The 144,179-nt window shown below is 35.1% G+C and overlaps 8 protein-coding genes, 1 long non-coding RNA gene and 1 pseudogene across 13 annotated transcripts; 6 read left to right on the forward strand and 4 right to left on the reverse strand.

Annotated features, from left to right (window-relative positions):
- Positions 1–3,446: 3,446 nt before the first annotated feature.
- Positions 3,447–5,705, reverse strand: LOC121242046. The gene has a single exon (XM_041139936.1). It carries the CDS (start codon positions 5,089–5,091, stop codon positions 3,751–3,753), a length of 1,341 nt encoding a protein of 446 aa, XP_040995870.1. The 5' UTR covers positions 5,092–5,705; the 3' UTR covers positions 3,447–3,750.
- A 7,982-nt stretch (positions 5,706–13,687) lies between these two features.
- LOC121242047 (sm-like protein LSM3A) lies at positions 13,688–16,161 on the forward strand. Its single transcript, XM_041139937.1, has 3 exons — positions 13,688–13,849; positions 14,960–15,055; positions 15,957–16,161. Exons 1-3 carry the CDS (start codon positions 13,733–13,735, stop codon positions 16,035–16,037), a joined length of 294 nt encoding a protein of 97 aa, XP_040995871.1. The 5' UTR covers positions 13,688–13,732; the 3' UTR covers positions 16,038–16,161.
- Positions 16,162–35,273: 19,112 nt separating this feature from the next.
- LOC121242048 (ubiquitin carboxyl-terminal hydrolase MINDY-3-like) lies at positions 35,274–40,946 on the forward strand. Of its 2 annotated transcripts, none has more exons than XM_041139939.1 (8): positions 35,274–36,181; positions 36,889–36,961; positions 37,610–37,761; positions 38,207–38,330; positions 38,479–38,664; positions 39,448–39,519; positions 39,652–40,579; positions 40,613–40,946. In XM_041139939.1, the coding sequence occupies exons 1-7, from the start codon at positions 35,787–35,789 to the stop codon at positions 40,474–40,476; spliced, it is 1,827 nt and encodes a 608-aa protein (XP_040995873.1). In that variant the 5' UTR covers positions 35,274–35,786; the 3' UTR covers positions 40,477–40,579; positions 40,613–40,946. The 2 variants fall into 2 exon arrangements, with proteins under 2 accessions (XP_040995873.1, XP_040995872.1); XM_041139938.1 differs by having other exon boundaries at positions 35,275–36,181; positions 36,883–36,961.
- Positions 40,947–42,579: 1,633 nt separating this feature from the next.
- Positions 42,580–55,354, forward strand: LOC121242050 (eukaryotic translation initiation factor 5B-like). Of its 3 annotated transcripts, none has more exons than XM_041139942.1 (13): positions 42,580–42,738; positions 42,982–45,199; positions 46,588–47,159; positions 47,253–47,360; positions 47,453–47,553; positions 47,661–47,751; positions 47,839–47,949; positions 48,027–48,092; positions 48,937–48,996; positions 49,116–49,673; positions 53,811–53,930; positions 54,540–54,659; positions 54,831–55,354. In XM_041139942.1, exons 2-13 carry the CDS (start codon positions 43,048–43,050, stop codon positions 54,894–54,896), a joined length of 4,125 nt encoding a protein of 1,374 aa, XP_040995876.1. In that variant the 5' UTR covers positions 42,580–42,738; positions 42,982–43,047; the 3' UTR covers positions 54,897–55,354. The 3 variants fall into 3 exon arrangements, with proteins under 3 accessions (XP_040995876.1, XP_040995874.1, XP_040995875.1); XM_041139940.1 differs by having other exon boundaries at positions 42,583–42,738; positions 42,918–45,199; XM_041139941.1 differs by having other exon boundaries at positions 42,589–42,738; positions 42,894–45,199.
- Positions 55,355–57,977: 2,623 nt separating this feature from the next.
- On the reverse strand, positions 57,978–58,946 carry LOC121242051 (vacuolar iron transporter homolog 2-like). The gene is given in 3 exon segments (XM_041139944.1): positions 57,978–58,100; positions 58,156–58,499; positions 58,502–58,946. Coding segments are annotated over 2 exon segments (666 nt in total). The 5' UTR covers positions 58,848–58,946; the 3' UTR covers positions 57,978–58,100; positions 58,156–58,179.
- Positions 58,947–78,947: 20,001 nt separating this feature from the next.
- Positions 78,948–91,995, forward strand: LOC121242053 (transcription factor VIP1-like). The gene is made up of 4 exons (XM_041139946.1): positions 78,948–79,687; positions 80,207–80,339; positions 91,001–91,085; positions 91,448–91,995. The coding sequence occupies exons 1-4, from the start codon at positions 79,152–79,154 to the stop codon at positions 91,705–91,707; spliced, it is 1,014 nt and encodes a 337-aa protein (XP_040995880.1). The 5' UTR covers positions 78,948–79,151; the 3' UTR covers positions 91,708–91,995.
- Positions 91,996–92,404: 409 nt separating this feature from the next.
- On the reverse strand, positions 92,405–95,813 carry LOC121242052 (serine decarboxylase). The gene is made up of 6 exons (XM_041139945.1): positions 95,651–95,813; positions 95,234–95,540; positions 94,451–94,682; positions 94,163–94,356; positions 93,941–94,077; positions 92,405–93,142 (listed from the first exon to the last, which is right to left on the reverse strand). The coding sequence occupies exons 2-6, from the start codon at positions 95,511–95,513 to the stop codon at positions 92,576–92,578; spliced, it is 1,410 nt and encodes a 469-aa protein (XP_040995879.1). The 5' UTR covers positions 95,514–95,540; positions 95,651–95,813; the 3' UTR covers positions 92,405–92,575.
- LOC121242054 lies at positions 93,267–94,041 on the forward strand. Its single transcript, XR_005935881.1, has 2 exons — positions 93,267–93,466; positions 93,725–94,041. It is a non-coding gene; the product is annotated as an uncharacterized LOC121242054 (long non-coding RNA).
- Positions 95,814–109,732: 13,919 nt separating the features above from the next.
- LOC121242055 (serine/threonine-protein kinase STY46-like) lies at positions 109,733–133,601 on the forward strand. 2 transcript variants are annotated; one of them, XM_041139947.1, is made up of 16 exons: positions 109,733–110,191; positions 111,681–111,795; positions 112,991–113,103; positions 113,298–113,417; positions 117,687–117,759; positions 118,895–119,005; positions 119,615–119,665; positions 121,782–121,921; positions 122,016–122,123; positions 123,183–123,256; positions 124,805–124,980; positions 131,594–131,689; positions 132,505–132,585; positions 132,681–132,731; positions 133,038–133,178; positions 133,294–133,601. In XM_041139947.1, the coding sequence occupies exons 1-16, from the start codon at positions 110,010–110,012 to the stop codon at positions 133,321–133,323; spliced, it is 1,662 nt and encodes a 553-aa protein (XP_040995881.1). In that variant the 5' UTR covers positions 109,733–110,009; the 3' UTR covers positions 133,324–133,601. The 2 variants fall into 2 exon arrangements, with proteins under 2 accessions (XP_040995881.1, XP_040995882.1); XM_041139948.1 differs by having other exon boundaries at positions 113,304–113,417.
- Positions 133,602–143,364: 9,763 nt separating this feature from the next.
- Positions 143,365–144,179, reverse strand: part of LOC121242056 — a 1,608-nt pseudogene continuing 793 nt past the window's right edge.

The raw sequence follows: 144,179 nt of genomic DNA on the forward strand, positions 1-144,179 counted from the left end.
GGACGACTGTAATCCTACTTCAATTATGGAAACTAATGCTACCCTAAAACCTAACTGCTCAAGTTATTCTGTAAGTACCTTGTGATCAATTCAGAAATTATTTTCTAGTAGTAATACTAGTCCTTAAATGCTAGGGTAGTGGCACTTATTAGAGGCGGAACCAGAAAATCTAGTTTTGGGGATTAAGTTAAGAAAAAATAATTTTGGGAAGCTAAATACTAATTTTTATATAATCTACTTTATAAAAACACATTCTAAAACCTAATTTCCATCAAATTTTAAAAATTTTAGGGGAGTCAAGCCTTAAGGTAGTTCCACCCTTGCTTACCAGGATGATGAATTGTGCTTAGTAGATGCAAAAACAAGTAGGATTATCTTGATCCTGCTAAAAAGAGTAATGCTAGATATAATCTTAGGTTGTGCAAATCCTGAGCACTCTTTTTAAAAAAAAATGAGATCTACCATTAAAAAATAATAATTTTCTCATGTGAGTCAGATTTACCTATTTTTTTCAAAGAAATTGCACGGGCTTGCACACCTTAATACTGCAAATATCATTTCTCATATTGAAAACATGTCTCACTGGGCAAGATTGACACCTATTCTATGTCATATCAACTGGTGACAGACCAAGACATGAGTCTCCGAGCAGTGAAGAACCTGACTCACTACCAATATGAATCCCCATCAAATATTTAACTAAACATTAAGCCCGATGATTATTAATAGAGTAACGCTAGAGAGAAGTCATTATAGGAGTGCACACTTTGCACTCACTATATAGTTGCTTTTAGCTCTTTATTTTTTTATTTTAGACTTGGAGATGTGTGGTCTAGATGATGCCATATTATGTGTGCAAAATAGTTACTCCCAACAGTGACTTCTATCTATATTTATTCTTAGTAATAAGCAGAATACATATCTCATGAAACTTTAGAACAGTAGGCAATCACATTACAAGAATTGAAACTAAAGAAACACAGATTATAAGACAAAAGGGTACCAGAGTCTTCCCTTTCACAGTCCTCTAATGGTCCAATCTTGAAGAACCAACAATGTTTAACATTAAAATGTCAGTTAATAGCAATCAATAAGACTTTTTTTCGTAACCAGTGAAAATAGAAATGGGATTAAATGAAGACATCAAGTAGCATAAGAGTGCCAACATACGTGGCTATTCAAATGCAAGAAGTAATTAATGAGACTATTTCACGGTTCATTTAACAACATCATTCTGGGGAAGGCGGTTTGCTGCTTGAGGCTGTCTGATGGGATTATAATACTTTCAGTTTGCACAGGATCAATAAATATTAAATCCTACTGAATAACTTACTCTAACTACTAAAAACTTAAAACTGATCAACCGCAGACCAACTTTTGTAGTCTATGAATCAAGTGACAGCTGCTAATTACAGTTCAAATCAGTGAGTAAACATACAAAAAATCAATACACATCATGTAATCATTAAATGCTTATGTCGACTATTCAGAAGTATCCAGAGATGGCTAATCCATAAACTTTTGCAGCAATGGATGTTAAGATGGGGGTTTATGGATGTTCTGGAAAAAAATTCAAGTATAGTAGGGGTTTGACTGATCATTGACCCGGAGTTTGTTTTATTACAAACTGCAACCACCCCTTTCCTTCAGCTACAAACAGAAGTTTGAAGAGAAGTCAAGTATATCTTACAGCACCATCAAACGTAGCTGCATGAAGTAAAATATAAATCCTTGGAAAATAACTTCTACCGGTAAGAAAAAATCCAAGTGCAATACATTTATTTTTCAAACAAATATACGGGAGAAAAAAAGAATTATCTGAAAGTATAAATCCCACTCCAGCCTAGTGCGCTCGCTTCTAAACCCCAACCCCCCAAAAATACAAAAACCTATTCCTATATTCAGCTACTTGTCATGTTGAACCATATAAACAACCTAGGTCACTTCAGAGTTAGATTCAAGCTAGATTTAGACAATAATAATCTTCTCATAAAATCCTGTCAAATAGCAAGTTTACAAACAGTGGACAGAGTCTACAGCTCGTTTGGATGTTGAGATGAGATGAGAAATCTCTCATTTCATCTCGAATATCACCAAACACAAATACTTTTCAATTTCAAATCTTCAACTTTTTCATTTAATCATATTACCTAATCATTACAAATTTTTCAAACTTCTAAACAAAACACAAAAAACAATTCAACTTTTTCAAATCTCAAAACAAAAGTTATATTAAAAAATTATATTCTAACAATATTTTAATTTTATAACATTTTTATTCAATTTTTTTTCTCTCATTTCCCAAAACCCCATAAAACATCTTAACTCAAATCGTCTCACTACTATTCACAAGCCATTTCACTACTATTCACAGATTTTTCATCTCATCTCAACATCCAAACGAGGCCTTAGAGTTCGCACATCACATAAACCACAAACCACATCGCCAGATATTTGATCATTTACTAAAGCCATTACAGACCATTTGCAAAATCTAGCTTTATCCAATTATTGAGCTGCAGTTTTCACTTTCAGAATCAAGAGCAGCTATCTATTTGCAATTTCTTCCCAGTTTCTTTTATTTGTTCAATTTGGATATAAAACAAATGCAGGATACTAGGATAGATAAGAAGTGCATGTGATTTCTAGCTTAATACCCATGTTAGAACTGATGGAGATGTTACAAGCCAAGTTTTATTTATAAGAGAAGTGTGGATAGATAAACTGTTGATCAACAAACAAGTTCAAATGGCCAACGAGTTAGGCTCCAAGAACATACATACTTCACAGAGACAACTCGAATGCTGAGAATGATTATTCATATATGCACACCTGCGCATCTGTGCGTGTGCGTGTGTGTGTGTGTGTGAGAGAGAGAGAGAGAGAGGCTAGATGATGACATTTCAGGAGAAGGCTGTAATTAGTTTGGTACTCTATACAGTTTCATGAAAGAACAAGTTGCAATATTTCATAGAGAAGCACACGCTAAATGAGAACAGTGGTCTCTAGCTAACCAGCAATGTGCGGGCAAGTGTTGTCATTAGTATGCATACCAAGCATAACACTGCACACCTAACCCAGAACAATTAGTATGGTCTATTATAATCTGTCAATGGCACGTTGGCGTATTGATGTAAACCTTGTGTTAATTGGTGTTTGAATTTCAAAATTATATAGAACAGCATCCAAAAGCAAGATTCCACCCTCTAAATGGCTGACAGTGCATCAGTAGTCATATCTATAAAGGGTAATTTCATATCCGTTATTGCCTGATCTCCTGCTTGCAATCATAATTGTCCTACTGAGTAATCCTTGGAGCCATAATTATCCCACCTATATATGCATGTAGGTCAAAGCCAATTTAAATATTTAATTATAGTCTTCTTAAGTTACCACAAAGAACAGCTATTCAAATAAAAAACATATTATCTGAATTTCATGAAGAGTAACAACAACATACATATAGTATTAAATATCGAAACTTAAAAAGTAAAAACAGGAAATGCTAGCCACATAACTCTTCAACTACAGGCAATACCATTTCGTTTTAGGCAACGAATGAGAATAAGCCATTGGTATTGTCATAATCCCACATTTACAGAGGATAGGAAGGCAGCATCATAGTTAACAAGGTTTCCCAAACCAATATGTGGTACTCCCTTGAAAACAAACTGCAGCTTACTAGTAGCAGAAGGAGACTCTAGCAAGTATGTCCCTATTACCTAATCAAAGTTTGACAAGACCAGCTAACTAGTTAAAGCCAGCACTCATTTCCTTCCGCTTCAATTCTAGTGCCATTTGTTCATTCTCAAGTTTCATCCTCTCATTTTCCATCCTCAGCTTTTCCAACTCACGGTCTCTTTTCCTGCTAAATCTCTGCCATTTGAGCTGCTGTTTCTCCAATTCCAACATCTCAACTTGAATGTGTAGCTTCTGTTCTTCTAACTGAAGCGAACGAGAGTCAATCCACTGTTTTTGTAACCAAGCTGGTCTCGTGCTGTCAGGCAAGGCTTGATTCATATCAGCCTGGGCAATTTGTGAGGGAGAATAAGTAATTTTGTTGTAATCCTGGGAATTCAAGGAATTCCCAAAACTAGCATCTTCATGAGCACGCACTTGTCTCAATTTCTTCGCTGACCCTAACACTCCATATATGCCCCTGTTATCCCCATGAGAAGCATGATTTTCTTCAAAGTCATCACGGTCATCAGTTTCCATATCTTGATCATCTTCATCGAGATCATCATGTTGGTGCCTCCTTGCCTCATCGTTATCATGATCATATCTACTTCTAAGAGCCAAATGTAACGCACGCTGCAATTCTGGATCATGAGGCAGATGCAATCTGTTACCATTATGGTAAGAACACATCTCTTCATAGAATAACTGCTTTGAGCTTAGTATTTTTCGCACATCATCCTTCTCTTTCTCTGTCAGGTAATCAATCACATCCAAAAGTACCGGGTTCTCCACAACCTGGCAAGAAGTGCCCCTCCCAAGCATATCATTAAGCCTCTTATACCTTTTGTTGAGGTCATTGAATTTATCCTCACACTGCTGCGGGGAAACATGATAACCTCTGTCAGCCATAACCTTTGAGATAGATTTCCACTTACCCTTCTTTTGTAGTACCACAAATTTCCTTCTGCCCGCACCACCACAATCTGAAGCAGCATCCTCACCTATATAAGAAACAGCAGTAATCAAAAGCCTCACCATCTTATCAGTCCACTTCACACGATGCCACGTCGATCCCTTCTTCCCTTTGTTTCCTTCATTAAGACCATCAACACCCTCTTCCGTAAAACTTGGCTCATCCTCATCACTCACTGAGTTTTTGCTCCGCTCTCCACTATTGAAATCTGCCACTGGAATGGTTTGATCGCAGTTTTGTATAGATCCCATTGAAAGTGGAAGCCCCACATGAACCGACGGATGTACGGAAGTTCCTTGGCCAGGTCGAGATTGATGGTGATGTATTGTATGTGGGTGTTGTGCTTGATGATGAACTCTCATTGATCCTTGCAAGTCAAACCCTCCATAGGAAGCGCCACCTGTAATCATACCTCCTTGTGATAAATTTCCTTCCATTGCTTGTTCCTAACAACAATTCAAATCAGACCCATAAACCCTATAACCCTAGTTCATCTGCCTTTCACACTCTGTTGAAGCCATTCGTATAAACTCCATGCCCTCTCCTTCCTAGAGCATTTTGAATTTACTTGTACAACCTTCCTGGGACCATTCAAATTATCAAGCAAGCAAACCCATTTCCCCTGTAGATCAAACCAGAATAGAAACCCACTTCCAAAACCTCAATACCAATCACAAAGTCCACAAAATATGTAAAATATTCATATACCCACATAGAAACCCACCCAAATCATTCACCAAAACCAGCAGCATATAAAAGCACCCAACAAACTCGAGACAAACAAAAACAAACAATCCTAAGAATTCATTCACAAAGAAGCCAGAGCTACTTATCTGCACCAAATCTTCAAGTTGCTCAACCCCAAAAGGCCACAGGCAGAACACCCGGTAAATAAGCCGAGAATCCAGGGTCCAAGTTCACCAAAAACATCTTCTATATCGAAAACAAAGCGAGTTAACGAAGATCTAGCCAGTCCGGCAGTGGCTCTTTATATGTTCTACGATACGCTGGTTGTCTTGTCTCCTCTCGTCTATATATGGTTTAAGGCGGAAAGCCAATGTGGGCTTTAGCTGGTTCAATGTATGGAAAGATTCGGTGGGTCCAGTATGACATATATTTTACGTTTACCCTCTAATTTAATTCTCTCTATAGATAATACCAACAAAATTAAGAGCAAAGGCAATGTTCATATTTAATATAATATGATACTTTAAACACAAATTGGGGGTGGCTAATAGCCTAATATCCTAGTTGTTTGATAAGAAATGGACATCTAGGCCAAGTTCATGTATGTAAGACATAGTGCTTAAATTTCTTAAGCTTATTATAAGGCACTTGAAAGGCTATGGTCCACTTTTTATATTTTTTTATTTTTTGTTCCTTTTTATAATCTTGAGCTTGTGCCAATCTTGATATGGATTTCAGTATTTAATACGCCAGGTGAGACAATTGGCAGTAGATTCCTCATCCAAAAATAGAAGACTATTGCCGAGAATGATCAATTCGTAACGGAAAAGTCTTCTTACTAACGATTTTACACACCAAATTGCATACCAACGTTAAACGTAAAATATTTGTTTAATGAAACAATATGAATGGAAGATAAAAATAATTTTGGTGAGACAAAAGATTTTATTCTTCTCTTAAAAAATATTTTATTTTATTTTATTTGTAATAAAAAAACTATGTACGTGTTGGTACGTAATTTGGTACGCCAACCCGCTTGTACCTAACAAGTCTTATTGGCAATACCTTAGTTTTTTATTAAGAGAATCAATGATCGAATTTTCATGTATAAAAAAAAATTAAAAGATCATTTTAATAATCTGTTGATCTTATTGAATTGGTCGAGATCCTCGGATGATTTTTCAATTCATTTTATAGATTTGTTTATCTATGATTATAGTATTCAATCAGTGTTTTGGTATTTTATCATAGATACTTGAATTTTTCCTTTTAGCCTCAAATAATTGATGGGTCTATTTGAACCTTGGGATGATTTATTGGATAAGTAGAGATTTATTAAGAGAATTATTCTAAAAAAAAAATTTACTGAACTTCAAAATAATTTTCTTTGTAAGAATAAGATTTTTCTTCTTCAACTAACTACTTTGACATGTGATTTTGGTGGGAATATGGTCAATGACATTACTTTGACATCAAGAGTTTCCCCTTTTACAATTCCAAAACCTAAGTTGAATGACGAGACACAAAATGTAGACTTGCATGAATAATTTTCCCATGTCGCCAATGACTTTCCTTCTCCAGTAACATGCTTTTATTATTGAGTATTGCTATCTAACTGTCTACATCGCACATCAATTTTTTTTTTATTTTTTTTCTACCAAATTAACTGAATTCTTATACTCATCATTTCTATACTATTTGTTAAGGAAAAAAAATTTAAAAATAAAATCAAAAATAAAAGTTGATATATGATATAGGAATGATGAATAGAATTTTTCTTCAGACATGATGTGATAACCTTCAATGTTGCACTATCTCAAAGGAAATTTACTTTTCTTTTCCTTTTCTTTTTCTATTTTGAGTTATTCACTGCTTTTAAGTTTTAACCTAATGTATTACATTCTTTTAAAAAAAAATAGCAAAAAGATTGGTTCCTTCTGCCATATAATGCTCTGATAATGTTGTTCAAAAAAAAAATGCTCTGATAATGTTTTTTTTGAGTGCATTTGAATGTTGAAGTGAGTTGAGTTGAGTTGAGTTGAGTTGATAAAATATTATTAGAATATTATTTATTATTGTTATTATTATTTTGAGATTTGAAAAAGTTAAATTGTTTATTATATTTTATATTAAGATTTAAAAAAATTATAATAATGAGTTGAGATGAATTGTGTTTTCAAACGAAGCCTTTGCCTGACTTTTTTGGAGCAAGTTGTTTCGTGATAGGCATCTCAAAGACAAAAACAACATCATATATTGCCCATTTCTGCTAGCAGCTTTCACAGCTCTTAAAGATGAGAGTAATATTCACCACAAACAAAAAAGTAAATTGCAAATTATTTTATTGTATAATCTGCAATTTGATTCCTTTCGCACCATTTTATTTTTCTAATATAGTTCATAGATCCACCTTATATATTACTACAAAAAAAAATATTTATTTACGATCAGTTATTTATTACAAAAATTATTTTTTTTTATAAAAATGAGTTATTTTTCATCATAAACAATCATTTTTATTGTAAATAATTCATTATAAATATTATTTTTTTAATGTCTCATAATTTGGTAGCTTCAACTCCACTAATCTTACACTAAATTTTTTATGTGCATTATTACATGGCATTCATGCATGCTTGGGTAGCCATGCCTATGCCACATGTCCTTCCATGCATGCCTCATTCCATTCATGTTGCACGCATTATCCCGGTTTTAGATTTTTAAGAAAATGATAAATATATATTTTTTTATAGCACTTTAAAAATATTTTTATAGAATAATTCATAAAAATAACATCATTTTATAAAAAATATTATTATTATAAAAATATAATTATAAAATTTATTCTAAAAAATATATGATAAAATTATACATGAAAATGCAATGCTGTATCCAATGTGGACTGATTGGATATTTCCTTTTTGAATGCAGCATGTATCATTTTAACTAGATGGAGGGACAAGCCTATAAATAGGCTTATTAAAGGTTAATTTAGCTTGGTGGTGATTAAGAATATGTTTGGATAGTGAAAGTATTTGAGATATTTTTATTATTATTTTTTATTTTATTATTATTTTTTATCTATTTTTTTATTATTTATTATTTATTTTTTTATTATTTAATATTTTATTATTATTTTATTATTATTTTTTTACTATTATACATAAATATTATCAATGCTTCTCAAATATTTTCACTATTCAAATCAAGCCTAAAGCCATTTGAATCAGGATTGGCCAAACAATTCCCCATGAAATGAGTTGGAATCTCTCGTGAATGATTGGACATGTTTTTCTGTTTTTGACAAAAACATTCATTTTATTAACCTTAGTCAAGAGAACATCCTTTCAGCCTTATGAAAGGTTGAAAACAAAGCAAAAGGGGATTCAATTTCTACTGCATCAAATTGACATTTGAATGCCTCTTCTTCTGATAATGTGTGCTGCCCATTGACCCCTCTTTTGACATGTTGTAGCTGTAGAGAGCATAGCATTGACAATGGCTTATGATTCTTTATATTTACATAATATTTTTCTAAATTAGTTTATATTGTATTATATATTTTCAAGATTTTATATAATTATGAATAGTATTTCTTTAAATTTAAAAAAATACTATTCACTCTCCAAATATTATTTTACTATTTTTTTCTCTCTCATACGCATTAAAATCAATTTTGTAGAATTTTTATTGAGATGATTTTGATATATAAAATTTGTATTAAGTTGATGATACAAAATATTTTTTAGTACATATTAATATTTATTGATAAAATTAGTCATTTTGATATATGAAATTGGTAATATTTAGATATATGGAATTGATATTTTTTAGCACATGGTGCTAATTGTAAAATATATAAAAAATAATAATTTTAAGAAAAAAACAAAAAATAATAATATTTATTATTATTTGGTTCAAAAATGCATAATCCAATATGAGAGCTTTTCTTGATATATAAAATCAATCTTCAAAAGATGTGATTTTAAAAATGCATATAAAGAAACCAATGCTAGTGCTCTTAGTTCTCATTGTGTCTTTCTATCATTTGCCCATATTCACACAAATTAGGCCAAGACAGCTTCATTCCATAACTACCTATGTAGTATCTCCTTCCAATATCACATTTTGGAACATAGGATCAAGGTAAAAGACAAAATAGCTGATAAAAACCACAATTGTTTTAACTGAAGTTGGGATTGTAATAGGATACTTCATCGGTATGTTTCTTAGTTATTTGATATATGCATGATACTAAAAATATAAGTCACATCATGAGCTTAAAAGTTTGCAAGATCCGAAAAATTTATCGAAATCAAAATTGATTGACGTATTCAATGATGCAATAGGCTACAAGTCCATTCTTAATAATATACCCCTAGACAAACTCTCCCATGTCTTTTTCATTTCATAGTGGTAAAACGCACTGTTTCACCCAAGACCCTCAGTCTTCCCCCTCTTCTTTCTTCCTCCATTCCCTGATAACCCCCTTACCCTTTTCACGCATACACAGCTCAGAGTCACCTCTTCTCCCATGCCACCACTCTCTCCTCGTTCTCCTCCTTTCTATCTCCCCGTGCCCAACTCCCTCTCAAGTCCATTATGCAATTCACACCCTCCCTTTCCTGTGATTTTCTTCGTTGCAGTTTGGGGCTGTGATTCGTTGGCCCTTCTCAGAGTCTGGTCACTGTCAAGCCTCCTCACCGGAGCGGTATTGAACAAAGGTTAGCTTTGATTTACTCCCTCTCCGTTCACACGAGCCCCTGCATTGAGCGCCACCCTTGCGCCCTTTTATTCCAGTCGCTAGCCATCGTCCGTTTTTGTTGTGCCGTCATGTGGTAGCAACCACCCTCTCCACGTCGGCAGCCCATGCTTTGTCAGTCGGTAAGCCTCACTTCTCTCTCTCTCTCTCTCTCTCTCTCCTTTCTGTTCTTTCCTCTCTGTATCTCCGTGCTCCATTTCCTCACGAATTCTCTCTATCATGTTCTCCTATTTTCCATTAGCTTTTTTTTCCTTGTGGTTGTGCCTTACTCGTCCCTCGATTCTCTAATTTGTCACTATTTCGATTCCAGCCGTCATGCACTGCGACGTGTTACCAAGTCGTCGGCCACCCCACGTCGTTTGCCAAGCCACACCATCACCACACAAACTCGGGTTGACATTGTCTGGCACAGGACATTGAAATCAGTCCTTGACATCATCCCTCATCCTCGAGTTTGATAGATCACTGGAACACAATTTAGGTAAGTTTCAATTTAAAAATCGTATCGTCATTGTGTGACGTATATTGGTGTCTACTGGAATTTGTATTGTCTCTGGTTGTGTGTTTGAAATTTGTAGAGATTGTGAATACACAATGGGAGGTGTGTGGAGACATTTTTTAATGTAATGTGGGAAACTGATGTAAGGAAGTGACTTGTTAATGTGGGCTGTTTGGGATTACTGATATGTCAGCTTGTGGAATGTTTGTTTTGTGACTTGTTAGGAGTTGCTGGTTGTAATACTAGAGGTGGGTAAGATTTGACGGCATGGCTATGTGGTCGTCGGGCATGTCAGTCTGACATGTTAGGGATAATTTGCATGATGTTTACTTGTTGTGTAATTTATTTTTGAACGTATGGGCTGATTGTTGGCTATTGGATATGTCGTGATCAATTTCATTTTGACTTAAAAGTGTAGGTTGTGGCTTGATGTGTGTGTGGTGAATGATTAAGGGAAATCCAAGAAAACTGGGTTAATTTATTGGTGGTGCATGGACATTGTACTTGGACCATTATTGGTGTAATGCGTGGACATAGTTTTACAATTTTGTTTGTTGGTTGGTTTTGTACGTGTATAAGTTATTAATATGTTAGTGATATTTTTGGATTAGGTCGTGACTACTACAATCCAGGTTCCTTTCTTAGAGAATATGCTACAAGTATAAGGTAAATAGGATTCCTAAGTTAGATTTTGCATAAAAAGAAAATGAACTCAGGTTGATTTTATGAAAAAAAATATGTATGTTATATTTTGATAAGAAATGTGAAAACAACCTCAGTTATATGTTCTGTATTACCCATGAAATCTGTATAAAAGAGAAAATATTTTCTATCATGACTGGTGTAGACATAAACTATTTTTGGTATGTTGTTTCTAAACTGTGTTAAAATAGAACAAATACGAAATCTGAAAATTTATACATGTTATGTGAAGATGTTTAGATTCTATGAATTTGTTTAAATATGTGAAAATGATCAGAATTTGTTTAGTACTCTCTTTTGATATGATTGGGCATCTGAAAACCTTTGGTATAACTTTTTGATACTATATCTGATTCTATTTCTGGTTTTGATCCGATGATTTTGATTATGTGATTGTGATGGTACCAACGATTCTATTCTGCTCTGCCATGGGATATAATAGTGGCATATGGCCCTGTCACGTGATATAAATTATAATAATAAACTCTGGCCCTGTCACAGGATATAATACAATACTGACCTCTGATCCTGTCATGGGATATAATAGTGAACTCTGGTCCTGAAACGGGATATAATAATGGCCTCCAACCCTGCCACGAGATACAATAATGGCATCTGACCCCACTACAAGATATAATAGTAGTCTCTGTTCTGAGTGCATTACTTTGGGTGACGAACAGTGATAGGTTTTGCTTAGTTAACCGCATACATACACAACCCTACCACGGAGGTTAAACATGACATCTGATATGATATGATGCTTTGAATGGTATAACAGGATGATGATGCTTAGTTATGCCATGCCAAAAGATACTTTTGAATATGAATATTTTTAAAATTTTTGCTCTGATATTTTTCATAACATGTTTTGTTTCTACATTATGAAATTAATGGTTTTTGTTCTACATTCTGAACTCTATAAATGCTCATATTTACATATTCGTATATGATATCTGCTTACTGAATTGTTGATAACTCACTACTTATCTCCACAATATTTTCAAATGACGTGAATGTGTCGACTGAGGATCAAAAATAAAATGCAGGAACAAGATTGTTGTATGTAGGAGATAAGTACTAAGATTTCTGGAAACTACTATCTAGTAGATTGATTTGTTATCATTTGGTTTATTGGAAAGTTGACACTTTTATTAAGCCTTAATGAGTTGATTTATTGTTAGATTATGTTGATTTATTGTTAGATTATTATTTTAATGACCTTGTAGAGGGCGATACATGTATATTTGGTAGAAATATATGAATTTATATTTATGGAATTTTTTAAAATAAATGAGGTTATGTTTATGAAGTTTTTTAGAATATCCATGTGTATTGTGAAAGATGGTTTTAGGCGATAGATAGTAACTCTCCAACCCTTCTGGAATTGAGACGTTACAGATAAAGCTTGAATTATAAAAAGACATGCATGAGTTAGAAAAGTCCTCAAATTACGAAAGAAAATACACTTTATAAACATGCACTATAAACTATCAAATTGATAATTAAAACCAAAAATCATGTTTGTAAGTTACACCCTCTATCAGTATTTGACCTTTGATGTCGATGAAAAAACAGATTCAACATAATGTTCACGGTCAGATTTTAATCAAATGTGAGGCAAAATATGGATGCTACCAAAATTTTTAGTCTCTCAAATTTATTTTATATAATTATTTGCTTCGGTTGTCATGGAATCAAAATTTCCATTCCATGTACCAATTTTCATAAAACTCAATATAAAATGAATCTCAGTAAATTTTATGCCAACAAAACTTTACTTTTTTTTAACAATTTAAAAAAAAATCCAACAATTCATAATTTCGAGGTGCTCATGAGATGACAATCTTTTTTCTTTTAAAGTCGGACTAGTCTGCCGTTCAGAGTAGTCTGTTTAAGTTTATCCTTTTTAGATTTTGGTTTTTTTTTTTTATTTATCTTTTCAGATTTTTTTATATATTTAAATATTTAAAAAAAAATTATATCAATACATTTAAAATCACTTTCTTAATTACTAAATAATAAAAAAAAATTTACCAAACAATCAAATAGAGCTGTACAAATTACAATTGGGATTGCAAAGTAGTTTTTTCCTTTCATTAAATTTGGTAAGTAAATATATCTCAATTCATTTCAACTCATCATTACAATTTTTTTAAATTTTAATATAAAATATAATAAATAATTTAATTTTTTCAAATCTTAAAATAATATTTTATTATATTTTATTATTTTAACTCAACTCAATTCAATTCAATTCAATTCAACGTACAACGTAAAAGTAAGTAAAAATGAATCGTCTTTGGTTTGGACCGAGTAGCGTTTCTCTGGTGTTGGCGTATACATCAGACCGCAAAAGGGAACGGAGTGACAGTGGTGCTGTGGGCTTTGTATTCAGTAAAACTGTAAAAGAAGAACATAGAAACAAAGAATGGCGACCGAGGAAGATAGCGCTGTGAAGGAGCCTTTGGATCTCATTAGGCTCAGCCTCGACGAGCGCATCCATGTCAAGCTTCGATCCGACCGTGAACTCCGCGGAAAACTCCATGTGTGTACTCTCTCTCTCTCTCTGCTCTGTGTGTTGCAAGCACGAACACAAACACATGGTTCTGATTTTCGTAATATTGTCTCAATACTTTGTGGGTCCCTTTGTTTTACGTTTGCTGTATTTGTATCATTTGTCTACGCCTTATCCTCCTAGGGTTTTGCTTTACGGACCTGGAACCATGAAGATCAGGGTTTCTAAAGTGAATGATCGTGTTAGACTGTCTTCAATCAAAAAGGATTTTTAAGAAATAGCTGAAGATGGAACGTGTTTTTGGGCATGTGTAATTTCAAGCGAGTCGTTAACAAGATTGGATTTTTTCCCCTCAAGAAATTGGTGTCCCACATGGCTCAGCTTGATGAAATTGTTCAAAAGTTTTCATTTTTCCATTAGGTTGCCGGTTCTTACTTGAAAAATTAGAGAGTGGATAAAGATAATGTTTTTTCTGTGCAATTAAGGTGGTCATATGACCGTTGGTTTCTGGTGGAGTGATTGAATGCTGAATGCTTAAAGCTGTAGCTGAGATAAATGTATATCGAAAGAGTGTATATGGTTGAGAAAGCTTACTTTTTAGGAAATTGGTACGTTTGTACAACTTTTGAGGACTTCAAACTGTTAGAATATTGTACATGAAATCGTGTTGTGGATCATCAACCAGAAAAGATACCCAGGTTCAAGTTTTGATCAAACTTTTCTAATTCATCTCTTTTCAGTCCCACTGGACCTTTGCTACAATTCTCTGTAAACCAAAAGAAATTTCCGCAACAATCTGTATTTTCTTGTGGATCTTTTATTGAAGCAATTTAGCCTGGGAAAAGAAAACTGTCAAAATAATGGTTTGATTTTTCAGTTTGTGAGCACAATGTACTTGGGTTTAGCATATTTGAATTAGATAATTTCTTTTTGCAAGAAGACAATTGTAATATAGAAATAAAGAAAATAAAAAGAGGGAGAAAACTAGACTTTTTGTATACTCATAAGTCAGTTTGCAATATGTTCATCACACATCAGATCTGTATATGTAATCGGGTTTTCTTTTTGTGATATGTTCATCACACATCAGATCTGTATTTGTAACCGGGTTTTCTTTTTGTGATTGAACGTGGCTTGCAGGCTTATGATCAGCACTTGAATATGATCCTTGGTGACGTTGAAGAAATTGTTACCACTGTTGAAATCGATGATGAAACATATGAAGAGATAGTTCGGGTATGTTTTAATCTCAGCTTGTTTCTTTATATTAATATTTTGTATTCTGAGAAAGTTATCTTGACTCCACTGGAAGCTAAATATGGAAGTGGAAGAGTAAGGGGAAAATGTCAGTCCTTGGATAGAGGTGCCACTGTAGTGTTTTTTGTAGCTCCTATTGTTCTTCAACCTTTCATTATTCTCAACAATCATCTTCCCCACATTGCCTTTTTTCCCTAATTCTTTATATATATATATATAAAGAACCTTTCATTATTCAGGACAGCAACCTTTGTTGCCTATGTAGCAGAAAAATATATGCTCACCTAGATAGTGAAATGCTTGCTTCTTAATTATGAAGTCAGACCCACTCTCTTGTAAGTTTGTTTCTCTTGTTCCATTAGGGAGTTAGGTTCCCACATAACTACTGGTCCTAAGAGTTCAAATTCACGTTTTTCATGTCTGACCTTCGAGAGAACAGAATTTGTTCAAGAAGTAACTAAAGTTAATAATCTTTATCACTTTATAGTAAATTTGGCAAATCTACTGGAGCTTCACGTAAATGAAACTTGGTTGAAGGAACTAGCACTGAAAATAGCTCCAGAACATATTAACGCAAATGGCACCCCACTACTCTGTGTTGCAATGCCTAGTAACCGTTTCTGTTGATTTATCCCTTGATAGGAGCATGTTTATCAGAGCTTATGATTGACTATTTTGGTTGAAATTCTAATAGTGGAAAAGCTAAGTACCTTTCAAAATTTAGCAGAGCCCAGTGATAGGTTTACTGTTGTTGTGTGGAAATGCATGAACACAAATCAATCAAGTTACTCAGTCGCATTGCTTTTGGTTGAGAAATTTATATACTTGGGCATGTAATTTTTTGCACTGATGGCGTATTTACCTTTTTCTTCCAACACAGACTACAAGGCGCACGGTGCCATTCCTCTTCGTTAGAGGAGATGGTGTGATATTGGTTTCCCCGCCACTGAGGACAGCTTGATTTCGAGACTCGAGAGGAAGTGTACCATTAACTCATAGGACACTGCTGTCACATGCTTTATGCCCTGTATTCTTAACCTCATCAAGCTTTTCTCAAGTCTTACTGAATGAATATTTTTAGGAGCTAAGGATTATTCTGGAATTTTCTTATCGATTCAGACTACTGTTGATTCCATTTTCATTTTTGCATAAAAATATCAGGCTGATGCATTAGTGCACTACACAGGATTAGGTAGATAAGGCTGATATGTTGGACCAGACCCATGATAATACTTTGGGATAGCTAAAAGAGACCTTGAGAATCTGTAACTATGGAACCGTTTGGTGCAACCACTGTAACATCGTAAGTTGCACCACCTTCCCCAACGTTAGTCAGAGTCCTCTGTTATCTATGAATAACCGGTGTATAACTAGTACACAAACAGATGAATGATGGGTAACTAAGATCAGGAGATGGGTCGTTGGTGCATATTAAGCATATGTAGCTTGTATGACGAAGAATTGCATCTCAGTGAAGTTTAAAGAACATTAATGATTCACAAAACCTTGGGGAGCTCGCATCATAAATCAAACCTGGGTCAAGCGCTTATTGGGTTTATTCGATCACCTACTCCCATGGCTAAGGGAAAAGCAAATGGATCATTGCCGTTTTTTTTTTTTTTTATTTAAACATTGGGTGTTTGAGAACAGTGTATTGACTAATCTCGGGAGTGCACAAGTCTTTGACAAAGAGTTTTCCACAAATGCACCTTGAGTAATTCAATAAGAAAATCATTCAATCCAATGGTTTCTAGAGATATTAGTAATAATTTAGTATCAATGTATTATTATATAATATATAATATATCTTCCACAATGTATAACATATAGTTTTAGTACATTGACATACTCGAAGTTAGTAACAAATTAGTAATTAACATCATAAATATTTTTTTTTTTTTTGTAGATTTTTGGTATAACATTTTGTTTTATAGCAATTTTTTTATAGCAAAATTTATTTTACATAGCAGATTAGGAGTGTAACCGGTCCGGTTTTGAACAAAATCTAGGACTGAATCGGTATGTACCAGTTTTGTATTTTTCAAAACTGATTACGCACTAGTTATCCTCCTAAACCGGTACTTCCGGTTTCCGATCCGGTCTGGTTTTCTAGTTTTTTTAAAATGAAATTTAGACAGTTTATCATTAAAAATCTGTTTATAAGAAAACAAAAAAAATTGGTTTAATTGTTGTGTCTTCACAGTTTATTCAAATCCTCAATCCCAATTGATAAACATTCCCAATTGATAAACATTAAACAGGACAGATGTTATTCAAATAGAAAAATTACAAAACTCTATCAATGTAATTTCACAAACCCAATCACAAAACATAATTTTACAAACCCAATCAAAGTAAATTTTGGATTCAAAAAATCCTAATATCACAAATATTGTCTATCATAATTTTAAAGTAATTTCACAATCTCAATCACAAAACCCTAATATCACAAATAGAATAATAAACACAATCACAAAAATCTTAAATTTCGGATTCAAAAACCATAATATCACAAAACTCAAATCACAAAAATTCCAATATTACAAAACCCAATCACAAAAATCTCAATATCACAAAATCCAATCACAAAAAGCCTAGTATGTAATTTCAAAAAAAAAAAAATTACCTTTGAGGGGGCACTGGTTAGACTTGGCAGAGAGACAGAGTGAGGTCGAGAGAGTTGAGACTTGAGAGAAGGGAGAGTGAGGGACGAGAGAGTTGAGAGAAGAGAGAGTGAGAGATAAGAGAGTTGAGAGACGAGAGAGTGAGAAGGGGAGAGGCCGTGAGGCAGAGACGCAGACGAGAGAGTGAGCGGACGAGAGACTTGAGAGAAGAGAGAGTGAGAGACGAGAGAGTTGAGAGACGAGAGACGAGAGAGTTGAGAGTTGAGAGATGAGAGATGAGAGAGTGAGAAGGGGCGAGGCCGCGAGGCAGAGACGCAGAAGAGAGTGAGCCGTGAGCGGACGAGAGAGAGAATGACGTAGAACGAGATGGGAGGGAGAATAAGACTTTAGAAATTAGGGCTTAGTTATAGGGGAAACGGCGTCGTTTCCTATTGAGTTAATATTTTCAATGTGTTTTTTTCTTTAAATGGTAATTAAAACTTTTTTTGATGATTTGGAAAATTGATTTAATATACTATAGTCTAATATATTAGACTATATAATAGTATTAACTATTAATATTAGACTATTAGTATAGTTATATATTAGTATTAGTTATAATGATTTAGTATAACTATATTAGTATAAGTATAACTATAGTCTATAATAAACTATTAGTCTATTAGTATAAGTTAAATAGTTATAGACTTATATATTAGTATAGCTATATAATATATTAGACTATATAATAGTATTAATATTAGATCATTAGTATAGTAACTATAGTTATATATTAGTATTAGTTATAAACTTTTAGTGATTTAGTATAACTATATTAGTATAAGTATTACTATGGTCTATATTAAAATATTGGTATTAGTTAAATAGTAATATTAGTTAAATAGTTGTAGACTTATATATTAATATGGCTATATAATATATTAGAACTATATAATAGTATTAATATTAGACTATTAGTATAGTTATATATTAGTATTAGTTATAAACTATATATTAGTATTAGTTATAAACTTTTAGTGATATAGTATAACTATATTAATTATAAGTATAACTATAGTCTATATTATATTTGTAATATATATATATATATAGACTATAATATATATATATATATATATATATATTGAATCATTGATATATATATTTGTAATACATTTAATATACAGTAATGTATTAATTAAAGGCGGTAAGACCGGCCATATGCATGATGGCAAAGTAGGTAGGCGGTATAACCGACCATATGCATGAGGAAATAAAAACTAAAGAAAAGAGATATGAAATAAACTTCTTCATTAAAAATATAATACTTACAAGGAGACTAATTCTTAAAGGAGTTGGGAGCTGAAGACATGAGGGAAGGACGATTGAAGATTTATTTTGTTCCATTGGCTTGGGATAATGTTTCTCTTGTTTTTTTCAAAATATTTAGAAGGTATTAATCCCTCTTGTATACAATTTAAGTCTGCTCCTGTATCTAATAGGGCAATTGTAGTAAAAGAGAATTCTTGATTAATTGAAACTGTTACTTCAACATACCATTTTTGAAAATTTATCTTATTAAGAATATTAATGAAATTGTCCGTTTCATCTAATGTTGAACATTCTCCCTGTTCAATATTATGTTTTTCTTCATGGAAGTTTTTTCCATTTTTCTCTATTTTTAATAATATAATTTCTTGTAATAGTTGTTCGTTTGAAACTTCTAATTTAAGATTAGATGTTTTTAAATTTCTAATTTCCTGTTTTATCTCATTGATTTCTTGTTGTATATCTTGAATAGTAATTTTCTGTTTGTCAGTTTTAAATCTACTTATTATTTCTGAAAAATTGTAAGGTGTTGAGGATGAAGTTATTGTAGTATTTTGATTATTAAATGTATCTTTTAATTTTTCTAAATAATCTTTTCTTTCTTGAGGGTTGTTGATTTTGTCTATTAATTCTAATATAATGTCTTCTTGTTTTGAAAGTACATTAATGGTTTTGTTACAGATACAATTATCCTTACTTAGACAATTACATATATGTACTTCATCTTCTTCTAATTCACTATCGGAAGATTGTTCTGAAAAGCTTGATTCTTTTAATTGATAAATTTCTTCTTCTTCTGAAGAACTAACCTCATCTTCACTTGATTTTATTATAAAAATGTCTATTAATTTATCTTTTAGTGTTTCAGGTATATCTAATTCATTAATTTGTTGTTTAACTTTACAGTTTGATTTGTAATGTCCTATTTTTCCGCATTTATAACAAACAATCTGCTTTTTCTTTTTATTAGTCTTTTTAGGATTTTTTAGTGGCTTATTATATATTTGTTTATCTTTTGTCTTTTTATAAGGTTTTCTGTATTTTCGTTTTTTATTGGAATAATTGTTATAAACTCTTTTTCCCTTTTTGTGTCTTCTTGAGGGGGCTAATAAAGGAGTGTAACCAAATTGTTCACAAAAAGTACCTAATTCTTTTCTAGCAAATTTCTTTTCTTTCTCCATTTGCTTTTTTAATCTTAAATCATTGCACATAGTTAATCCAGTTCTATTAATCTTACTTATTATATCGCCATATGTAAGATTATGAAAATCAATAGTACCGTCTGATCTTAATAATGATTCTCGTACCTTTTGGGCGAAGTAATATGGAAGTCCGGCTATGAACTTTTCCTTCCAGTATGGCTGTTGACAATCATTTCTGATCATAACTTTAGTTAGAAATACATCTTTATACCAACGGAAATCAGATAATTGAGGGCATTTAAGATTAATCAATAAATCACTAGTTCTTTCTTTAAATTGAACGGGATCACCTACAAAGTGTTTGGTTGATGCATATATTAATGTATTGACAGCATCTTCTAGGGGTAAATCATTTTCCGTTTTAATTATTTGCATATTTTCATCATATTTATAGGCTGTTAATATACGTGACCTTTCATCATATGAAAGATAATGATCCCACCAACCCTTTAGTTGGCCAGTAAATCCTGTAACAATAATGTGTGCTACCTGATGATCAGTTTTTCTATTACTTTTATAGACGTTGGCTACCATAATCATTTCTTGAAAATGATTTAGTATTTCGTATTCAGATAATCCGTCTATATTCCATTCGTATAATACATCTGGTGCGAAGGCTGATCTTACTATATGTTCTCTTTCCTCGAATTGCATATCCGGTGGAGTAGGTCTGGGATACCAATTACGAGTAATAGAGACATGATGTTTTGAATCTCTAGCCGAAAAGTTATTAACATGATCTCCTCTAATCTTGTTTATCTGTAAATCTAGATTTTTAAATTGGTTTTCAATATTACTAATTTCAGAGTCAGATATTACGGGTGAGTCTATTTTGCTTAATACATTAATATGTGGTTGTTTTGAGGTGGTGGCAGTGTTGCTAATAGTTAATTTTTCTAATTTACTAGATATCTGTTCCAATAAATCATTTTTGTTTTTGGAAAATATTGATTTCAAATGGGATGGAATTTCGTGGGGAACAAATAAGGGAGTTTCTTCTATTTCTTTAATAGTGGGTTTTATAGGAGATATTTGGGTTTCAATCCTTTCTAATTGCTTACCCATGATTTTTAAATATAAATTAGTATAATTGTTTTGTTGTATTATATTATCAAGGTTTTTTTCAGTATTTGCAATATTATGTTTTTTTATTGGTTTAGCCAGAATTTGAGTATTCCTTTGATTGTACTTGATGGCTTCAAAAGGGGGATATTCTTCATAAATAATTTGGTTATTTTCTCCTTTAATCCATTGATTAGTAGTCCTGTTTATGGTAGATAATTTGTTTGATTTATATATCTCAAACCATGTAAAGAAAGGAATATTGATCTGTATTTTCTCTAAATCTTCGTAATATTTTTTTTGAATATAATCTCTTTCTATTTTGGTAAAGGTTGAGAAAAATGTTATTCTTTTGTGACCATTTTCTTTTTTCATATAATCTTGTTTGAGATATTTTTTGTTAATTTTAAATTCTTCTTTATTCAGAGTATATATTTGGGTATCATCTCCAACTACTTGAGAATACGTTGGAGAAGAGGGTTCTTTTTCAGGATTTTGGGAGGTAGATGCTCTATCAGGATTCCTAATAGCATATACTGGTGTATCAATAATGTTTCCAGGAATGATCCCTCGAATCTGGGTGTCAAGATTTTGGGATCTAGTATCAAAAGATCTGGTGTCAAAATTTTGAGATTTATTTCTAGAAATTGATGTAAGAATAGATTTGGGTGTATGATAACTGGAAGGTGCTGGAGAGGAATAATGTGAAAAAGATCTTCTGAAAGGCTGAAAAGCTATTTGAACCGTCCCATCCGTTTTTTGATCTATATATTCGAGATTATCTTTAGAATTATTTTCTATTTTGGGTGTTGGAGTGATATTTTCTAATTGCCATTCATTAGGAAGTGTGACTTGATTCCAATTGATTTGTTTAGGAATTTGTATACTAGAATTTTGTGTGCTAGATTGTAATAATAATGTATATCCTTTAGGGCTAGTAATTAAAACTTGTGGTTCTAATGTTGTTTTCATTAATTTATAATGAATCCTGTAAACTACTGTTAAAGCATGTGACCCTTTCATCATTTGATAGCCATTTGTTTTAATATTTAGTATTAAGGCGTGTAAAATGTTACCATCAAATAATGATAAAGAATAATTGGGATAACAGTTAAAATAGACCGGTCCTTGGAACAAGCTGGATTCTACCATTCCAAGTAATGAATCATGAAAATTATAATGTCTTCCGTCTCTTAAACAAATCAATACTGAGGTATTTAAGCCGTTTCGAGTGAGTGGCTTTATAGCTACTTGTACTAATCCAATATGGATGAAAGAATAATTCTTTTTGTGTTGATCAATAGCCTTTTTTGTTAAGAGATGTAATGATTCATAATTATTATTTAAACTAATAGTTTTCTCTACTGTTTTAATTGTGTAATTTGTAAGGAATGAAAATTTAGAAGAAAAAGTTGAGATTTTATATATTTGATTGTTTGGAACATCGGGAATTGTCCAATCTTGTAGATTTCTTTCTATATCTAATATACTATAGTCTTCTTGATTAATATTATCAGATTCTGTCGGGATGCTAGTAGTAGATTCATTAGGTTTGAATAAAGAATTCATTGATTCAGATTTTCAACAAAAATTTCCTATTTCCAAAGAGAAATAAGTAGATTAAGAACTTGAGGGAACACCACCGGGACCACCCTGAGAGCCCTCTGGCTTAAATGGGCTGACCATCGGTTTTTCTTGGCTTATCAACACAAGCTTCCCAATATACATTTTTCTCTCTAGTTATGGGTTATCTTTGTAAAATTTGTATCAATGATTCCTTTACTCTTTTTCTTTTTTTTTTTTTTTTTTTTATAAAGCAAGTATTTTTAGATGGTTTCTTATGGCATTAATTTCTTTTCTAAGGAAAGTGCAGTCAGCTTCATAGTATTCTATTGCAGACTGCCTACTTTGATATACATGGTATTTAGTCATCATTAATGTATAATTTTGCCTCATTAATTGTTGTTGTCTTTGTATTTCAAATTCAATAGGAAAGACCGGATGCCAATGAGATTTGATAATAATAGGAGACGAAGAAGGTTGAGATAATAATGGAGGATTAATAATTTGGGAAGGAGAAGGAGGAGAAACAGCTTTGGAATAGGTTGGTAATTTTGGAGAGGCTAATGGTGAAAATGGATTGTAAGAGGGTCTAATATTTTGTGGTAATGATCCCAATACCGTATAAGGTCTTGGAGTTGCAGAAGGACAAGGTGAAGGATAGGGAGGAGAAGACGGCCGTGCGTATGAAGATTTGGACTTTATTTTGGACTTTGAAGATGACATGATTTTCCCTGTAAGAATTCTCGGGATAGAAAATCAGGAAGAGAATTAGATTCTCCTTTAATATGCTCAATATCAAAATCAAAAATACTTAATATAGCTTGCCATCTGGCAAATATTTGTTTTGCAGCCAGGTTTTTCACATCTTTAATTAAAACTTCCTTGGCTGATTTGCAATCTATTCTAAGCAAAAACTTTTGATTCAATAAATCATCTTGAAATTTAGAAATACATAATACAATAGCTAAAATTTCTTTTTTAATAGTACTATAATTCTTTTGAGTAGGATTCCAACATCCTGAATGGAATCGAACTATTTGTTCCGAGTTGGATGATAATTTTTGTTTCATAATTCCTCCGTAACCTATATCAGAGGCATCTGTTTCAACAATTTTAAAAGTATGGGAGATGGAAGCCCTAAACATGGTAATTTCTTAATATGAGCTTTAATCTGTTTTATAATACTAGTATGTTTTTCTGTCCAAGGAGGTGGATTCTTTTTTAATCTTTTAAATAATGGTTTACATAATGGTCTGAGAGATTGGTAAAAATCTGCAACATAGTTGAGACTTCCTAGAAATCTCTGTAATTGATTTTTATCTTTTATTTCATCTGAAAATTTATCAGCAAATTCTATTACTCTACTAATTGGTGTAATAGTTCCTTGATAAATTTCATGTCCAAGGAATCTAATTTTCTCTTGGAATAGTTTTATTTTTGATGAGGAGACAACTAATCCATTCTGTTTGATAACTTGAACAAAGATATTTAAATGTTTCCAATGTTGTTCAATAGATGAAGAAAATATTAATACATCATCTATATATACTATTGAAAAATAAGTGAATGGAGTAAAGATTTCGTTCATAATATTTTGAAATTCATTAGGGGCGTTTTTTAATCCAAAGGGCATAACATTCCATTCAAAATGTCCAAAGGGGACTGTGAAAGCTGTTTTATACCGATCTTTTTCAGCGATTTGGATTTGCCAAAACCCGCTTTTCATGTCGAATTTTGAAAATATTGTAGCATTATATAATCGGGATAATAAATCTTTTTTATTAGGAATTGGGTATCTAATCCATTGTAATACCTTATTTAAAGGTTTATAATTTATTACTAAACGAGGAACTCCTCTTTCTAACTATATAATAGTATTAATATTAGACTATTAGTATATTTATATATTAGTATTAGTGATAGTGATTTAGTATAACTATAGTCTATATTAAACTATTAGTATTAGTTAAATAGTTGTAGACTTATATATTAGTATAACTATATAATATATTAGACTATATAATAGTATTAATATTAAACTCTTAGTGTAGTTATATATTAGTATTAGTTATAAACTTTTAGTAATTTAGTATAACTATATTAGTATAAGTATAAGTATAACTATAGTTTATATTAAACTATTAGTATTAATTAAATAGTTATAGACTTATATATTAGGATAGCTATATAATATATTAGACTATATAATAGTATTAATATTAGACTATTAGTATAGTTATATATTAGTATTAGTTATAAACTATATATTAGTATTAGTTATAAATTTTTAGTGATTTAGTATAACTATAGTCTATATTAGACTATTAGTATTAATTATAAACTTATATATTAGTTTAGCTATATAAATTATTAGACTATATAATAGTATTAATATTAGACTATTAGTATAGTTATATATTAGTATTAGTTATAAACTTATAGTGATTTAGTATAACTATATTAGTATAAGTATAATTATAGTCTATATTAGACTATTAGTATTAATTATAAACTTATATATTAGTATAGCTATATAAATTATTAGACTAAATAATAGTATTAATATTAGACTATTATTATAATTATATATTAGTATTAGTTATAAACTATACATTAGTATAGCTATATAATATATGATCAATTAAATTTTCATTTTTAAGATTAAACTTTTATTTTATAATAACATTATCTTATATATAATTATATTAATAGCATATGATCAAACAATTACAAATGTTCAAATTTAAGATTAACATTTTATGTTAAAATTTATAAATTATAATATGAAATTATTTCATATATAATATATAATTATATATAAAAATTCCACGTATAGTTATAAATTATATATAAAACTTATATATATAAAAAATATTTTGTATAATATTAATTTTGTATAAAACTTATATATAAAATATTATTTTTTATATTTTTTTTTTATCAACCGGTCCAGGAAATCGTAAAACCGGAACCGGACCGGTTCCGGCCGGTTTTTACTGGTCAGGTCTGGTCTGATTTGGATCAATTTTTCAGTTTAAATTTACACCAATATAGCAGATTTTTTATAGCAGAATTTTTTTATAAAGCAGATTTTTGTAAATAGTAACATATTATTAATAAAACATATTTTTTTTAAGCAGATTTTTTTTTCTTTTTTATAAACAGATTTTTTATGACAAATTTACAAATTATTTAAACCGAAAAAGGGGACCATACCGGACCGGAAACTGGTAAAATCGGAGGTACCAGTTTATAAGGATAATTAGTGCGTAATCAGTTTTGAAAAATGCAAAACTGATGTATACCACTTCGGTCCTAAATTTTGCCTAAAACCGGATTGGACCGAACTGATTACACTCTTACTCCGCAAGGACCCTGAGGTCAAGATGTTGACCGCACGAGTCACACACTTCTTGCATGTTGCGTTAATAGGTGTGTGCTCACATGGTCAATAAAAGTGTATAATTAATTCATAATGGTAAAATAAAAGGGCATAATTAATTCCAATCAGCAATATTAGAGAAAATTAAATACATCACAACCACAATATCCATAAGTCACGTGTCTCCAAACCATAAGCTAAATAAACTCTTACAGTCATTTTATTGTCCAGTAAAATTTAAACGTAACAACTTAACAAAGCGGGGAAAGACTCTGTGACGCCCCCAGATTCCGTTTGAGATCGGACGGACATTCGAAGCGTCGTGACATGCAACACAAGGTTACCTGCCTCCGTTCATGACATATAAGATGCAATATTCTTAACATGCATATAGTATTATGCAATATTCGCAGTGGATAATTTTTTTTTTTTAGCAATACTATGCACCAAATTTAAAATATCCCAAATAGTTAAAACATAAATCATGCATACTTCAAACATCTACGATTATAGCACGGGTCTCAGAAGACTGTAATCTCAAAATAACGAAGACATGGCTCCATAATTACAATGCTAAAATGCACTATTGGGCTAGTTTTTTGAGTAACTCGCTTAACTGGACTAACGATGCCGGAATACTATCTAAAGACCTAACTATGGAGGCTGCAAGCTCCGTATTGCGTCTATGACGTCTAGTCAACCTCCTCCAGACTGCCAGTGTCTGCTCCCCACTTTGATCCTGACACATCGCCTATCATTTGTGGGGAATGGTAGTTGGGACTACCACAATGAGACTTGATTACAAATCTCAGCAAGTTAACATGAAACTTCCACACAGGTTAATGATGCATGCATGGCAGTAAAAGCATGAATACATAATCAAAGTCATAAGTAAGCATAACATAACTTGACATATAGTATGGCATAAATGACATAACTTGAACTGAAACTGAAACTTAGCTTGACGTGACATGTCATGTACGTGAATTTAAAACATAACATGGACTAGCAACATAGCATGAACGTGAACTTGAAATATAACATGGACTTGAAACATAGCATGAAGGTGAACATACAAAATTTGAACATAAACTTGAACATAACATGAACCTGAGCACAACATAACATAAACGTGAACTTGAAACATAACGTGAACATGAACATGACATAACATGAACGTGAACTTAAATATAACATGAACATGAACATAACATGACATAAACATGAATTTGAAACTTGACATGAACGTAAACTTGAATATAACATAATATGAAACATGACTTGAACGTGAAATGCATGAACTTGGAATCTTATTCAATAGACTTAATTAATAAAAGTGACCATAAGGGTGCTACACGGGTCCCTTGTAACCGTGTGTCCCTGCCGATTACCACATCACAATACAGGTATCTATACCAGCTGTGAGTGCGTTAATACATACTCCACAGTTGTTGTGGCCCCACGTATTCTACGTGTCACAATTACTGTGTTTAACGTAGTGTATGCTCCACAGTTGTAGTGACCCTATTAATTGTTTGTGCCACACTTGCTGTGGACACATGTAACATAATGTGTGGCTCTATTGGCGTTAGTGCCTGGCGCGTTCCGGTGACCAGCTAGTTAGGCCTCATTCGCAACTTGTTGATTGTACTTCTTCAACCCAGAGAATTTTACACCTATTTAGACACTCCAGCGTGAACAAAGGAGTTCCACTAGGATATTACCCCATCCTAGCGCTTAGGGTCGTGATTGACATGAATAATTTAACTGGCATACATGACATTTCGTAACGTGACGTGACATGAATGTGACATAAACGACAGAAGTCCTGACATAGCTTAACGTGATATGAACATAAGACGACATACATGACATAAAATATAACAGATAACATTTTATAACATGGCATACATGTAACAGACAATATTTCGTGACATGACATAACATGTAACAGACAATATTTCGTAACATGGCAGAACATGTGATAGTGAATATTATGTGACATGATATACATGTAACTGATGGCATACGTAATGTGACATACTTGCAACAGATAGTAACATGTGACAGAATATATTATGTAACAGATAAGATTTTCATGACAGAATAATTCGTGTAATAGATAAACATGTGATGACATGACATATATAACAACATACGAACATAAATTGTAGTTCTCTTACCCATCACACATACACAGTAAACTGATAGTAAGTTAAGAGCTAACTTACCTCGATTGTCGCGTTCTATGAGATTAAAATGCGAAACACGAGGAATTGTAAAAGGGTATTCTAAAAGTTAGAACTTTAATTACTAACAATTAGAAATGTGAAAAGAGACAACTTAGAGTAAAATGACCATTTTACCCTCTACATGTGGGAAAATCACAATTTTACCCCTAACTTAAGGGTTTCACATCCTAACTCTAAAAATTACCAAAATCTACATTCCTCATGTAAATTTTGTCCTAAACTTAAATATTAACTTAGAAAAATTTAAAACCATTCATAACTATGGAAAACTCACACTGGTCGAAACATTCATAGGCCATTTCTCTTGATTTTGGTTGCAATTTCTTCCATCTTCAAAACCTATGATTAAATCAAAATTTTGTAACAAGGATCTTCCTATCCTAAGTTTAAAAAATACACTTAAAATATCCATTAAGAAAACCTAATCATCAACACCAAACTTTTTGTAAAAAGATCCAAACTTTTTAACAAAAAGTAAACCCTTAAATCACAAGTTTTGGCCTTAATAAAAAATCTCCAAGAATTCCAAAAAAAAAACAAATCTTACTTCTAACACATTCATAACATCATCCTAATATCAACCATGCTTTAAATCATCAAACAAAAGCCACCAAAAATCACAAAACAACACTTAGAGTTTTTGATTTTAAACTTAGTCCAAAACAAAAACTTTTCTCTCTACTAATTTTGATCAATCTCTTGATCCATGGCTTAAACACATGTGATTTTCAAACTAAAACATCTCATGGTTTCAAAGTGTTTTTTAGAGAAGATCTAACCATCAAACTTTAAATCACATGGCTAAAACTCAATAAAACCTGGATCTAACCCAAAAACATCAAATCTTAGGCCTAACCGAAATCATCTTGCATAGAAAAATCATACCTTTAAAACTAATACTAAATATCTTCAAAATAATATCTTAACATGTATATAAGAGGTTTAGGATCATCATATAAAAATATCAAAACTTTTGGAATAAGATCAAACTACGAAATATTCTAACTTTCACAAAGCAAAAACTGTTTTTCCACTTCCAGTTTTCAAGTTTCTAAATCTAAGAAAATCTATCATCAAAAGCTTTATCCATGCAACAAAATATCAATGAAAATTCATAAACATATGCTAACAACACTCCATAAAATTTTCAAACCAAGATATGTGTGGCGCCCCCAATCCCCCTTATATAAATACACAGGGATCGAGACGCCAGGATGGTGACAACACGGTCACACATCCCAACGAAGTGCCAGTGTGTGTACATGCAACAGTGTACAAATATAATAACGCAGCGGATAGTCAACTAAGTACCAGAATTTAAATACAAATATTTAAAACAATTTATCTTTAAAAAAATTATACAGTCATCCCAAATATAATACAAAAGGTGAATACATAAACTGATAAAAACACATAACTCACTAAACAGGAGCAATCCCAGATCACTCCTCCAACGGAGCCAAGCTAAGGCTCGTCATCATCATCTGCATCAAAATCTGCGATACCATAAAATGGTACCACAGGTAAGTATAAACCAAACAACTCTCGGGATAAAAATACATTAATGCAACCAACAATATAGCAAAATACAGTTAACCATAAAATACCATTTTTTCCCAGAAAAATGATTATTTCCAACACACGCCAAAAATCCCATTTTGGCCCAAAATATCCGTAACACATTTTCCCATAAAATGATTCACACAAACAATCCAATTATCGGACACTGTAGGCGGGAATCGCAGGCGGGACTCTACCACCGTCCCTGCTTACCACCATCCCTACCGCGTGCACCGTAGGCGGGAATCACAGGCGGGACACAACCACCATCCCTGCTTACCACCATCCCTAACGCGTGCACCGTAGGCGGGAATCACAGGCGGGACTCTACCACCATCCCTGCTTACCACCATCCCTACAGTTCCTTTACACACAATAAATACTTAACAGAGCACTGTAGGCGGGAATCACAGGCGGGACACAACCACCATCCCTGCTTACCACCATCCCTACAGTCTCTTTTCCTTTTACTCACATGAAAATCCAAATCCAATAAATACATAAACATGTATGCAATACACGAAAACCCAGTTTTCTTTACAAACATGATCATGCATGCAATATGCGATGTACGTGAACAAGTCATAACCAACAACCACAATTCACAATGCAAACAAACACAACTCTGTCCACAATCCATCCAACCCCCGAAACTCCTCGGACTCAGTCCGGCAAAACAACCCAATTCACAGATAATATGTGTTAGTGCAAAATATATTTAAATCACGAAAGTTCTTTAAGGAAAATACTTACAGTGCAATATAATAATTTCCGGAGGATCTCGAAGTTGCAAGTGGTGATTTCTGAGCAACACCACAGTGTAAAATACACTGTGGCCGTGGGTCACAATTACCAACTTTTCAACGAGGACAAACGAAGACCCAAGATTGATAGGGTAGGGCCTAGGGAGGTCGGTGAAGCCAATGGTGGCGGTGGTTTGCCGTGGGTGGCGGCGGAATGGGCGGTAGAAGACCAAAATGCCCAAATCGGAAATGTAGTTGGTGGAGCTTCACCGGTGACGGATCGGAGGTGGGGTTGGGTCCAATGGGTTGCCAAGAGGTCGGGGATGAAGTGGTAGGAAGATGGTGGCCAATGGTGGTGCGACGGCGGCGCAACGGCGGAAGGAGTGCCGCGGCTTCGAAGAGCTACTGGTGGTTAACGGCGGCACGGATGGAGGTGAGATTGGTGGGGTGAGGTCGCCGGCGGCTGGGGAAGCTAATGGGCTGGGCGGTGAGGGCCACCGCCGGCTCACAGCGGCGCTGGCGTGAAGGTGGCCCGCGGCTTCATGGGGGGGCGTGTGGGCTACCGGCGGCGAGGTAGGGGCTGAGGTTTGGGAGGTGAGGTCGCCGGAGGGAGGGGGAGCTGGTCGGCTGGGCGGTGTCGCGCACGGCGGCGCGACGGCGGCGCTGGGAGGAGACGAAGGAAACGGGCGGAGGAGAGGAGAGAGAGAGGTCGCACGGGAGAGGAGAGGAAATAAGGAAAAAAAGAAAAGAAGAAAAGAAAAAGGAAGGAAAGAAAAAAGGAGGGAAAAGAAATGAGGTCCAATCCTCATAATTTGGGTCACAAAAAAGATCCAACGGAGACGATTTTAAAACCACAAGTTAAATAAAATAATTTAAACGTAATGGTAAAGTCAAATTGAAATAATTAAATCCCACAGTAATTAATTTAAATATTAAAAGCAATTTAAATGCATAACAATAAATAAATATTTAGAAAGCACATAAAATTAATTTTCACCAAATAAAATCATAGAAATAAACTTACTAAAAATCCAACCAATTTTAAAATAAGAGGATAAATTTTTGAACAATCAAAAATAATCCTTCACTAAAAATACACTGAAATACGGGGCGTTACAATATGTCCACTAGTCTGGTAAAAAATTTCAAAACATATCATACTCTCTAGTTTCACGCTCAGAATGACTTTTCCATGGTTAAAAATACTTTTGACCGACCAAATGAGTATAGAATGAGACTAATAAGATATCCATGAAAAATAGACTCAAATACGAAAAACTTTTATGAATGAGTAATCGTGACAAAATACCTACAAAGGGTCGGAAATAGCCACACAAAAAGACCCATAAATCTACCCAAGAGAGCTCTTTTGGGTTTCTCTCTAAGAACGGGAGGAAGAAGTGATAAAATGGAGAGAAGTGTGTCTTGCACAACTTTAGACTCCTGGAGGGGGAAGTTATGGGCTTGAAAGACCCTTGATTGGAGTTGGATATGTGACATAAAGTGGAGAGTAATGTGGGCAAAGGACTGCCTGCAGCAGCTGTGAGTGATGGAGGTTGATGGAGTGGACTTCTCTTCACATCAAGACACTAATGGGTTGCAGCCAATGGCAGTGGATGATTTGCCATGTGGGGGACAAAACTTCTTCAAGAAGTTTTGCCAAGGTGGCCAAATTCGTGGGCCTTGGTGGGCCCCAACCAAGTGGGCTTCAATTTGGGGTTTAAAGGTGGTTTGGTTAGGGTTTGAGATGCTATCAAGCCCAAAACTTATTTTTTTGGCCCAATCAAATTTCCAAGGTTTAAAAGATTGGATAATGATGTCATAACAAGGATTTGATTAATTAATAGTATGTGTAAGTGATTTAATCAAGTGATTAAATACAATGCTAGAAATCGGATTAAAAAGGGTTTGGAGGCCAACTTTAGGGTTTGGGGAAACCATTTAGGGTTTTGGTTTCAATCAAGTTTTTGAGGTTTCAATTGGATTCCAACCATTTAGGATTTTGCTAGGGTTGAAACCCTCTTTGATCTGGTACAATTTGGTTGATCAGATGAAACAAAATTTTGCTTAGGTGGCATGATCTCACACCTTGACTTCCTTCACAAATCCATCTAATGGTTCCTCATGGTGCCAAGTGTCTAATATTATTCACTATGTGTGGCTAAGATCTTGCCAAGTGTCCAAATAAAATTTCTCTAACCTAATTTGGATATTCCACACTGTGATTTTGAAAACATTGCACTGGGTGCGCTTATCGAGGTTACTATTCACTCTGAAGAAATGCATAATAAACTTAGTGTTGAAAAATCATAAATATTCATATTAACCTGTAGTGAAAATCGTTTAGCGAAATTCAATCTCGAAGTGCTCATAAAAATAATTGCACAATTTCGAACAGTCGTTTCGTTCGAAATTATAAAAATTGGCTATTACGCCATAAAATCCTAAATAATCAACTGAGTCTAATGGGGTAGACCAAAACACATTCTAACACTTCTAACTATCTCAAATAATTAAACTCATATTTCTAGCATTATAGTGAGTGATAACACTGATTATGTTGACAGACTAAAACCTGCGCGATTGGTCGATTTGTAAAATCTTATGAGGTTTTCACGAGGTTCTTAAAATCAATAGAAATTCTACCAGTAAATTTCTAATGGGCTGTTACAGACTCAATCATCAATTTTTGGAATGTGTTCGATCTCCATGCCCATAACTAGGATTGAACAATTTAACCGTGTAATCGGTCAAACCCCAATTATCAACCCGACCTGACCATGTTTAGCCGACCCGAAAATGGAAAACGGGTAAACAATTCCGTTTCCACTTTTTCCGTATAAAACGGTTCGGTATCGGGTAATTACCTATTATCCGAAACTTTCGCAACTCTTTTGATTTTTAAAAAGCACTATCTGGAGAAGTATAAGAAAACTTTTGTACTTTCGTGCTGTAGCATCCGTAGAGGAAGAAAAAGTTACCATCTTAATTTATTATTATTATTAAAAAATTTATTTTTGTACCGTGGAAGGCCATTTGCCTTCTTTGAATCTCTGACAAACAATCCTTTGATGGTGCATGCGGGCTCCCACGTCCGAAAAACCTGTATCATAATTTAATACTCTTTCATTATTAAAATAACATTATTCATCATTTTAATTTTTATCATTATCTCGTTATCTTATAAAATAATATTAAATAATTAGATGCTATTTATTATATTTTATTTATAAATCTATTATCTAATATCACATTATAAAATAATAAAAAATAGATGATGAATAAATTTTTTCGAAACCTTATCCCAACTGGCCTAAAAACAAGATTTTATATTATATTGTAAAATGAAATACGTGCTTCCTTATATATGAGAAATGATAAAAATATCTACTTTTTTACAATTTTTCTTAAAAATATTTATTTTAGTTTTAATTTTAATTTGATGTGTTTAAAATTTAAAAAAAAAAAATTATTTTATTGATAAGTTGTAAATAAAGTGTAGTGGAATTGTAAGGCTATATTGTTTTTCTTCTTTTTCTTATTATTATTACTTTTTTTAATTTGAGAACTAATTAAGTTTCAAGTGAAAAAAAAAAAAAAAAAGATTTTCGGGTCAGGTCGGAATACCCGTTTGTTCCGGAATAATTATCGGGTCGGCCAATCGGTTAATCGGTCAACGGCCAAACGGAAGCTTGCTTGTTTGGGTCGGTTCGGAAGAATGTGATTTCGGGTCGGGTCGGGCTGAACCGGGCCGGGTCAAAAATGCTAGACGCGCGATGGAGAACGAGAACTACGTCTTTCCCTCCTTGTGTATTTATTTTTCATGTATTTCCTACGCTTTTTCTATTTTCTATTTTGTTTTTTATTTTTTTAAAACACGCTAGCATGGCAGTCTGCAGAAAGTAACCTGCCTATAGCAGAATCGTTTGTCAAAATAGTGAGCAGCAACTTCTTCTTCCTCTTCTTCTTTTTTCTTTTTTTTTTTAATTTTTTTTTAATGCTGGATGGGCTTGAGTTTTTGAGGGACTTGTGCCTGGGCCCCATAGGCCTGGTCATTACAGCAAGTCCAAACTAGCACTAAGTAAATTCCTTTTAAGAAATTTTATAACTTGTATGTACCCATTATGTATTTTAGGTAGGTGATGTTTTTTAATCCAACAGGTTTGATTTTCATGCATGGATTAATAATATTAATAATCTCGCTGTCAAATTAAAATATTTTCTAATCATATTAAATGCTTCAATTAAAGAAAAATAAATGCAATATTAAACATTTACGTGCTGTATATAATGTCCAAAATTTTTAAAAGAATAACCTTAAATTATAAATAATGTATTTATCTAACTTTTTTTTTTTTAAAATTATTAGTCTGTACAACAATTATTTATATATTATTTAATTATATTTCATGCTAATTTATAAATTTAATTTTATAAAATTGTTAAGAAATTTAACACTTTGTCGTACTTTAAAGTTACTCAACACCTCAACTTTGACATCAATCGTACACAAATAGTACGGCTGCCACCAAAACCTTGTCAAGCTCCGTTAATTTCCTCGAACTCCGGCGTTCACCGGCCAAGATTCTTTCCGACCGCTTTCCTCTCCGTAAAAGGAAAGTATCGCCTGTAATTACAGTCCACCCATTGAATACCTAAACTACCCTTCATATTTGTGCCGCCAACGAAACTTTTTACGGGGCCACAGCCGCCATTCCATTATCTGCCCCTGTGCTAACGCATCGCGACGGGCATACGAGAGCCCCTGGAACTCGCTCCCCTCTTTTAAGTACTCCATTTCGTTCGTCGTCGTCGTCGTTTTCTTCTCCTCCTCCTTCTCTTTTGCCTGCAAGCAAGCCCTTTTTACTACTCTTCGTACAACTCGTTCGGTTCTTGTTGAGCAGCGATTCGATGATGGATTTTTATGTGGAATTGTTTTGAATTCCCGGAGAAGCCCTAGTTTTGACAATTCATTTCGGTTCACATTGGTTTCGGATCTGCGAGGAGGGTTTCGATGGCTGATCAGGAAGAGGAGGACCTGCGAATGGCCATGAGGATGAGTATGCAGTACTCTCCGCCTGAGCCGAAGCGGAGCAAACCCAGGGACGCCCCAGTAGGAGCTCCGGATGGCTCGTCGAAGGAGTCACCGGAGGCAAAGAGCCGGCGGATGAAGCGGGAGCTCATGGCCACAGCCGCAGAGAAGCGAATGCTTGCATCCAGGATCGCCACCCCCTCGGTGGGCTTGGGTTCAGCATCGAAGATTGAGAAGAAAGAGAATGAATTGGGTGCGGAGGGTGTCTGTTCGGGGAGGGAGCTATCAGAGAACGAGGCGAAGCAGTTATTTTCGATGGTGTTTGGGAGTGAGGTTTCGAAGGACATTCTTGCACAATGGACTAATCAAGGAATAAGGTAATGATATGGTTGGTGATCGTGGTTTTTTAAAGGGTGAAGGCTTTATCTCTTCGATGCAAGTCTGTAAATTAGTGATCGTTTCTGCATTGCTCAGCCCTTTGTTAGGACATTGCGATTTCAAGCTCTAAAATGGGTCAAAATTCACTCCCATTTGTGCTGTTCCTCTTACCTAAATATTAGGGACGGACTGTTCTGACAACAGGTCTTTTCTTATTTGTGATACTTTGTTACCTTTTTTCTCCTGCGTGGTGAATATTTTGGTTATTATTACCAGTCATTTTTCATTTCTCTTCATTATTTTCAATCATGCTTACGATGTCTGCTTCTGTTCAAAAGGTGGAAACTTCTAGAAGATTTGGTTAGCCTTTCGTTGGTGTGTATTTGCTCTATAGTCTGGACTTCAATATTTCATGTGAATTTCTCATGTAACAGTTGAGACCTTGAAAATAAATTGCGAACATGAGCTACTACACATATTTTACACACAATAGTGAGGCATTACTACCTACTCATATGGTGATTTTGTTACGGAAGATTGCATTTTTGCGCATTGAGCTGATGGATGTTTGGGACTATTATAATCATGTCAAAATCGTGGAATGTTTTAAAACGCTAATCCGTGTTTAGGAATCTTCAATATTTTTGGTAGTTATGTCTTCTTGCACTTTTTTAGCTAATATTACAAAAATTTGGTATAGGTTTAGTCCTGATCCAGAAACATCTATGGGACTAGTGCAGCATGAAGGTGGGCCCTGTGGCGTCTTAGCAGCTATACAAGTAATGCCCTTATTACTCAAAATAGTGCTTATTGTTTCCTGTTTCATGCAAAGTTTGACTAGCAATTTTTGTTATGAATTGTGCCTATTGACATATCATGTATGCTCTCAGTTGAGGTATCCTGTTTCACGTTGGCTAGTTTTGTGATATGACACCTACTACGATATGATAAGTTGGCAGTTTTGTTTGATGCCAGAGTTTAAATCTACTACTTTAGGCGAATCAAGTCGCAGAATAGATGAATTGGTGAAAGATTCTGTTTGTTTAAATCAACTAAACTGTAGCAGATGAACATAATGTTTTCAGATTTATTTAACCCATCGATTGGTGGAACTTTACAGGAGATTTAAAAGTGTGAAGCGTGGTTGCAGAAGACATATGACATCCTTTGAAATTGGGTGGAGTTGTTGAAATTTATTAATAGCTCATCTAAGTTTGTCTATGTGCTGAATTTCTCAGAATGTGACTAACATAATTTGTTCCAGTATTATTATGTATCACTGGGTGTTAAAATTTTATTTTCTTCTTGGCTGGGTTTCATTTTTATGTCTGTTATTCAGTGATATGCTAACTCTTGCTATTTACTTCCAGAAACATGATGTTTCTGTACTTATATGGGTGTCACTACTTTCTGTTGGGGTTTTGCAGGCATATGTTCTCAAATACATCCTTTTCTTCCCAAATGAATTAGGTAAAGTTCCACCAGGCATGACACAGAACTTGGGTTCAAGGAGATTGTCTGAAAGCCAATGTGTTGCATCAAATAATTTTCCTTCTCTTTCTGAAGATGCAAAAGCAAGGTGATTAATAATTGCATGGTAAAGTATATTATACATCATGTCTTAGTCTAGGTACGAACTTCATGCAAAAGAAGACTGTAGACGCATAAAAGACTTGAATGCATAATTCATTCTGTGCCATTTGTATTTCTGGTGCAGTGTTCAATTGCATGTTGCTTTTTGGGTGTGATTAGTGTTTGAGCTCTGTTATAATCATAATTTAATAACATGGTCTTTTTTGTTAAGCCAGACATTGGCTTCCCCTTCTTTCATAATGATTTGAATCTCCTACATAGTACATATACGATTCCTCTGTTTTGTTAAGTTTTTCAATATCATTAATATTTTCATGATACTTTTCATATAACAAAAAACAAAAAATTTGGTGGTTGTTTCATGACTGAGAGTTGATTACTGTTATTGATGGGATATGGTTTCCAAAACCCGTGTTTAATTTTGTTAACAGGGCCCTGGTTAGAAGTATGGGTGAGATATTGTTTTTGTGCGGAGATAATAAAAGTATCTCTGTAGCAAGTTTGATTGTCATAACCCACAACGTTCAGAGGTCTGAAGACGGCTTGAAGGAAGAGGTAACTTGAATTTGCATTGTTAGTAATACACTTGTAAATAATTAGTTGAAAATTGGATTGAATTGAATGTCCAACCTTGTCATTGCTTTCTCTTTTCTGAACTTTTGTGTTTCTTATTTTCTGATTGGTAATTCACTCTATTTCACAGATCATTGCTAAAGCACTTGAAGGTCTGTCAATTGAATCGGCTTCTGACTTGAAGAAAATTTTAAGAGTTGACGCATACACATCGCAAGCAAGTGCATTTCTGAGGCTCCAGAAAATGATCCCTCTTTTCAAAAGTCGTATGGGAGCGATGCTATTTCTTATTTCCGCTTTACTTTCTCGAGGACTGGTATGTTTTTCCGTGTGGAGTTTTTTTTTTTAAATAAATCTACTGAAGTCCTTTGTTATCCTTTGGGACTATTATTAACCTCAAAGCATTAAAAAATTAAGTCTATGGATAAAACTTATTCTTTGTGAATTGGATTCTCTGATCTATTATTTACCAACCTGAGTTGTAGAGCCCCAAGTATCAGGTGCACTTACAAAAGAAAAACAAAAAAAGAATAGAGTATCGGGTGCATATATTTTACCTTCTTGCAATATGTGAACAATGTCTAACACACTCACTCTTAAAAGTATATTCAAGACCCACCTTTTGACTAGTCCTAATGCATAAGATAAGCCAAAGAAGTCTATTTAAAACTATTAACATGTATTATTCTGCCAGTCTTTTCAATGGCTCAAATTGGTTCCCTTAATTTAAGCTGACTAAATGTATGAGACCTTTCAATTCAAATGGATGTTCCATGAGAAATGGGTGGTATAGATTATTTTAATCAATTTAATTGGTATAATTATATAAAATCCAGAACCCCATCAGGAGTCCACATTTTACTTTAGGTACCTCTAGATTTTTAAATAGCAATCAATTTGAGGTCGTAAGGGCTTAAGTGGACCAGTAGATGTTTATGCCCATATCTAACACTTGCAGTAACATAATGTTTTTCACTCCCTGAATTTCACAATATGGCGCGATAATGTTGTCAATTGAATGCAGTTACTGTAATTGTTCTGAAGTTTTCTGTTTGGCATGGCAATGTTACTAATTTTTCTGAAACTCTTTTCTTGTTAGGACTTTGTTCAAGCTGACAGGGATGATCCCAGCCTACCTTTAGTAACTGCTCCATTTGGACACGCCTCTCAGGTATAAGCCCATCCTAACTTGTCTGATTTGGTGCTTCAGCAATTGGTCGATTGGATGCTTTCCCCTATAAATATTGCATCACTGTTGGACCGTGCATAATATTAGGCCCTTCTCCTGAATGTTATGGAACAGGAAATTGTAAACCTGCTGCTCTGCGGGCAGGCTGTTCCTAATGTGTTTGATGGGAAGATGGATTTGGGTGGTGACATGTTCCTAAAGGGCATATCCAGAAATGTGGAGGTTGGATTCCTCACTCTGCTCGAATCCCTCAATTTCTGTAAGGTTGGTCAGTATTTGAAATGCCCAAAATGGCCGATATGGGTTGTTGGGAGCGAGTCCCATTATACAGTCCTATTTGCTATTGATACCACTGTTCAAGATGAGAATGAACTGGAAGAAAGGGAATCACAGATTCGGAAAGCTTTCGATGCCCAAGATCAGAGTGGAGGCGGTGGCTTTATTAGTGTGGAAGGCTTCCATCAAGTTCTCAGGGACACCAATATCAAACTACCCCCTGAGAAGGTTGATCACCTTTGCAACACAGGTTTTATTGTATGGAGTGAATTCTGGCAGGTTATTCTAGATTTGGACCAGAGCTTGGGTGGTCTGAAGGATTCATCTGGATTGATGGGTAAGAAGGTGTTTGATCTTTACCATTTTAATGGGATTGCAAAATCAGATTTGAATGGAAGCCACGTAACATCTGGAGGTGAGACTCCTGTGCAAAGACCAAGGCTTACAAAATTGAGGGTTTCGGTACCCCCAAGGTGGACACCTGAGGAATTTATGGCCGACGTACCAGTGTCCTCTGCTTCAGGTGGAAATGAATCCAGTGGGAAAGACACTGAAGTGGCTAAACCAGAGCCTTCTCAGCATGCACCTTTGGCGGACTGCATAAGAACGCGCTGGCCCCGAGCAGTTTGCAATTGGGTGGGGGATCCCCCTAGTATCGTCTAATGGTTTATCGATTCTGTCCTGCGTCCTTAGTTGTGGGAATCATAGACAGCAGCATGAATAGAAAAGCATGCACAGATTAAGTGAGGAGAAATTTTCTTGTTTCGAAGCATTTCAGGGCACATGAATAGGGTCCTTTGACTGGTTTTTGTCAGTCTCAAGTATGCCCATAGCTGTCTCACTCTCAATTAGATCATGATATGTCAACACTACCAAGTGGAAGAAATGGTGATATTTATTGTCACTAAGAGAGGTAAATTCCATTCATGTCTACCTTCATTGTTGATTAGAGGAACTTTTTTTCCCCTTGTTAAAATGATTTGTAGTACTATGGCCTTTGCTTTTTGAGGCTTTCTATGCCCATAAATTTTCCCCCACTGCTGTTTGGGTGGGGAAGTTTATTGAGCTATTATGCAAACGGTATACACCTTTCTTTTCTACTGTTTGTTTATGCATCATTTCATGTTTCTCTATATTTTGCGTTTGCTTTATTTTGTTTTCAAAATGCAGGAAGAGTTGCTTATTTTAGAGCGCTATTTGTTTTACCGATGATACCTTCCACCTCCATTGTCATCCCATGCCATTTTTTACTCTCTGAATGCTTTGTTAATGGCCAATGGGTTAATAAGCAAAGAAAAGAAGGGTGATCAAGTTGACTAGCATGCCAGCAGAACTTGCTACAACCTTGACTTAATGCTGTAATTATCCATAAAAATTAAAATGAATGAACTCTTATGGCTTTTCTTTACAAAAAAAAAAAATGGAAAATAACTTTTTGGTATTTTACCAACACATTTTTTAATGGAAAATGATAGTCACACCGATTATCGGTACCAACCAATTTTTATTTATTTATTTATTAAAGCATTTGTGTGTATTTATTTTTTAGTATTTTTCTTAAATACTAACAGTATTTTTCTTAAATGCCAATTAGGTTAGTTGCAAAATCATGGATCTCCACGTTTTTACAATTTGAGGCATCAGTTTTCAATTATTATAAAATTGATACTTGAATTTATTGTCTAATGTCACGTGTCAATCTTGCTGTTAATTTTCTAACAACAATTAAAGGAGGTGCCTAATTATTAGGGATGTTGTTTGGTCCAGTCCGGAAAAAATGATGGATTGGTTTGATGGGTTCGTTCTGTCTGACTCAATTATTTTTTTATTTTCTTGTCAAATCAATTAATAAAAAAATTTATTTAAAGTACTAAATTAAAATTAAGTGAATTATTAATGTAGATTATCTAACTAACTCAATAAAAAAATATTTTATATGATCAATAATGATAAATTAGATAAAAATTATATTATTAACTTATATAATTACTATATAATTAGTTAATTGATATTTTACATTAGTTAATTGATAGAATATTAATTTGTTAATAATATATTTAAAATTTTATATTGTTAATAGTGATATGTTAGATGAAAATTACATAATTAATTATATAATTATTATATAAATAATATATAAAATATATAGTTTTTATTTTTTGATTTCGGTCCACTCGGTCTAGTCGAGGTGGGAAAATTTTGGACTAAGACCGAATCGAAACTTTTCAGTCTTGGATTTCATGGACCGAAACCAACAGATCTCAGTCTCAATTCAGTCCGATCCAATTGATTTCTCTAGTTTGGATTAACCGACTTTCACCCCTACTAATTACATATTTCAAAGAAATTTATGTATTAGTTTTTTAAAATTTAAAATTGATACATTGAATTGTAACATGTGAAAATCTTAATATTGATTTTAAAACTTTTAATATGGAAAGTGTATTTAAGAAAAATAAATTTAAACAGCACACGTTATAAAATAGAGAGAGAGAGGGAGAGGCCCAAAGTTTCTTAGCTTGGATCGGATACAAAAACGATTTCTCCTTATTTTATTATTATAATTTTATATAAAATATAATAAATAATTTAAAAATTTTAAATTTTAAATAATTAATAATTTTAAAAAATTATATTATAATAATATTTTATTTAACTTCTAACATCTAACTTTTATTTAAAATTATCTCATCACATCCGGTCCAAACGGTCCCGAAGTCCTAACCCCTTGGAACCCTAGAACACGTATATATTTTGCTCTCCTTTGTTCATCCATCTCTCTCTCTCCCTCTCTCTCTGCGTTTCTCGCAAGCACTCACCCTTCTCAGCTATCCATTTCTTCGAATTTACTTCTTCATTTTTCATCCTTTCATTTTCTTCGCCATCACTCCAACTCTCGTTTCTCTCTTTCCGCCGTGACCCCAGGTAAGCTCTCTTTCTGTGTCCATTTCTCTGTTTATGCATTTGTTAATACACATATACATACGAAGACACACACACACACACACAGACGTGCGTGCGCGTGCGATTTTAAGTAATTAGGGCTTTCTTGACGTTGTTAGATTATTTCCGTATTTCAGTGATAAACTTCACCTGTTTTACAGGCGGAATTCTTTCAAGTACAGATCTGATTCCATAGGCTTTGATTCTTGGTTTTGCGGTTGTTAGGGTATCTGGAGTCCTGGTTTTTATTCTAGCGAATCCAATTCTTCACAAAGAAAGAACAAATATTCGATGGGTCGAAAGAAGCCTACCGCTCGTGGGGACGACGAGAGCGCCCCTGCTGCCGTGTCGAAATCGAAGAAGAAGGCGGTCGTCATCGACGACGACGAGTACTCCGTCGGAGTTGAGCTGTCCGAGGAGCCAGAGGTTCAAGAGAATGTTGTAATTACTGGGAAGAAGAAGGGTAAGAGGGGGGGCGCAAAGGCTGCGAAGCCCAAAGACGATGACGATGAAGATATTGAAAATGAAGAGGACGAAGTTTCCGAGATAGTGTTCACTGGGAAGAAGAAAGGGAAGTCAAAGAAGGGCGGTGGGAACAGTGTGTTTAGCGCGTCTGGTTTCGGGTTGTTGGGAGAGGATGATGATGAGGGGGAGGATGGACGGTCCGGACTAAATGGTGATAAAGATAGTGAGGATGATGATGATGATGATGAAAAATTGGTGAGCTTTTCGGGGAAGAAGAAGAAGAAGCCGTCCAAGGACTCAAACAAGAGTGGTGGTAGTAGTTTGTTTAATGCATCAGCGTTTGATGCTATCGATGATGATGTTGATAATCTTGATGAATACGAAGGTGAGGAGGGGGATAATTCTGTGGGAGAGACTAAGATCAAGGATGACGATGATGAGGATGAGCAGGTAATTGCTTTTACAGGGAAGAAAAAGAAGTCATCCAAAGGTAAAGGTGGAAACAAGGGTGGTAGTGGTGGTGGTAGCGTGTTTACGGCTTCTGGTTTTGATGGGCTTGATGATGGGGATGAGGAGAGGGGTGAGAAAAAAGAAGTGGATGAAGATGTTGCTCAGAATACTTTCTCAGGTAAGAAAAAGAAGTCTTCAAAGAAGACCGGTGGTAGTTTCTTGAGTGTTGCATCGGCTGATGAGGAGAACGATGAAGACGCCTCTGCCTCTGGGGTTACCAGAGCTGGTGATGATGCTGTTGGGGATGAAGATGTCTCAGCATTCGCATTTATGGGTAAGAAGAAGTCTTCAAAGAAAAAGAGTAATAGTGTTTCTACCGAACTAGGAGAAGAATCTGACGTCAGGGATGTAGGTGAACCTGAACAACCAAGGGCGGGAACGAATAATGTGGAAGCTGATAATTCTAAGGTTAACAGAAGTGAAGAGCTGAAGGAAACTTCTAAAAACAAAAAGAAGAAGAAGAAGGGTGGAAGGACAGCTGAAGAGGAGGATGATTTGGATAAGATTCTTGCAGAGCTCAGTCTGGGGCCTCCTGTATCAAAGCCGGCTGCTTCTCCACAAGAGGAGAAAACTGAGGTTCAGCCTGAATCAGTTGCTTTGGCTGAAGAGAAGGAAGGTGAAGAAGAGAGTGTGGAGTCTGCTGCTGCAAAGAAGAAGAAGAAGAAGAAGGAGAAGGAAAAGGAGAAGAAGGCAGCAGCAGCTGCTGCCACCCTCTCAGAGGTGAAGGATGAAAAGCTGGATGAAACTATTACTGAATTGACAGAGCCAAGAAAAAACGAAGCTAAGAGTAGAGCTGCAGACAAGAAAGTGCCAAAACATGTTAGAGAGATGCAAGAAGCACTTGCTCGTAGGAAAGAGGCTGAAGAGAGGAAGAAAAGGGAAGAAGAAGAGAGGTTGAGGAAGGAAGAGGAGGAGCGGCGGAAGCAGGAAGAACTTGAGAGGCTAGCAGAAGAAGCTAAGCGCAGAAAGAAGGAAAAGGAAAAAGAGAAATTGCAGAGGAAAAAAGCAGAAGGAAAGCTTTTGACCACGAGGCAGCGGGAAGAAGCCAGAAGGTTGGAAGCAATGAGGAACCAGATACTTGCTAATGCAGGGGTGTTTCCCCCTTCTACAGACACTGTTGCACAAACTAAACGTCCCAAGTATCAGAATAAGAAGAAACCAACTCACCATCAAACAAATGGTGCTGACTCTGATAAGGTAGTGGAAAATGTTGAAGTGACGGAAGAACCACAAGAGACTCTGACCAACATGGATAGCATAGATTCAGAGAAAGTTGATGAGGAGACAATGGATGTGGAGGAGAAATCTGAACTGGCTGAGACTGTTGAAGAGAATGGAATGGACGAAGATGATGATGAGGATGAATGGGATGCAAAGAGCTGGGATGATGTTGCTGTTAATCTATCTATTAATAGTGCGTTTGCTGATGAAGAGGCTGAGCCTGAATCAATGGTTAAAAAAGTGAAAGGTACTATTCCAAATTCTCACATTGCGGGTTTGGTTTATGTTCATGTTTGTGTTTGTGTTTTCTAATTGGCATATTGTTATGATGTGCTCTACTTGGTTTTCTGCACATTTCTACATCCACCTGCAAGGGTATGTTGAAATATAGGATTTTCAAAATCTGGACAGGTGCAGTTTGTGGTTGATATATATATATATATATTTTTTTTTTCTCTCTCCATGGGCAGAACTCTAAAGGTATAATAGCAATGCGGAATACAAGGCTATGTTCTGCACAATTGGCTTGTACAAACTTGTGAAGTCCTGTTAGACAGTCAGCGAGAAATAAATAATTAAATAAAAATTGGACTTGCTTGTGAAATAACAGTTACGAAAAAAAAGAATCAAGAAGTCTAGGACCATAGCAATGAGTTGAGCAACATTTAGTATTATGTGTCCGGGATATCAGTGAAGATGAAATTAGCAAGTCCGACCCAGCCTGTTTTGGCATTTTAGTTATTTTTATGGACTTCAAAATCTCTATGGTCCCTAAAAAAAATCTCCATAACTATTGTTTCTTAATAGAAACTTTGATATTCCTTTGTACTACTTCTTGTGTAGCGTTCTAGATCTTTTTCCATGTAAAGAAGAAAAGAAAGTATTAATACATGCATTTTTATATTTTATGTTTGTCTTGGTAAGGTGGTTCTTGTAAATTTAGAGTAACTGGAAAATGTCCTACTACGGGTCTTATTCTCTCTCTCTGTTTGAACTATGTTGTCTTAGATCTAAATAGCTAGTGCCAAATTAGATCTAAATAGCTAGTGCCAAATGAGACAGGAATTTATGGTCCTACTTTCCAGACATATTTGCTTTGTGCACAAGTGGTAAGTTAGTGGCTAGGAGTATGGTCGTAGTGCTATTAGATCTTCCAATAATAATTCTAGTAGCAGTGTGGAGGATGATTCCCTTGTGTTTGTTTTGGTGCTTATGGCTTGAAAGAAATGGGAGGTGTTTTGAAGATTGCGAACGTTCTATGGGGGAGTTTAGGGATTTTTTTCTTTAGCACTTTTGAGTTTTTGGTGAAGAATCTTGTAAGGGATGGGAACATTTATCATGTTTTATTTTAGTACTGTTTTTGCTTTTGCTTGTATTTAGGTGTTCATACTTGTGTACATCCTATATACTTGGGCTATGCCTATTTACTTGGAATAAAATCTCTTATTAACTATAAAAAAAAAAATAATTATTTCATGGGATTGACTTATATAAAAAAAAAAGAATTATTTCATCGGATTGCTAGGAATTTCCTTGCTAAGATATATTGTCTTTGGAGTAAAGTTTGTCCATTCATCTTTTCATTTGTCCTACCACTGTCTACCAATTGTTTTTCTTGGGTTTTTCAATCTACAGCACCTCCTGCAACTTCCAAGCCAGCAGTTGCTGCTAAGAAAACCACTCCTTCCCAGCCAATAGCATCTCCAAATCTTGAGAACAAGAAAAAACAGGAGGCTGAAGTTTTGGAAAAAAATAAGAGAAAAGATGTCTCCTTGAAAAAAGAAGCTTCAAGTTCAGATGCTACCTCCAAACCAAGTGAAGATAACCTTCGTTCCCCAATTTGCTGCATCATGGGTCATGTTGATACTGGTAAAACCAAGTTGCTGGATTGTATCCGGGGTACTAATGTTCAGGAAGGTGAAGCTGGAGGTATCACTCAACAAATTGGTGCAACCTATTTTCCTGCTGAGAACATACGCGACAGAACCAAGGAACTGAAAGCTGATGCTAAGCTGAAGGTCCCAGGTCTATTGGTTATTGATACCCCTGGGCACGAGTCATTTACTAATTTAAGGTCACGGGGTTCAGGTTTATGTGATATTGCAATTTTGGTTGTCGACATTATGCATGGGTTGGAGCCACAAACAATAGAATCACTTAACCTTTTAAAAATGAGGAATACGGAATTCATTGTTGCATTGAATAAGGTGAGGTTTGTTATGTAATTTGCAATTGGTGTAGGCATCCCCCCTCTCCTTGTTGATGTTTATTTTTCTTCTTTTCTTTTTCCAATTCTGCAGGTGGACAGGCTCTATGGCTGGAAAACATGTCGCAATGCGCCAATTGTAAAGACCATGAAGCAACAATCTAAGGATGTACAAAATGAATTCAATATGAGGGTCACTCAGGTTTTGTACATTCTTCCATTTCTCTTTGCTTCATTCTTGTCAGTTTGGCTCATTACACTGCATTAATATTGTTTCTTTTTGTTGATTGTCAGATTGTAACTCAGTTCAAGGAGCAAGGTTTAAACACTGAGTTGTATTATAAAAATAAGGAAATGGGGGAAACTTTTAGCATTGTTCCTACAAGTGCTATTAGGTACTTCTTGTGGGCTTTAGTCTTGTATTGACATAATATTCTAGGCATTTCAGCTGCAAAACTTTTTATGTTATTGTCCTGATAGTTTGGCTTTGTGGATAATACAGTGGTGAAGGCATCCCAGATTTGTTACTATTATTGGTTCAATGGACTCAGAAAACTATGGTTGAGAAACTTACATTTAGCAATGAAGTGCAGGTGTGCAATCATCTCACATAATTTCATTTTCTCGAGTGCTTCATGATAGTAGTGTGGAAATCTGATTGTGGGTAAATTGTGCACCAGTGTACCGTGTTGGAAGTCAAGGTCATTGAAGGCCATGGGACAACTATTGATGTTGTATTAGTCAATGGAGTGCTTCATGAAGGAGATCAAATAGTTGTTTGTGGCATGCAGGCAAGCACCTAAAAAACTTGTTTCCGTGTGATCTCATGCTAGCTTTCAAATTCATACAAATTTATTTCGTGTTTTAGGGACCTATTGTTGCCACAATTCGAGCTTTATTGACGCCCCATCCAATGAAGGAACTTCGAGTTAAGGTATGGTTCTCTGTTTTGGCATCCTGATTTTGTTTTGTAGTTTTGGATTAGGAAAAATAGACCTCCAGATATGTGGGTCATACTCTAAAATGAATAGTTAAAGATACAATTGAAGTCTCATTGGAATCATTGTAAAGATCAAGAACTTTTTCCTCTCAAGTAATGTGGGATCTCATATACCACCTAGACTCATCACTCAGAATGGATATCACGATCTCCTCCCCTTAATTCCCAAGGTCCTTGTCGGGCCATTCCACGTGCCTAGGATTGAATTTCATTTGCCCTCTACAAATCTACTTCAAATGTTCAGTTGGACGCAATTTTTTATGGTACAATTGGCAGTATCTGACTGTTTTGAAATGCTAGATTTTGTTACTGTTCTTTGTTTCTTTCAACAGTAGGTCATGATGGTCAAGCCGCCCCTTTTCTTCTGAAGTTTGTGTTGATTGAGTGAAATAGTTTCCAAGTGTTTTTTAAAGTAGTCTGTATCTATCAAGTCTTAGGTCGGGTTATTTATCCAAAAAGAAAAAGATAAAAGTTCCACATTGGGTGGGGGAATTATGATGGAGGTGCATGGGCATGGTATATGTGTATTAAGTGGAAGTCCTACATTGGCTCTTTATGAGATAGAGCTAGGATTTATAATGATTCCAAGTAGCTTCAATTTTAACCTTGACTAGTCTTTTTGAAGTGTTAGTGCAGATGCCAGCAGTTTCCTTGGATCTTTACCGTTTATTTATTTTCTTTTTCGTTTTACGTAATCTGTAAATTTAAGTTATGCTGTGTTTGTTAGGCCTTGGTGTAAGTTATGCTGCTTTAAATGGAAAGACTGTTGTGGTTTCAGGGGACTTATCTGCATCATAAGGAAATCAAGGCTGCAATGGGTATCAAAATTAGTGCACAGGTATTTTTGCACATCTCGAAGTCAAGGCCAATACAGACTAATTTTGCTTGCGCAACTAATGTGAACGTGTTGGTTCTTTTGAAGGAAGTTCTTGATTTCTCGTGTTTATTTTAATGCAGGGCCTTGAGCATGCTATTGCTGGCACTGGTCTTTATGTTGTAGGGCCAGATGATGATTTAGAGGATGTTAAGGAAGCAACCATGGAAGATATGAAGTCGGTCATGAGCAGGATTGACAGGAGTGGTGAGGGAGTTTATGTACAAGCATCTACCTTAGGCTCATTGGAAGCATTGCTGGAGTTTTTGAAGTCCCCAGCTGTAAACATTCCTGTTAGTGGCATAGGCATAGGGCCGGTACATAAAAAGGATGTCATGAAGGCCAGTGTAATGCTTGAAAAGAAAAGGGAATATGCTACCATCTTGGCCTTTGACATCAAACTTATGCCGGATGCTGAGGAACTTGCAAAGGACTTGGGTGTGACTATTTTTCAGGCTGATATCATTTATCACTTATTCGATCAATTTAAGGCCTATATTGACAATCTTAAGGAGGAAAAGAAGAAGGAGGCTGCTGATGATGCAGTCTTCCCGTGTGTGCTTAAAATATTACCAAACTGCATTTTCAACAAGAAGGATCCAATTGTATTGGGGGTTGATATACTTGAAGGCATTGCTAAGGTAATTATTTTCGTCTGATTTGGCTTATTTTATGTTTTTTAAGGGAGATTATAGTGTTTGTGAAGTATCATTGTTTGTCAGGATAAGTCCTACACTTTATCCTCCCACATATCATTGTTTGTTAATTTTGCTTTGGTGTCTCTCTTGAATATTTGAATATATCCCGTGTACATGGGCGATGCCTATTGTTTTCATCAATAAAATTTGTGAGACATATGGAGAGGGAAAAGAGCTATGGGGAAGGAAAGGGAAGTGAGAGGAGTTTATCACTGAGCAGGATGCAGATAAACCCCCCAAGCCCAAAACAATGCTATTATAGAGAACTTAACATAGCTTTGGAGGATTGAGTATCTCTTAAACTCACTTGAGAATCTGATGATATTAAAATCAACCTCAATACAATATGGAATATTTCACTGGCTACTTGATCCAGCTAGTTCATCCCAAAGTAGTCTTCAATCACCGTCTACATTAGGGCCGTAGACACCTGCAAAAGTCACACAAAATTATCAGCAACATTTTTTTTAAGGTGCATGTTATGTAGGGTTGAAAGCTGACCGGTCCGAACTGGAAAAACCGACTTGACCGAAGCTTGGACCAGTTGGTCTCGGTCCAAGTATTTCTCAACTTTCAGTCTTTGGTCCGGTCCCGGGGTGGGGTTTTCTCGGACCGGACTGACCGAATTGGGAAAATATATATTTTTTAATTTTTAAATATATTATTTTATATAATAATTATATAATTAATTATGTAATTTTCATCTAATTTAGTATCATTGAACATATAAATATTTTTTTAACGAGTTAGTTATGTAATCCACATTAATAATTCACTTAATCTTAATTTAGTAATTTAAATAAATATTTTTATTAATTTATTTGAAAAAAAAGAAGAAAAAAAAAATAATTAGGTCGGACCGAACGGACTGACCGGACCGATAGTTATCGGTCGGTCCGGGAAAAATGATGGACCGAAAATTTCGGTCCATCACCTGGACCGGACTGGATCTGAACGGACTGACCGTTTTACACCCCTAAATTGTCAGGGTATATTCTCCCATACTTTCAATTTTTTCCACCTCCCTCCTATCCTACATAAGCAATATCCCTCCAGACACCCCTTTTTTGAAGAAATAAGACCAATGCAATTTTTCACAACTCCATAAGCTAAAGGTAATGACCCTCAACACAAGTTTCAACTTAGTCTCTTGTGAACACATTTATCCATCTGTGGGTAGATTCCTAGTCCTCAATCTTTCATCCATTTCATTTAGCCCCCTCACATTCCAAGACTATCTTGTGCTTCATCAGGAGTTAATAGAGGCCTTGAGTTGGATGCTGTCAGCTACAGTGAACAATTGGTTTCTATCAGACTTCTTGGTGGGGTCCAAGCAAAATGAAGGGATTTCTGTGTCTCATTTTCTTGTCATGTATGTACTTTGATATTTTGTGAATCTATGCCGGATCATAGTGGTCGTATGAGATGTCTATACTTATGCTCTGAAGCCATTTTAGGGCTGAAAATCAACTTGGTCAATTCAGAACCAGTCCCAGTTGGAGCAGTGGATGCAATTGGAGGATTGGCTCATATCCTAGGATGTAGGATTCCGTTTCTGCCTATGATGCACTTGTGCCTAAAGTTAGGGGTGGCATTTAAAGCAAAATCCAAATTGGTATGAGTTTTGTAGTATGTGTGGAGGATGGGTTCAAATGAGCTCAATCAGCCTTTTTCAGACTCTAGAAAAATATCAGAATTTGTTAGAGGGATTTTTTGTTTTGTCAATTTTGAGATGGGGGATGGTCGAAGGCTAGATTTTGGTACGATGCTTGGTGTGGAGATTAGTCTTTGAAAATTAATTTCCTATTTTTTTTTTATAATTTCTATTTGTAAGGAGGCTTTGCTTGCAGAACTTGTGCAGATTCCTGACAATAGACCATAGTGGAACATTACATTTATCAGATCAGCACATGATTGGGACACTGAGGCAATCTATTTGTTTGTGTGCATCAAGTGTGTTCTTTTAGGGTGAGAGGAGGGGTACAAGGAAATACATTGGATTCCCTTCGAAAAAGGGACTTCCAAAGGCAAATCCTTCTACCATGTGTCGAACCCCAGGTTGGAGGTTCATTCCCTTCGAAGGGCATTTGGGGGCATAAGGCTCCTTCAAGGGTAATATTCTTTGGGTTGTCGGCAACCTTTGGGAAGATTCTTTCGGTGTATAATTTAAGAGAGAGAAGGGTTATAATAATAGATTTGTGGTGTATGTCCTAGTAGAGCAGGAAACCATTGATTACATTTTGCTTCACTGTGAAGTGGTTAAAGAGTATTGGTATTACTTACAAAAAAAAAAAGTTATATGGATTTGAGTGGGTTATGCACCATTGTGTGGTGGTGGAGTTGTAGGCTTGTTGACTAAAGCTCTTTGGGAAGTGATGGTATGATATATATATTTTTTTATTAGTAAGAGATTATATTAATAATACCCATCTGTGGGTAGCCCAAGTGGTAAGGCGAACTTGTGTGCATGATCCCCATGTCATAGGTTCGATTCCCCTGGATCAAACTACGATTTAAGTGGGAGGCCATGGCGGTGGGTTGCTATGCTAGTCTCTCCGGGAGTTTAGGTTCCATGGTTGAGTCCTAAGGGCTCTGTCGTGGGGTGGTTCCCTGTCATAAAAAAAAATATTATATTAATTAGAATAGGCATGGCCCAAGTATACAAGAGGAAACACCTAGCTAAAAGGAAGAAATAGAAACAAGAAAATAATGAAAATCTAGCCCATTGAGGTCAACAGCTTTAGCCCATAGGAATAATGTATTAACAAAGAACAATCTAATCTCCTCCGGTGAGTGTTCCCTATCTTAAAATTCTGATAATTAGAAAATAATGAAAATCTAGCCCATTGAGGTCAACAGCTTTAGCCCATAGGAATAATGTATTAACAAAGAACAATCTAATCTCCTCCGGTGAGTGTTCCCTATCTTAAAATTCTGATAATTTCATTCCTTCCATATGCACCATAAAATACAATCTAACCTCCTCCATGGTAATATTGAAGTTTGGAGGAGGGTCCTTTGTATTTAATGCGGTGTATTTGACGAGCACAATGTTAGAACCTTTGAGGATGGTGTTAAGAGTTAAAAATCAATATGCACGACTCCCTTCATGATTGGATGGCGGCTGCCCACAACAGCTCTTGATTTGTTAGTGTTTTGGATTTATGGACTCTTAATTTTTTTCTGCTATTCGGTAGGGTGTTTCTCTTGTATATTCTCTGTGTGCATGGGATGTGTACCTTTGTGATATTAATAAGATTGATTTAGTTTTCATGGAGGAGTTTATACATTGTGCGTCTGGTTGGAGAAAAGAAGGAAAGAGGGAGATGGTAAAGTTCTAACATGTTTCTGAATGGTCTAGGTTCAAGATCTTGCTGATCAAGTAGCATAACTTTTGAGAAGTATTCTGCAATTTTATGCAAGAAACTTCTATTTGTCATCCTTTTACTATCATCCTCTCAACATCTGTTGGTGTGGCATCATATGATTGGTCTATAAGTGAAATATAACAAATAGTCTCCAATCATTTTATATCACATCATTAGATGGTGAGAGGATAGTGGTAAAAGAGATGGTGAGAAGCATTACTCTTCGTGCATTGTTGTTTATCTTAATACTGTGTTGAAGGGTTTGAACTTATTTTAACGTGCCTTTCTAACAGATCCAGAATTCAACTGTATCTGCTTTAAGTTTTTTTTTTTTGGTCTTGAATTGAGGTCGGGATACACCATCTTGTCTATCTAGTTTTTCGACTGAGGCCACCTTAGTGTTCTTGATCTCTTGCCTTGATTTATGGCTTATTTATCGCCATAAATATCTTGTATGCACAGAATTCCCTTTTTTAATCAGTTTGTATGGCACAGAATTCCTGAGTGGTCTTGAGGCCGATGAATGCCAATCCTGACATTTCTCTGCAATGTCAGCTTTAATGGATAATTCTTATTATCAGATGCCCCTAGAGTTTGTGGTACACAGAAGTATACCACAAACTTATCAAAAAAGTTGATAAGTTTGTGGTACACAGAAGTATATTTGGTTTATACTTTTGTGCACATCTGATATCATCTGGTTTCTGCACAGGTTGGTACTCCGATTTGTATTCCACAGCGGGATTTCATTGATATTGGACGAATTTCATCCATCGAAAATAATCATAAACCTGTGGATATTGCAAAGAAAGGGCAGAAGGTTGCAATAAAGGTAGATACTTGTACTTGTGATGCAGTATTGAATGCTTTATCAATTTACCTTAGAGGGTGCTTGTCTGTCCGATAGAATTAAATGGATTCATCATGTTTCATGGAACATTTGAACACAAGGGCAGGTACAAAAAAGTTTAAAGACCCAAGTAATTTAAAGATACGAGATAGTTTTTTGGTACCTAATTGGCATCCTTGATGAACTTAGTTAAAATTGATTCTTAGCATCAAGTTTCTTTAGCTTTGAAAATAGGTGGTTCGATTTAATTGGGTTTTAATAAACTAGGGGTAGTTTGATAGTCTAACCATCCATAAGTTATTGCAGTATTGTTAATATTATTGTTCATATTTTCACTAAGCACATACTGTTTGTCATGAAATTTACGCATTATAAATAGTATGCCAATTTTCACCAGGCACATACTTGTGTTCAGGAACAACTTGCTTGACCAGCCTCTTTTTTGTATGTTACTTTCAAGGGAAAGAGGAATATCTGAAGGGATATGTCTGAACTCTAGTTAGAAATTTAGCCACCAAGAGAACTTGTCTTGCTATATCGAGCCAACTTAACTGGAACTTGGCTTATTGTTTCCTTTTTGTACGTTTACAGATACTTGGCACAAATCCTGAGGAGCAGCAAAAGATGTTTGGTAGACACTTTGAGCTTGATGATGAGCTTGTCAGCCACATCTCACGAAAATCAATTGATGTACTTAAAGCTAATTACAGGGTAAGTGAATCAAATCTCACAGATGGTGTATGCTAACCCAATCGGCTAGCTAACCCTAGTGGGGTCTGGTCGGGTGGCTCATTTCATTTCTAGCACCCCCATATATTCACTCAATTTGCTATGCTTCATGAATTTACAATTATTGCCCAATTGTAACTTTGAAATATGCAGGATGATCTGTCAATTGAGGAGTGGAAGCTGGTTGTGAAATTGAAGACTCTTTTCAAGATACAATGATGATGCATCACTAAGAGTAACTTTTCAAGAACAAAGGAGCTCCGCCGACTGGTTTGTTTCATGCAAAGATGCGAAAAGAATTTGGTGGAAAAGAGGTTTTGGTCCATCTTGTGGCCACTCGGTTGACACAAGGGCGGAATTAGATCTATCAACTGGATTTTATGTGAAAAGGAGGAGGTGCAAGGTTGTACCGTCTACCTGTCTTACAGTCTTTGTCCAAAAGTCACCACTGGAATTGGTCTGATTTTTGTGAAATAATCATGTTGATGTTATTTTTTGGAGTGGTATAAGAAAAAGGGATTTTTTTTTTCTTTTTTTAGTAAAAGGAGGCAATTGCGGGAATGTAATCTGGGATTGTGGTTATATAGAGGTGTCACCTGTTGGTCTGACACCAAAATTACCAAATTCATGGATAATATAAGTCAGTCTTCACTGAGAAAGTATCACAAGTTATCATCGTGTACATCCTTTTCATCTTGTTTTGTCGTCTTTCCTTATTATATAATCGTTCGAAGTTTGTAGAAGTTGGCTGATCGATGCTCTCAGTTGGAAGTCCTTAGTTGGTACAGGGCAAAAGCTACTTTTGCTTTGTCATATTTTGAGCCATTCCAAGTGAGATAAATGTCCAAATCCAACTAGTATGATCTGTGTGATCTTGTACGCCCTTAAAAAAGCTAATTCCTACCTACATCACCGATGGAGACGTAGATATACTATTTATTATAATTATAATATAAAAGTTAAAACTCTAATATTTTTTTAGAAAAAATGCTTTAGTTATGGATTATATAAAAATAAATTTACAAACTGACATCACTTGTTATATTATAATGTGGATGTAACGGATTTCATGAAATCACATCACTCCTTAACTCCCCCTTGTCTCTATCCTTAAGGAAGTCATGCTTTTGCCCTTTTGAGTGAGTCCTTCGTTGACACTTGGGTGTGAGAGATCTTCCTTCGGTTCTAGTCAAGTATGGCAGCTTGAGGTTGATCTCCTATTTCACCTTCAGCCAGGGAATTTTATTTTTATATAATTTCTTTGTATTTGTAATAATTCTATTTTTTTAGAAGTGTTACAGACACAAATGGATTATACAAAAGTAAACCCAACAATATAATACACAAACTGACGTTATTTCATTTGATCTATTAGATTTATTTTACAATAAAAATAATTTTACAATATGATGTACTAGTACATCAAGACACCTCAGCTTGTGAATTTACTTTTATTTAATAATCTTTTTATGATTAAAGTATTTCTCTTTTTATATTATATGGTGTGAGAGATCTTTAGATAATAATATATTTAGTGTGTCAATAGATGAACTTGAAAGATTAAATATTATAATAGAATCCGTATGAATTGGTTAAGAACGAAGGATATTAATATAAATTCTTTGTTATATTATAAGCTCCTTTATCTTATTTTCTACTTTTAGGTAAATAAAAGTTGTAGCTTTATGAAAGTAGTGCACTGGTAAAGCAGACTTTCACTTTAGCATCCTTTATACACCTTGCATATATGCTAAAGCGAATATCAATTCATAGTTAATTATAAGCTGATAAATTCTAGATATATACAGATCATAATCGATAACTCGACCTATGAAAGTTTGTTTGCATATAATTGTTTATTTCGCAAATAAACCAAGTTCATGAAGTAGTACTTCTTCTCAGCGATTTGATTAACATGATGATAAACAACCAAAGCTTATAATATAATAATAATAATAATTAATGTATTTGTGAATATCTAGACTCTTGATGATCAAGGGAACTCCACTTATTTATTTGTATATTTTATATACATACCACTACAACAGATTATTTAACTAATTTTAGGGACGAACGTTTTTAAGGACTATTTTTTTTTTCATTCTTAAAAGTGATTTTTTGGGATAAAATTTAAATTTCGTCTAAAAAAATGTAAATATAAAGATTGGAGTGAATTTAAATATGTAAATAATGTCATGAGATAGCAAAGAATTAAGAGTATTTAGTTCATTAATTAATTAATTAATTAAGGTCGTAATACCATTAATAGTTCCATTATTTATGCCATTCTAACATAGATCAGTATTAACTGATATTTAAATAGTTGTGAATATTTAAAATATGATATTATTATATATTACGAGTTCAAACTTTTTGAAGCTCACAAATATTATGAAAAAAATATACTACTATATATATATATAGCTCAACTAATTAGATATATGATCTTATATAACTATATAGTAGTTAAACATCAGCTTTGTTGTATTATGAGTACATATTTCTAATTTTGAAATTATTAGCATTTAGGGAGCTTTTATTGATCTTTTTATCCACACAATATTTTCCCTAGCTAGCTATTATATATATATATATATATTTGTATATATATGTAGATACTCGTTTAATTCGTGAATGTTAAATAGAGCCTTTTAGTTTAATTTCCAAATGATATCTCTTAATTAGCTAGGCTTCTCATGAATTCATGTATTTTTATAATCAATAGATTTATAATAAAGATTATTGAATTTTAGTGGAAGTTAAAATCTAATATCAAAGATGATTTTCTTTTTGAAGAGTTATTTTAGCACATGACCATAATATAATAAGTAATTTTTCGTCCCTTGCAAGTAGTTCTTTCCATTCAAGCAAAGTACATAAATTATGACCACTATATATTAAACATAAATAGAATAAGGGAGAAAAGATTATTTTGCTCAACCAAATTAAAGAAATTAAGACACTAACATTAACACTCACAAACTAGCTAGGTTTCATCTATTAATTGTATATATAATTAATGGCTTCTATAAGATATACTGATTTAGTTATTTCTGCGTATCGCACGTGTTAACCACTAGTACTACATACATACATATATACATACATAACTATATATATATATATAGAGAGAGAGAGAGAGAGAGAGAGAGAGAGAGAGAGAGAGAGTATAAAGCTAGGATATATGTATATTGATCCACGTTTGGTTGATCCCCTCCACCTATATATATATATATATATATATATATATATATGTCCTTATAGAAAGAAAAATATATATCATTAATTAAGAACATTAAATTGGAGACAAAGTACGGTAGCTTATATTACCATGAGGCTGAAGAAACACACACATGTAGACACACACACACGTACTATATATAAGGCCAGGGGATCGAGAGTGAGAAGATCATATTACATGATTTTGATGCACATGATAAACAAGCTAGTAATAATATTTAAGATGATTTACGTATAAGTTGGAGATTGGTGATATAAATTATTACAGGCCACTTGACCCTATTAACTTAGTCAACCCAAAGGTTATAGCCATGGCTAGCAAACCTCCAACCAAAACCCTAACGACAGACTTAAACGCAGGGACCTTACCTAAGAGAGCCCCCAGCCACCCAAAAACTAACAAAGCCAGGCTCACTGCCCCCACCACCATCCCCACCCTCACCTTATACTCCTTTATAAACGAAGCTGCTAGGAGTGGAACCAATGCACCCACAGAAAACGCAAGTGCTGATGCTGCCGCAGCTTGCATGGGGTTTGGCAAACTCTCTTTCTCTTCCTCTTCTGATCTCTGTCCATCAATATCCCCCTATGCTGCTTCTGATCTCTTTTCATTTGTGCCACTTCTATGTCCAACTGTGAGTACACCGACACAAACTCTCCTATGGCCATGCTGCAGGCACCAGAAACAAGACCTGCAAACCCAGTAAGTATCATGGCCTTTACGTCTTGTTTTACTGCTCCAACCCCCATCATTAACGAGGCTGTTGAGACCAACCCATCATTTGCTCCTAAGACAGCCGCACGTAGCCATTGAGATCTTTTAGAGTAGTCAAATTCCTCGGTTTCGAGCTCTAACTTCGACTGTTCCTCGAGGTCTGTGGAGGAAGTGGTGAATTTGGCATTATTGAGAGATGGTTGGTTAGATGCCATGGTTGGAAAAAAAATTATACAACTATATGCTGCTGAGAAAGAAGGAGAGGGAGAAGTGTGGGGGACACACGCCTTGGAGATGGGTATTTATGAGTGAAGATCTCTAACTATATATGATGGAGGCAAAGGTGGGGTACTACACATCATGCCCACCAGTAGTTGACAAAAGAATTCAGCACTATTTACGAAAAAGAGTTAGAAAACTACCATTGTATATGGGCCAAAAAAAAAAAAAAAAAAAAACAATGGAAGTGGCTAATTCCTCATTCACTAACGAATGTTTGAATCACTGATCATAAGGGTTTAATAGATATATAGTAATGCCATATATATATATATTAATGGGATCGAATAGTGGCAAATGGGACCTAGATTAGGCCAAGTGATTGGAAATTCCAAATCTTGGTTAATCATAACTTTTGAAGTGAAATCTTTGTGCCCATTGTCAAATTGGGCTGTCACCCTACTGTTAATTTACCACCACACATGCATGCACCTGGCCGCCACCTGAACTTGTGGCATTATTTCCTCAGTCCTCCAGAAAAATCCAGATAAAAAGTCATCACAAGACACTATCCTAGAAATAGATTGAACGAAGAAACCATGATGGATGACATAAGTTATGTTGCATCCTGAAACACTAATTAGGTTATATATGTAGATATGTATATGTATATATATATATAATTAATTAGTGACATGCTCACAAAAGGCAAATAATATTTGTTCCGAAACAAGATCAAGAATTAATGATTAATTAGATAGATAATGTTAAACGAGAAAGTAAGCAAAAGAATAATATATAGATTATGAAGCAATTTGAGATGAAACAGAATTATCCACTTTCAAGATGATTAGCATGATTGAACAAATTAATTAACTTGGTGCATGCCTTATAGTATATTAATGCAGTCCTGCCCATTAAATTGTGTATGATAGATCAGTTTCAGATCAATGAGGACACGGCAAATATTTAATCATCCTAACGAAAGGAAGAAACAACTCTGGAAAAATTTTCTTAAGGAAAGTGATCGGCACTAGGAAATAGAAAAGAAAATTCCGGCAGGCCAGGCGATAGATCATTTAATTTGTTGGCTGTATTACTTTCTCTTATATATAATGAAGAATATCGAGAGCATACCGACGATCCCAAAATAGGAAAACTAGGCAAGGAGATACAGTTTGTGGCGGTCACGTACATGCACCATGCATGCAGGAGTACTGATCTTATGGTTCATGACTAGCTAAAGCATGACAAGCTAGCAAGATGACATGAAATAATAAAACAGATAAAAAGGATAGAGTTCTAGCTAATTAATTGTCCAATATCCTTGGAAAGTATTTATAACCTCCGAAGAACTCCAGCAATTGAAAAAATCTCGTTAGTTTTTCTTCCATTATGCATGCTAGAAAATATATATATATATATATATATGTATGTATGTATGTATGTATGTATGTATGTATGTATGTATGTTAAGAATATTCAAATTTACCGTGCCTCGACCACACAGCTCCAAGTCCTTATACACACGCATAAGGAGATCCTGTCAAGCAAATTAGAGAAATAAACTATATTAGATATTTTTTTTAAAAAAAAAAAGCAACTTTAAGAATACTGATCATACATTATATGCTCCAATTATTTATGATGATTATCCATGCAGCATGTGTAATGCGCTTATTAGGTCATCCTCTTAAGCAGAAATTACTATCAACTTTTTCTGTCCATGCACCATCATCGATCATGTCATGACCAACTTCTTAGGTTGATTACCCTGCCGGCCTTTTCTCCCCTTAAGAACTGGCCTACCGAATAAACAAAGTCTCATAAATGGATTGCTGAAGAGGAAAGCACTAATTAGTGTGAGAACCTTCATCCAAAAAAGTAGTGGTGAGAGGAAGATTAGAACTGAGATAATGTAAGAAATTGAAGGGAGTGTGTGCAATCCACACGACTGCCACCAACTCCCATTATCTTATTGAATCCATTAACACTAGAAATCAGTATTCTATATTCTCTAATTCTTAATTCCATTAATTAATTTCTCACGCACATACAATTATTATGTGGTTTTTTAACTATTCTCATGATTTAAAGCCACCGGAGGGAGATTCTCATTGCTTTGTTTGAATGATCAGTGGGTTTGACGTACAAACCTAGCTAGCTAGCTATGACCCCTATTTGAAGAAGAAAAATTTTGTTTTACATCTAATTTAGAACTAATTTTATCACTTTTTAGTCACATTAATAATCGACATCGACATATCACATGACAATTTAAGTACGTAGATGACTTTTGAAACGATTTAAAATCGTGTATCACATGATCGATTGATGTGAACGAGCTAGGTAGCAATTTTTAATATAGAGATCATCAGTAGTTTACCAAATTTCCAGAAACAGCTTATCCCTTATGAATTCATTCTTTACCCCAAGTACTCATGCCGAATATATATATAAAAAACACAGCTAGCAAGGCCTTATATATATATATATATATATATATATATATGTTTTCAAACCTCACATATAAGATTATTGTTAGACATGATCACCATTAATATTAGACTTAGAAGTTGACATTGTGGTTGATCAGTACTTGAACTCAACCAAATTGATTGGTTAATGTACTGCTCGTGGAAAACGAAAAAAAAAACAAATGAAGTAATTAGTTAGCCTTGAGACTCTTAATTCCTTGTTCTTGAAAGCACTATATAATAAAAGGACATGATATTTAATCCTACCAATATTTAGCAGTAACATGATGTAATTTATTTCTGGCTATCTTGTCGTTCACTTTTTCTTCCTAAAACATACGTACATGAGCTAATTAATTATAAGGAAAATACTCTAGCCACAAAAAAATTACATAAAAGTAATCCTACAAATTGACGTGACTTGATGTGGTTCATCAGATTATAAAGTTATTACTTTTATTGTAAAGTAAATCTAACGGATCAGATGAAACCACGTCAATTTGTGTTATTATTTTTGTATAATTCCTTTGTGGATGCAGCAATACTCTAATTATAAAGATCATGTAGAGATATAACAGAAAACTAACACCTTTTTAAGTATATAATCAAGCAATATTAATGAAATTTGAATTACCCTCAAAATTTTTATTTTTCTCCATGCATTGTTTTGTTTTATAGTGCATACGTACGCATCATCGATCTGTACGTAGCTTCGCGTCTTGATCATCCTCCATATTCCTTAAATATATACTACCACAAAAAGAAGAATATTATATACATGCATGCCAGTTAAACTAATACAATTATATCGATATCAAAATTTATTTTGTTGCTATAAACTTAATTTAAAAACATATATACAGAATGACAAATCAGTGGTTTTAACCCAACACATACAACACCTAGAGGGTTGTGAATATGTGTAATTCAACTTTACTGCACTATTTAAAAATAGTGCCAAACAAGCATTACTTAATCAATGAAACAATTCACATAAAAATAATCAACACAACAATTTGGTCACGAAGTAAAAACTTATTTGAAGAGCGTTTTCAAAATAAAAAATCACTCAGGTGTAAGTCACCACCTAAAATTCACTATAGAAATATAGTTTGTTATAACAAATTTAGAAATACTCATAAGACCCTTGTAGTAGTTAAATCTGATTGCAACATCACGAGTGATCCACTCGATCTCTGCATGTATGCAGCTCTGAAGCTCTGGCCTTTCAATAGCTTCACTACTTGAACCTCTCGATCTCTACTTCAACGGCAGCTTCGGAATCCCTTCCAGCCAATAAACACGTCCACACTAATTGACTCAACAATGTTTGATCTTAAGTGCAGTAAGATGAAGATATATTTTCCAATAGAAAATGAGCTTTGGATGTGGAATGGTATTTCTCTCAAGTGTTCTTAAAAGGCCCTTTTGTTTTGCTCTATATCTCCACACATTTGAACTTGAAGTTTTCTTTTATAGCCATAATGGAACACATCGCTGAAACCCTAGTCAAAGTCATATTTTTTAACATTCGCTCGAGTGAGTGTCGAGCGCACTTTGTTTCCAGGCATCGCTAGAGCGGAGAGTCGCTGTAATGCCCCAAACCCGAGTGGCTTGGAGAATTCCTACTTATCACTTATAAACATATTTCTCAACACAACTAAATAAATCTCCAAAAAACTTTGTTAGCAAAACTCAATCTCATGTCTTCTAAATAAGCACCTTGAAAACTTCACAAAGTCATTACCGCAACAAAAATAAACTAAGAAGTCCACAATCTCCTTGTAGTCATAACAAACCAAATTAATAATTTCATAAGTCTTACTAAACCCAAGATATAATTAAATCTAAGAGACATTAAATCTAAAGAACATCAGAAATCCTTCTTTTAACATCCTCTCCTCAGCTCACCAAATCTAATACAGGTCCTCAGTTGGACTCTCCACATCATCTGAAAATATTATGAAGATAAGGGGGTGAGTTATCAACAACTCAGTAAGCAGAAGACATATGCTAGCGTGTAAACATGAGCATTTATAAAGTACAGTATGCAAAACAAAATATTTTACAACGTTATCATGCAGAATAGAACATGTTTTCAAAAGCAACAGAGCGATGATTTTAAGACAAGTAAAACCCGTAGTATTTTGGCATAACATAAACTGAGTATCATCATCACATCAAAACAGAGCATCAGACAGAGCAGAGACCATGTTTCACCCCGTAGTAGGGTTGTGCTAATCTCGGTGGCCAAACCAGACAGAGACAAATGTGAAATCTTTCCTTTATTCTTCTCAGAGCCCCGAGTGTGCACACAGGAAATACCACAATAAAACTACTTTGTTTCCAAAGTGGGTGCACTCAGAGACAGAGAAGTTGGTACCAACCCAAACAAAGCAGAGCAGAGCAGAGACAGAGTCAGATACAAAAATCAATACACCATGCCAAAGGTTTTCAGATGTTATATCAAAATAAAACAGAATACCAAAACATAATCAGATCATTTTCACATACTGAAAACAAAAGTCAGAGCATCTTTCTAAATAAATGCACAATATTTCAGATTTTCAATATCACTCTTTTTCATATTTTAGAGACCACATGACAGAATTTAGCTCATGTCTACACAATGCATGTCAAAAAATATTTTTCCTTTCCCACACAGATTTCTTAAGTAATGCAAATAAGCGACCGAGGTTGGTTTTGTTTTTCCAAGTTCTCATTTCATCACAAAATATGCAAGTTTTCATAAAGTCAACCTCAGTCTTATGAACTTGTATAAAACCTAGCATAGGAACCCCGCTTACCTGACTCCTGCAGAGTATTATCTATGCCTTGAATTCGACCTCTAAAAATCTCGTCATCTATTGATAGAAAATAAATATACACGGAGTGGTAAAAGATAATTGACACAACTTCTATCTAAATAATTAAAACCCATAATCCCAAACCATATTATAGCAAAAACAACTCACTAAAACAACCATATAATAATCTGGACAGCCCGCACTTCAACCCAAAATACCATATACTAATTTTGATATTGACCTATACACCCACCAAAGTCAATGTCAAACACAGATAATCAAAATATCTACCCCACTTCACTGGCCCTAACTCCAAGCAACCACCAACGACCCAACCAAAACAACGATAATGTAACTCCAAATAATTTAACCTCCACTCCAACGGTCGTATAAAAACCCGAATAGCACAAAAACAACCACTACTCAACCCCAAGTATCTATTTGGTTTACTGCACATCCAACCCAAATAATCCAAAACTCCAAGACCATTCCAACACAAGGTGTTTGCTTACACACAAAAATGCCTGAGAACTCACGAACTACATATTTCAGATATTTCATTGGAGTGAAATAAAATAATTGAAGCGTGGGTACGGGCGAGAAAAACAGAGGAAGAGAGTGTGCCGACAGTGAGGGCCTTGAGTTTTGGCATCAAAGTGTAAAATGAGAGAGTGAGAGTGAGAGAGAGAGATACCTGTAGGCAAAAGATCACCAAGTGGGGGAGGAAGAGCCGCGTCTGAAGAGAGAACACCAACTGTAGAAATGGAGGGACGCGAGAGAGAGAGAAGCACCCTAATCTGCAGCAATGGAGGGATGCGACAGAGTGAGAAACCGATTTTGAGGGAAAAACCGAATGTGAGGAAAAAGAAAATGGAGAAAATGTTAGGGCATTACATTTGGACTCACGAACAGACCCAACGAAAAGAAGAGATGGAATTGGGAAGGGAAGGTGGGTAACGGGTGAGAGAGAGACGTCTGGAAGTGGGGAACCCAGAAAAATCGAAAGAGAAAGAGAGGGAGAAAGAATCGGGGAAGCTGAGGAAGAAGGGGAACTTACCCCCAAAACGGCGCTGTTTCGAACTCTTCCCAGAAAGGCTGGGCCTTTGCGCACGGGTCCGGGCCTCACATACACTGGGCCTTACAGATGTGCGTATGTCGAGCGAATTTTCTGTCTGGGATACTGCTCAAGTGCCATGTCAAGCAGGTATGGAGTGAATTCTCTGTCCGAACGTCCTCTCGAGCACTATGTCAAGAGGGTGTCGAGCAAACATTCTGTCTGAGATTCACTCGAGCTAGCGAGTGTTGAGTGAACTCTCTGTGAGCAACGAATCGAGCACAGGTCGAGTGAACTTTCTGTATGAAGCTTAGCTCGAACCATGTTGAGCAAAGATCAAGCAAACTTCAATCCCTTGTCATTTTATCCCACTTGACACTGTTACAACAAAATTTAACACAGGTTGTCACATGAATATGCCAACACACTTATTTTATATTAACACAGAATATAGCATATGATCACGTACGACTATAACAATTCTGGCATTAATTAAGTACATGATCATTCCCACCATGGAAATTATAAGTAAGAAATAATATTATGGGTGCTAGCTTGTACAACAACATATATGGGTGTGACCATCGATCAAAGTTAGACATGCGTATAAGAAGAGGCATCAGTACACTGATTTAGTGGTTCATATGGTGACTTCATGTGCAGGTTGAGGGTGCACCTGGAAGGCTGTGTGTGGAGAAAGCCATGGTGGTTAATTTTGGGCAAATCAAAACCAATGATCTAGTGGTCATTTCTTGCCTTCTGTTTCCCCCAATAAAGTGTCTTTTGGTACGCAGTGGGCTCAATTATGTCCTCTACCTTCCTGTTATATATTGTGGTGAATGATTTGCTGAAGCCGATAGGCCTCCATCGATTTATCTCTTGTCTAGTTGGATTGGATTAATTTAGTGGAATTAATAGACCATAAAAATCAAGATGGGCCCTAGCTAGTTCATGGAAGGAAGACCCATATCTATAGCTTTTGATCTTTCTTGTGTCTTGGCTAGCTATTATTGCTGTACACACATATATACTGCACATATATATATATATATATATATATATAGTATTGTGAATATATCTAAATATTGCAGTCATGTTATATGCCTAGAACTTTACCTTATTCAGATCAGTTTTAGCAAGAATATTTCACTATATAAAAAATAGCAATATGAAACGAGAGACTAGCTAGTGGATCAATCGGGAGTTCCAACAAACATCATTTTACATCAAATACAAAACATGGAAACAGGGCCATAAATTGAAACGTTGTTTTCTCGATCCGATGCATGGCTAATATGTCGTGTGACGAAACTTTGGCATCCTAGAAGGGCTACGTACATACTCTTCGATCTTCTAATTATGATCCGTAAGAGACTAATTCATAATATACAGTGCCATAGTTGGAGCTAAATAGGGGATGGGAGAGAATACATGATTATATATATATATATATATAAAGCATGCATGTAGGACCTATAAATTCATGATAATTAATCTCCAAGCATATATAAATGCTTGCTGACTGGAAGAGGATGAATCGATGACATCATGACTCTCGATCCCACTCCAATGCGAGCATGTAGTACTATTATAATATATATAATATAATAAGGACGAAGAGCACTCATTTTCGGTAGGAAAAATAAGGGCATTAATTGACAGCCATGGATAACCTAAATAAAATGTTAAAGAAATACAAAACTTATACATCTATTCTTGTTCAGTTCATGTTCATGATCTTGCAGTCCTAATTTGATCGAAAAACATGAAAGATAACCTAAATAAAATGTTAAAGAAATACGAAAAAGAAGAGTACTGCGTAGGGACGTTTTTCGGTTGAACTGATCTTATAGGGATTAATTCACCAAAAGATGCAGCCCAAAATTGTAGGCACAAATATATGGATACGACAAGTAATCAGTAGCTAGGGCAACATGTCAAAAAGATGAACAAATTTCAAGGCTTTACGTTATCTTTGTTTATGTCACACTGCAAGGTCAAAAGTAATGAATATATACTTGTACAGCTTTGAACCGTTCGTGATCTCTATCGATCGGACGATCAAGTGCTGATCATGAGGACCCCCCAACACACACACATAATATATATATATATATATATAGAGAGAGAGAGAGAGAGAGAGCAGTACAAGTATATATATATAAAGCACTAATCATATTTTTGAGCCAAAACTCAAACAACTCGATCTCATGATCCACATTATATATATATATATATATATATATATATATATGTTGAGGAAAATATCAACCACACTTTCAGTATGTTGATTCTCTTATTAATAATGAAGTTGTTGAATACAAACGTAATAGTTGTAGGACTCATAACAAACACTAAGAAGGAAAATAACAGAACAATTCTATCTAGATAACTACGTCTACTGAGGATGAGCTTCTGGTCTTGATCTACTGATGTTGAACTTCTAGTCTTCTACGACTTCTACAGCATCCTTATCCTTAACAATATATATATATATGAAAATTAAAAACAATTACCAAAACCCAATAGAAAGCAACTAAATAAAGCATGAAATTAGCTCTGGAAGACTTCTAATTATTACTATAATAATTAAGCATCTTCAAATAAACTGAGCAACGTACGTCCTAAAACATTTTCATATTGTTCCACCTCTTAGGGCAATTATTGCGCCATGTGTCACTTTTACATCAGAGGAATATTTCATGTGGATGGGTACGTGGTAACTGTTTGCTTTGTCGATAAATATTTCTTTAATCCTATCTATTTTTTCTGGTATAAAGCAAAAGACTTATTCATACAGATGTAGTACCCCTAGCTAGCTAGCTAGGAATGAATTATATAAGCTGTTGGAGGCATATATATACACATCGAGCTGGGAGCTAGTAGGAGATCATCGAGATAATGATTTATCCTATATATGCAATATCTATTCAATTCCATCTAATTTTGCTTGAGTAGATTAGCAGGATCGATCTTTTGATGATCCATTGGTTGAGTTTGAATAATTTTGCCATATGGTTATCATTTTTTATTTTTAAATTAGTATGAATTCATTACATATATAGGATATTAATTAATTGATTATAGCGTCAAAACATATGCATGAACTGGTCGCGTCGAGATATGATGCACTAATTATATTGTGAGTTACAGTACCCTACATGATATTAATTAATGTTACATTAATTAATCCGATGTAATGATCTTTAATTTCGCGTTCACATCTAGATGTTACCAACAACAAATATTGGTTTTTCCCAGGAGTGACTCTCGTGGAAAAAAGTATATCATTAGTGGAAAAAAAAAATTTTCCCACCAATTTGTTCCGTGGGAGACTCGTGGAATATAATGGGTGGAGAAAGACTCTTTTTCCACCAAACCACAAGTTCATGGGAACAACCTTCTTTTTCCCATGAACTACCGTGATGGTTGAAACTTTTTTTTTTCGTGGCAAATAAGGTTTCATCTGGTATAATGTGGTGGGCAATAACATTATTTTCCATGAAAGGAGGTTGTGACAAAACCTGTTTACCCATGACATATCTTCGTAAAAAAAGTTATCTTTAGTATTTTCGATGAAATACTTTCTTGGGAAATATATATTTTTCACAAAATATTTGGTCAGAAATACTTATTTACGAAGAAATCTTATCGCGAGAAATAATTTTTTCCAGCAAAAAAAAGTATTTGCCACAAGTTGCATTCACAGCAAATGTTAAGAGATTTCAGAAAAAAAAAATCATAAAATAAAAAAATGATTCAGAGCCAAAAATAATCATAACAAATAGTCTAATATAGGCTAAGCATCGACCTTATTTAGAAAACACACAAGTGATGGCACACCAACCTGCACAAATGCATTCACAAATCCTCATATACTTTACTCTAAAAGCACCAAACAATGCATAAGCTAAACAAATATGATGGATAAAATTTACAAGCCACCATTAGAAGGATGCCCACCTGGCGAGCAAGCAGAATATGTTCCTTAGTTTGCAGCATGGGGCCATCAGGGGCAGATCCAACAAGAATACCCCCATCCATTTGTGCAGCACCCGTAATCATGTTCTGTAGATAATGATATAGGTGCATGAGGGCATACAAATTTTAGATGAAGAGAAATGCTATAAATCAGAATTGAGGTATTATTAATATTCAAATTGAGTAGATGAGCAAAATAATAATAATGAGAGTTCATATAAGAAGCTATTTGATCTAATTTTTCATTTTCACCTATTTTTTGTTCACATCCAAACCAATATGTGATTTATTTACATAGTCACAAGGGATGTAAGATGTTTAAACAAACATTCGTAGAAGTAAACATAAGTTAATGATTCATGAAACAAGAATAAGCATATATAGATTGATATAATGTGAAAAAGTGAACATAGCTCATCAACGAGTTTGTCTTGCAAAAATTTTCAAATGGATTTAGCACAATTTCTTCATAACAAAATGAAATAAGTTATACAGGTTACCTTAACATAATCTGCATGTCCTGGACAGTCTACATGTGCATAGTGTCACTTAGCTATTTCATACTCCACATGTGCATGTAAAATCATTTGACACTAAGGTAAGCCAAAAAGGTCTTTGAAAAGATGAATGAATCTCTTTAAATAAGCAAGATATAATGGCATGGCAAAAAAAAGTGCATGAACAAGATTCAAAAACTGTATTCCAACCGTTGCAATTGTAATTCCTCTCTTTTTCTCTTCTGGAGCCTTGTCAGTTTCATCGAACGCAACAGCCTTAGCTTTCCCTTCTTCTGCTAGCACCTAGAAAAGCATCACATGAAGATTTCAGAATCTAGGTAAGTATTCCATACTATGTGATCACTAATCCAGATTTTAATTACTTAAGAAGAACATGAAGTAAGACAAGTAACAAATGAGGAAAAAAAAAAAAAAAACACTGAAGCAACGAACTTAATAGACAAAGTTAGTCTATAACTAAATTTCCAAGTAAACCCACAAAGTAATGAATTACAATATTGGAAGCATGGAAAGAGATCCCATATGAGATGTACCTCTAGCCTTTGCCCTTCCTCTGCTACCGCGGCCCCAACCACGACCATTTGGTGAGCCCTCTGGAAAATACAAAACAATTGAACAAATTCGAGTACAATAATTTCAGACAGATAAGGAAAATCATGATGTGGGACTACCTCCTTCATAATCAAACTCTGTGGATACCTTCACATGTTCTGCAGGTAAAGGAGGCTGGTACATGAGAACACCATAAATTCATAAGTTTTAAGCGATGTTAAATATCTGCAACTAATTAGAACTTAAAAAAAAAATAGAGAAAATCTTGCTAAAAACTGTTCCAGCTAAAGCTCATCATTTAACATAGTTTCTTTCACTTTCAGCCCATTAATCCCAAAAATTCAAGTGAAAGAAGTCTGACTTCCCTTCAAAATTTAGTACCTACTACTTATAAAAAAAAATTTAGTACCTACTCACGTTCTGACTCATGAGTTGAAAGTGTCTAATGCTACACCAACCAAACTATAGTACAATTTACAAAACTTGCAAAGCAACTAACGCTTCCAGTCCAACCAATGCAATCCATGTGTAACCATCACACAAAAGTTTGAAAACTTCGCAACCAGGTACTAAGAGAAAATATCAGAGTCTCCTAGATGAAAAGCAACATGAAAAAAATGGTGACAGAAATCGATCACGACATATCACGAACACTGTAAATTTATCTCACAAAACGCTTCAAGTATTTAATAAACCTCCACAGTGTGTAATGCAAAAAACCATTTTTTAATGAAAAGTGTCAAATATTTTGGCCTCAGTAGCTCTCTTGATTTCCTCTCATTTTCTCTTCTCTCAAGGTGCAATTCTAACAAATTGAGTAGTTGAAAATATTTGAAATAGTAAATTTACATAGATACAAATCTGACTAGGCCCTCAACACCACACCATACACGTCTATATACACTAAAACAATGCACTTGAGACACAAAGGTAGGATTTTTACCATGCTTAAGGGTTGGACAGCTAAGGAGGCATGCGGGAGGTGCTCCTGCATCCATGGGTTGCTCATGGTGGTCTTGCGTCTTGCCTGGAGGCGGAGATGGTGGCTCACGGCGGCGGGGAAGGCCACTGTAATCAGAAAATCGTGGGGGGTGTGCCGTGGAGACCCGCAAGAGAGACCGTGCGAGGGAGAGAGATGCAGGAGCTAGGGTGGAGCTGGCGGAACCGTAGGGCGGCTGAGGGTGGCGATGGCCATGGCTGGAGACAACGAAGTTGCACGGATCTGTTGGGATCCGAGAGGCAGAGGCAGAGAGAGAGAGTGAGAGAGACAGTCGGCGAGAGGGAGGGCTGAGGGAGAACACCCATGGGGGCTCGACGGCAACGGGAGCCGTTCGCAGTGGCGCAGTAGGGAGGAGAGGCTCGAGTCTCGACAGTCGCGGAGAGAGAGAGAGAGAGAGAGAGGGAGGAGAGTATCGCGGGGGGGTTTTTTTGGGGGGAGGGAAGAAACGAGCGGGGGTTTTAATTTTAGTAGTATTTCCGGCGGATTATTATCGCCGCAATAACTGATCACACCGCCGCAAATACAAATGACCCATATTTAAAAAGGTTGATCTATTTGTGGCGAATAAAAGTCGCCGCAAATGATAATAATCTCATCGTAAAAAACTAATAACCCACGAGAGGGAAATTATTCTGGTAAGACTATTTTTGATGAGAAAATGTCGCCGTAAAAAACTAATTACCTTGTGGCAAAAACTAATAACCCACGAGAGCAACATATTTTTGGTAGGTTTATTTGCAGCGATTATTACTCGCACCAAAAGGCGTTTGTTTCGTGGTAAAAAATAATTTTCCCACAAAGTTTTTCTTGCCAACATGATCTCGTGCCAAAAAGCTTGTATTTTTTTCCACATGGTAGTTGGAAGCTTCCAACTACCAAATCGACGCACACGATGATGATCTCATGTATATATAGCATGATTGTTAATAAAAATAAATCTATTTTTAAGTTTTTTTTATTAACACTATATATACTAAATATACTAAATACACTTTAATTTGATACGTAAACAACATACCACATCACCTAATTAATTAGGTTCCATTTGGATGTTGAATTGAGTTGAGATGAGTTGAGTTTTTTATGAATAGTAGTGAGTTGAGATGGTATAGTGAGTTTTGTAGGGCACATCTAGGATGAGTTTAGATGCGTTTGGATATTAAAATGAGTTTATATATATATATATTTATGAGAAGTTGAAAAATGTTGTGGATCCCACGTGTAAATAAATGTTGAGTTAAAAAAAGTTATAGGTCCCACGTGTAAAGAGATTTTGAATTCAGATAAGTTTAGTCATTTAAAGGTTGTGTATTTATATATTAGATTCAATTTAAAATTAAATTGAACTGAGTTGATCTCAGTTCAATCTAAATTTCAAACGGGACCTCAAAATGAGTATAATGAACTATAATAAGAAGTATGTGTACGTATTATCGGATTTGTAAATAGGGTAACTCTTTCATTAACAATCACGGTGGCAATATCTCCAGACTCCAAGATCTCTAAGAGCATTCTCATTGGATTAGCTAAAAGCTAAATCCAATGAGAATTTAGCTATTAAGTCATAAAATGGGTCACATTGAAATAGCTATATTATATTTGGAATATAGCTACAGTAACATTTAAATTAATTTCCAAATTTGAAATATACTATTCATTCATCAAATCCCTTTTATATTATTTCTTTCTCTCTCCCGAAGTCTCCATCACACTACGTAGACCCGAGTTTTCCCTTTCCCACGGTTTTCTTCATTCCCTCGCAAAACCCAGACGCCCTTCGCCTAGACCCCGAGTATTTTATCTTCGACCATAGAGACCCACCATTGCACCACGTCTCGTCGGCAACAACGGCACAGCACCACCGCGCCACCGCACTCCTACTCTCGACTGAAACGACCAAAACCCTATTTCTCTCGCCGATCTGCTTCTCCGAAGCTAAGGTAATCTCTTTCCATGTATAAGACTTGATTCTCTTGATGATCCCTAACTTTATTCTGCATCTCGCCATCCCTCGCATTCCTTTTCTCCAAATCCTAATCTTTGATTGTGGATGGGTTTAGCTGTTTGGTATCTTGAATTCTGTCTCTGTTTATGATTGAGGGGTTGGATGTAAATTTGTTTTTGTGAGGATTACACATTTTTTTGTGTATTGTGAGAAAAATAAAAAATTTATAGAAATCTTTTTGTGTAAAAATTCGCTACTCTGTTTCTGTTTGTGTATACAAAAAAAAAGCAAAAAGTTTTATAAAATTTTAGATGTGTATATTTCTCTACTCTGTTTCCGTGAGGATTGCACAAAATTTATACAAGACCTGTTGTAATAGAATAGCAACAATTTAAATTTCAAGTTTACATTTGAATAAACTACAACTACGGTAGTTTCTCTACTTTGAAATTTGAAGTTTGTGGTATCTCTTTACGGTAAACTTGCTTGTTTGGTTGCTATTGCATTGCATAGCATGCTATCTCTAGGTTAGAAAAAAAAAAAAAAAAACTGATTCTTCCATCCACTGTGCTGATTTTAGTGTAGATGGATGGAAGAATCTGTTTGATAGATTACACATGCAGCTAATAGTTTGATAGATTATGAAAATAGAATATTTCCTTGTTGACTACCAATTGTCAGTGCATGTAAACCATAAAATCCTCATGTTCTTCGTTATCCTTATGATACAATGAAGGATGGCTGCATCATTTGATGAGAATCATTTCTTCACCACCCTCTTACAAAGTAGTGGACATGAGGAAGGCAGCACCCCATTCAATAGCATGGATGATAAGGTTCTGGTCCAAGCTTCACATTCACGCTCAGGTGAAAGAATGGCACCATCTAAAAAAACTCTTCGAGGTGTATCTTTCACTGTGGAGAAGGACACCCTCCTCGTTTCAGCTTGGCTAAACATTACTATTGATGCTATACGCGGGACTGACCAAAAACATACTCAAATGTGGGAGAGAATAGGTCAATATTATAATCAATATAAAAAACCAAACAGTCAATTTCGTTCTGATGGCTCATTGACCAATCGATGGCAATGTATCCAAAAATGCACAAATAAATTTTGTGCTGCTGTTGCCCAAATAGAGTCACTACATCCTAGTGGTGCCACAGAGCAGGACAAGGTAATAATTTAGTTTCTCCATTGTGGTTTTTTAGTGTTGGATATTATTTTTTCTCTAACATAATCACTTGGCTCATTTAAGCTTGAGAAGGCTAAAATATTGTATAAGGAGAATGAGAAGGCAAAGTTCACCATGGAACATTGTTGGTGTCTATTAAGGCACCAACCAAAATGGCAACAACATATATCGATGATGAACACGAGGAGGAAACCACATAGGAGACATCCAACCTCAACCCCACTAGGAAATGACACTTCCGATGACAACGTCGAGATCATTGATGAGAGGCCACTAGGTAAGAAGAGTGAGAAAGAGAGGGAGAGAAAGATGAAGTCTAGAGAAGTTGAAGATGCTGACTTTAATAAAGCTTTAAATTGCATGACTGAGGATAAAACCATGTGTATGGTGGAGAGGAGAGAAGCGGTCACGAAGGCCGAGAGCGATCGGATGTCATTACTTGCACTTAAGAAGAAGAAGGTTGATATAGAGATCATGAAATTATATCTAGATGGTATGAATGCAATGCAACATGGCTACTTTCAAACACTTCAAAAGGAAGTTTATGAATAAATGAAGAATAGATCTACATCCACATCTACATCTCCCTCCACACCTTTTGGAGGAAAGTAACTCATATTGTTGGTGTATTTTTTTGTGGGCTTATTTTAGTATAAATGCAGAAGAAGGTAGTAGACCTTTATTGTGCTGATTTTAGTGGCTGCCTAGTCACATATGCTGAAAATATGTTACTGGGCAGCCACTATGTGACTGGGTAGCCACATAATAGATGACTCTTTTGTGCTCCTTTTGTGGATGATTGACATAGATGTATTTTGTGGAAATACAAAATCCTACCAATGTATTTTGTGGTTAAGACCTGAATGTATTTTGTGGGAATGTGGATAAGACCTGAATGTATTTTGTGAGAATGTAATTAGGACCTGAATGTATTTTGTGTTTTGTGGATGAAACTGTATTTAATATTTGAAGTTCTACAGATAGAGAGATCTTCTATACTTTGCTCGAAATGAAGAAGTTGTACAAACCTGAAAGGAAAAAAAAACCAACTTGGAAAATAGAGTAGATATGGTTGTTTGATAGAAAAAAGTTTGGTAAAAGAAGATGGTTGAATGAAAAATTTAGTACATATGATTATTAGATAGAAGAAAGTTTGGTAAAAAAACTATATAGTAGAAGAAAATTTGGTAAAAAAAAAAAATATAGTTGGATGGAAAATATTGGATTGGTTTGTAAATTAAGACATTTATATAGAATTTTAGATAAGTTTAATTAGACGTTTGTGGTTATAGCATTAAATAACAATTGAAAAAATATAATTTTTTTAAATCATAATTTAATTAGAATATGATTACTAATTAATATATAATATTATAAATAGTAAAATATGATAAAATAAAATATTTTCATAATTAAAAAAGTTAAAATATTTTTGAAATTATTAATTACTCATGAATAAATAGTTATTCCAATGTAGAGATTTTATGTGAATAGCCAAAGCCAAATTTATCTTTTATTATTTTATTATCATATAATGAAAAAATGGTTATTCCAATGTGGAGATTTATGTGAATGGAATAGCTAAAAGTTAAATTCATCTTACATTCATAAAAAATGTACTTTGACTTTAACTAATCTAATGAAAGTGCTCTAAGAACACTCTCATTGGATTAGCTAAAAGCTAAATCTAATGAGTATTTAGCTATTAGAGAGTAAAATATGCTTATTGGATTAGCCAAATTCTAAATATTTAGAATTTAGCTACAGTAACTTTTAAAAGTTTTTCTAAATTTGAAGGTTACTGTACATACATCAAATACATATTTTATTAATTATTTCTCTCTCCATTTTTTTATCACATATTTTATCACAATTTATATATTAATTTGAGTTATTGATATATTAATTTAATAAGAATATGATTATTAATTAATATATAATAAATAGAATAGTAAAATATGATAAAATAAAATAAATTAATAATTGAAAAAATTAAATATTTTTTAAATTATTAGTTATTCATTACTATATAATGAATAAATTTATAATCTAATGTGGAGATTTGATGTGAATAACTAAAACTAAATTCATCTTATATGATTTTATTATTATATAATAAAAAATAGCTATTCCAGTATGGAGATTTATATGAATGAAATAGTTAAAAGTTAAATTTCTCTTATATTCATAAAAAAATATCTTTTAACTTTAACTAATTCAATGAGAGTACTCTAACAACGACAAGGAGCTAACAACCGATTAGAGCCAGCCACGTCAAGGTCAAAGCTCAACCCAAATGAATCAATTATATACCATCCGATGAGTACTGACAAATTGTCATCAGTATCGATACATGATCTATATAATATTAATTGGTGAACAAACATCTAACACTTAGCACGTCAGTACTTTACATGGTTTTCAATTCATGATCTCTGTAGCGTACGTACATGGATGACTAAACTTTAATTATATGAAATGAATTATGATGGTTTTTGGTTCAACAGTATAGAGCAGGTGGCACAGGTTTGACCAAAAACACAAAAGAACAAAAGCAGGTATATATATATATATATAGTAGGAAAAAGCTATAGATTTGGTTGAAGTTGCACAGCGGATTCCACGTGACAACGTTAATCATGCCCATATAAAATATCTTCAAAAAAAATCTTATAATAGTTCTAAAAAGTCATTACCATCTCCAAATTCATCCATTTTGGCATAAAGATGGTGGGGAATTTTTCTATTTTTTTTTTTTGGGGTGTTTGGGGTTACTTTTAATTAAAATAAAATATATGTTTCATAATATAAGCCATAAATAATCTCTAATTAATAATAACAATTATTGATAATAATTATTACTGTTAACGTCTTGTTTCGTAATCTTTTGGACTAAGTTTCAGCAACTCGGATCTTTAAAATTGAGCCTGCAAAAATAGAGAAGAAGGCAACTTAGAGAGGGTGGATTTGGGGCCGGAGAGTCTTTAATACAAAAATCAGTAAAATCTCTTATAAGTTTATAAATAAGTAAGAGAGTTTAGGAATCAGAGAATTTTTTCGTATATGAGAGTTGCTATTTATACTGAGAGTCTATGGGGAACAGATCGTGCTTGCCCTCAGGAGATTCGTGTTCTTCGTACGATGCCTTTTGTCAAACTTTAATGTGGCGTGACTCTGTGATGACGTCATTAATGTGGCGTGTAGTTCGGGTAGCGGTGCTATTAATACAGCGTAGTTCTCTGATTTACTTTTTCTTTTGCGTCCGTCGTCAGAGGATCGAAGGCTCCCCACCTTTCCCGTTCTGTCCTGTATGAGTCTTGGAGTGTAGTTGGACTATATAAGGCTTGTCTGTTCTAGAGTCCGGGTATTGGGTTAAGGTCCAGTGAGCTTGAGAAGTAGGAGAAAATTCCCTTACAATTTACTACCACGTACTAGTACAGTTTATGGAGTATAAACTACTGATATAATAATATCTAAAAATAATTAAAGAACAAATTAGCCACAAAGAGCTTGCCGTATGGAAAATTAGTGGACAACAAAAGATGCCTAAGTACATTTATAGGTTCTTTTCTTGTAAAGTGAGGTTATTAATTAACACTCCTTGATATAGATAAAAAAAAAAATGATTAGGAGACAACTTGTTAACAATTTTTACAAAACTAATGAACAAAATATTAATTTTATTTTAATGTGTTTAGGTTTTAAAATAAAATATTATTTTATAATATATTTATCTTTTTATCACTTCTGAAAAAAAAAAAAACTGATATGGTATTTTTGGGGGCTGATGGAATACAGGTCGGTGCCCACAAAGCCTAGAATACCATTTAAGCCCTTCTTTTCTATGCTTCAAAACCACGTCTAGCCCACATGGCTCACATCATATTCTGCTTTTTTATTCATAAATTTATTGTTTTAAACAATAAAAAATAGTCTGATGATTAATGAAAAACATTAAATCAACGTTATCCTTTTACACAACCGTATTTTAAATAAAAATTATTTTTATAAAATAACTTATAAAATTAATATCATTTTATAAAAATATTGTCAATTTAAAATAAAATTAGATAAAAGATTGTAAAAATGATTCACATATATCATTATTCTGGTGAGAAAGTATTGAAGTATTGCATCCCAGCCTTCTATGCTCACGCATATTGCTTAAAACATGATTCTATTTCTATCATAATATACAAAATTGAGTCCTTAACCATAGTGCATTGAAAAGCTTAAATCCTTATTGTTTCATTCCATATTTTTAGGACCTTTTGAGTAAATATAAATATAAGGGATAAACTGCAAAATATTTTATTTGATTTACATTTTTATATAATAATATCATTTTTTTTAAATATTTATATAAAAAAATATTAAATGTATTTAAGAAAAAATTTATAAAACACTTATTTCTCTACATGTCAGTTATTGATAAGATGAAAATTATGAAATTTAAATTTAAAAAAAAATAAAAAAAAATAGTAAAATCAATCTTATAAATAAAAATAAAAATATATGTAACACTGTACAGAATGATAGATTGATATTTATAGAATTTAGACCGAATTCACTTAATCAAAAAAAAAAAAAAAAACAACTCCCAATATAGTATGTACAATGTTGAGTTGATCCTTGAAAGATCTTTGGGACCAAATCCTTTTAACTATTCCTTCACTCGCACTTTTCTTCTTCCTTCTTGGCGCCCCGACACGACATCTTTCTTTGTCTCCCGCCCCTAAAAAACGCCACGACCAAACTACCATCGAGAAAATGAACATGCAGTTCACCGGAAAGCCACCGGCGGTTGTGGACATCGAGCAGATGCCAGAGACACCCCTGCGAGGTTCCCACCACCGCAGGGCCCACTCCGACACCTCTTTCCGCTTCCCCAACTTGGACGACCTCCTCCTCTTCGACCCCACGGACCTTGACCTCGACCTCTCCTCTTTCCCTTCCCCTTCCCCCACGGCAACTGGCGCTGCTATGGCCTTAGACTCATCCGACGAGTCTGGCAACCCCAACAAGTCCAACTCTACCGCCAAGCCCACCGTCGGACAGATGGGTTACCACTTCCGTAGCCTGTCCGTTGACTCCGACTTCTTCGATGAACTGGGCCTCGGCGGTGGAAAGGAGGCTGTGGGGGAGAAGAGGGTGCACCATCATAGGCACAGCAACTCTATGGACGGCTCGTCGACGGCGTCGTTCGACGCTGACTCTGCCATGGAGATTATGGACGGTGAAAAGAAGTCCATGGGTCCTGATAGACTTGCGGAGCTTGCTTTGATTGATCCCAAAAGAGCTAAAAGGTAGGGCCTTCTAGCTTTCTAGTTGAATCCTCCATGGATAACTTGTTCTTTTTTTTTATTATTATTATTATTAGTTAAAATTACATGACTTTCTGTGTTTTTCCCGTTTAGTTTGCTTCAAAGTTCTGGTTTTATTTTTCTCTGAGCTAGTTATCTTCTTTTTAATGAATCTTTATGTGCTCTTTTTATTTTTTATTTTTTTGGATTGAAACGAGTGGTGGGTGAGAGGTTAGGTGTATCTGGGGAAGAAAATTTCTTACGTTTTTAATTCTTTTATTTTTTTTCACGCTAATTGTACTTTGTGAGTGTACTTTCTTCTGGCCGGGGTTTATTATATGCCATGTTTTCGGGATTTACGTTCTGCACATGTTCTTGATTTGTGGATGCGTAGGAGACGATTACTCCCTTGTGTATTTCGGGTATAAATTTCAGTGACATTTAGCTTAGATTTTTGGGATTCAGAAGTTCTCGCCAAAGTTTGAACTTGATGAAATGTGTTTGTTTCATTTTGAATTTTAGGATCCTAGCTAATAGGCAATCTGCCGCACGTTCAAAGGAAAGGAAGATGCGCTATACTGGTGAGCTGGAGAGGAAGGTGCAGACGCTTCAGTCGGAAGCAACCACCCTTTCAGCTCAGGTCACTTTGCTACAGGTACAAATCTTTGCACTCATAGCTTTAAAGGATATATGGTTTGAGAGAGATCTTAAGCTGTTGGCATACAAGGTAACCAACTGGCTAACTATAGTTGAATTTATCATGCATGTCGGTTATTAATTGAGGTCACCACAATGCTCATGCCTAAATTTCACAACATAATCTATGAAAGAGTCATTATAAAGGGTGGCAACTTCTTCCTCCTAGGCAATGTGAGATCTCAGTCACCAACTTCCTATACTCAATGCAATGTTACAACCCCACACTAAAATCCCCAACAAGCTCGTTAAGTCATTTTGCTATTGGTTGTACGACTCAAGTTTCACACTTTTGGATGAAAGTGATTATAATATCTTTTGTAATAATCAAAGGAAACCCAAGCTACATTTGAACATATACTCTAAAATGACTAGTCAAGGTTAGTATTGGAGCCCCTTAGAATTATTATAAAGCTCAATGTGAGATCTCATTCACCACTCTCTTATATTCTATCCAGAGTACTATAATTAATAAGAAACTTTATTCCCAAGTATAGACAAAGCCCAAGTACACATGACGAATACAAAGGAAATACCTACATCTCTCTAAAAACAAAAGAAAAGCTAATACAAATTCAGAAAGTTAACATCAGCCATTACAAGAGTTTTAGCTGACAAACACAAAGTACTAAAGAAAAGATCCCTAAGTTCTCCCATTGAACATTTTTTGTCTTCAAAGCATCTCTCATTCCTTTCAAGCAAGAGACACCACATTAGACATGAAGGAATCATCTTATATATATCAACTACATTCTTTCTTCCCTTTAATTCATACTAGATCCACCACATCCTTAGGCATCACCCAAAGTATACCTGACCGTTTAAAAACCTCATTCCACAAAGACATGGCCACTCCACAGTGAAGAAAAAGATGATTTACAGATTTTTCATCCTTCTTGCACATAACACACCAATCAGCTATGCACATACCTCTCCTCCTAAGATTATCAGTGGCCAAAACTTTGCCAAGAGATACCACCCAACTGAAAAAAGCCACCTTGGTAGGTACCTTCACTCTCCAAATATTTTCCAAGGAAACTCACAGCTCCTGTGACAGGTTAAACTCACAACTCAAATATCACACTTATGGCTGGGATTGGTTCTGATATAATTTGTAACTATCCAAGGAAAGCTCAAGCCACATCTAAAATTCTACTCCAAAATGATTAGTCAATTTTGTTTTTTCCTTTTTGATGAATAGGAAATTTTTTATTAAGACAAGTAACATGCCAAAGCCAAGTACACAAGAAGTATACAAAAACTAAACCTAGTTACAGGTTAGGAACTAGAAAAAGAAACAAGAAAATCATGGACACTGGTTCCATTAAGGACAATAGCTGATGCCCACTGAAATAAGGTATTAAAGAAAAAACGTCTAAGTTCGTTCATCGAGCGTTCCTTATCTTCAAAGCATCAACTATTCCTCTCAAGTTTATAATTGGAGGTCCTTAAAATCAATTGAAAGGGCAAGAACTTCTTCTCAACCAAGGTGAGATTTCATTTGGATATTATGAGCGACTCAAAGAAAGCTCAATCAACATCCGAGCCTATATGCCAATTGGATTTATTATAAAAGGTAAGAACTTCTCACTTCCAGGCAATGTGGGATCCTATTAACCATCCTTTTAAATTCAATTCGTACACTAGGCAATATGGGATCCCATTAACCATCCTTCATGGTTGTATTCTCAGAGCATAGGGGTGCGGGATCTAGCACCATTTCTACCCCTCTTGTCGCCGATGTGCCGGGATCAGCAAAGACTAGCTCGACGGAGGTAGCTGGTGCTGCTACTGTGGTTACCTCGCCAATCAGATTGCCAGCAGCATAATTTTTAGAAGAGGGGGAGGTGAGATTCGACAAGCCCGTGGTTGAAATGGTGTGATCGAAGGGTGGGCAGCCACAAATCGTGTCATCGGAGGCCATTGCCCTTACCATTGGTGTCCTAGCATCGGGAAACTCACCCAAAAATGAAGGAGTGGGCTCTCAGGGCAATCACATGGAGATGGGCGCCAGTGTTGGCCTGACCATGGCATCCAGTCATGGTTCCAATTCTTCTGCCAAGGACCTGAGAATGGAGGAGCTTTTTTTTAGGGGGGGGTGTCAGATGGATCGAACTTGCAATTGATTCTCTGTGATGGAGAGTGCACTGATGGGGGAATTGCTAAACCAACCCTATTATGCACGATACCACTTAGCCTAAACTCAGAGAGGTTTATATCAGAGTGGGTTTTTAAGGTCTCGTTTGTTTTCACAATTCTTCTCAACCCATCTCATCTAATCATTTCAATTTTTCTAATAATTGTAAGTTTAAGTTTCGTCGGCGACGGTATTTTGTTTAAGTTTGGCTGGTTTTTGATCTGTTCACCTGCTAATCGTCACTTGATACTGTGCTCCACCTCAGACAAGTGCGACGGGCTCAGGCGAACCATTTAGGGCCCTGGTTTCTGATCTTGTTCTCTGATTTCGGTATTCCTCCGATCCCCCTCCGATCTGGTGTCTTCTATTCCCTAAGATGAAGACTGGTTTCTGATCTATACTCTGGTTTTTGGGGCTGTCGTGTTCGATATGGGTATGTCTATGAAGTTGGTCATAGAATCTAAATCCTTTACACTGGTGAAGGAGGGGAGCATGATGGTCATTACTGAGAGGAGTCGAAGGGTGATATCAAAATTGGTTTTGGGTTCAACAACAATACATTGGCTAGCTAAGGCCTTGGATGCGTGCACAAATGATGAGAAACAAGATTTTTTCTCCACTGCCCGGGAAGGCAGACGTAGTTACACGACCCATTGATGCTTGAATGCTCGAGGATGTTATTTGGCGGTGGAGGAGTATGGTGGTGGTGGGAGGAGGAATTTTATTTTCATTCCCGAGGAGGGGGCAGTGGATGGAGTAGGATGGGGGAGGTGCTGTGTGATTTTTCACTCGGCAAGATTTGTCCTGTGGGTGTCGTTTTGAGAGTGATGGTATGGAAGGACAAAGGCAGGGGGGCTGTAGTAAACATGTAGATGACGTGGAAGTGAGGGAGAACTTGGAGGTGAAAGACCCAAGTACTTCCTCGGTGTCGAGGCGATCGTATGCGACAGCTTTGAAGACGGGTCATGCCTTGGGGGTTCAGAATGAGGGGGGTCGGCAAATCACGCCTCACGACCAGCTTGTAGAGTTGCACAATTCTTTAAAGGAGATGGAAACCCAAATGGTCGAGTTGAAGGCAGCAATAACTTGCTTGTCTATGAAAATAGACTTGCTTTCATCTGGAGGCAACAGACTTGTGAGAAACAAGATATGCCCAAACCCTTTAAATTCTGATAAAGGAAAACGGAAAATCGGATTCGACGCTGTCCCTATAACCAAATCCAAGAGAGTATGGTGGGTCAAAAGGAAATCTAGCATATTTGAAGCGGGGTCTACATCCAGTATCGGCGTTGAGACATCAGTAATGGAATGCCATTTGCCTCTTGGTACACAGGATAGACCGTTAATCGGTATTACACCCTTGGTTCCTGAAAAACTATGACTCCCTCGTCGGAGTTGAAGGAAAATGGTGTACTGCCAAGGTCTGTAGGAGATGTAGAATTCGCTACCACCCCAGAGGTGAAGGAATTTGTTGTCACCCCCGAATCTCCAATGGGGGCCTTGAAAGCATTGAAGAGAAATAATGGAGTTGCTGGAGAACCAATGAGCTTGGCATTAGTGTCTTGTATAGAGGAATGTTCAGAGTCGGGAGTGCAGTTGGATATTGTGTCTGGGGATAATGTTGCTCTTCTAGTCTCTCTTCCTCCAATAGCGGATCGGATTTTGCCTAAAGTTAACAAGATTCAGCAGTTCGTGGAAATTTCACATGGAGGATGTGAAGACCAATTTAAAGAACTAATAACTGCGATTGAGGCAAGCCACGCGCTTGAAACCAAATCAAGTTTCAAGAAAAACAAGGAGTTACAGCGTCTTCTTTGGGCAATCAACTACGATACTAAGGGCGGTAGCTCAACTAGAGGGAAGTCCAAAGGGAGGGCATTGTGATGTTTTAGTTCTAAGGGAAATAAGGGGTTGGGGTTGGGTTTGGGTTTTTGGGTAGAGTTTTAGTTCTACGGGAAATAAGGGGTTGGGGTCGGGCTTGGTGTATTTTGGGTTTTTTTTTTCACGGGTTGTTTGGGTCATTAGGAGCTTCTAATATGGGCAAGGTGTTTTCTTGTATACATTCAGTATACTTGGTTACTCCTTTTTTATATATATAATTTTTTACTTATAAAAAAAAATTCTAAATTTTCACACAAAATAAAATAAACAATTCAACATTAAAAAACAAAAATAATATTAAAAATATATATTCTAACAATATTTTATTCAACTTTTAACTTTAATCTCAACTCATCTCATCTGCGAAAACAAATGAGACCAAATAAGGTTGAGGAGATACAAAATTGTATTGGGATTTCTTGTGTAGGCTTTGAAAAGCAGTTTAGAGCCCTTCTTGTAGCCATTGAGGATGGTTGATTGAAGTCAGCCACAGAGAGATATGGAACTCAAAAGGCTCAAATGTACCATTAATTATGAAGCAAATGAGGGGAGTGGCGGAAGGGATAGATTGAAAGGGAGGGGTGCTCTTTTTGTTAATGAAACCTAAGATCCTTTCTTGGAACGTGCGGGGGCTTAATAATCGCAACAAGCACCTTCACATAAAATCTTTATTGAGGACGTGGAAGATTGATGTTTTGTGTTTTCAAGAAACAAAATTGCGTGTTATTGATAGAAGAATCAGTGGTTTGTGGGGGTGTTCTTTTGTGGATTGGTCTTATTTGGCTTCTCTGGGAGCTTCAGGCGGCGTTCTTTTAATGTAGGGTAAAAGAGTGGTGGAGTCGGTTGAGAAGTGTATTGGGAATTTCTCGGTTGCTAGTTTTTTTAAAAATGTTTAAGATGGGTGGGAGTGGGCTTTTGAAGGCACCTATGGGCCAAACATGGATAGAGATAGGAGAAGTCTATGGGAGGAGTTGGCGGGTTTATACTATTTATTGGATGTGCTGTGGTGTATGGGTGGGGATTTCAATATTACCTGTTTTCCTAGCGAGCGATTGGGGATTTGTCACAACTCCTTGGCCATGGAAGAGTTTTTGGAGTTCATTTTTGATTTGGATTTCATGGATCTCCGTCTTGTCGGGGGTGAGTTCACATGGTCTAATAATTGGGTTTGGTCAAGGCTAGATAGGTTTCTTGTTTCTCCTTTGTGGGAGGCCCACTTTCTAGAACTATGCCAAAAGCGTCTGCCCCAAGTTTGTTCGGATCACTTTCCTATTCTGTTAGATTGTGGAGGCATTCATGGGGACACCGATATTTCAAGTTTGAAAATGTGGCTAGCTGCTTATGGCTTTACAGAGAAGGTGAGATCTTGGTGGTCTTCTTATCAGTTCACAGGCACTCCTAGTTTCATTCTTGCAGGAAAACTTAAAGCTTTGAAGCAAGACTTAAAGAAGTGGAATCTGGAAGTTTTTAGAAATGTTGACAATTAGAAGACTTCCCTTATAGAGGAATTGCAGGCTTTAGAGGGGAGGGAATTGATGGGAGAAACCTCGGAGGAGGTATTATTGAGGAAGAGCGTGGTTATGACTGAACTACAGAGGGTGTTGTTAATGGAGGAGACTTCGTGGCGAAAAAAATCTAAGGCCCTTTGGCTAAAAGAAGGCGACAAAAGTAATCAAGTGCTCTCTACCCCCTCGAAGATAGAGAATCATGTAGTGAATTATTATGAGAACATCCTCATGGAACCAGCTAATTGGAGGCCAAACGTTGATGGTTTGTTGTTTGAGTCTATTGATCCGTAGAGTGCACGCTGGTTGGAAAGACCCTTTGAAGAAGATGAGATTTATAGTCATTGGCGGTATGGCCAAAGACAAAGCACCGAGTCTTGATGGCTTCTTGATGGGATTATTTCACGCTTGTTGGGACAATGTGAAATGTGATGTTATGCAGGTGTTCCTTGAATTCCACTCCTTTAAGAATTTTGAGAAATGCCTCAATGCATTCATTGCTCTCATACCGAAAAAACGTGGGGCAACGAAAATTGAGGATTTCCGTCCTATTAGCCTCGTGAGTGGGGTATACAAGATTATTTCGAAGGTTGTTGCTAATCGATTAAGCTTGGTCATGGAACAAATTATTTCTAATCCTCAAAATGCGTTTGTTCGAAGGAGGCAAATTCTTGATTCGGTTCTCATAGCCAATGAGTGCTTGTATATTAGGTTGAGGAAAGGAGTTCCAGGTATTCTGTGCAAACTTGAAATGGAAAAGGCATATGAACTGAAAATTTCTTTTCTACTTGCTCAGGAGGTGTGGATTTGGAGATAGGTGGATCTCATGGATTTGGTATTGTGTTACTACCGCTCGCTTCTCGGTGCTAGTTAATGGCACCCTTGCTGATTTTTTTAACAGTTATTGTGGTTTGAGGCAAAGGAATCCGTTGTCTCCTTTTCTCTTTGTTATTGTCATGGAGGCACTTGGTCGGATGGTGAAGGCTGCTGATGGGGGAGGTTTCTTATCTGGATTCTCGGTGGGAAATGGTACCAACAGCTCTATTATAATTTCACATCTCCTTTTCGCATATGATACTCTTCTCTTTTCTAAGGTCGATCGTGGCTAGATTCAAGCCTTAAGGGCACTCTTGTTATGCTCTGAAGTCGTGTCAGGTCTTAAGGTGAACCTTGGTAAGTCCGAGATGGTTTTGGTGGGGCCCATGCCTAGCATCAATAACTTGCCGAGTCTCTTGGGTTGTAAAGTGTCTTCTTTGCGTATGAAATATTTGAGATTCCCATTGGGGACGACATTTAAGGCTAGAGCTATTTGGAATGGAGTTATAGAGAAAGTTGAGAAAAGGTTGGCTGGTTGGGAACGGATATATTTATCGAAAGGGGTTAGACTCACATGAATTACGAGTATTTTATCTAATCTTCCCACCTATTTTTTATCTATATTTCCTTTGCCCGTAGAGGTGGCTAATAGGATTGAGAAGCTATTCTAGGTTTTTTTGTGGGGTGGAGTCGGGGAAGAAGCAAAATTCCATCTTGTTAATTGGAATAAAGTTTGCTCTCCTATCTCGAATTGTGGCTTGGGGGTGTGCAATTTGAGGACATTCAATAAAGCTCTATTGGGTAAACGGTTGTGGAGATATCACTTGGAGGGGGATGCGCTTTGGAAGGAAGTTATTTATGTCTGACACGGAAGTGCTTAGGGGGGGTTGGCGTTCCAATGAAGTTGGGAGGGGGGGGGGGGGGAGGGGAAGGGGGCGTGGGCTTATGGAAATTTATTAGGAGGGGCTGGCGGAGTTTTGAAACTCAAATCTGTTTTGTGGCAAGCGAGGGTTCCAGAATCAGGTTTTGACATGATGTTTGGTGTGGTGATAACACTCTTGATAGGGTTTTTTTTCAGCTCTCTATTGCATCGCAGTTAATAGGGATGCTTCTGTGGTGGTTCTGATTGCATTTTCTCAGGGTTCTCACCAGTGGAATGTCCTCTTTAATAGGGATATTCATGATTGGGAATTGAATACTATTTCAAAATCCTTCAGCTTGATATGCTCCATGGGAGGTATAACGGCACAGGGGGACTAGATGCAATGGAGGCCTAATGGTAGCAAGAAGCTTGCAGTGAGGTTGTATTACAAATTATTGGCACAAGATAATTTTCCTTTTCCGTGAAAGAGTATTTGGAGGTCACGTTGTGTATTTGGAGGTCTGTTTTGTGGTAGCTTTTTTCGTATGGATTGCTTCTCTTGGGCATATTTTAACCATGGATAATTTGAGGAAGAGGGGGCTCATTATGAGGGATTGGTGCTAGTTGTGTAAAAAGCATGGCGAATCAGTGGATCATTTATTATTGCATTGCGAAGTGACAAGAGTGTTATGGGATGAGATACTTAGAAGAGTTGGTTTAGCTTGGGTAATGTCATTGAGGGTAGTGGATTTACTAGCTTGTTGGAAAGGGATTCAGGGTTGTCCCCAAGTTGATGTGGTGTGGAAGATGATTCCGTTATGCATTATGTGGTGTACTTGGTTAGAAAGGAATGCACGGTGCTTCGAAGATAAGGGACGTACAACGGTGGAGCTTCAGAACTAGTTCCTACACACTTTATTGTTTTGGTTTTCAGCTATTGTACCTAATAGAAACAATGTCCATGACTTTCTGGTTTTAATTTTTAGCTCTTGGAATGTATTTAGGTGTTCTCTTGTATACTTCCTGTGTATACAGGCTTTGTCTTTTTCATTCATATCAATAAAATTTCTCTTACTAATTAAAAAAAAAAAAAAGAAACATTCTCGTCATACCATATAATTGTAGGTGGCAAGCTACACTTGAACTTATACTCCAAAATGATTAGTCAAGGCTATGAAAGGAGCTTCTTATAATCATTATAAAGGGCAAGAACTTCTCTCTCGTAGACAATGTGGGATTCCATTCACCACTCTCTCCTATGGTCAATAGGGGGGTATTCCATAATGTATGGTGGCGTGTGCATCTTTTCCTAAGCAATGCGGTTGCATGAGTCAGCTTTTAGGTGATCAGGACTTATATATCTACTTTTATGTATTTCATACAATTTAAAAGTTGAATAAGTGGCAATCAATATAAATTCTATGAGCCAACTTTCAAATGATCAGGACTTTTATTTCTAATTTTTATGTACTTAAGACAATTTTTTCTTATAATTTCTCTGGGTAATCTTTGTCGTTGACACTTGTATCACTTTTCTGATGTACGACCTTGCAATAAGTTTTGAAGATAGGTGTATATTGTTCGAGTGCATTTGGTTGAACCTTAGGTTAACAGAGGCTCTGGGAGGTACCATAGGCAGCATACCCCAGGTTTTGCCTCATATGGAGTAATTACAAGTATCTTTCATCGGTTGTACTGATATTGGTGGGGATGCTCCTATTAAAAAAACTTGATATTGGTGAGGAAACTTAATTACTTACCCATAAAAGATATTATACTATGTTGTAGCCAACCTCTGTTGGCTCTCACTTTTGCCCTCTCTTTTTTTTAAAGTGACTGTTTATGCAGAAGGGATTAATAGATACAACAAGTGTTGGTGAATGTCGGAAATAGTTTGTGGGGAGAGGTCAGTGATAGTTATTGAAGAGTAGGAGATGTTTGGCATTCTCTTTAATAAACATTGGGTGAAAATGATCTGTTTGTTGCATTCTTATAGCCTGTCAATCTTGTTAGTTTCATGGAGTGAGAAGTTGATTGTTACAACCTCTGAAATTTGGTGGAAGTTGAAATGTTACTTTTGGGTGGATATCAGTGTTATTGGTATCTTATTATTAATAATCTTGACTTGAAACGCTTGAAAAGGTAAAAATTGGTGGAAGTCAGAATGTTACTTTTCGGTGGAGATCAGGTAGAGGTTGTATCTGGTATTTTATTATTAACAATCTTGACCTGAAAAATTATTTTACTCAATTTGGTGTATTTTTATGTCCTCGTGCATCTAGTTTTTTACTTATCAAAAGATGTGTCTAGACTTTTAGTTAGCCTCCTTTTTTCAGTCACCCATATTTTGCATCTAGAGTGGTCGATGCAACTCCAAAGTCAAAGATTTAATCAAACCTCATGCACATTAGATGTCTTAGAAGTAGACTTTCCGATACAATTCACATTATTTCTGTTATGCGCTTAAAGGATGCTTGATAATGATAGGGTACTTGAATCGCTGCACAGCTCAACAAGCACCAGTAGCTCAAAAGGAATAGAATTAAGGAAGACACATATATGTATGTGAAATAGGAGTTTGGTCAGACAACTCAACATGTCCATGCATGGTTATCTATTTGCATGGAGCCTTGGAAAGCTTAGTCACTTTGTATTTTAGGAGTCTATTAGAAATAGTTCATTTTATAAACAGCAGTAGCTCTATTCCAAGTTATCTTAGAATAGTTATTATTATCTTGGTGACTGATCAAAAAATTATTATTATCTTGGTGCAGTTTTCTTGGAGTCTTAAGTTTGATTATGATTTGTTGTTGAGTCTGGTTTTATTATGGTTGTAAACTGTATTTAAGCAGTCTTGGTTTGTTAATAAAATTATGCTTTAAAGAAGCATAATATATGGAGGGTTCTGTGGAGAGAAAGAAACTGTCAGAACATTGAACAGTAGGAGGGCAATGGAGAAACTCAAAGCTTTCTTTTTTTAGTTCACTTTAGCATTGGACGGCTGCCCAATTATGTGATTCTCCAGCTTTAGCTTTCAGAACTTTCTTCATCTCTTTAATTTATCTAGTTTGTAAGGAATTTCTAGGTTCCTTTAGTAACCTAGCTTGTTGCCATAAACATCAAGATAGGTAACCGGAGTTATGGCAGGACAACTGATAGCCTTCCAACCCGTATCAAGTCGGAAGGTAGAAGGTGATCGTCAGAATTCCAACCCACTCCACTCAGTCCAATATGACATCTAAGTTACCTTCTTTTTATTCCATCTTAGTATGCTATACCACAAAGACTATTCTATCTATGTATACCAATTTCTTGGTCTGAGTATGCTAGTCACCTAATTTCTATATAATAAGGAAAAAATTACCAAAGGAAATGTTGAAAGCATGGAAAGCTTCTCATGTCTGTTTCATGTGATGCAGAGAGACACTACTGGCTTGACTGCTGAGAATAAAGGGCTCAAATTGCGATTACAAGCTATGGAGCAACAAGCACATCTAAGAGATGGTATGCATTTTGTCAATTGTGTTTATTCCACCCTTTGTGCCTTTTAAAGCCGTAAGGTTTGGTTGATAGATATTTGCCCCAATCAGAATTTCATATCAAGTTGCTTATAAAAGAGAGAAGAATTTCATAGTAAGTCGAGTGAAGCATCAACCGAGTCAGTAGAGCCAACAAGTGAATAAATAAAATTTCCTGAATACATATGAATTCTTTCTTGTAACTCCCACAGAAAAGATTACACAATGGCTTGGTTCCCAGATTCCTACACTTGATGACTTTCTGCATTATATCATCTAGCGGGTATTGAGGAATGAATTCAGTTGGGTGAGGAGTTAAATTAGTTATACCTTTTCTGTGGTCTACAGCTCTGAATGAAGCACTGAGGGAAGAAGTGCAGCGGCTGAAGATAGCAGCAGGCCAACTTTCGGCTGTCAACGGGAACCCTTACAACAGAGGATTATCCTCTCAATATTCGTCCCAGCAGCCAGCCTTACACCACTTCGGTAGCCCTCAGACCCAGCCACACCAACAGCAACAGCTTCACGTGATGCAGTCATCTTCCAACAACCAGACTGCAAATGGACCGCCTCGCCCTAGCTTCTTGGACTATAACCAGGAGGGGTAGTAACATCACAGGTTTAGCGATGTACATGTATGTATGTATATGTATAGGTGTGGCAGTTAAAATTTGTGAAGGGTGTTACTTGGATAAGCCCCTTGTATCAGTTGCAGATATGGCTGTTCAGCGACTCCTAGGATAGAATAACTTAAAAAAATATGCTATAGAGAAACTCCACTACAACAACTAATGGTTGGATGAACATTGTTACGTTTTCTTATAGAACAGAACAAGGAGCTTCTTCTGGTTTAGAATTAATGTAACTTAATAATAGTTATTGTTTTTCTCGCCTTAGGACGTCTCCCTTGTGGCCTGGATGTAAAAATGGGAGGCATATTTCGCTTGCTTGAATTGGTATCTAAGGAACTCTTTTCAAATTTTAGGAATTGGATTGCATTGACTTCCATCTTCTTTGAATTATTTGAGGTTTGAAATCTATAAAGTGGCTAATATGAATAAATGGTTTTCTAATTGGTTTCAAGCTTTATCAACAAGACCGTCTCTATGTGAAGAGAATGTATGGAAATATGAAGGAAACTAAATCCTTATTCTTTTCAGGTTGCGTTTGGATAGTGATGCTTATTTTCAAGGATTTTGTGAATTTTAGTAAAAAAATAATGAAAAAATATTGAATAGTAATGAATAACAATAAAGAATAAATAAATAATATTAAGACATTTTGAAAATACCTAAAGTATTCTTACCAAGCAGATATGAATGCTTCATTGAAATAGGAAAAGACCGACTCCTCGGGAACTAGATTCTACTTGGATCAAGCATTCTATTACAGGTAAAACAGGAGAATGGGACGATCTGAAAATATCAATGACTAACTCATATGCGGAGTTCGAAGACAATTCCCGTTTGCTAACACTCACTTGTGCAGAGTACAAAGACAACCCTCGCTCCCAACATCCGCTGCAATACAAGGGGGCTTAACTTCTCCATCCTGATACCAGGACGAACGTTTTTCGACCAATTCATTTAAGAAATCATCCAGCTTCTCAATGGTGACATTGGGCATCACCACAACATGTGCAATATTTCCTTGACAAGCTAACTGCCACCTGCGAACAAACTCCTCATCCAAAGGTCGCTCAAACACAACTGTGCTGCTGAGCTCATTCAGCATGGCACTAATCCCTGAAGCATGTAGGCGACCCTTCAAGTAGTGAGCATTCCTAAGGCATTTCTGGACTTCTTTCTGGAACCCCTTGTAGCCCTTTTTGTTGAGGGTGTACCAGAGAAAGATAGGAGCATGACCATTCCTGCTCCCCATTATTGTGGCATCCCTTGAAGCAAGGTACTCAACATTCCTCGACAGGGCATTGATGTGCTCCAGCCTTGTTATCTGGACACCACAAGGCATTGGACACCCAACAAACTTATGGCCTGAAACACTCACACTTCCTATGGGCTTCTTGAAAGTGACTTTTGGTGCCTGTTCAGTGTTTCACCACCAAGAATAATGTGCGCAAGGAATGAAACATGAGGATGGGAAATGAATAAAAGGAAATACATGAGCTTTAAACTTTCATTCACTAACAAATAGGAACATGAAAATTCTCTATAATTGTTATATCTGTCCCCTAAACATGGAGATCAAGCCAGGCTCATCCATGGAATGGATTGATAAAAAATATCGCTCCCACTCACTATATCCACTCCAGTCTTGATATACAAGAGAAAATTAAAAAAAAAAACACCATGATAACCATATAGGACACTTTAGGTCCGGTTTCTCTCCAGGAGAGAGCAGATTAGAGTGATTCATACTTTATTGCAGAACATTCTGCATCAAGTAAGTTGACAGAAGAACATTAGCAGAATATTGCTTCTGTTGTGAAGAAGATTTATTCTGAATCTTATTACTTTATTCAAAGAGGTATTTCTTCTACTTTCATTCTATTATTAAGAGTTATCGTATACTTTCAGGAAATCTTTGGAACAAGGAGAAAAGAGCTAACCGAGTAGTTCTAGCTGATTCGTCACCCGTCTAGACTTTCTTATTTTGAGTAGCGAGGTCAATGAAGATTATGGGGTATAATTCAGTGCATTAGTTTGCTTTTGTAGCTGGAGAAAACTAAATCCTTATATACTTCAATCTGGCACAATTTGATTGATTACACAATATTTAACAACCTAATGGATGAGTAAATTCATTGGGATCACCTCATATATATTCCAAAATCTCATACATAGAACCAAATACATGAACAGTGCATATGCAATAACTTACACGTTTGACAAAAGGCATCATAAGTCCAAACAAAGCTCCATCACAATGAATGTAGAACCGATCATGGTTGAATCCATTTTCTTCAAGAGTTTGTATCACAAGATCAAGATCATCAACAGCTCCTTTGACAGTTGTCCCTGTGATATGAGTGGTTCGTCAATCAATTAAGCGAGAGTGCATGTGCTTAGACAAAAAGAGAGAGAGAGAGAGAGAGAGAGAGACCTATATTGACGTTGATGATGGCCGGTTTGTCTTTATTAGCTAGTAGTTTAACTTTAAAATCTGCACAATCAATCTCACCAGAAACCAGAGTGCCAACCTTCACACACTCCATTCTATACATTCTTGCTGCTTTAAAAACAGAATAATGTGACTCCTGTGACGCATACAAAATCCCATCTGGGAACACTTCCCTCCTGCACGAGATATGTCTAGTTTCACTCCTCGGACAAAAAGACTTTTTATCATGTGAAAGTAAAAACAACCAGGAAAAAGCTCAACATTACTTACCCAACTAAAATCCCATGAAGATTGCCTTCTGTACCACAATTTGTGATGTATCCCCAATATTCGCTCTTCTCTATTTCCCAAAGACGAGCAAACCAATCCAAAACACCAACCTCAAACTGCCTTGAATGGACACCATAGTTGCTCTCAATAAAAGGATCGCCAAGATTGTTAATTGAAAAATGCTGCAACTGTGCCAGAGCACCATAATCAAAGTCCAGATTATAAGGATAACCTGCAAGAGATATTACGATTTCAAGTGAGAACCAGACACGTTTATATGTGGAAAGAATAATACCCCAATATCCTGAATCCTAATCACTACTGTGGCTTGGATAGGAAGGTGATGTGACAACAACTAAGGAGTCATTTGGATTCAGAATCACTCTCAACCTATCTATCTCATTATTACAATTTTTCTAAATTTTCTCACAAAATATAATAAATAATTCAACTTTTTCAAATTCTAAAACAATGGCAGTGGCAGAGGGGGTTGATGAGCAAGAAAACGCCCATTACTGTAGATCGGCCAAGTTGCATGATTTCTCAATTATTTTGCTTGTCGGGGTGATTGCAGGGAACGACAGCTTCGAGGTTCCTACCCAGTAACTACAGAGGTTTCAACTACTCGAAGCCACCCAATATTCATCACCATATCCTAATGAAACCAATTATAATAGTTCTCATATAATTTTTTCCCCTTCTTTTGCATGGAAAATGAAGGCAGAGAAATTGTCCAAGCAATGATAGTATAAAGCAGAGGGATCAAATTTTGCTAATGATCACCTAAATGGCATTTGGTCCTTTCGAGGAGGGTCTTTCTGTAACGAGCCAAGACGCTAGCCATGTAGGCGTCCTTATCCCCTGTAAACTCGTCGTCTGCATCGGGCTCCGTAACGGCCAGGCAAGTGGTGTGCACGTTTGGTCCCAGCACGATCTCCCGGTCGTTCGCTTTCTCGATCGATATCACCACCGGAGGCAACGGTTCGGCCACCACTGCCGTCGGATCGAACTTCTCCAACAGGATCTCCACCGCACCACCGTTCTCTACGCTTACATCAACCATAGCTCCCTTCTACGCCGAAGCCTCAATCTAAAATCACCCACACCACCAAAAATTAAAAAAAAAAAGAAAAGGAATCCAACGAAAGATCTTCGAAATGAATACGAGATTCAGAAAGACAGAGACAGGGAGATCAGTACCTGATTGGTAAGACGGCGGATTCGCTCCAAATATCTACGGGCTAGCGAGCGAGAGAGCAGGAAGAAAAATTATGGAACTAGGTTGCCATTTAAAGGCGCAACCTCTCTCTACGAAGTTTCGCACACGTGGAATGCGTGTCTGCTGATCACCGCCAACACGACTATAATATCTTACAGGAATAAATATAAATAAAAGTTACTGTTGAGATAAATCATTTGGTATGATTTAGACTATACATTTCTTAAATTTAAAATAAAAAAATTAAAAATTGAAAACAGTCATATAATAAATACAAAATATACTCTGTTACAGTTATTTCTTTCTAGTATTATTCTAAAAAAATACACAATAATTTCAATACGCTTCACTACGCAGAATATCATCTTTGCAAGGGACATATTTGATTGCGCACGAGCCTGTCATCTCTTTCGTCTTCCTCGCTGCCCCTCTCTTTCGTCTCTTTGCACCGCTGCCCAAGAGCAAACTCAGTTCCACCATCTCAGTTCGAAGCCAATCAACCGTCTGTTGCCTTTTGTATTTGGATCTTTTATTACCAATTACTAGAGACTAAAAAGGAAAAGGCCTGCACTTTGACAAGTTCTTTCTGTTACATCCTTGGTATTCTGGAGGAACTCACGGCAATGACAACTATGCTCTACCATGGGTTTTTCTTGGACTTGGAATATCATCCTTATTCCCTTATCTGTATGCCTTTGTCTTTTTTGCTTTCACTCTTCGGTTTTTCTCATCTTTCCAGACACTTCATGTAGTTTTTGGCAAATCTTTCGTCGGTTTCTTTAGATTACTTTTTTTTTTTTTTTTTGTTGGTGCTGCCTGCAAGTGTTAGTTTTTTCTTGATTTTCAACAGTCCTTGTTGACTCTGTTGTTTTCCCTCTCACTTGTAACAGTGTTTGCCATATAATGAAGAACAAGTAGATGGTAAAGTGGTTGATGGTTGAACTGGAAAGGAAAGAGAAAGGTTACGGATGTGGAAAGGAGTGCGAAGGGGTTGGGTGGGGCTGAGATCGCGAGGTGAGGGAGAGGGAGTTAAGGATTTTCTATAGCGCTGTTTAAGATTGTGTTTAGATGTTAAAGTGAGTTGAGTTGAGTTGAGATGATAAAATATTGTTAGAATATTATTTTTTAATATTATTATTATTTTAAAATTTAAAAAAATTAAATTATTTATTATATTTTATATTGAAATTTAAAAAATTTGTAATGATGAGTTGAGATGAATCGAAAAGAATTAAAAGAATGAAACGAAGCCTAAGATAACTGTGGTGGAAAAATTAGGTGTCACTTAACTATTTTTAGGCTGTTATATGAGTAACATCAGCCGGACCAGTCCTAAGAATTTCTCTATCTTGCATCTATGTCCGCTTGAGATAAATCCTCTATAATTTTATTTATTTAAATGTTTTTTATAATTTAAAAATAATATATAATTATAACGTTAAATACATTGAGTATTATATAATATTAATCTTTAAATTATAAAAATAATCTTAATTTGAATAAATGGTGTCATGAGATTCAGAGACCAGAGACTAGTAAAAAATTCAGTTCTTTTGCAAAAGGTAGTCCGAATCGGACAAATTAGAATCACATGGTATCAATTTGAATCTAATGCTATGTGAATTTGAGAATATTTTTTAAAATAGATAAAATTTTATACATCAGTCACTATTTATTTTCACACTTCATAACTATAAAATTATTCACTACTTACCATTCGCTTTCACACAATTATTTATTTGAGATTTGTATCAATATTTTTTTTATTAGCACAACTAAGCTCTAACCGTGTGGTCCTATTCCTACCAAACTCGTGGCGCACATGTTGAGGGCTTCGAGGACTTTTTTTTTTTATTCCAAGAAAATCATAGATTAAAGAAGTGATTACAAAGATACAAGATTCTTTGAAGTGGAAGTTTCCAGCAATAGTCTCAAAACAAGTAAAAGCAACACTAGCAAATAAAAATAAAAAAAAACGGGTTCTCGAATCAAAAGATTGATTCTAACCCATATTCTGCAAGGAGGATGCAGCGTAAAAGCGGTTATATTGTCTGATAAACAGATTAAAAAACTTACAACTAAAAGTCAAGTCGAAAGGAGTGTGCTGCATTTTGCTGATCTGGTCCAGCTGAGGAAGACTATTACTGATATTTTATCTTGATCAGTGGTTAGGAAAAACAGTAATATAGGGGAATAGCAACCTGCAGATAAATTGTACACAACATAAGACCGCTATCGGCTGTGGTGGCGCGTGATCTACATGCGCCACACTAAAGAAAAGAAGAACACTCGGATTTAAAAGAGCCGAAACCGCTGACGCTGATAGTGCCACGCGTGGAGGTAGAGGACTCCTCCAAACATTCGAGGACTTGAATGTTTGGAGCGATCGCTTGAGATAAGGTGGTGTATCAAATATCTAACACCTTGAATAGATTTTTCTTTTTAATTATTAGAAACATGATATAATAATGTTAAAATAATGGAGGAAACATGATTAACATCGCCTCAAATTTTTGTGTATTTAATGACCTTAAATAAAGAGATATATAAAATAAAGTTTTATAGTATTTATTGTTGTTTATGTAAACTTTTTAAATGATATTAAATACTCAATAATATTTATCACTCTTCATTTTTTATTTTTGAAAATAATGTCATTTAAAGGTCGAAACCAAGTCAATTGTCAATAAAAATAAAAAGAAATGCTTGAATGACCCAAGGATGCTCGATTGGGGCATATAAAAGCAGGTTTTGAGCACGGGCAAGGGCCTATTCCCCCTAATTTGGGCTTTCTTTAAGATGGGCTGGCCCATTTTCATGAACAGGGTAAAGACACCTAACAATACACGTTTAACTAATGTGTCCTTTCCAAATTTAGATATAAATGATTTATTTTTCAATTATTGTTTTTTATGTAGCTGCAAGTTTGCCGGCCTATTTTGAAACGAGAATTGCTACAAATATAAAGAAATTACATAAAAATAAATTTATAAATTAATTTATTTTTTACGTAATTTGTTAGACTTACTTTATAATAAAAATAATTTTATAATCTGACGTACTACATCACGTCAATTTATAAATTTACTTTTATATAATCTTTTTGTGACTAAATATCTCTCCTTTTGAAACAACACCCCTTGCCCAAGAAAACACACACGTGCTATAAATGTAGGTAGCTTGGATTTTTCATTTTTAGTCTCAACTCAATTCTCGATTCGTCGGTAGTCAGAAAGCTTAAGTTATATCTAGGTCCGAGTAGTTAGCGTTTTAATTAGAGCCTCTTGAAATTTGTTACAAGAGATAAGAACTTCTCATTCTTAACTAGGGCTGTAATTGAGTCGTTCTTTGGCTTGTCGAGCTTGACTCGACTTAAAAAAATCGAGCTCGAGCTCGAGCTTGAGTTCGAGATTTTTATTTAACCTTTATCCGAACTCGATTCGGTAAGTTAAACTTTCAACTCGAGTTTGAGCTCGTCCCAAAAATGAGCTTGAGCTCGGCTCGAGTTGTTTGTTTGTTTTTTTAATAATATTAAATAATTAATAAATTAGATAAATAAAAAATAATAATATTAAATTTATACAACTAACAAGTAGAACCTCTATTGAATTATAAGACTTTAAAAATTTATAAGTAATTAATTTATAGCTAGTTGATATTTATCCATAATAATAATATATTATATACCTAAATAAATTATTAATACATACATATGGTATGATAGCATATATCTATTTTATATATGGTTTCCACATACTAGTATATGAAATTATTAAATCTTATCGAATAATTATTGTACAAATTATAAAATATAGCTATAAAACATATTCAATATATAGACATAAGTAATTAGGTTACATATTATATATTTAATTATAAAAGTGTTATGCTTATATTATTAGCTAATATATATATATATATATATATACATAAGTGTATGTATATATTTATCAATATATAAATGAGTTTTAATCGAGTCGAGTTAACGAGTCGACTCGGGCATAAACGAATGGGCCTTAACGAGCTTTAGTCGAGTTGAATTTAGTCGGATATATGTCAATTACTAATCGAGTGAGTATCTGCTTTCACGGTCGAACATTTTTTTTCCACAAGTTGAGTTCAATTCGAATTTAATAAGGCAAGTACTAAGCGGGCTATTGAACAAACTAATTCATTTACAGTCCTATTCTTAAGTAATATTATAGTGTTGGAATTATCCCAAATCGATTTGAAGGGGTTGGTGGTAAGAGAAAGTCTTACCCTTGAACTAGCTTTTGGGGTTAAGAGCGTTGGTTTTTAAATTTAGAAATGATTAAAATATTTTATGTAAAGTAAAAATAATGTGAACTATTACCTTTGTTCAATATATCGATTTGGTTGTCTAGATTTAAATGAATATGTGTCTTGGTACTTGAATCAATGTATGCCTCTTGGGGATATGAGCCTTAACCGTTTCCCAACTAAATAAAAGGTTGTGTCCTTTGGTGAATTAGAAATCTTTTCAATGTATTCTCTAATATTTGAAAAGTTGTGACTTCTCAAAAGTGCTCCTTCATTTTAGTTGTGGCTTTTCACAAATACACTTTCATTTATATAAGTTGTGACTTTTCACAAGTATCATTTCATTTATGTGATGTGATTTTTCACATATACCAATACATTTATATGATATGACTTTTCATAAGTACCATTTCATTTAAATAAGTTGTGACTTTTCACAAGTGTCATTTCATTCTAGTTGTGACTTTTCACAAATGCCCTTTCATTATCTATAAATAGGGAACCCCAACCACAAATTCATCATCTCCAAATTCTCTATAAAAATTAGAGAAACAATTCCTCATTCTTTTTGTCTTTCCTTTTTTTAGGATTTGCCTATTTTATATCCGGTTGGAAGATCTCATTTTGTGTGCACCGACGAGGAGATTAACGGGAACCGACGTTATTGTATCTTGGGAATAGACTGTCAAGAAGCCTAGTGTATGTTTATAATTGGAGGCGACGAAATCTACTTTAAAGAAAGTATCCATTACAACGTGACTCAACACTGGATTCTCTCTTTTTAATTTGTTCTTGTTATTTTACATATTTTCTAATTTACAAAGCGTTTCAAAATATATTCCCAACAGAGAGAGCCTATGATCACTCAACATTGGTATCAGAGCCTAAATTTACTAACAGTCTGTAAGAGGAATGAGTTGTGCTTTGACCCAAGGCTCTCTATATGTGAAGGGGAGATTGTTGAGGTTACCCCATATCGATTGTAGTAAGAGTTGGTAGTTGGTGGTCAGTTTATAAGCGTGAGAGAGACTTTCACCTCTTATCTAACTTTTGGGATTGAGAGAGCCCATGACCACCCAATATAGAAGATCTCGTCCGCCATCTTGATATACATAATCTCACACACAATTGAGTTTATTACCGATTCATCAATCTTTGCATTTTGTTTTTGTTTATGCATCATAATATTCTAGATTAAAAGCAATGTCCATTCCCCGTACAGTCAGATGAAGAGTGGACTGTCCAACGAAGGATTTATGGGAATGCATGTACAAGTACATATTATATTGTTCATTACACAAAATCTCCTGGAACATGGAAAAAAATATCTTTTTTTTTTTTTTTTTTTGACCTGAAAAGAGAGGTGGGGGTGATCAGCGTAGCTATCTTCCCTAGATGTGATCTACGCTATCCTCCCTAGATGTGATCATAGTAGCTTTTTGCAGTACTTAGTAAAGCTTATTATACGTGCTTTTTTATGATTCCAGTTGCCACAGACAATTAAGCAAGCTCATGAACAAAAACGAAAGCCCATACATTTAATTAATGGTCAGTAGCAAAGCTCTTGGATGAATAAGTAGTAGTGGTCAGGTAACTAATTTCCCTCCTTATTCCTAGATGTCACTGCAATACCTGCACACAAAATCTGCTTCGAGATTGTGCAGCCAGCTAGCATGGGCAACATCAGGATGGGTATCGGACAATGTTGCTTTAATTATGCATGCATAACCTATATATATCCTATGTTTTTTTTTTTCTCTCTCTTATAACTCTTGTTTGTATATATTAACATATAAGTAATATTTACAGTTATAGAATGTTCAAGTACTATGTATTTTTTTTGAAAAAAGTAAACAAATATAAAATCTACATAAAAAAAATTAATTTTTTAATGATGAATCATGCATACTCTTATTCAAAAAAAATGCGCTACAATTACACAAGTTATGATTATATTTTACATTACTCGTAATAACAACACCAAAGAGAGATGCATTGATTACTGCAACAAAAGACTCATTACATTAGATAAAATAATACAAGTAGAGTACTTTTTATTTGGGTGTTGTCCATGTACATTCGATTCGTCTGACTTCATGTGTCTATCTATCTTATTACTAGCTCTACCTTATGCTAGAGTCGATGCAGTACTCCTCTATCTATGACAAAGAAAGCGAGTTTTTTCGATGGAAGCCCTACTGCAACTTACTTTGCAAGCAGAGGGGCTTCAGTACTTTGCAAGATCAACATCACTTGAGCTAGAAAGTGCTTGCATGTGTTGACATCATCAACCACTTAAGAGTCCTAATTAGTTTACTAATTTTTTTTAAACAAAATTGATGGATAATCTATAAAGGTGATGATCGATCATGTGTTGGGTCACCAAGATCTATATATATATATATAGTCACGCCCCTATCCTAACTTTGATTATTAGCCACAAAATTACCATTAAGAAAGTAATTAGTTCTTCATTAATTTAATATATATACAGAAATCAAGATGATGATCATATATGATGTGGACTGCATGCATGCTTAAAATACAATGACCCATGTTTTGTGAGATTTGTTTAGTATAATTATCGACCACAATGATGCTAAAAAAATATGATTAAAAAAATAATTATCCACCAATATAATTAACATTCAAGCAGTGCCCTCATGATGAGGCATGAGTGGGAACATCACATTATGGTTCATGATCATTATGTAAATGCACATGATGATGGAGACAAATTCATTGAGATTATGGTATATAAATTGAATGGATTTAAGGCAAGCTATATATCTTGAAGAAAAGAACACTTCCTTGTCAATCTTCTATCCCATGCAATACATCATGAAGATTATCTCTCCATGTTTTCTGATTACTCTCTTGAGAATTTCTCTCTCCATTGCTTTAGTAATTTGACAACCAAACTTTGGGGCACAATTTATTTATTGTGCAATATTTAAGATTGCTCGAATAATACTATTTTACTATTATTTATAAACAGTTTACTATTATTCTAAATTATTCATTATTTTTCACTATTATTTATTATTATTCACAGATTATTTGAGATCGCATCAGCATCCAAATGTAGTCCTAATCTATTTTACTTGAGAATTTTAGGCTATGTTTGGTTGGCAAGCATGCTCCGACCTATCTTAAACTAATTATTGATGAGATTTACTAGTTTTTCAACTTCTCATAAAAAAAATTAAACCCATCTCAACTTACTTATACTACAAAAAAAATAAGTATTTGTGACGGATTATCTATGATGAGAATGACTATTTAAGATATAAACAGACTCATTTTAACAGAAAATAATCATTTTTATAAGAAATAATTGGCTATAATTAAGTAATTTTCTTATTATACCAGTAATAGTTGGCCACAATTGTGACGAAAGCTTCGTCTAGTAGCAGGACGCTTGTATCACTCTCCCAGTACTCCCAAAATGTATTTATTTAATTTCATCATCTTCTAGCATCATTTTCACAATGACTCATAGTGGACCGACTATTTCTAACATTAGACATATAAGCAATTATTAGATAAACTACTCATTTCTTCTCATTCAGTGGATCTCTCCAGAGAAGTGGACGTTCAAGCCAATAGACACTCTTGGACGGTCCACCATATCCATTAATAATTTCCAGACCTACTTTATTATATATATTCCCAATAATAAAATTAGTAAACTCTTTCTGGGGCTATCAATTGCTTATCTGTTTTAAAAAAAAAAAAATTGCTTATCTAATATATATATATATATATATATATATATATATATATATTAAAGAGAAATGATGTTTGTAATGTTAGCTTTTGTCATTTTCATTTATTGTGATCGAGTAATGCTAGAGAGAAGTTATTATAGCAGTATATATTTTACATTCACTGCATAGCTGCTCCTAGTTAATTGTTTCCAACACTCACTTAGGGAGATGTGTGATCTAAATGATGTTACATCATGTTTATAAAATATATGCCCTTAATAGTGACTTCTATCTATATTTATTCATTATGATCAACTGTTAGTATCATATTTTAAGAGGTTTTTTTTATTTACGTCATTCATATATAAAATTATTTAAAATATATTGCATCAGCCAATACAACTAAAGATGAATAATGGTATTGCTCTTAGTGCTCTATATTAAATTATTAACTGGGCAGCATAAGCATCACATTTGTGGACCAATCTCCATTTTTTTTTTTCAATATTGACATTGATAGTTATTTTGAGTAAACTGGTGGTGACATTCCTGGAGTTGGCCCAAGTGGTAAATATCAGCTTGGATTTGAATTATGTTATCCTAAGGCCTAAGATTCAAATCTCGTTAGGTGCAAACAATCTCTAGAGATCATCGAACTAGATGATGATGAATACAAAAATCAAGAAGATTATTTGCTTAGTTAGGACGTTGTTCCTTGACATCTGGTGCCAATAAAAATAAAAAATAAAAACTGATGGTGACAATATTGACTTGTGTTCTAGATATTAGTATGCATATAAGAGTATATACTAAATTTCTATTTTTTATCAATCCAAAGATACAACCCTTTCGGTCATGAACTGGTTGGGATAATCTATCTTTCCCTTGTTTAGAAAAAGAGCTCGTTTGGATACTTGCAGTATTTCGGAATAATTTTGTTATATATAATTATTTTTGCGTACTCGTTACGCATTCTACTAATGTGATAGAACTCATCATTTATTTTATATTAAAAAAAAAGTGATGCAGCCAATCATATCAACGAAATATGCAAGAAATATGTAAAAATGACTGTATATAAAATTTTTTATTTTAGAATCACGTGATCAATAGTAGCGAAATTGTTTAAATTACGATGTTTTATTAGATTTTAAAAAGTGGAAAAAAAGTTGAACGGGGTTTTGAAAACATAGTAGATCACAGCTACAGTATTATAACAAACAATAATTTCACTGTAGCTATATGTTCTACCTAACATTCTCCAAAAAGATATATAGTGCATGTTATTGATAATCTTTTATAGAAACTTTTTGACACCAGTCAAGGAAAGAGGATTAAAAGGGAAAACAAAGGAGAAAAATGGAGCAGAGCATGGCCCATATATGAAAGATTTTGAAGTTGGATTTTTATGAGATTTTATATATGAAAGTGGTGCATGGGATCTCCATTAAAAACATATTTGATTTAAGAAATTCTTTAAAATACTTTTACAAAGGTTTGAAATAGTAATGAGATCCATTGAAATTATGTTTTTAAAGGAAATTTTTTGTGCAAGGTCTTTCTAATAAGTTCTAATCTTTCTTTGTTTATTTTCCTCTAACCAATTTTTATCTCCTTATTACAAAAACATGCATTAATAACATCAAAGATTCGAAATTAATGTTCGGATTAAGCGAATATCAACGCCTAAGCGATATTATTTTAATTCTCGTAATATTAGTTAATTATTCAATTGATTATATATATATATATATATATAAAAGTTCCATGGGAAGATAATGATATGCTTGAAAGCTCCATACAGTTCCTCGATTCACTGTATAATGTTATCTATATTTATTAAGAAAAGAGAATAATTTATTTTCCTTTATTTTTTGTGGCTTATGCCTTGCAATATCAATTAGGAAAAGTTCCCCCAATATTGGCTTAAAGTTGCCTGCACGTTGAGTACTGATATTTTAAATAAATAAACATCATTTTATGGATGATGGTCCTTGTCAAGTGCAGAATCTCTAGACCTTATTATATAATTAAATTACCAAAAATAAATGCTTGAGTTTGTTATATGGCCAAGAATATGTTTCTTTCTTTTGTGTACCCTGGTCCCTAGTTGTCATATCCCTGGCTAGAAGAATTTGGATCAGGAATACAAGGGGATTAAGCATGATCGAGAACAAGAATAATATAGGAAAAAGAAAAAGCTAGCATGATTTTGGTTGTAAGTATATTTAACGACTATTATAATCTATAAACTGATATGACTTCATATGATACATTAAATTTACTTTACAATAAAAGTAGTTTTATAATCTAACTTACTACGTCGAAACATCGCAGTTTATAAATTTATTTTTGTAAAATCTCATTGTAGCTAATATATATATATATATATATATATATTAAAATGCTAAATGTTTTTTTCTTAACAAGTAAAAACCTTTACAAAAGAGGTATCTTTTAAGACTTTAACCTTTGCTAATGGACATGTTTTAGAAAAAGTATATTCTTTCTTGACAAGTTTAGATTCCATGGGATAATTTCACTATCATAATTCGATTCTTTTAGTTATGATATTGAGATCGAGGATACGGCTTGTTTGGTTATGCTTCCAAGAACATTGTTGGAAATGGTCTACTTGGTTAGGTTGGGAGCAAAAAAGGTTGTCCATTGAAACTATCTCGAGTTACGAATGAACATGTTCTATATGTTGTTGGTCGAATCTTCTGACTAAATGATATTTAGGTGGGGACTACTAAGGTGGCTAATGTTACTTGTGTAAAATTTAATTTTTAAGAAAAATTATATTCATAAGTTAGTGCGTAGAAACATATATTCTATATTGTTAATGTGATAGAACTTGATTTGTAAGAAATATTTATAATTTTAAATCTTATAAATCAAATTACGACAAATCATAAACCGTATATTCGTATAGTAATTTGTGAATTAGAATAAAACGATTCTTTATTAACTCATTATGTATCGAAGAAAAAATCTCCTGCCCAAAAGTCAAACAATTCTTTTGACAAATAAGTTAAATAACAGTCCTTATCTTCAACATATAAGAATTGTGTAAAATTTCTCATCCTAGTGAACTTCAACACGTTATTGACTTAGTAATATCGGGCATATTAACCAATAAATTTTCAAAGATATGACCAATGATTTATATATGATTGTTCTATTTTTTTTTTTATATGAGTATTCTCATATACAGTTGCAAGATTTATAAATTTATTTTTTTATGTTAATTTTAAATTTATTTATTTTTTTCAAAAGAAATGCGTGAGACTTGTACATTTTAAAACTGTAAATATCATTTCTCTTTATATATATATATATATTTATAATTACCAATTACATAACTCACAATGTGCAAAACTTATATACTTATTCTTACCAACCGCATTCTTTTGAAAATATAAAATTAATTTTATAAATGTAATAAAGTCATAATTAAGTGCAAGTTGAATCGATAGTAATATATTCATTTCAAATGACAGAGTACTCACTAATCGTGTGAACAATTAGTGTATGCATTGAATACTAAAGAACGTATAAATCAATTGTACATGGTGCATTGTATAGTACATCGAATCAAATTAAACACATATTACTTAGCATGAGTGGAAAACGTACTCGTTCATGGTAATTAAATGAATACCTACCTCAAAGTGTTCTATTGTATTTAGGCCCTGTTTGATTGTTAAATTCATACGAATTCAACTCAGTTTAGTTTAATTTTAAGTCAAGTCTAATATCCAAATACTTAACTCTCAAATTATTAAATTTATCTCAATCTAAAACTTTTTTACACGTAGGACCTACAACATTTTTCAACTTCTTATAAATATATCTAAACTCATCTTAACATCAAACACATTTAAACTCATTTTAAATGGACTCTACAAAACTTACTCTACCATCTTAACTGATTTTTTTCATAAAGAATTAAATTCAATTCAACATCTTAATACAGACTTAATGTTTTGCTCAAACTCAGCAGTCAGCTTGATGAAATGGCAGAGGCATATAATGGCTTAGAAAACGGGGCTATCATTGGAAGATAACCATACACTGGCAAAGGCATGTATAGCGTTAGAGATGTCATAAATGGGGCATGACCATGAGACAACCACCCCCCATTTCTATATTAGAAGAAAAATTATATATCCCACTTTTATTTTATTAAATAAAATGTGATATATTTATTACTATTAAATATTATTTATTATATATTTTTTTATTATCTAATGATGATGAATATGTCACATACTATTTAATATGATCAAAATAAAATGAAAATATTGTGTATAATATTACTCATATTATAATAATAGAATTTACTATTTAGTACGAAATCACCCTTCCTTCCCAATTTCCTTCCTATTTTTAATTATGGATAGGGACCCAATGGGCATTCTTGTCATTGCAACTCGCAATCATTTCTCAATCCTATCCACTTTTTTTTTTTTTTTTCTAAAAATACTCTTTTATAAAGTGTTAGAGTATTGGTATTGGACTCATCAAATGAGTTCAATTTTTGATAAATTTATATTTAAAATCACTGCATTAGATTCACCAAAAATTAAAATCTGAAACTTTGAACTACAGTACATTCCAATTCATTTTCAAATTTGAAGACCCATTATTCACACTCTATAACAATTATTTTGTTTACTTAAATTATTGTTTCCTAATTTTGAGCCACAATATATTTAAGTTGAGAAATAATAATTTAAGTATCAAATTAAATTATTAATTAACATATAGTTAATATAATTGTAAAATATGAAAAAACTAAATTAAAATTATTATTATTAAAAAAATTATATTATATTATTATTTTGACGAATCTAATAATTAATCCAATGTGAGATTATGGATAAGGATGTTTTGAATTTATAAAAAATATGTACTTTTAATCAAATTTTAAATATAAAAATGATGAATCCAATACTAATGCTATTAGATGCCTTAATAAAACCATTGTTATTTATACGAATCTATATAATTTAATGTCCAATAAATGCTGTACTATACATTTTATATATCTATTTTTTAGTTTAAATTTTAGAATCAGGATAAAAGCTTTAAAGAAATATTGATCCCATTAAAGTAATCTTCATGCAATCATCCTTCTAGTACGCTTAATATATAATTATCACTAACGTCATATTAAATATTGAATAATTTTATTCTAAAGTCTTTACAGCACATAATTTACATGATATAATTTAATTTTGAGATATATTTAGCTCAGATTAAAAGTTTAAAGGTGATTCAAGTTTAGAAATTGAATTATGCAATAGATTTCAAATAGATACATATATATCATATACCACTTGAGTCTTATAACATTTAGGGCTCATTTAGATATAGAAATTATCTCATATTATTTCATCTCATCTCATCATTATAATTTTTTAAAGTTTTCATATAAAATATAATAAACAATTCAATATTTTTAAATTTTAAAATAATAATAATATTAAAAAATAATATTTTAATAATATTTTATTCAACTAATTTAAAATCATCTCTTCTCATTATCTAAACGAGATTTTAATATTATATATATATATATATGTATATTAATTAGGTGGACTGATTCTATTTGAAAATCTGTTTAATGATATACTAAATAAATTGTTAACGTGGAAATTGTAACATCAGTTTAAAGAAAAAGATACTGATATTTTAATATTTTATATAAATATAATAATGGATATGGGTGACGTTTACCTGTTGGACTTGTAAATAACCCAACTCTTTCTAGACTAATCATAAGTTATAAGATTTATATATTATGTCTAGTTTTGCAAAAATCTAACATGAAATTTGTACACAAATTTTAAAAAATCTTGATTTCAGATGATCCAATAAAACTTGTAACAAGTGAAATTTTAGATTTCTATATAAGTAATATTGTACAAAATAATTATCAATATCTCATTTCACAATATAAATAAAATGATTTGTTATTATTATTAAACCTTGTCTACCTTTATACAGGGGACCACCAGCTGCCTCCTATGATCCTATCTTCAAAGCTACAGCCACAGACCTGACATTCTCTTAAGACGTGTCTTCCTAGTCAGGCTCTTGCTCTCTCTCTCTCTCTCGATCTCTCTGCTACCCTTTTTTGTGACGAAAATGTCCTCCATCTTCCTTCAAAACTCCAAGCTTCTCCCTCTTCTTCTTAGATTCTTCCTGTAGTCAAAGATCCTCTGCTAATCCTCATTTCCGGAGCATCTCACCTCACTTCCCCCTTGCTCTTCGTTTTTCTCCCTCACTTCTTCTCCGCCATGATTCTCGACTACTAGCTTGATACATACAACGAAACCGCATGGATTTAGTCGAAGGCATGGGAGAGAGCTCGTCGCCGCCTCGGAGCTTCGGCGGCGGCGGCGGCTACGAAGTGCGAAACGACGTGTACAACCGGTTGGTGGAGAGCGGGCACGAGGAGGTCGTCTCTAATCCTAAATTTCGCGAGCTCTTGGATGCTCACTTCAGTCGCTTGCCTCTTAGGTACAATTCTGATTGCTTCTAAATTCAATTTTATTTGCTATCTTCGTTTTCTTTTTGTCGTTTGTTTTTTCTATACAAGTTTTTTCGTTATCTAATTCCTAGTGGCTTTCATTTTGTAAAGTTGACTGCGATCACCGTGTGAGTCGGTTCCCCCCCGGGGGGTTGTTTATATACGCGTATACATGTGTGCGTGTGTGATACATGTGTGCGTGTGTGAATGGATTGTGGATTTGTGACTTTGTACAGTGGCTGTACAGTGGCTGAAATGCTTTCTATTGAAGACTATCTTGCGTATAGTTTCCATTATCATTTTTTGACTTATCCCTTTAAAATCGTTCTGGAGAGGTAGTGACCTGGTAATTGGTACAACATTGAGTTCTTTGATTGCTGAAGATAATAAGGGCGTGTTTGTTTCATAAACGTAATTGTTGACAGTTTTACAGTTAGCATATAAAAGCGTGCTTCTTTTTTCAGGAGTTTTCTTTAAATTTCATTTTTTCCCTTCCTAGTGGAATTTGTCTAATTATTTTTTGGTGTTTTTAAAGATGATATTGCTTATTAAAAAATGGAAACATTTTTTTACCGCTCGAGTGATTATAGGAGTGTAGTTATTAATTTCACCAGTACCTAGATGTAATTAGGTTTCATGATCTGCTAGTATACTTCTGGTGTACTTTGTTACTATCCTTATTTCAATAATATTTTACTTTTACCTATAAAAAAAAGGAGTGTAGTTATTAATTCTGTATTTCATCACCGTGAAGAAGAAAAACTAACTGACTGCAAAGCATGCTAATGCAAGCAAAACGCTAACACTAGCGCAAGCAACCAAATTTTAAATTAGCGATCCAGAAATATATATATATATATATATATATGCACTTCATCATAACTTGCTATCCTGGCACTTGTAACTGCAACCATGGCATTAGCGGTAATCATCTTCAAATGAGTTTGTGAGGTTGAGGACATTTCTCTGCAACCAGATATGGTATGGGTGAGCTGCCCAAGCAATATTAAGCAATAGGATATCAAAGCTTTTGCCTTCATTTTTTCCATGGCCCAATTGACTAAAAGCAGCCAAGAGAACTTCTAAGAACTAATACACAACCATAAACAGCCAAACTGTGAAAAAAGAGCCCAGATGTATGTTAACATGGACGAATTTTTCGATGTTGTTTTTATATATTTTCTTCAAGTTAAGTAAACGATTGTTTAACAGTAATTTGAATGTAAAGTAGTCATGTGAATATAGTTATAGTTATGGGTGGGGGCCATTGTTTGTAATGTGCTAAATGTCCATGATTTGCTCCTTTCAATTGTAAACTCGAACTAGGTGCTTTTCGTGTATACTACCTGTGTACTTGGGCTTTGCCTATTTCTCTGAATAGAACTTCTTGATTACCTATAAAAAAAAAGTTATATGTCGGGTAAAGCATGTTTTCTTGCAAGGTAATAAACTTACAGATTTGCATTTTCTTTCTGTCAGTTATGGACTTGATGTAAATATGGAAAGAGTTGAAGATGTTTTGTTACATCAAAAGATTCTTGCATTGGCAAAGGACCCTGAGAAGCGACCTGTCTATAATATCCGTTTCTTGGAGGTAAAACCTTTCATTTGATTCAATTGCATTTGCGAGTTTAATTTGAGGAAACCTATTTTTGTGATGCTTGTGTTCTTGAAAATAAAGTGTTTGGATAACATACCTTGATTTTTGTTTTGGGTTTCTCTTCTACCATTCTTTTATATTGAATGAACATTTGATTCAAATGTGAGTAGGGTAGTTCCCAGTATGACATACACGCACCTTGACATATGTGTATGGTCACGAAATGTGTTCTCTCAACTCTACCTAAAGTATTAGATACCATGACTGTCATTTGCTATATGTAGAAAATCTCCCTGAGAATGGATTGTTTAAAGAGTTGGTGTTTCATATTAGAGTAATCTTTATTGTTGGGAAAAAAGTTTCTAATTGATGAGTGCAATCTCCTTATGGTAAACATCTTTGGAACAAGCCAATTGTTTTTTTTTATTAGTAAAATAAATTTCATTAATGCTATTAAAAAGGTGTGGCCCAAGTACACAGGAAATAGACAAGAAAAGACACCTAATTAAGAGTCAGAGATAGATACAAGGAAATCATGAAAACTGATTCCATTGAAATCTATAGCTATGGCCCAAACAAACAACACATTGAAAAAGAAATTTTTAAGTTCATCTAGAGAGTGTACCTAGTTTTTGAAGCTCTGGTCATTTCTTTCCCACCAAATGCACCACAATAGACATGTTGTTGTCATCTTCCATACTGCTGCAATTTGGTAATTACCATAGAGACCTCTCCTGCTGGCTAGGAGAGCAACCACCCTTCCAGCCATTACCCAATTCAAGACCAACAATGGTAGCATATATGCATTAGTCAACGGTAGCTTTAAATTGTTAATATTGTTACTAAAAATCTGATCCGGATTACTCATCAGAGGAAAAAAGAAAAGAAAAGAAGAGAAAATTTTGATCTGGATCAATGTACATCTAGTTTATGTGGAGCAATATTTTAAATCTAATTGCATCATCCAATTGCTCACTTTTCAAGTTCGGAAATTTTGGTTTCCCATGGCATACTGAAACCATGAAGAATCACACTCCTATGAAAATATGTAAACTATCATACTTTATGATATTACTTTCGGTTTTTCCTTCCATTTTGTTTTAAGCCTTGTATATTCTTACTCCTATGAACGTGTATGTTCTTCATTATGTCTTCAATTCTTTTTTTGTTTCTGTGTCGTGCTGGGTAGACTGCTTCTACTAGAACTGATGGTAATGATGATCAGCAATCTGTAAGTGCTCTCTCTACCCCAAGGCCATCTTGTAATGCTGCTAATGAAGGAGTAGTGCCATCACAAAAAAGGTATTTGATCTTTGCTAGTCTTATGTTCATGCCGCACCTCCCTTTCTCTCCCAATCCCTTCGCTTAATTCAATGAAAATATTGTAGTATTTCTCTTCATTTGTTACTGTGGGATTCCAGTGACTGTAGTTCTCATTCTCAAGTTGTGGTTTTTTTTTTTCCTCTATTTCATATTAATATTATTTCTGTAACTAGGACCAGGGATTGTGCTATTGAGTTTGAACCTTGCGCTAAGCTTGAGGACCTAAATTTGGATGTTAGAAGGAATCCAAGAGACATGGAGGAGAGATATCATACAGAGAACTTTTCCAGAAGGTGCCTGAGCAAGTCTTTGTTAGCATTTCTTCCGTTTCTATGCTGGTCGAGAAGATTTAAAGTGCAGACACTATTAACTAACGTAACTATAGATACTTGTAAAAAACCTAACCTAACTACAGATGAGCAAGATTCTTCTGCTTTCAAAATAGTACAACTTTACTCTTTGTTTGTACAGTGGTTTTAATATGTAGTGTTTTGATAATTTCCATTATATTGCTATTAAATACTCAGAACTAGGGGTTTCCTTTCATTGGTAACCATTATTATCTGAAATGAAAAGTCATATTAGAGCATTGGCAGTGTGAAAAGACAGCACCCAGATAAAATAACAAAGGTTTAACATGTAAACATGTTAGGCTAATTTTATATCTGAGCATGCACTCCTAATGAAGCAAAAACACGACTTCCTAGGTTGGTGGGGGATTTGGAGAGAAGCTCTCTGTCCCAGGAAGCATGGATACTTCAAAGTAGAAGCTGTATCTGACGGATACTTCAATTTTTAAACATAACAAATATAGACTTGTTCTTTTAAAGATTCATGTTATATGAAAAGTGCAGCTTCCTTTTTCTGAGAACGCTTTCAAGTAGTGAATGAATGCCTCTTTTATTGAAATTGTGTGGACAGTATTTTGTTTCTAGTGGGAGCTCCCTTGGTGTATATTGGGGGGGATTTCAATGTGGTTCGTTTCCAAAGTGAATGTTTTGGAAGTAGAAGATTGAGGCTAGCAAGTTTGGAGTTCTCAGTGTATTTTTGACTTGAATTTGATCGACCTTCCACTTGCAGGGGGTTTAGCCACATGGTCGAATAATCAGACCTAGTCTCGCTTGGATCGCTTCTTAATTTCACCTGAGCTGGAAAGTCATTTTCCGGATGTCTGGCAAACATGTTTGGTACGCCTAGCCTCAGATCATTGGCCTATTTTGCTTGATTGTGGAGGTATTCGCAGCGGTAGAAGGTATTTTAAGTTTAAGAATATGTGGTTGAAGTCTGAAGGTTTTGTGGAAAGGGTTAAACAATGGTGGATTTCGTATCACTTCTAAGGTACCCCTAGTTTTATTTTTGCAAATAAGCTGAAAGCTTTAAAAAGAGACTTAAGGGTGTGGAATCAAAAGTCTTTCGGCAATGTATAGGAAAACAAGAATACCAAGTGGAGGGAAATTCAGGACTTAGAAAGACTACAAGAAGGGAGATCACTTACTGAGGAGGAGCAAACACAGAAAACTTTGCTGGTTGCAGATCTTGAGAGAATAATTCTACAAGAAGAGATGTCATGACGCCAAAAATCAAGAGCTCTTTGGCTAAAGGAAGGGGGGACCGGAGCACGAAGTTTTTCCATAAAATTGCAAACTCTCATAGAAGAAATAATACCATTGAGGTGGTGAAAATTGTGGGGGTTGAGTGCAGCGAAGAAGAGGTAATAAAAGATCACGCGGTCAATTTCTTTGGAGAGCTCCTCACTGAGCAGGTGGGGTGGAGGCCTACTCTGAATGGATTGGTTTTTGACACTATTGAGCCGGGGGAAGTTGCCAGGATGGAGAGTGCTTTCGAAGAGGAAGAGAGTTATGATGTAATAAGGAAAATGACAAAAGATAAGGCCCCCGGCCCTGATGGGTTCTCTATGGGTTTTTATCAAGAATGTTGGGTGATGATAAAAGAGGATCTTATGAATGTGTTTCAGGAGTTTTTCTCGGTAGAAAAATTTGAGAAAAGCCTCAATACCACATTTCTTGCTTTAATCCCTAAAAAGGTAGGGGCCATTGAGATTACAGATTTTCGGCCTATTAGCCTAGTGGATGGTACATACAAGATCATTGTAAAAGTGCTTGCTAATTGTTTGAGTGGGGTCTTAGGGAAGATTGTTACTAAGCCTCAAAATGCCTTTGTGAAGGGTAGACAGATCCTGGATGCGGCTCTAATTGCTAATGAATGTTTGGACAGTAGATTGAAGGTTGGCAGCTCAGGGATTATGTGTAAGTTAGATATGGAAAAGGCGTATGATCATGTTAATTGGGATTTTCTTATATATCTATTGGGTAGGTGTGGTTTTGGAGAAAGATGGAGGTCTTGGATCAGTTGGTGTATATCCACGGCAAGATTCTCTGTGTTAATCAACGGCAGCCCAGAGGGTTTCTTCCCGAGCTCTCGTGGTTTGAGACAAGGGGATCCATTATCTCCTTTACTTTTTGTTATTATTATGGAGGCACTAAGCAGGATGATCTCGGCTTTAGTGACTAATGGTTTTATTAGTGGTTTCCAGATTGGATCGTCGAGTAGGGGTATTACTACCATTTCGCATTTGCTCTTTGCAGACTATATGCTTATTATGTGCAAAGTTGATCCAGATCAGTTGAGGGCTGTGAAGGCATTGCTGCTTTGTTTTGAAGCAGTGTTTGGTTTAAAAGTGAATTATGATAAATTTGAGTTGGTGCCTATTGGAGAAGTTCAGAATATGAGGGAGTTGGCTGGTACACGGGGTTTTAAGATAGCGTCTCTCCCTAAGAGCTATTTGGGATTACCATTGGGTATAGCCTCGAGGGTGCGCTCTATTTGGGATAATGTGATTGAAAAAGTAGAGAGGAGACTGACAGGTTGGAAGAAAATGTATTTGTCAAAAGGGGGCCGGATTATGCTAATTAAAAGTACATTTTCTAATCTACCCACTTACTTCTTATCCTTATTCCCTATACCGGCAAGTGTGGCGGGTTGTCTTGAGAAGTTGCAGAGAGACTTTCTGTGGGGGGCTTAGGCGAAGAGTTTAAATTCCATCTTGTCAAGTGGGAGATGGTGTGCCGCTCTATCTCCAATGGCGGTTTGGGTATCAGAAATTTGAGGGTGTTCAATCGGGCGTTACTTGGCAAATGGTTGTGGCGATATATCAAGGAACCAGAAGTCTTATGGAAAATTGTGATTGAGAACAAATATGGTGGTTTAGGGGAGGGTTGGTGTACTAGAGAAGTTAGAGGGGCCTCTGGAATGGGGTTATGGAAGCACATTAGAAGAGGGTGGGAGCTTTTCCATCAACACACAAGACTGCAATTGGGTACAGGTTCCAAGATTAGATTTTGGAAGGATGTTTGGTGTACCAATAGAGCTTTACAAGACTTGTTTCCTACACTTTTCTTGATTGCAAATGCTAAAGATGCCATGGTGGCGGAGGTTATGGAAGTTGTAGGAAGAAACATCCATTGGAATATCAACTTCAATCGGGCGGCACAGGATTGGGAGATGGGGAGTTTTGTTGATTTTTATAGTCTATTGTATTCTTGTCGCCCAAATATCCAGCATGCAGATGACCTGTGGTGGAGTCCAGCAAGGAAATGGGTGTTCACTGTTCGCTCTTTCTACAAGTTACTCACACAAGTTCCTGAGGTACAGTTTCCCTGGAGAAAGCTTTGGCGTAATAAGGCTCCTCCCAAAGTTTCTTTCTTTGTGTGGACAGCGTCTTTGGGGAAGATTCTCACTACGGATAATCTGAGAAAAAGAAGCATAATTATAGCAGACTGGTGTTGCATGTGTAAAAGAGGGGGTGAGTCGGTGAATCATTTACTTTTACATTGCGAGGTAGCCAGGACTATATGGGATGAGGTGTTTAACTGAATGGACTTAGCGTGGGTTATGCGGAAAACCGTGTTGGATGTCTTGGCTTGCTGGAACTCAATTCGAGGTGTGCGACAGATCAAGGTGGTTTGGAAGATGATTCCTATCTGTATTATGTGGTGTTTGTGGCAGGAGCGCAATGAGAGGATTTTTGAAGACAAAGAGATCTATGGTGGAGCTAAAAATGTTATTTTTTAGGACTCTTTGTACTTGGGCCATTGCTGTGAACTTTAATGGCATGGACTTCCATGAGTTTTTAGTTTCTAATGCTCCTACATAATTAGGGCATATTCTGATTTTGTAATTGACAGTTGGTTAGATGAATAAATACTTATTTTACTTATAAAAAAAAAAAAAAGTATTTTGGTTCTGATTCTTTACATTTATATGTGTGTTTATATATTGAATGCATAAAAAGCCAGAATATGTATATTTCATGTTTAGTAGAGCCTTTTGTTCGTTTGTTGTGTGCTGAAGGCATATTGCATGCATCTCACCCATCATATTTGATCAAGTTCTTTCTTGATTAACTTCTCTGGACTATTCTGTGGAGGAAGAAGTATTTCTGGTATTTATCTAAAGCCAAAATGTTGGATGTACGGTTACAGTCTACACTCATTTAGCATGTACTGGTTAATTAAGTTGACGATTGTTGAAACACAATGCAGGCAAGAGTTTTCAAAAGTTCCAATTCATGAAGTGATATTTTCCACCATTGACAAGCCCAAGCTTCTTAGTCAGGTATTTTATTGGGAAGAAACATACTAATTTTTAGACAGTGGGGAATTGCTTTCACTTTATTTCATTGTGTATTGGTCTTATACTTCCACAGTTCCACGAACTAGTATGACTGATTTATGACTGAAGTTTTCCAACCTCTTCTATATGCAACTTTACTGTTCAGATTCATACATCCATTACGGTTTATTGTGTGCGTTAAGCTTGATGTCTACAAAAACAAAGAACCTTTGAGTTATAGACGTCCTTATATGCGTTAAGATGATAAAATGTGTTCAATGAGGGCAACTTTTCTCTGTCTGTCCTAGATTCTCATATTTCTAGTATTTTTTTTTTTTTTAATGTTATAGGGTTACTCGAATCATTCAATTGCTTGGTGAGCTCTGTATGTGTACTGTAGTGTTCCTACTAATAGGTGCAGTTTGTCCAATACATTATTGTGATTATTCTTTTGTAACTCATCCTTGGTGTTCAACCAGCAACATCAAATTTACAGTTGGTCATCTGACCATGCTAGATTTCTTTCTGGATCCTGCATTTGTCTTGATAGGATAAATTTCTGGCCTCTGTAAAAATATGCCTTTTAAAAAAACTCTTCCTTGGCATTCAAAGTAGTTCTTTACTTTGAATCGATGCTGGATTTTATCCATTCATAATGCTGTAATAGAAATGCTTGCCGCATTTTTTGTGTCTGCATCAAATGTTAGCACTGACATAGTACTATGTTTACTACAATTATAACGTATTCTTAACAAACCCTGATGAATAAAGTTGCCTTTTCGGAAAATGGAATTCTATTGCATTAACTTAAACTTATAGCCATCTTACTTCTGACAGACTCCATTGCCCTTCAAGGTTGTAAATACATGACAACTAAGGCCTCGTTTGTTTTCAAAAAATATCTCATCTCATCTAACTTTCCCAACTTCCATTACAAAATAAAATAAAAATTCAACTTTTTCAAATCCCAAAACAAAAATAATATTAAAAAAATATATTCTAATAATATTTTATTCAACTTTTTAATTTTAATCTCAACCCATCTCATCTTATCTCATTTGCAAAAACAAACGAGCCCTAAAACTGGAAGAACATCAGGCCTATGGAGTTTTAATAACCTGCTGTTTTTTTGTTCTAGCTTTCTGCATTGCTTTCGGATATAGGATTGAACATCCGTGAAGCACATGTGTTCTCAACAACTGATGGCTACTCGCTGGATGTATTTGTGGTGGAGGGGTGGCATGTTGAGGTACTTTGTCATTTTTATTGTTTTATTGTCGTTCATGTTGCCCTTTGTACTTTCAGAACTTTGGTCATCCATGATATTTTTCTTTTGGTATAATATGAATTATGGCTGCTTATTTCTTTGAGGTTTCTTCTATTGTAATGCTCTAATTTCATTGATTATGATGTTTTCATTTTTATCATTACAATATAATTTTATGTGGCACTTCCTGGTTTTGTTTCTACACTTCTGATGCTTTCTAAAAAAACCAGGAACCAAAGAAAAGAAGAATAAAAAAAAAGTACAAAATAAAAAAGAAAAAAAATCAGTCCTGTTATCACTTGTTGCACATCTGCCGTAAACGTTCTTTTGTGTCGTAATTATTTTGCAGTGTCCTGTCCTGGTGAACTTTTGTGAAATTGTTATATGAAGTTGATGTCTTTATCAATTACTTTTCATGCAATTGCATTCAATTATCATGTTTGTGTTTCAAATTGGTTAAATTAAACAAATTGTGGCTTATCCCAGGACGGCGAGCTTGTAATATAATAAGGAGCATTGTGATTATATTTCTTTTATGACAGGGATCTGTGCTGAGTCCAAATGTTGCTGACTTTGCAATGTTGTGGCCAGGATACAGATGGTTTGTATGAAGCTATGGAAAGAGCAGTTGCTAGAAGTGAGGTAATTTGTGTCTTATTGTATTCATAATCTATTTTTATGTGTTCTTTAGATATTGAAATCATATCGTTGAAGAAGGGTTCTTTATGGCTATGGATTGGTAGTGTGTTGAGATCATAAAAACAGAAAACCGGCCTTAGTATCAAATGCACTTGGATATTACTGTTTGCATGAGTCTTGGAAAGTTGGTATTACTCCTTTAAGAATGAAATTAAAATGGTCCAACTCAGAGGACTTTCCTGGGTCTCTTGTTTTTGGATATTCTGTTTTTCTTTACAATGTCCCTTAATTTCTCCCACAATCAGTAGTTTCTGCTGCTCTGAAAGAAATGAGCATAGGTGTGTGCTAGGGTTGCACATCTTCTTGTATTTTTTAAATAAATTCTCTTATTTATGAGGACAAAGGGTTAGGAGATGGGTGCAGGTGTGGGTGCATGTCCAAGTATTAGATCCATACATTTCTTAGGGATTCTTACCACTTTGGAATGTTCAGTCGCCAGTGCCCATACCCTTGACCATGTTACGTTGTGCTAACACAGCTGTGTGAAGTGAATGGTACTAGGGATTGTCTTTTGCTGCATATGGTTGGTGAATAAAGGAAAAAGGACTTAATGATGACTCCCAAACCTGCCTTAGAAATGGATATAGTGGCAACTGGAAGTTGATTCTTACTTAAAAATTCTTGCTTCTATGTCCATTCTAGATATGTTACAATACGTGAATTGGTTATGGCCTAATCCATTTAAAGGGCCTGCATGTTTGTATTGTGAATTTTTCCTATATGCATCTCATCTGAAATGCTAATGGTAATAGAACTTAACAATTCAATTTGAAAAGCCTAGTTTGATCACAAAGTCTTATAAGTTAACGATCGTATTGAATGACGGAATAAATTAGAACTACAATTTTTGGCTCCAAAATTACAGTCTTAGGTTTCTCTCCGAATTTCTTATATGTTGAGCTTATCATTATCTATCTGTGGCTAGATTTACATTCTAACTAAATGTGCAGAGCTTTTGTGGGTTACCATGAGTTATCAGTATCTGTACGGGGGCATGTGACTAAAATTTATATCTTGCTATTATGGTACTGGGCCACATGGAGCTGTTTGTGGTGCTTGACTATTAGCCTTTTTCTCTGCAATTAATTGCTTTATTTTTTGCATTTTGCTCACAATTTTCAACCTTGTGTTAAGCGGAGTGTATTCTTCCAATCACTATCTTCATGTTTAATTCTATTTCTGAAAGTTAGAGTACTACTTTTGGTGTGACACTGTGGGTTTGGCCTTTGTTAGCCAAAAAACATAATTGTAATGATTATGACACTCCCAAGTATTGAAAGCAACTAATACCTAGAGTTTCTAAACTCATGATAACCCCCGTGGATTTCTGTAACTGATGATTCATGGATTAGAGGTTTGCCTATGTTACCTTACTAAGAAGGTATAGGTTGAGATATTAATTTAACTACCCTTCATTCTGTCTTCTTTTGTTGTGTCCACACTTTAATCACCCAAAAATTATAAAATTAAGATTCATTTAATTATACCTTGCTTGGTATTCTAACTTGCTGGATGTTGTTACTGTGTTACTAAAATTGGGATTTCAAAGCCCTGAAACAAACCGTATAGTTTGAGTTGGTTTAATGCTGTCTAATTTTGAGACTTTGTCTCTTATTTATCCCCTTACTTTTTTCCACGTTTAAACATAACAATGCCCCATAATCTCGTCTTATCTCCCAAATCTAAATACTTGTGAACTTTTGCTTTTTTAGACAAGAAATCTTTCAAATAGCACACGAAGTTTCCTGTTTTTTGTTTTCCTTCTCTAAATGACCTGCTTTTGGTGTTGATACACATTATTTTCTTTTACTGTTCGCTTTAAAATATGTCACAGTCTTTGCTTTCTCTGTATCTTATAAAATGTTACTGGTCTTGGTCTATTGGTTGGGGTTATGGCTTCTTAATTTTCACTATTTAGATGATGTCTAGTGCATTTGTGATGTCAATTTCTGGAACTAGAAGAACAATTCTATAGTCTTCTTCCTTAATTTTTTTCTTCTTATGAGTGAAAAATGAACACCAATAAAAGAGTAATGAATATACTCCTTTGGAAATATAGGGATCGTGGTCCCGATCTTCAAATTCTCATTCTGCTGTCGAAAAAGCATTGTCTGCCGAAGCAAAATCTGGAGATTGGGAAATAGATAGAAGATTATTGAAGATGGGAGAAAGAATTGCATCTGGTTCTTGTGGAGATCTGTAAGTTGCGTTTTGATGCTGTCGGTCCACCCCCCTTCCCCTTCTTAATTGTCCCCCACTATGTTGCTCAGTAATCTATTGCTGTAATCTGAAGGTATCGTGGAGTTTATCTTAGTGAAGATGTTGCCGTCAAGATTCTTAGATCTGAGCATTTGAACGATGCTCTGGAGGATGAGTTTTCTCAGGAAGTGGCAATTCTAAGGTGAAGAGTTTAGCAGCTGTTTGTATATTATTCATGGTGTACTTTATATGCTAAAGAGTATTTTTCTGATGTATCTTACTACAAAAAAACCCTACAATGTAACAGTATATAGCATTCTTTGACATGTTATTTTGTCTGCTTACTAGATCCTTTTGGCTATTTAGATGATGTTGAAAGAAATTAAAATTAAAGTGCTCTTGCCAAGCCCTCATAGTATATGATCTGTTTGTTTCCATTGACAAAACATCACTATTGAAATTTTCCTTTTCCTCATCCTCCAAATATGGCGAGGGGTAAGTGTTTTTTTTTTCCCCTTTCCATCACAGTGACCTTCCCCACTTACCGACCAGAACCGAATTACTTTCTTTATCACTAATCCAATCACTGTTCAAGACTCAGGGTTCTATTTTATCACCGATCCAACCACCAATTCCATGTGTGACTTAGATGTGTCATATTTCTTGAAAATTGATTCGGTTAATGGGATTCAGTATGATATACTTGTGATATCAATGAGATTTAAATTCAAATGTTTCTTGTTAGAGCGTGTAAGTTTGACCCCATAAGCTGGACTACCACCCTATAGCATGTAGTCGTTAGAAGCATAAATCCATGTGTCTTCTATAAATCTCCTAATTGTTCTACAGAACCTAGAAAGAGATTCTTTAACCGTTAAGATTCAATTGAGATGTCGAATACCTATCCAGAAGTTTTCACAACTCAATCATGTATGATGGAATCATCATTGATCTCACCTTTTCCTTCTTGTTGCTGGATATCTCAACTGTACACATCCTCATTGCATTTTTTTATGGTGCAATTTATGACAATTACTAGTGCCTGCATTTGCTGACAAAACTATGGGGTCTATTGTGATTTTATATTATGTTCGCATCTATAAATTATAATTTTTTTTTGCCTTTTCCCATTGAACTTGAGAAAAATATTTTAGTTTCTAATCTCTTTTGGGATGAGTGTCAAAATTACTGCTCACCATAGTAATATATATGTATTAACCACATTTTCTTTATTTTGTGGCTTTTGGTTATCTGAATGCAGGGAGGTCCGGCACAAGAATGTCGTTCGTTTCATAGGTGCATGTACAAAGCCTCCTCATTTGTGCATTGTAACTGGTAGAACCCCTTATTGGAAACTCAAATGTTTTTCTTTGGCTTAAGTGGTTTTCTTTGTTCTTAAGTCAGCCTTTTTGTTTTTGGTTTCATCCTCTGGAATTTATGCCAGAGGATGAAACTGTGGTTTGCTATGCCAGAAGCTGTGGCTGACACTGCAAGTAAAATAAAATGAATGAACTCTAGATGTGGAAAGGTTGTTGTCCTTGACGTGAGTCGAAATAAATGAACTTTTCCAAGTTTCATACTGTAATATCCGTAAGCATAATTCGCTCAAGAAATTAGTATCTTCACCACATGCTCTTGTATAAGAACATGTATTGAAGCAAAAATATCCCTGTGGAGGAAATTCCTGCTCTAACTTTGTAACTTGAGAAAATTTGTTGAAATTACTGTGAATTTGTTTGGTTTAGTTCTCTCAGTTGATGTACAACATTACGTGTCTTTCACCGCTATCACTCAATAGTCTAGGTTGAATGCCTATTGCTTTACCTCATGTACCGTGTGTCAATGAAATGTTTAAATAATCTGCACTTTTAATTTTGGTGATATGAAGACTGAGGCCCCGTTTGGATACGCAGTTGGTCTCATCCCATCCCATCCTATCCCATCTCATCTTATTTCATCTCAACATCCAAACACTACTCAAACACAAACACTTTTCAATTTCTCTTTCATACTTTTTTATCTAATTATTACTAATCATTACAATTTTCCCAAACTTCCATATAAAATACAAAAACAATTCAACTTTTTCAAATCTCAAAACAAAAATAATATTAAAAATTAATATTATAACAATATTTGAACTTTATAATATGTTTATTCAACATTTTCTCTTATTTCCCAAAACCCAATAAAAATCTTAACTCAAAACTATTTTACTGCTATTCACAAACCATATTACTACTATTCACAGATTTCTCATCTCTTCTCATCTCATTTGACTATCCAAACGAGGCCTAAACCTTTGTGTGATAATTATGTTGGAACTCATTGAAGTAATCATTTGTGAGCTTCACTTTTGTTTCAATATGTAGTGCAAAGGGAACAAGTCAATAACAAGACAACTAATATCTTGTTCAAAGGCACCCAAATTAAGAATTTAAAAGCTAAACTGGGAGGTCAAAATATAATTCAACATTATTTGAGATTTAAGTCAAGAAATCGTTGAACAAATGGCAATCACATATCAACATATCATTCCTGTACGACATTTAGTTCTTTTTTATGCTCTTTTTTTTTTTTTTTTTTGTTTTGGGGGGGGGGGGGGGGGGGGGGGGGGGGGTTACAAGCCATCAACATCTACCTGCCTGTTACATGCTGTTGAGATGAGTGGTCCACTGTGAAGTTGAATTTCAGAGGCTGTCATTTGTTGCATACTTTGAAGCAATTCCCGTTGTAGTCTTGTCGGTGCATCAAGTACAGTGAAATATGCCATCACAGTTCTTTTTCATGCGTTATTTTGTATTTGAATAAGTGTCTATTTTCATCTTTTCCGCCTATAGAGTTGGCTCTTGGCCTTGACTAGGATTTTGATCTTGTTTGCAGAGTACATGCCTGGAGGAAGCCTGTACGATTACTTGCATAAGAATCATAACATCTTGGAACTCCCTCAGCTGTTGGAGTTTGCAATTGATATCAGTATGGGAATGGAGTACTTGCATCAAAACAACATAATCCATAGGGACCTGAAGACAGCAAATTTGCTAATGGACACTCACAATGTAAGAATTTGTGGAATTATTGATTTGATTGATTCATGGCTGAAGCAGCTCAGTGATTAAATTACCCTTTCACAACTATATAAGATTAATAGTATATAAAGATTGCTTGGTATGCTATGTTTTTTTCTCTCCATACATTTGAGAAAAAATGCTATGTCTTTTGTCGGCGTTAGTTTACTGGTAACGGTGGTGGCAATTTGTGTTGCTTCGTTTAGTCTTTCCAGAATTTTATGAGTAGTTGTGAAGTGATGGAGTTGAGTAGGAACGTTATTATCGATAAAAAATGTTTTGAGTTTAAGAAGTTAGATGCAAGGTGGTGGAGAATCACTGAGAGCAGATGTCGTGCTGTGAAGTATATCTCCATGGACCAAGAATCGTTGGGTTGGTTGGCTGTCACGGTAAAGGAAGGAGCACATGAGGGGTCTTCTGGGTTTCTTAGGTCGCGCAGATATGGAACTTAGGTGTTGGTGGTGCGGAGACAGCACAACTCGTTTGGGAATTTTTTATCCGTATCAGAGTTCGGTCAAGAGAAGCGGCGTGGTTTACTTGCGATACCGGAAGGGAGAAACGGGGTGGGGTGGAGAAATTTTGGGGAGCTGTTGATGGAAGTTGCTGCAACTTCCCCTGTTTCAGGAAGGAACAACAGAGGGAACCGGCCATGGCTGCCTCTTCCTCCGTTGCAGGGGAACCTAGTCTATTCATCGTACCGAGAAGCCTTATCTCGTGATTCAAAATTTGTAGGGAGGGCAGGAATTACTTCCTCTTTGGTGATGGAGCAATTCTGCGAAGATGATGGCAGGCGAGTGTCGGGGTTGCATTTGGAAACTCTAAAGCATGCCTTGGTTGAGATGGAAGCCCAAGTGGAATCGTTACAAACTAATATTGGGTTCCTAAAACGGTGCTTTGAGGAGGCGATGCAGAGTGACTTCGGTATGGGCCAGGGGCTCATGGGGAAGCATATGGTTTCTGGTGGGCCCCACCCACAGGCCATTCACGTGGCCCAGAGGCCTCGTACGCATGTTCAGCACACCATTCAAATCCAGGGGCTTAAGGGCAAGATTGGGGCTCCAGTTAGGCTGCACCCTCAAGCCAGTCAAGCGGGCCAGAGACCTTGTACGCAGGCCCAACCCTATCTTCAGACCCAGGCTGTGAAGCCCATCTGGAGAAATAGTGATTCCAGTGACATCCCATCGTTGTCGCGTGGGACTCAATCCTCTCCGTCTGCTGTGGGTCAGGGATCAGCACCGATGATGATGGGTCTGCCGGTGAGGTCTGGGGCGGAGGTGTTTGCGTCGGTAGGGAGCAGAGATGTAGAGCTGGACCTGGGCAAAGCAGCGTGCTGTTTTTCATCGTTGGAAACTGCTCAGAAACAACTACAGTTTGAAACGATTCCACTTGCATCGCCAGAATTTGCACAGAAATTGGGTTTGTCGGCGAGGGCTGGGGTTTCGGAGGATGTATCGGCAGTGCCCAAAGAAGTAAACCCGAGTATATGCAGTGGCAAGAACTTCACTTTGACGACGGTGTTGGCATAGAAGCCGCTGTGCTCGGTGCTCGGAGACTCTTGTGTCTCTTTGGTACCGTTTGTCACGCCGGAACAAGGTATGGGGTCTCCGATAGGCTCGCCATGTTTGAATATGGGTGGTTTTGCTAGGGATTTAATGGGGGATTGTTCTAGAAATTTTTTTGGTAACTCTGATAATTTTGCTGGGGATTTGATCGTGGAGATGAGGACCTTTGATGATTTTTTGGTACCCAGAGATGAAGTTGTTTGTTCTAGTGGCTCAGTTTCAGATTCGGATTTGCAATTGGCCGTGATGGATAAAGATTGTGATGGGGAGGAGGGGGCTGTTCTAACACCGATGTGTTCACTCCCTCCCAGTTCCAAATTTGGGAATTGTCCTTCAAACTGGGTTTTCAAAAAGGTGGAAGAATTACAGGCTATTTTTGGGGTGTCTTGTGAAGGCTATGAAGAACAATTTAAGACCCTTGTTGTGGCTATTGAAGCTAATCACACAAAGTTAGCCTCTAAGCAAGATAGAGAACTTTGAAGGCTAACTTGCTCCATCAATTATGACACGAAGGAAGGGAGTGGTGGAAGGGATAGATCGAGAGGGAGGGGCAATTTATGTTTACATGAAGTGTAAGATCATTTCATGGAATGTGCGGGGGCTCAATGACCGCAATAAAAGCCTCCGTATCAAATCATTATTGCGGATGTAGAAGGGTGATGTGGTGTGCTTTCAAGAAACAAAGTTGCAACACATTGATAGAAGAATTGTGCGGAGCCTATGAGAATGCTCGTATGTGGGTTGGTCTTACTTGGCCTCAGAGGGTGCCTCGGGTGGAGTGTTACTTATGTGGGATAAAAGATTGGTTGAGGCAATTGAGGAATGTACTGGAGATTTATCAGTAGTGGCACTCTTCATAAATGTTGTTGATGGATGGGAATGGGCATTTGTAGGCACTTATGGTTCTAATGTGGATAGGGATAGGAGAAGGCTGTGGGAGGAGTTGGCGGGTCTATACTCCGTTTGGAATGTGCCGTGGTGTATGGGGGGTGATTTTAACATAACTTGCTTCCCTAGTGAGCGATTGGGGCATTATCGGAATTCTGTGTCCATGGAGGAGTTTTCAGAGTTCATATTTGATTTGAAACTTATGGATCTCCCACTGGTAGGGGGTGAGTATACTTGGTCAAATGGTCGGGTTTGGTCCAAGTTGGATAGATTCCTTGTCTCTCCGTCATGGGAAGCCGACTTTCCGAAAGTATGTCAGAAAAGACTAGCTCGAGTCAGCTCAAATCATTTTCCTATTACTCTAGATTGTGGGGGTATACACAGGGGTCGCCTGAAAGATTGAAAACATGTGGCTTTTAGCAGATGGTTTTGCAGAGATGGTGCATACCTGGTGGTCAACATATCAGTTTTCAGGTAATCCAAGTTTTATTCTTGCAGGAAAACTGAAGGCCTTGAAGCAAGACCTGAAGAAGTGGAATCGGGAAGTTTTTGGTCACATTGATAATCAAAACTCGACTCTTTTGGAGGAATTGTAGGAGATCGAGGGTAAGGAGTTATTGGGTGATATTTCGGAGGAGGTGTTATTGAGGAAGGCCACGGTGATGACAAATTTGGAGAGGGTATTGTTGTTGGAGGAGACTTCATGGCGTCAAAAATCTAGGGCCCTTTGACTGAAAGAAGGTGATAAGTGTACGAAGTATTTTCACAAAGTGGCTAATTCTCATTGGCGTAGCAACACTATTGAGTCGCTATATTCAGGTAATTAGGTCCTATCTTTTCCTTCCGAGTTAGAAAATCATATTATACATTATTATGAGACCCTTCTCACTGAGTCGGCTAGCTGGAGGCTAAAGCTTGATGCCTTGTCCTTCGAGACCATTGATTCTCAGAGCGTGAATATCTTGGAGAGACCTTTCGATGAAGATGAGATTTATAAGGTTATCTTTGGTATGGCTAAGGATAAAGTGTTGGGCCCGGATGGTTTTTCAATGGGTTTTTTCCAAAGTTGTTGGGACATAGTGAAAGGTGATGTTTTGCAAGTGTTTAGTGAATTTCACTCTTCCCAAAAGTTTGAAAAATCCCTTAATGTGACATTCATTGCACTCATCCCCAAGAAGCATGGGGATTCGATTATTGAGAATTTTCGCCCAATAAGCCTGGTTAGTAGTGTGTATAAGATTATTTCAAAGGTTCTTGCTAATCGGTTAAGCTCTGTGTTGGATCAGATCATTTCCAAGCCTCAAAACACCTTTATTCGTGGGAGAAAATTTTTTGACTCGGTATTGATTGCAAATGAGTGCTTGAACCATAGAATAAGGGAGGGAGGTTCAGGTATCCTGTGCAAGCTTGACATGGAGAAGGCCTATGATCATGTGAACTGGGATTTCCTTTTATATCTGCTTGGGAGGTGTGGTTTTGGTAATAGGTGGATTTCTTGGACGAGTCATTGTATTTCTACTGCCTGGTTCTCAGTTCTAGCTAACGGTACACCTGCGGGGTTCTTTGATAGTTCTCAGGGTTTGCGACAAGGAGATCCACTATCTCCTTTGTTGTTTGTTATAGTTATGGAGGCCCTTAGTCGGATGGTATAAAATACTGTTGGTGGAGGTTTTTTATCTGGTTTTCAGGTGGGTAATGGCACTGGTGGCTCCATCATCATCTCACATCTTTTATTTGCAGATGATACTCTTCTCTTTTGTGAAGCAGATAGCAACCAGATCCAAACTTTACGAGCATTAGTACTTTGTTTTGAAGCTGTGTCTGGGCTCAAGGTGAATCTTGGTAAGTCTGAGATGGTTCCGGTGGGTGCAGTTTCTAGTATCCTCGGTATCGTCAGCCTGCTAGACTGTAAGGTGTCCTCTTTGCCAATGAAATACTTGGGTCTTCCTTCGGGAGCTTCTTTTAAGGCTAGAGCTATATGGGATGGGGTAGTGGAGAAGATAGAGAAAAGGTTAGCAGGATGGAAACGGTTGTATTTATCAAAAGGGGGTCGCCTCACTCTTATGAAGAGCACTCTTTCTAACCTCTCCACATATTTTTTATCTCTGTTTCTGATGCCTGCAAGAGTGGTGAACAGGATTGAGAAACTTTTTAGGGCTTTTTTATGGGGGTATGGGGGAGAAGAAATTTCATCTGGTTAGATGGAAGACAGTGTGTGCTCCAGTTGTACATGGTGGGTTGAGAGTGAGTGATCTGAGAACTTTTAATAAAGCTTTATTGGGGAAATGACTTTGGAGATATTACTCGGAGGAGGGATCATTATAGAAAAAAATTATTGACGTTAGATATGGTGCTGCTTGGGGCGGTTGGTGTTCCAATGAAGTACGAGGGGGACATGGTGTGGGTTTATGGAAGTTTATAAGGGGAGGGTGGCCTTGTTTTGAAAAACACATCCGGTTTGTAGTTGGCGAGGGCAATCGAATCAGTTTTTGGCGGGACATGTGGTGTGGAGAACATGAAAGGGCTTTCTCGGCTCTATTTCATATTGCAGGTAATAAGGAGGCTACAATGGCGGATATGCGGCTCTTTTCCCATGGTGCTCACCAATGGAATGTACTTTTTAATAGGGACTTTCATGATTGGGAATTATCTAGCGTATCAGACTTTTTCAGTCTACTATACTCCATGGGGACTCCTACGGCACAACAGGACAAATTGAAGTGGAGGTACAATGATCACAAGAAATGTACGGTCAAGGCGTACTATAAAATCTTGTCAACACAGGATCTTACTCCGTTTCCCTGGAAGAGTATTTGGAGATCTCGAGTGCCTTCTAAAGTAGCCTTTTTTGTATGGAATGCGGCTCTTGGGAAGATCTTGACCATGGACAATTTGAGGAAGAGGGGATGTATTGTGATGGATTGGTGTTCTATGTGTAAAAAGCATGGAGAATCTGTGGATCATCTCTTATTGCACTGTGAGGTAACAAGGATGTTGTGGGATGAGATCTTTCAAAAGGTTGATATTGCTTGGGTTATGCCTTTGAGGGTGGTGGATTTGTTGGGTTGTTGGAGGAAGATGCAGGGTTGTCACCAAGTGGCAGCAGTGTGGAAGATGATCCCGTTGTGCATCATGTGGTGCATTTGGTCAGAACGGAATGCGCGATGCTTTGAAGATAAGGAACACACAATGGCGGAGCTGAAGAATTTTTTCTTTCACACTTTAATGCTTTGGTTTTCTGCTATTATACTAAATGGGAACAATGTTTATGATTTCTTGTCTTTAATTTATCGCTCTTAGAATGTACTTAAGGGTCTTTCTGTATACTTCTTGTGTACTCGGGCTATGCCTATTTCATTCATATCAATAATATTTATCTCTTACTTATAAATAATAATAATAATAATAATATACAAAGAAACGATTTTTGGAAGAAAAAAAAAGCCAACTTTATTTTTATGGTTCAAATGTACACCATAAGTTTTAATATTTCAATCACAGGCTACCTTCAAGAGCCAAATGATACTTATAAGAATCCTAGAATAATTTTCATATACCTAATGGTGATTTCTTTTTCTCCAACTAGCCAACAGTGCAGTTCCACCCTGAAAAATCTTAGTGCCAATGGTAAATGTTTTCCATTTTTAAATCAAGTGTTGATAGCCTGTAAAAAGAACTAGATATGGATATGGGGAATGATTATTTTTCTTTTTTGTTTCTGATCTTTTGGCATGAGTTGCTCATATTTTAGTTATGTATTTGGCTTGAAAAGTTGATTACAGACTTAATCTGTAGGATTTGAGTGATCTGTAGGATTTGAATTATAACAGAATTGACTTCTACGAAATTACTATGATTAGAATCATTATTAGCATTTTAATTGATTGTAATTGATACTTCCCTCTTGAAATTCACCCCTGACAATGAATCCAGTGAACCTTGGCTATTTCTATGGTCACGCTTTACACTATTGATGTTATCATATTTATCATTGTCTATGGACATTGACCTGATAGCAAAAATACAAATTGTTGATGGTTAGACTTCAAATTGAAATATTGTTTTCTCCAGTGAGTTAAAGAGTGACAAGGTTGTGATCTTTTGTTTTTACCATTATTAATTTTTTCATGGAAATTGTGTTTTTTGGTCTCAAGGTTGTTAAGGTGGCAGATTTTGGCGTTGCTCGATTCCAAAATCAAGGGGGAGTGATGACAGCGGAGACCGGAACATACAGATGGATGGCACCTGAGGTTGGTATTAATTAAGTTTGATATTACCTTTCGGTTTTGAGCTTTTGATTTTTAAAATATTGCGTCTAAATTTACATTCTAGAGTTCTAGATTCTTTTAATGGATCCAATAATCAACTCTTAATTCGCTGTTTTATCCTTTCACTGAGAATCTCACTCTTCCGACTTGTTTTATAAAGACCCTTTCTTTTGATATCTTTCAGTAATGGCTTAGGTACTTGCTTTTTTAGAAGTAAATAACCTTATGGATTCTGTATCTTTTTGGTCATCAAATATACAGACAGTGTCGAGCAGTCCAGGCCACCCAGTTTTAGGATTAAATTCAGCATCCTAGAATGATGCTAATCTCTCATAAAAAAAACTCTTTTGAGCTTACAAAGATGATATCTTATTAATTATATATGTGCCTTTTTCAGCAAACTAATAACAAATCATGTCTTCAAGAGAAGGAAGCTGGATGCTCTTAATTCCCTTGGGATGCCAGCATGCTGGCTTTGTACTGATCATCTTTTTTTGTTTTTGGAAGATGACAGTACCCCAATTTTATAAATAAAACCTTCGCTTGTGGGCTTTGCACTCATCATCTTAAACTTCTCTTTTTCAATAAAATCTTGGATTACCTATTAAAAAAAAGCATCTTATATTTACTAATGCATTGGTGGCAGAGCTGAGCAGACCTTACAGGAGCAGTTATACAATTCTTTTACTTGCTTTTATTCCATACGAGAACAAATTTGAAGTTTAATGTCTCTGATTTTATATTCATATGTAAGTATTCTTACAGTTTTTCTGCTCATTTCTGTTCTTTTTCGCAAGGTCATAAATCACCAACCATATAATCAGAAAGCAGACGTATTCAGTTTTGCAATAGTCCTGTGGGAGCTAGTGACAGCCAAGGCATGCTCTTTCTTTCTAAAACAATTCAATTTCAGAGAAAAAAGTGCCACATAAGTCGAGATAAATGACATTCATGTAAGCTTATTTTATGACAGGTTCCATATGATAGCATGACTCCACTACAAGCTGCCCTGGGTGTGAGACAGGTTTGTACGTCTGAATAGCTGAGTCGTGATTTAGTAATTAACGCTTTTGCATTTTTTTGGGCTATGGCTGTTGCATTTCTCCAGTTTTAAAGCTCTGGTATTTTTTCAGTATTACCTATTAAAAAAAAAAAAAGTGTGGCCATCTTAATTCCTCTGGGAGCCTGTATATTTGACACATAAGTGTTGGAATCTAATGGCTCAGTGAGTCTAGTATATTACACACTTTTTGTCTGGAGACCAAAGTTAAGCTCCTGAATTTATCTGAACCTAAAGGCTAAAAGTTATGTCATGTATTCTATTTTCTAGGGACTCCGTCCTGATCTTCCAAAGAATGCACACCCCAAGCTGTTAGAATTAATGCAGAGATGCTGGGAAGCAGTTCCTGACAATAGGCCTTCCTTCTCCGAGATAACAGCTGAACTTAAAATTCTCCTTCAAGAAGTTCAGGTATAACTGTCACTCTCCGTCAAGCCACAATTGTCATTCTCCTTTCCATCCTTTTTTCTTTTAGAGATTTGTCTTGTTCAGTATCTAAATCTAAATCCCAGTATGTCAATTTCAGAAAACTTCGGAAGTAACAAATGGTAGTTGAACATACCCAGTACGCGATATTCAAAGCGGCTTATTTTTAGGCATTTGGGTGAGGATTTTTAATTTTATTTTTTTGGTTTCCCCCTGTTTTGGCTTCTTCAGTTAGATTGAGATTATTTTGTACAACCGAGTGAAAGGAAAGTTCTGAAGGCTGTCTTATACAAAGTGAGAGAGACAAAGGGAGGGAGGGGGAGGGGTCCCATAATCTGTATTATTTGTATACTTTTTTCCAGGGACTCTTTTAAGTACTAATACAACGATAAATTTCACGGTAGAACTAGTGCATGCCTTTTGCGATTGCTTCAGGTTTTCGATTACCCCCGCATTTCCGCCTCCACTTGTGATTGGTAAACTTTGTTGCATCTTGAATTACCATCAAAATCTGATTAGTTGGAATAACTTTGAAAAGAGGGGGCTACTATGCCGTCTCACCTTTATTGCTGGGCAGACTGCTCAGTCTATTTTTTTCAATATTTTTTTAATACATTTAAATATTTTTAAAAAATAAAAAATATATACTAATTCATTTAAAATTATTTTTTTAATCATTAAGTAAAAAATTTTTTTAAAAAATTGATTAGTGGTCATCTTGAGCGGTCAAACGAGAGGAAAAATAGCCTCTCTCTTTGCGTAAAATTTCGTATCATCTTCTTTTAGCTTGGCATTTGTGCCGCCGCTTGCAAGGAGGTGAGAATGAGATGCCATGTGGGGTGACATGACATCTAGGGCCGATGGGATGGATTTAGAATCCCACTTCACTATACTGAGTTCAATCTTCAATGCCTCCCAATTCCCATGGCTGGTAGCAGGAATCCTTCCTAATTGTGTCTCGACCTTGAATGTCCTGTCAATGAAGATAGATCTTCAGTTTTTGGATCAGAGCATTTTTTTTTAAAAAAACTTTGGGACCCTTTTTTCACACTCATCTTGGAGCCGCTTACAGCCTTACCTTATATTATTTCATGGTTAAAGCAACATGCCCCCATATTTGTAGCAGTTTGGTTCCATGGTTAATGTGTACCAAAAACCCTGCCATATATATTGCCCAAAACCAGTGACTTTGAGGGCTTGTTTAGATACTAATAGAGTTATGCTAGGCTGCAGCTCAGCAATGACCGTTGGGTGTGCTGTCTGGTATAAATTTATATTTGTATTTTTTTAATATTTTTTAATATATTTAAAAATAAAAAAATACATCAATATATTAAAAATTATTTTTTAATCATTAAGTAAAAAAATTAAAAATATATAAATATATGAACGGTTAAATATACTAATATGTTCCATACTAATAATATCCGTATAAATAGTAATGAATTAATTTAAAAAAATCTTAAAAATATTGTTCCCCAAAAAATAATAAATATAGTATATGGGAGCTGGCTACTCGTTTGTTCTTGTGCTTGACAGCTAATACAAAGCCGACCAATATAAAAAAGGAAAAGCAGTACTGTAACTGTAAGTCTGAAATATTCTTCTACTTGCTTGGAAAAATGCAGAAATATTCTTGTACTGAGGAGAAAATTACAAGAAAAAGAAAAAAAAAGCAGCAGTGAAATATTATTGTACAGCAGAGAGTCGTCATTGCTGTCATCATCATTAACGTCTTCAGTAATGAAATGCGTGGATTGTAAGTTGTGGTTGGAAAACAATAGCTCTTAATTTCTATTCTGGAATCAAGCTGCATGCAAAGAAACAAATTTAGATGGAAGTTTTCTTGTTTTCTTGCATGGATATAGCTACGAAGGGTCGTGCACCATTATGATACGTTGAATAAATCAATCAACCATAATTTTCTCGTGCTGGGGAGTTATTTATTTATTTATTCATTTATCACGAATTGATAAGAAACTGCCCATATGCAATTCAATGATTACTTAAAATATTACACTAAAATAAAAGAGAAAACGATCTTCTTCTCTTTTTTTTTTCTTTTTCTTTTCTGGTGGGGTAACGATGTCATAAAACCTGTACATGTGTGCCAAAATGTACTAAATGCTTGGAACTTAATTAAGTAACCGATATTGAAAAGGTCGACGATGATCTGGACTGGATCAGAATCGAAGTCACCTAATCCTCATTTCGAAATAATTAATGAATATTAATATAACATAGTATATATCAAACGAAAACGCTCATGTACGTTCAACATCATGTATTAACTAGATCAACAGTAGTTACACTTACTCATGTTGCGAAACTGATTCATCATGTAAAGTAGACGTACGTACGTACTATTTAAATCGTCGGTCGGTCGAGCAGACATGCACCGGATCGCACCATGCATGCAAGAGTACTACTATTTTCTGAAAATACTTATAAAAAGTTCATAATTTTCTGTGAGGGAGAGAGAAAATTAGGAAATTTATAAAAAAGTATGAAATTTGGATTTTTTATTTTTTGGTTACTAATCATCATGGACAATATCATGCATGTTCGGCCTGCTACAAGAATATAATAAGATATGGCCCTTCACCTCAATATTAATAAGCTGGGATCAGAACCACGAAAAATATTCGAGGTTACTGGAAAAATTAATTCCTTTTATATCCATTAATGCTGTCCCCAACAAAATCGATAAAGAGTACGACGTACTCTGATAAAGGAATAGTCAAAAAGAAAGAACCTCCAAATTAAAGAAAAAGAAAATTCATTAGAGCTTTGAATCTGTGTGGGGTCAGATGCCTGACGACTTTCACTTTCGTCAAAAACGAGTGCAATTGGAAAAAGTCATAGAAAGAAACAATTTGGTGGACCTAAATCTCAGACAACAATTTGGTGGCCGACATTAATGGCATTTTTTACTTGTTTGGAATCCTTGCGGTCGAGGTTTAGGAGGGAACTATCAAAACGAAATGATTTATAATACGTTAGATGAATTATTTTATAATTGAACGTAAATTATGTTAGTTTATAAATTTATTTTTATAAAATCTTTTCGACTAAATTATTTGCATCTCTATTATTGATGTGATATCTAATTCAAGTTTTTGTGATTGTCCTTTCTTTTTCTTTGCATTATTCCACTGCTAAGCTTTTAAGGACCAGAAGATCAAGCCTCCTTAATCTTTTCATAATCTGACAAATACTAATTAATTGGAGGCCCCATCAATTTCCAGTCCTCCAGTGGCAAGTAATTCCATGTGGTCTCACTCCATTCTTGTTGCTGCATGAAGAAGGCCGCAATGAGGACCGCAAGAACCTGCAACACGTACGTGCATGCCATTGGACGATCGAATCGCGCCCCGAAAGTCAGATGGGTTTCATTAGCAAACAAAATTTATGGTACCTTGCAACTTAATTGATAAAATCTTAGTAGGAAATGTAATGGTACTGGGCTTCATTCCACCAAGAACTGTCCAGTCATTTTGGGTGAGCAATCACATCGATCGATGATCCTCTCACAGTGTGAATTAATATTGCTAGCTAGGGTTGGCATTTAGTCCTATATATAATATTAATCAGTATATATATATATATATATATATATATATATATTGATCGAAATTAAGTTAAACGATTCAATATATATATATATATATATCACATGTAAATTTGAGATCATGCATAGCTGGATCAAATCATGCATTAAGGATTTCTGGGAAATTATATTCATCTTTTCCTTGATAAGAATAAAGGAATGCCATGCAATAGTTCAAACAGTACTAGTCATGTTGTCAACTAATGATCAATATTCCATGCATTAAAAAGGGTCAATTGTTTACATCGTGGTTAATTAGAATCTCGTGATAGATCATGATCAAGAACCATGCAAGACTGCATGCGGAAGCTGAAACCCTAATTCTTATTTAAACAGAGACTACAAATTTAGGGCTTCGGTCGACCGTAAATTAACAAGCACACGGGAAAGGAATTGTAATTTGTACGTATCGAAGTTGGATGGACCGTAAGGATCTGAGGAGACAAGCAGAAACCTCCATATTATATCCTGATCATGGTATTTGTCCTTCTTTCCAGTCCATCTCTTTTTTCCTTTGTTTTTTCCGTTGTCGTGTCTTCTAATTGGAAAGAAGATATATAATGTTTGTCAAGGTTTGGGGATATTCATGCATGAGTGGATCAAAAAAAGCCAATTTGCTAGCTACGTACGTACCTTCATCCCGATGATCCAGTCCTCGTTTAATAATTAGGTTGGTAATATATATCAATTTTAACTAAATTCCCAACGTGCACGTAGTAATATATATAATAACAAAATTAATAAAACGTACTTTTGATCATATATAATTGAATGTTGTGTCAAGCTTCATTATTATTTTTGTTAGAAAATTACCAATTTTTTCAGTGTCTTTGATCTAATTTTACAAATAGAAATACTTTAGCCAATCACAAAAAAATTATATAAATTAAACTCACAAATTAATGTAATATAATGTAATATATGTCAAATTTTAAAATTATTTTTATTATAAAATAAATATAACAAATGATATAAAAGCACGTTAATTTGTGTGTTTAATCCTTTTCACGGGTATGTAACAATATCTCTCTTTAGTTTTTTTTTTCAAATATCTTTATATATAATACGTAATGCTGACGTAGGATTTTTTTTTTTTTTTTTCCTGATAATAATAACAATAATACTGGCTATCTAGAAAAAATAAATACAATATTAATGATGATATATATACGTACTCATGACATGATTGCTCCCACGATTTAATCCACATGCATGTGAACTAGTACTCTATGAATCCGGATAATTAATGGTATCTGCAATTGTGGAATCTGTAAATATAACTTTAAAAAAAAAAGTAAATAAGAAATTTATATTGAAAAAAAAAACTAATTTTTAATAGTAGATCATCTTATTATTTTTTAAAATAATTGTATAATTTACGATTTTATATAATATTACTGCTCATATGTCCGACTCTTACCTCATAGCCTACGTAACCCTAGTTATCTTCTACTGTTCTAAAATCTTGTATATCCTTAGGTATATACTTAGGTAAAAAATATTCAAACGCATATCTTTCATCATCATAAATATTAAATTTAATTGTGAAGGCCAGGCAGATTCATTGCAACCGGCATCTGATCTCCATACGTAGTTACAACGTCCATGCATTCAAATTACAAATATAAATGGTCCCCTCAAGCTGATCTCAAATCCGCATGAATTGTTACTATTTTATTATTTTTTTTTTGTGCTGTATTAATTACTAATTTTACATTAATTTAGTGTCTTGTATTATAGCTATTAATATATATAGTTTTGATCTCACGTGACTGTTTGGTACAATATAATTAATGGATATAAATAGGTAATATAGTTTCAGTTTGTTTGAGATTTGGTTTGAGATTTTTGTTATTATAATCTCCAAACTTTTTCTTTGGAAACGATATTCCTCTGTTGAAAATAAGCTGGACTATTAATAAAATTGGTAGTGTCACCTCTCTTCCTTGTAAAAAAGAAAAAAAAATTAAAATCAGTGCCCCATATATATATATATATATATATTCCTCCATAGATAACCTTAATTAGATGTTGTTAATAATCCAGATGAAATAGAATGCTTGCTACTGGCTTAAGAATTCTGTCTTTCTAATTACTTATCAAACGGAGCGTTTCTTTTTCTTGAATTTTAGTTTCACTGTTATAAATAAATATAGAGTCACTGTTATCCTAAAAGTGTCATTTCATATCATGTCACGTCGATCCGCGTGTTCGTCATGACCAGATCGAGGTAGCATGCAGAAGGTATGCAAAACAAAAGGAAAATGACAAAGATATTGATGATCAAGCTGAGAATTACAGTACTGTGCGTGAGAGCTGGCAGCCACCCGCGATACATACATACATGCATGTGTATATATTATAAGGAAATTATTTACTCATCATCAGTTATTTTTTATAAAAGTAATTATTTTTTATTAAAAAAATTATTTTATTATAAATAATCATTATCATCATAAATAATTCGTTATAAATATTTATTTTTTTTACAGTGATATATATAAATAATTTTTTTATAATTTTTAATATATCAATAAGTGGGATAAATTTTTTTATAAATTTTTTTAAAATATATTTAATATCTATAAATATATATATACATAGTCCATCCAATAAGATTATCATATCTCTGCGTAAGAATGATACGCACAAATAAAAAAATGATCCAAATTTATTAAGGATATATAATATATAAGCCAATATATATGAAACCTCCGTTTACGTATAACGTACGTACAACTCACGCAGAAAATGCTACGCTAAACTATTCTCCGTTATGAGTCTCTGATCTATAACGTCTTTAGCGCACATGCACACACACCGATCTAGTGATCTACAGCTCCATCACCTGCTTTCTCGATTTCTGTGCAGACCACTTGGTTAAACTCATTCGTTAAACTTACATAAAATGATATATTTCTCATTTTAAGAAGAGGCTATGTTGATATAAATAGTGAGATCTACAGTAATAAATAGTGTTATTTTTTTACGCTTTTTATTCCTTCTTTGTTTATTCATTTAATTTTGATTTGAAGAGAGAGTGAGAGAGAGTTGCCGTGAGAAATAGATTACTGCAGGGAAGAGAGTTGTGACGTGTGGAGGAGATCAGTGGTGGCTGAGTTGATCGTCGGCGTGAGGGGGACTCGCCGGTGGTGGCGGTGAGGTTGGGTGGCCGCATATGGCAGCGCAACTAGAGAGAAATGGGAAAAACTCATTTCGGTTGGGTTATCGAAGGGGAGAGAGAGGGCTGCGCGTGGGGGAGATCGACGGTGGCTGGATTGGTCGCCGGCATGTGGGGGACTCGTGCGGTAGTGGCGGTGAGGCTAGGTGGCCGCGTACAGCGGCGCAACTAGAGAGAAATGGGAAAAACCCATTTCGGTTGAGTTATCGCAAGGAAAAGAGAGGTATGTGCGTGGGGGAGATCGGCGGTGGCTGGGTTGGTCGCCGGCGTGAGGGGGACTCGCCGGTGGTGACGGTGAGGCTTGCCGGCGCACGGCGGCGCCGGGCTGGGCTGAAGGAGGATGGGGCGTGGGAGAAGAATCGGGCCATAGGAGAGAGAAAGAAAATGAGGAAAAAAAATCACTATAATATTTATTACTATTATATATAAATAAAAAATATAATCACTATTATATATAAAAATAAAATAAAATCATTAAAATATTTATCATTATTATGTAAAAAGTAAATTGTTTAAAGTAGATCTCAAATATACCAAAATTTTTTAAAGATATTGTGCATATTTTACACACTTTAAAATTATATAAATAATTTCTTTTGTTAAAATTTAGAGATACAATTATAAGACTGTAATATTTATCACTATAATAAATAATTTCTCTTGTTAAAATTTATATATAAATAATTTCTCTTATTAAAACACTGATTTAAACTAATTTAAAATTAAAATAATTAAAATATAAATAACATATCATACATAAACTATCAAATTTAATTTATAAAATACTAATCTTCCATCATTAAATAAATGATGAAATTTTACTAAATATTTTTAAGAAATTAAAACCATATAAATAATTAGAGTTTTAATATAATTTAAATATGATAATATTCTTAATTAACTAAATTAGGCAAACGTGCGTGGAGAAGGAGAGAGAGGGAGAAAGGAAAAGTGGGGAAAAATGTTGGGTTTTGAGTTTTAAATCCTAACCCTTCATCTTAAATCTTCAGATTTAATTCAATAGTATAAGTTTAAATATTGATTTAAAGTAACATAAAATAGACAATTAAAATATAAATATTATATCATACACTTAAAATTAACTTTAATTTATAAAATACTAATTTTTCATCATTAAATAAAAGATAAAGTTTTACTGAACATTTTTAAGAGAAAAAAACTATCTAATTAATTTGAATTTTTAATATAATTTAAATTTCATAATAAATGCTGAACATGAATAAATAGTAATTTCACTCTTATGCATTAGATATTTTAATATTTGAAGTCACACTTTATTTTTTTCTTCAATTTGGCAGATGTGACAAACGTGCTTTGCACGTTTACTACTGCTAGTATATATATATATATATATATATATATATATACCGTTATTTATAATTTTATATAAGACATTATATTTATTTTATAAGAAAATTAATACTATAATTTAATGTATAATCACGTTAATTTATAAATTTATTTTTATAAATTTATTAAAATATTTCTTTAAAATTACTACTCAAAAGAGATTTGAAAAAAAGAAGAAAAACTCATCATTATTACACGAGTTTTGTTACTCATCATCTCCTCACATCATACATTATACATCATATTTATTTTTAATTTATTTAATTTTTTTTTCTGATTTTATTCTTTTAAAATAATTGAGTTTTTATACTCATCATCTATACACCACACATTTGATAAGATAAAAAAATAAAAAAAATAAAATAAAAAAATTATGTGTGTTGTGTGATTTGAGGATGAGTAGATTTTTTCTTATAATTACACTAGCTCGTGTGGATCCTAATTAGAGTCCTAAGAAACGTACTACTTTGCATCAAGTTGTATGTCTCACGTTAATTAAGTACATCTCTCTCTCTCTCTCTCTCTCTCTCTCTCTATATATATATATATAAATATATATATAATATATACACACACACACCAGCTTGAACATGCATATTGTCTTCGGTTTGATGGACGATATTTAATCCAGATTAGAGAGATAGATATTCGATCGAGACTATATATTTAATATTGCAATTCCCATTTTTATGACTAGCCTCAATGTTGTCTAGCTATAGATTATATTTACAAAATGGTATTAATTATTGTGAATTTCTCCATTCTTATATTTTATTTTGAGTTATTTTATTCTCAATTTGGTGTGTAGAGCAAATAATTTATATTATTTAAATGATAATATTTGATTTGTAGTATTATTTAACTTTTAAAATTTATTTTTCAAAAAAAAATTATGCCATGTAAGCACTTTAAGAGGTGTGTTCTACACACGGGCTTTAGAATAAAATTCTTTTTCTACTTTATGGAAAATGATAAAGATACACAAGTATACTATTCCTCTCTTTAATCGTAAACTAAACCTTAAATGAATATTACAAATCAAATAATACAATGTGAATGATGTGTGGTGTAAATTAATCCTTCAAATAACATTACTCATAGCTGGTTACGGATCAACAAATAACAATATTGTTTGAAGAGGAATTTTATGCATTAGCTACTATTTATTTTCACACTTTACACGTATAATTTTTATTTTTTATTTTATAAGATGTTAATGTATTTTTTATAGAGTGTGAAGTAGTGAATAATAGTAAATGCATACAATTTTTCATTGTTTGTTATATAATCTCTCCAAACAATATTGCTACTATTCTGACATGAGCTGCATGGTTCGGATGTGGTCATATATGACACATTCGGCCACTAATTAACTAGTACGTACCTGGGGCTGATCACTTAAGTAATTCCTTGATATGTTACCGATCATGTTGTTATAATTTCCTTGCAGTTTGTAAGTTTTAAATTAAACGTCATGGAAAATCATGAAGTACTACTTAAGTAGCACAAGCATATAATATGCATGTGATCTGCAGGAATCGTACGTACGTAGAGATATATTTTATGAACTGATCGAAGTGCTAAACCGAACCCTCCAATATTACAACTGCAAGGGGAATAATATATATATATATATATATATATATATATATATATATAGATATAATTTTCGTTTTTTTTGGTCCTGATTCCTGAAGAATATTGAGGTCCCTTGCCATTTGCTGGTATTCTTATCTCTTCCGCGCGCTAAAGTGCCATTAGAGAGAATAAAATGATAAAGCACGAAGATTGGTTCAACTAAAGTGCAATCTGCATGACAATTGAGGGATTCCGTAGTGGACCCAGTACTTCTTTCTGTGACGCGGTTTCTGTTTCCGTTGCATGGAAAAAGCCATGCATTCATGGACAAAAAGGGGTCAATTATTAAAATAAGGACCTTCGTTAGAAAGGAGAAAAAACTAGAGAGAGGGAAAGAAGAAAACAAATAAATAATATTACTCAAAGGGCCATTACAGAAACGTCCTTATTTTATTTCTTAAAGTCGACCTCTGCTTTAGCTTAAAGGTCGAAACTCCCAAGTAGATAGACATAATTATAGGCATAAATATTACATGGATCACTCCTTACTACACTAAACAACATGAACAAGGTGAGCCCGGCCAACAACACAAAATGAGCAATACAACAAAGTCAGAACTCGACGTCCTTCTTTGTATACCAAACCTTTCTTCATTTTGGCAATTAAATTCTTTTGCTTTCCTGCAAGAATATGTTGATTTATGTCTTCAGGATCGATTTGTTTCAGAGAATTTAAAAGCATAACGGAAATAAAATTTTGAAATGCTTATATGCAATTAATGCAGCCAGCTGAATAAATGTAATATTTGCATGCAGATCATTGACGACGGACTAGAACTGTTGCTAGAATGGAACGCTGTAATTGGGTGCTTTGGAAAATTAGGAAATGTAAAGTTGCAAGTATTGAGAAGCTTACCATGATGTTATCAGAGACAGTCTCTAGTAGTGGTACGGAGGAGGGGGTGATGTATAGATGTACGGGTGCGGATGTGGCTTGGGAGCTGGAGGAGGAGGGGGAGGAGATTTGTACTTGTAAACCGGAGGAGGAGGTGGGGGAGGACACTTGTAAGGTGGTGGATGGTGGGGGTGGGGCTTGGGAGGTGGGGGTGGAGGAGACTTGTACTTGTAAGGAGGAGGGGGAGGAGACTTGTAAATGTAAGGAGGAGGGGGAGGAGACTTGTACTTGTAAGGTGGAGGGGGAGGAGACTTGTAAATGTAAGGTGGAGGTGGAGGAGACTTGTACTTG

Source organism: Juglans microcarpa x Juglans regia, chromosome 8D (assembly GCF_004785595.1).
Source record: "Juglans microcarpa x Juglans regia isolate MS1-56 chromosome 8D, Jm3101_v1.0, whole genome shotgun sequence".
NCBI lineage: Eukaryota > Viridiplantae > Streptophyta > Magnoliopsida > Fagales > Juglandaceae > Juglans > Juglans microcarpa x Juglans regia.

Excerpts from the sequence above, each read along its gene's own strand:
- LOC121242046 (XM_041139936.1), bottom strand. The coding sequence starts at position 5,091 with ATGGAAGGAAATTTATCACAAGGAGGTATGATTACAGGTGGCGCTTCC.
- LOC121242047 (XM_041139937.1), top strand. The coding sequence starts at position 13,733 with ATGGCGACCGAGGAAGATAGCGCTGTGAAGGAGCCTTTGGATCTCATT. Across the intron at positions 13,850-14,959 it reads AACTCCGCGGAAAACTCCAT|GCTTATGATCAGCACTTGAA; the intron begins GTGTGTACTCTC and ends CGTGGCTTGCAG. Across the intron at positions 15,056-15,956 it reads CATATGAAGAGATAGTTCGG|ACTACAAGGCGCACGGTGCC; the intron begins GTATGTTTTAAT and ends CTTCCAACACAG.
- LOC121242048 (XM_041139938.1), top strand. The coding sequence starts at position 35,787 with ATGGCTGATCAGGAAGAGGAGGACCTGCGAATGGCCATGAGGATGAGT. Across the intron at positions 36,182-36,882 it reads TGGACTAATCAAGGAATAAG|GTTTAGTCCTGATCCAGAAA; the intron begins GTAATGATATGG and ends AATTTGGTATAG. Across the intron at positions 39,520-39,651 it reads CATTTGGACACGCCTCTCAG|GAAATTGTAAACCTGCTGCT; the intron begins GTATAAGCCCAT and ends GTTATGGAACAG.
- LOC121242050 (XM_041139942.1), top strand. The coding sequence starts at position 43,048 with ATGGGTCGAAAGAAGCCTACCGCTCGTGGGGACGACGAGAGCGCCCCT. Across the intron at positions 45,200-46,587 it reads AATGGTTAAAAAAGTGAAAG|CACCTCCTGCAACTTCCAAG; the intron begins GTACTATTCCAA and ends TTCAATCTACAG. Across the intron at positions 47,554-47,660 it reads GTTCCTACAAGTGCTATTAG|TGGTGAAGGCATCCCAGATT; the intron begins GTACTTCTTGTG and ends TGGATAATACAG.
- LOC121242053 (XM_041139946.1), top strand. The coding sequence starts at position 79,152 with ATGAACATGCAGTTCACCGGAAAGCCACCGGCGGTTGTGGACATCGAG. Across the intron at positions 79,688-80,206 it reads GATCCCAAAAGAGCTAAAAG|GATCCTAGCTAATAGGCAAT; the intron begins GTAGGGCCTTCT and ends TTTGAATTTTAG. Across the intron at positions 80,340-91,000 it reads CTCAGGTCACTTTGCTACAG|AGAGACACTACTGGCTTGAC; the intron begins GTACAAATCTTT and ends CATGTGATGCAG.
- LOC121242052 (XM_041139945.1), bottom strand. The coding sequence starts at position 95,513 with ATGGTTGATGTAAGCGTAGAGAACGGTGGTGCGGTGGAGATCCTGTTG. Across the intron at positions 94,683-95,233 it reads AAGGACCAAATGCCATTTAG|GTTATCCTTATAATCTGGAC; the intron begins GTGATCATTAGC and ends TATCTCTTGCAG. Across the intron at positions 94,078-94,162 it reads CATCATCAACGTCAATATAG|GGACAACTGTCAAAGGAGCT; the intron begins GTCTCTCTCTCT and ends CTCATATCACAG.
- LOC121242055 (XM_041139947.1), top strand. The coding sequence starts at position 110,010 with ATGGATTTAGTCGAAGGCATGGGAGAGAGCTCGTCGCCGCCTCGGAGC. Across the intron at positions 122,124-123,182 it reads CAGGAAGTGGCAATTCTAAG|GGAGGTCCGGCACAAGAATG; the intron begins GTGAAGAGTTTA and ends ATCTGAATGCAG. Across the intron at positions 133,179-133,293 it reads TTCTCCTTCAAGAAGTTCAG|AAAACTTCGGAAGTAACAAA; the intron begins GTATAACTGTCA and ends TGTCAATTTCAG.